Source organism: Calonectris borealis, chromosome 6 (genome assembly GCF_964195595.1).
Source record: "Calonectris borealis chromosome 6, bCalBor7.hap1.2, whole genome shotgun sequence".
NCBI classification, from domain to species: Eukaryota; Metazoa; Chordata; class Aves; order Procellariiformes; family Procellariidae; genus Calonectris; species Calonectris borealis.
This window is the reverse complement of record NC_134317.1, coordinates 21410514-21546568: the sequence shown is the minus strand read 5'-3', so window position 1 is coordinate 21546568 and position 136055 is coordinate 21410514. Positions and strand designations below refer to the sequence as shown.

The 136055-nt window shown below is 36.8% G+C and overlaps 1 protein-coding gene across 1 annotated transcript; it reads left to right on the top strand.

Annotated features, from left to right (window-relative positions):
• The first annotated feature begins 34066 nt into the window (after positions 1-34066).
• On the top strand, positions 34067-132212 carry LOC142083560 (sodium channel protein type 1 subunit alpha). Its single transcript, XM_075153109.1, has 28 exons — positions 34067-34326; positions 34998-35077; positions 60307-60625; positions 71284-71402; positions 76278-76367; positions 77175-77303; positions 78012-78103; positions 79020-79292; positions 84759-84822; positions 85442-85583; positions 85735-85941; positions 86415-86720; positions 87416-87763; positions 88974-89106; positions 89961-90199; positions 92514-92687; positions 93316-93672; positions 94381-94863; positions 98331-98448; positions 99923-100077; positions 102729-102902; positions 105376-105498; positions 120260-120541; positions 127700-127753; positions 128097-128234; positions 129935-130039; positions 130414-130684; positions 131044-132212. Exons 3-28 carry the CDS (start codon positions 60359-60361, stop codon positions 132210-132212), a joined length of 6012 nt encoding a protein of 2003 aa, XP_075009210.1. The 5' UTR covers positions 34067-34326; positions 34998-35077; positions 60307-60358.
• Positions 132213-136055: the final 3843 nt, after the last annotated feature.

Genomic DNA, 136055 nt, shown 5'->3' with positions numbered 1-136055 from the left:
GAAGATTTCACATGACAATTCAGACTGAAGTGGTGTGAATGAACTCCTTTTAAAAATATATGATGAAGTAAAATAAAATATTTTTTCCCCTCTGAAGGACATGGAAAGGTTGAGTTTGCAGGCCTTCCTACCCTTGTCAGTAAGGTACTGTCCAAAAAAGACTCTCTTGTGCAGTTTTTTAGCTTTTAAAAATTTCTGGGCTGTTAAATCAAAGGAACTGAATCTGAAAGGTTTCCTCAGTATTCCCCCATATAAACAGTGTAAAAAAAAAAAAAAAATTCTTCAGAGCTGCATTTAGTCTACAGACTCTGACTCCATTTTCGCCATTGTTCTTATGGAAGTATATTTGTGGAAGTCTCAAGGAAGAACAGGTAAGCGGTGCCATGTCAGCAGCAGTGGCCATATGTTTTCGATTATACCTAAAAAAGAAAACTAATTTCTCAGTATATCCACTTCAAACATTAGATCCGGATTGAAAACTACTGAAAACAATGGGTCTTGTACAACAGCTTTCTGTAAAATTCAAATCAAATCCATAATGACTTAACTGTTTTCCAGTTACAGATTTCCTAAAAGAGAAATATTTCTACTTTCACTCTTCTAGCTCTGTAGTCTAAACAAAATGCATCTTAGTTTTTACCTTACGGTAAAAAGATCGCTGCTTTACTGCCTTTTTCTAAGGAAGAGTACAAGACATGCCTTCAAAAGTACAATATTGTGGAAGGACGTTAATTTTTCTCAAGATGGCTTTGCCAAACAAAGACTGGCAACATATGCCATTACTGCTCACCTTTGATGTAAAACAGAGGTTACAGATTTGGCATTATTAGCTGAAAAGTCCTTGACTTGTGTAAGCGCTACTTAACAACATCTAAAACATCAGTGTGTTATCAACATTATTCTCATGCTAAATCCAAAACACAGCACTATACCATCTACTAGGAGGAAAATTAACTCTATCCCGGCTGAAACCAGGACAATAATGAATATAAATGTTTCTCTAATTACAAAAAGTTAATCTCAAAAACCTTTTTGTGGCACTTTTTTCTGCACCTAAGGTTAAACATAAATCACTATAATTCGTTTAATATTATGTGTGATGATTAATATTTATAGCATATCAAGATACTGCTTTTTCTGTTCATAGTTGGAATTGTTGGAAGACAACAGTTGGCATATTGGAAAAGCCACCTATTGGAAATAGCATAATTTTAGTGAAATAGGACAAGCATTAATAATATTTAGTGGATCTTTCTGTATGAAAAGAATGTAAATAAGCCCTTCTAACTACTGTCAAGTCCATTGACAATTAGTCAAAAATAAATTAGCCACCACCTGGACTATACCAAGATTAGATTGCCATGTCATTGGCATGATAGCCCAGTATTAATTAACAATAATACTATGTCTATTCTATGAGTAACTAGTAGAAATTTAAAACCAAATTTCATGGACAACTGCCAAATATTGGGAGAATTTATTTGTTTTAGCTTACCAACATTACTATAAAACAAAAAAATAACCCCACTTTAAAGCTTTTCTGTATTATTCCTGTTCTTGTATATAAAATGTGGATTTCTGCAATATTATAAATCATTAAAATCCATACGTTTGCTGCATAAAATACAGCATCTATAATAGCTTGATTTCAGTGTACTTTCTTGATTTATTGTCAATTCTCTGACAATATAAGAGGAAAAATGAAAGCAATTACTTCAAGTACATGAGACCCATCTTTCCAACGCAGTATTTTAGAACTGTCTCTTACTAAAATAAATGGGAAGTTAAGGTGTACACAAGCTGTACTGTGCCTTTTCTAATATCTAGAAGTTACTCTTTCAACAACCAATGATTATGACTCTTTCAAAAGTAAGTTTTCTTAGACAAGGGATTTCATTTTTTTATCAATGGCTCTTTTCAAAATCTTTACCAGCAACTTTTCAGGGGATAGAATTATGTGCCACAAACTGGAAAAAGGTGTTTATTGCTTTGAGATAGAATTCTATTTTTGCTAATATTTATTTTGATAATGTTTCTTTAATATTAAAGTATGTCAGCTTGCACCAACAATTGATTTTGACACTGCGCTCTCTGAAGACTAAGACAATTTGTGTGTTGTCATCACATTAGTTAGATACCGGATTATGCATACAGCCTGGTTCTACTGTCTTGCCTAGTTTCCTGACCTTACCTTTTATCGTTGACAGTGATTTCCTATGTACTGGAAATGTCTGAATGCTTAAAAAAGATTTCCCTGCAGTCTAGGAAACCAGGTCTAAGGTTTGATTAGTTAGGGAGCTCAAAAATAGCAACTATATTGAGATATTTTTGAGGACTTGATGTCTGTGCATTCATACCAAATTTAGAGAAAGAATATGTAAAACCTTATTTTTTTTTGCTAAAAAGAAAAAAAAAAAACCTGGAAAAATGTTAAAATACAATCTGTTGACTTCTTATTTCTCTCCCTTATTTCAGAATAGTAGAATTTTTCAGAGGACAACCACCTGGTTAAAGCCCAGGAGAAATGGAGATGCTTGAACAGATGTGAATATTAAAACTTCTGATGAGGCTCAGGTCTATTCATATAGCAAAGTTTAAAAGTTAAGAATTCAGAAATTCCTACTCACTTTTATGGAAGTGCTTTATCTCTAAGGGCAAGGGCAGCAGACGTGCATAGGTGGTGTAAGGTTCAGAAGACTAGTAAAGGAAATATTTTAAAGTATTTTAACACCTAAAACCAAAAACCAAAAGCAGTCATCAGGGTCCTGTGTAAGAATTTAATCTGAAATGTGTCATTCTCAGTATGAGTTTTCTCATAGACTTCTGCTCGAAGTTTCTATTTCTGTAGGTGAGATACATTTGAAATGCATGTCCCTTTGGTTAAACAAGGAATTCAAACAAAGTATAGCACTTTTTGTTCAAATGCTCAATGAGTAGTCTATTTTTGGAGAAGGTAGGATACCAGAGCATGCTGCATCTCAAATTCTATTTCAGATGCCCAAATTCTTTCTTAGACCCAAATTTTGGTTTTAGGATATCAAATCCAGTGAAAAGATATATTAGAACCAAACAGTGGATTAAATTATTTAACATAAGTTCTCTATCTTTCTCAATTCTGATACTACTCCTCTCCACAGGTAAAGAATTACTGAATTTTTGAGATGCATGTCTAACAGTTGAAAAAAATTTTAACAATTTCAAAATTTCTCTAGCGCCCATTTGATATAAAAGGGTTAATACATTTACCTTTAATGCCACATCTAAGAGCCTACACCTGTTCCTCTAGACATAGGTTCTTTTCCCTTCTGACTTTAAGGCAGCTGTAGTAGAGTATAATGCAGTCTCTATCTCTTTTCCTTCTCCTTCCTGCTCTATTCCCGGTCTGGAAGAAAGAAGAGTTGCCTTTCAAGCAGGAAGACCAGAAATCAATTTATTGCAGCAGATGGTTCAGACAGTGGAGTTGAAGAGTAATTGGATCAGCTGTAACAGTTATTTCACATATGACAGCACCGGCAAATGGTGGTAGGTAACCTCAGTAGCAAATAGGCTTCAGCAGCAATTAGAATAAATGTGAAAGAGTGAAGAAAGAAGACATTGTTATTTAGAAAAATAAATTAGAGACAAGTTGAAGTCTTTTACATTCTATAGGTAATTGTATTCCACAGAAACTATGGCTTTGTGTATGTATTCTTCGAAAACCAGATGCACAGTACTCAGCCCTCCCTCATGGGGATAAAAGACACTCTAGAAGTGATTTTAAAAAACTTTGAAACATGACAAAAATACTACCAGTTTAACTGTCCTGTTTAACTGTAAGCAGAAGCAGGTAGTAGTTCATACTTAGAGACTGATAACCAACTTAATTCCTGCTTGTACTTATATTTTTCATATAGATAAGTTGTTTCTACCCTTTTAAAACTTGTCCCATCTGATGAAAGTGATAAGGGCTTTTGGAAAGTATCTGGTTTATTCATAACCTTGTGAGAGTTTCTTTAGGTTTGACTACCTTTTCTTAACAGTTACAAGAGTACAGTTAAATGTCATGGCAATTTCAGCTACAAACTTCAAAAGTTTTCTCATGGTGCCTACTGACTTTTCTAAAATCTTGCTAATCTGTACAGCACTAAGTATATTTAAAAAAATTAAAAAGTAGAATCTGGCAGAGCTTTCTGAGCACAGCTGAGATACTGATCTGGAAAAGCTTCCTTGGAGATCACCGGCTGCTGACTATTCTGGTGGTGAGAAACCTTGAGGCACCTTTAATGCCAAAAAGCTACCAAATGTATTACCAAGCTAATCTAGGGTTTAGCTGATTCCCTGGATGAGAGACTGACCAATTTATTGCTTTCTGATTCTTCCCAGCCTGTTCATTGCACTGGCTAAGTCATGGTAGTTACCGAGCAGGTAGAAAACTCTGTCTTTCAGCACACCACAAACAAGAGCACACATCTTAATTCTTCACTACGTCACTTTGTGAAAGCACACAGTTAACAAGTCATTCCTCCACCCTGCACACAGTGGTGAAAGCTTGAGTGCCGAACTGGCAAACTCTGTTGTGGATGAGGCGGGGTTTCTCCATCACAGTTTTCTACTCTTCACTGTTTACCAGGGTGTGAGGTGAGGGAAATAAGGGAAGAGATGGAAAGGAAGAGGAGAAGCAAATCAGTTCAGAAAGCTCACAAGGAGGTGGGCAGCGTAGGGATAAACACAAAGGAAAGGAACAAAATAGTTACTGAAGTTACTGAAGCTGGGCGGTAACTTCTGTTCCAGACTGTCAAAGACAGAATTAGCTGAACTGGTTTATGACTAGTATTATAGGCAATCCACTGTTTAATTTAGCATTAAGAAAAATGATGTAGTAAAATCATGAGTTCACTGAAAATACAAAAAATTTTCAACTTGATTTCAGTGAGGGGATTCTTTAGGATAAGGGGTATTGAGCAACTGCACAGCTTTCTTTGTATTTATAAAACATGCATCCTCAAGAGTTTCTGGCTGCATCTGATTAGTTTATGTATTAAGGTATTACTGCAAATTTGTCTAAAATAATGGTGATCTGTTACTGTCAATTACATGACACATGTGATGATTATTACTATCACAGATAGTGCAGTGTATTTCATTCCATATCACTACCCTTTCCTAATCTTAGTTGTTCTTAGCTAGGAGAGGAGTTGGGTCACCTCATTGGTTTTATCAGCACTGTCCCCTATATTTTTAGAAACTCCAGAATTGTTCTGGTCTTTTAAAGCAGATTAAAAACATGGGGACATTTATATTCCAATATAACTGAAGAATATTATAAGTGGCTTGAGAAATCTGCTAGGATACACTGTCAATTTAGTAGGTCTTTCACAATGCAGTCGTGAAAGGCATTCTGGGAAAGCCTTGTCAAAGTGTTTTTGAAAAGAATTTTTTAGGTAGTTTTAATGTTCAGGATTTATATAAGGGAGTTCTTAACACAGCTGCCAGACAGTGAATGGAACACAGAAAAGTTAGGGTCAAATCTTACCAAATAAGTGAATTTTCCTGAAGCTGAGTGATTTAGGAAGAAAATGTCATTCCTTGCATATTATCAATACAAAATTATTCTCTTATTTTATAGACTCACATAAAATTATTTTCCAGTATTCCAGTTTCCTTCCTTGAAATGTAATGCATTAATCTTGAATCTCCTGATTCAGTGTGAATATAGTATGAGTAGTACTGACAGTCATAACTTTTATAAAACTGGTTATCATACAATCATCATTTCATTTAAGTGGAATTAAGGGAATATTTTATATATCTGTGGCTTTCTCTTTCCCTCCTTAAAATTCTTGATAACTCTTTGGTGAGTAAGATCTGGTGCTGGTGACTCACTGTGATTTTTGTTCCAGTAACACTTCTGAGAGCTGACATCTCTGAAAGTGTCTCATCCTTACTAATTGTCAAGTAGAAGGTCTAAATTAGGCCATAGTTTCACAAACATATTTAACTGCCATAAGCTGGCAACGTAAGTGAAAGAAGCAGCCCTGTCCTTCCCTTTCCCCTAGGTTAGCACAACCATTTGTGTTCCCCTACAACAGACTAGATTAGAGAACTAAAAACTCGGTGAGAACAAAAAAAGTTTATCTTTAACCTAGATAATTTTCCTATTCAATTCACTATATGGCTGTACAAATCCTTGTGGTAGACAGGAGGGAGGTAGACAGCAGCAAGCCATGCCCTTTTGCAATCATTTGGTATTTGTGAAACTATGGCTTTGGATATCTCTTGGTGGTCCCTCAAGCTAAAGCCTTGATGTTTTCCTTTCCTCCTAGAAGAGAAATAAAATTACAAAGTAAACAAGAAAGCATCTATATTATGAGAATTAAAAATCAGGATTCAGACCCCATGGTATCCTATGTCAAAATGGCAATGTAGGTCAAACACAAACCGGTGTATGTTCAGTTTACAATACTCTATACCCTTGACATAGTCTGTTCTTAAACACAAGAAATTTGTTAACTAAAATTGGTAGCTTTTCACTTTTGTAATACGGATGAAAATTCAATTTTTATCTCCATTGAACTTCACATTGTGTATTAAATTAATTTTGCCAAAATAGAAATTTTTCATGTCAACAAAGATAATATTCATTAAAATTCTCAAAATGCTATTTGATTTGAAATTGGTATATGATTAATTTATTTTGAGCTCTTTTATTTAAAATGGTACCCAGTTGCCAATTAAATCCACTAGGAGAAACTCAACGGGCTCCAGAAGGTGCTGCCTCTTAAAGCAGGGAGGGGCTGCTCATCGGCAAGATTTTGCCAAGCTGTGAAGCAGCAGCTCTCACTGAGTCCACAGCTCAGCAGAGGCCAGAAGTTAGGTATCACTAGTTAACCTGCCTCACCATCCTCTGATGATCCTGTGATTCCCAGAAGCATGACTGCCGCATACTACTCAAAATCCAGCGACACGCTATCTTTGCCTCTCTGCAAATGCTTGCTGACTTGTAGGTTAAACATCAAGTAATATGGTGTGTTATTGTGAATTCATAATTGGTGAATTATTTATCTCTACCCTAATTTCTAAGTTATAAACTGATGCTCATTTAAAAAAAAAAAAAAAGGAAGAAAGAAAAACCAAACCCAAACCCAAAGACAAACCACAAAAAAACCCAAACAAAAAACCAAGAAGAAATTTATGGAAACTTGGAAACCCGACACCATTGTATTAGAACTTTCATGCTTTATGACTAATGAACAACTTGTCTATGGACATCTAATATTTCAGTTTGTTATTTAACTTCCTGTTCCTGTTATGAAGATTATTTAAAAAACACCATTGTCTGGTTCTGTATTGCTATAAGCTATGTCAGCAGTGTAGATATGTCCCCTCATAGCAAGTCTTATGTTCTTCTCTAAGTTTAATCACAATAATTAAAATGTACTCAGGAGCAACTTTTGCTTACATAGCTTTATTTTCCATGCCTTCTGCTGCAGCTAGTTTCATAGCCTCAAATGCGTGATGCAAAATTTCTTAATTGTGTCTTTCAATCATTTTACTTTCAGTACAGGAATTATTTTCTTCAAAGTTTTGTCTAGCCAGAAAACTACTTTCTTGTTCTTCCAGCATCTTAGTCACAGTAATCCCTGTATTTGTCACCTCCAAAGTAGACTACTGCATGTGTAGCTACTGATTTATCAGCCAGTCATTTTGTCTACCCGTAAGAAAAATAAAAAATGTGTAGCCAATCAACTTCACTTACTTCTGAGTGATGATTTTTAAACCTGAATCCTTTATAGCGCTTCTTGGGAGTTATCGCTCCTTATCCAATCTTGCCACAAATAATTAGACAAAAGTATGACTACGATGCAGTCCATACATAATATATAGTGCCACCTCTTAAGATGTGTTCATTCTGGTTATTCCAGTTTCCAAAACCACCGTTTTTTTGACAATGAATGTTAAGAAGGGCATAGAGATAGAGAAAGCCAACGCAGGCTACTTCCGTTTTAGAAGAAGAGGACTTTGCTCCAGTTCAAAGCAGAGTAATTTCATCTATTACTCAGTTGTAGTAATATATATATTATGTATATATGTTTAGTAATATATACAACACTACAACTACAAGGTACATGAAAAGGTACCTTGGCAGGGGGACAGTGAGATGGCAGCAGGGTGGGTGGGTTAAGGCAGAGGCAGTGACCTGGTAGGTAGGAGGAGAACCCATCATTGCGGCTGAGCTACAAAATATCTGGGAGCAGCTACCATAGACAACTGATGTGATAACTTTGGTATGTGGTAGTTGTATAAAATCCAGGCTCAGGGATAAGATGTCATCCATTCGGTGAATTTACTTTCACTTTCAAGTTGAGTTTCATCTTTTGGTTGCATCTCCCTGTATTATTTATTCCATGAAATCTGTGAATTTTTAGACTTGGGTTTCTTTCTGGATTTTGAGCCTGCATAAGAAATGACTAGTGAAGAATGCATAGAATCTGCGGATTAATATGATTTCCTCTTTAGGATTTGCATAACTTGGAAGTGTGTCATGCATAACTATCTTTGCCATAGCCATGTTTTCCAGGGATTAGAAGAGATTTTTTTAAGGAGTTTTTATTCAATTAAAGATAAGTCTTTCAATTCCAGAGATCTTTTTATGAAGCAAAATGTCTCCATGACTTGTTTATAAAATAGGCTGTGTACACGTTTATTACCATATAGTTGATTTTTTAATTTTTTTTAATCTCTACAGTAAATGTTCTTAAGGTATTTAGAGTCAAAATTAAGGATTTGTGGTTTTTTTAATAATTTCTTGATGTCTGACAGGACAGATAATAATATTAAGACGTAATGTCCCATGAGGTGTTTTTCTTTTTAGCATCTTGCCACCTCACCTCTAATGGCTTTTTATCACTTTTGGCCTCCTCAACCTACCAACCTGAGTCATGCCATCAGGAAGCAGATTGTACCTAAACTAAGGATTCCCAGATGGTGATTTTTTAAGTCAACCTGATAGAGCTATCTCACATTTGTGAGCAACTGTGAGAAATTCTCCCTCCCTCAAAATCCTTATCAATCATTAAATTTAAGAAATTCAGCTTTTAGCAGCAGTAAATTTTTTGATATAGAACACTCATAAATTCACTTCTTTGAATAACCATTGTTTCCAATATGAATATCTAAGCCATGCATCTGAAACTAATTGATTAACCTGATTCATACATATATCTAGCAATTACATATGCCTCTTAAACTAGTAAGAGAATAAAAATATTTTTTCTTAGCTTTAAAGGATTTAATCAAAGCAGTACTCCCCTAGGAATGAATAGAATCATCCGCCCTCATCTTTGAGCTCTCTGCCAAGATTCCTGAGTATGACAAAAAAATTGGACTGAAGGCTTTAAAATTAGATCTCACCTGTCTCTCCACAAATGCTAATAAAATGGAAAAAAATAGCTCACTTGGAGGCCAGCTCAGTAAATGTACCGAGATTTGGGGGGCTAAAATGGAGAGAGGCTGGATTAATTCTGCAGCATGCTTGCTGAGCAGGGGGGTAAATTTCTGAAGCGGGCAGCCAGCGTGCACTGCAGCGGTGTGCAGGTGGTGTTAGGACAGCAGCCTTCTGCAGTCTGCGCTTGCAGGAATCCAGGGATTTTGCTGATGCCTTTTAAGAGAATATTGAGAATGTTGGTTCCTGAGTGGCTTATGAGCATGAACTAACACCATGAAGTCCAGAGGTATGAGCTGGCTAAAATGATGTCTTCCTCACTATACAGATTCAGGAAAGCGACTATGTATTGTAACAAATAATAAAAAACCTGTGCTATTGACTACGTTTGTAGGAACAGAGATTGGTAGTGACTCTTTAGCTTTTGTGGGTTTTGTTCCAAGTGTGGAACATAAACTGACCGAATAATGAATTTCAATATATATATTAAAAAAACTAATATTCACTGTTACAATATTTTGGGGAGTAAAGGGGAGCACAACAAAAGCAGAATAGTGCCTGTGAATTTATTATTTCAAGGTGAATGGTAGACATGTGCCTATTAGTTGGATTTTGATGATTCTTTTCAGGGCAAAATTAGAGGACTGATTACATGTACCATCAAATGAAATGCTAGTGCATGGTAACTTGAGGAATAGCCAAGAACGGTAGCAAAAAAACTGCAGGCTGATGGCTAGTGTAGTGGGTGAAGTAATTCACTGCTGTGGTTGCTACATGATTATTGAGCAAAGTGTGAAGTTATCAGCCTGTAAACAAAGCACAGACATTACTTTGAGCTTTATTTTATTGATAATTAAAAACCTACATAGCAAATCAACTGTAGGGGAGTTCATTTCTACCTGCCATATGGGGAGAGAGGCATGCAGGGTTCAGAGAGCCCGAGTCAAAGACTTCTGTGTTATAAAAAAGGGCTTGTTCTCTAGAAGTGACAGCTATGGGGTGGAGGGGTAGCAAGCAGTGCAACATCTTTTCCTAAAAGCCAGTGTCTAGACAAGCCAAGTGCCTTCAATGTTTGGTGACATAGCTGGACCTAAATGTATTTGTGCCATTCTGTGCCCGAACCCATTACACTCAGAGTACACAGATGTGGGAATAGGTCTGCAGGAGGTCGTTTCAGTCAGATTGATATTATTTACCCCGCCTCAACACCAGCCCTGTCCTGGGCTCGATGCAAAAACAGATGGGTACCTTTACAGAACGCTACCCTACTACTCCCATTTTTTCCATTATTTGGTTAATGAGAAGGACGGTGTTTTGATTTTAGTGGCTGTAATAGAGATAAGCCTGATTTGCTGCAGCTTTACCAATTACAAAGCAACTGATGCAAAGGTGAACGCATTGTTCTGTGGAACAATGTAGACACAGGGAAATAATTTCAGACGAAATCTTTTTTTTTTTTCTTTTTTTCTTAAGCCTGCACAGCGTGAAGAAGTTCCTCCTGTCTCCTGACTCTGCCATCCAAAGAATTACTGGTAAGTACAACACTGAATGAAGTATTCTTCTACTTTGTTCAGGTTTTCTTTAAAAAGCTTTTCATACCGGTATTTTAAAAGGGAAATTCAAAGAGGATGGTTAGATATGACCTAAGAATTTTACCTACTGCCAGTTATACTATGCCTATGTTCCTCAACATTTCAGAAAATGACAAGACGTGCTAAATAAAATAAAAACTATAGGACTAAAATGCAAACAACTTACTTTTAACTCATTTATTATGGCACATAAACAGACATCTGTCAAATAGCAGTTCCTCTAATCCTACTTGCAATATTTTCTGGTGTACCTAACAAAACTTTTATTTACTGGAGTAGTGTTATTCCAATTAAAAATAAAGGATGCTACTTCATTCTGGCAATTGGTAGTGAGATACAACCCCCCCTTCTAGCTTTAGATTTAGTGATTGTGAACAGTTACCATTTGACGGTCATTCAGCAGTCTATGTGAAATGCGTTAGTGATTTGTGGGGCAGTGTAAACAAGCCTGCACTGCTGTTCTGTCTGTTTTCTATATAAATAGACAGGAGAATTCTCCAGAGATGTCAGTCTGGCACCTCTCACAAGCTTTGCATTTACTTACTATTCATTATTAATTGTTAAGTGCTTGCAGCACACTTGATATTGTAAAAAGTACAAAGATGCAGTCCCTGCCTGGAGGAGGTAACTTTAGAAGATAAGCAGAACCAACTCATTCTTCTCCTAAACAACAAATACAGTTTTCTTTCTGTTATGTTCAAATTCTCTAAAACTCAGATAATATGGGCTTCAAGGCAGGTTACGTAACATTTCTTTACTGACTTTCACGTTACCCAGTTCAGAGTGAAAGAACTGCCAGAGCATACTTGGCTATATGCAGTGTGACAGATTTCACTGTTCTGAACAATTGGTCCCAACCGCTCTTATTTCTTATTTGAGGTTTCAAACCATTTTTGAAAGCTATCAAATTTCATGTTAATCTCCTCAGGAGGAGAAAGAACGAATCTCTGGATGGGAAGACAAGCCAGAGTTGATGCATACTGAATAGCAGGAGAGGTATAATATTACTTGGAAAAGCCTCTGACTACTCTGTGTTCCCTTCTCCATAAGGCAGAAAGTTCTATGATTTTGCTGGGGGGGGGGGAAAGGGGAATTAACAGGTTAAGCAAAGGTGGCATTCTCTTGAAGAAAGAAAATCTATACACTACCCTGCATATTATAAATAGAATGTGTATGATTTTATTTGTATATGTTTTCCTCTCAGGTAAGAATTATTATATGACACATTTGAGTTTTTTATGTCCACAGTTATACTTGCTCCATCCCATTCATTCCAGAATCCCAAGCATAGTCACCAGTTTTTGGAAGGCTTCGTAACTAGTAACAAAGTGCTAAATGTTAAAACGTGGGTGGATGAGGGGGAATTTTGTAACTAAAAAGAAAGGGTAAAATGGAAGGAAAAAACAGGCGAGAGGAAGTGGGTCATCTGAAACATGCAGAGAAAGAGAGAAATAAAAATATTCTGAAAAAAATAGAGGTAGAAGAAAAAATGTGATCCAATCATGACAAATACAAAGCATCTCTGCAATGGTTTCTGAACACTGTGTGTTTTACTTGCAGTAGGCTGGTCTATGAATGAGTCAGTTGTTTTAATTGGACAGCAGATTGGAATGAGAACAAAAAAGGGGGATTGGAAATGGTCAGTCTGGGGGCTCCTAACCGGAGGGCAGTTGAGGTACCACGTTAGAACAAATGAGTTGGATGACTCCTGGCTTGGCTGTCTACCGGTCCCACCAAAGTTAATCCGATGAGGCAGTGCCTGGAGCTTGTCAGGACTGTGGGAGCGCTGGCTGCAAAAAAAGGGGACTGTCTTCTAAGAGGGGTGGTAGGTGTTTGGAGCTGCTCAACTTCCTCCTGTTCAGCATGTAGAAAACTTAGAGCATCTTGAGATAATAAGTTTTAGCCAAGCAGATACTCCATGTATACTGTTCTTTAAATCTTTTCCCTGTTGGTACCTTATTCCTTCTGTTAAATCAGAGCTACCTAGTCACCATCCACTCATCAGATTCCCAAATGGAAGACCAGATGCCAATGTCAGCTGGAACTGGATAAGAAAATTCACAAAAATTAAGACACAGACACTCAGCTCACTATGATTTCACTTTTCAGTTCAGGATACCAGATACTCCTCATTGACATTACAACCTTTTCTGTAACGTGCAAACCCTTTTACAGAGAGGTCTTCGAGTCTATGTATCAATAATCTATTCTAAATAATGTAAAAGCATCACAAGTATCAACATATACTTTGCAAAAAGTGTGGTCCAAAGGGATCCAAAGGGATTCATGTTTGTTTTAAGCAATATGCCAGGAGGAATACCAATCTGATCCAAGTATAGCTTCTTTCAGAATGTGGCTAATAGGAGGTGATCAACTGAAGAAAAAAACCAACTAAACTCTGAAAGTGCATTAGAATAGGCCACAGAAACAAATAAGAGGTCTAGGACCGATACTTCAGATACTTATTAGCAAATTTAAGCAAAACTAGCTTAGATACTGAATACTAAATACAACTTCAATGTAATGACGGAAACATAGACCATGTAGTCAATTTTAAAATTAAGCATTCCGGATACCATCTGAGCGCCATAAATGGAAAGTGAGGGGAATGAATCTTACTTTAGTTGTGACCATTTAGACAGAGCACTGAAAGGCAATCAACAACTACAGAGTGCTGGAAAAAAAGAGGTTTGAATTCTTTAAAAGGTGGCAATTTTTAAATTAGGCCTAGGCTTCATTCCAAGGCACAAATATGTTTTTTGAATTCCACTGATATTTATACATCAAAATGTTTGGAGAAAACAACTTTGGGCACGGTGGTCCACTAACCCAATTATTTTATATTTGCTGACTGAGATTTTGAATAACAATAAGCTAAGATCTTCTAAAACTTCCTTCGCTTTGATTTTCAAATTACTGGAATATATAGTGCTTCAATCTTCTTGAAAATAGAAATATAGATACCAGGCACATTTGAAAGATGAAGGGGTTATTATGGTAAATAACACAGCATGAATATATGCTTTTCTCTAGAGACTCTCCTATACAGAAGCACACACATACGGCTTTATTGCAGCTGCACAAAATTTCTGTTTCTGATCAGTTCCTATTTCTCAGGATCAAAAGAGTTCCCATTCCCAGCGTATCTCCTATGCTGTGTTATCGGGATATGGCTTAGACAGGTTTTATCTCCAAATCATTTGGGTACAGGCAAGGAAACACCAAGAGGTAAGGATGTAGAAACGCTTCCTCAGTTCTTGTGTTCCTATACAACAGCATCTGCAGGGAAATCAGGCTTTGTAATCCTGAACTGCAACATGTAAGCATACAGCAACAGAGAAATACCTATCTAGATGTGAGTACCTGTCACACGGAAAAAAAAAAAGTTTTGCAAAAGCTTATTATTTGATAATGTCTTGTAAAAAAGGAATAATTTGCTCAGTTTGGAATATCTGCTCCCAAAAATAGTACGTACCCAGCTGTACTGGTTAAAAGAATTGTTAATGTAAGCAAATAAGCATATTTCATTCATTTTCATTACTGGATATCATTGTGCTTTTTTCTGCCAAATTGTAGAAAAAAATAATAATACAAAAATCATACTTGTAATGGCTTCAGGCTTCAGGCTGCAAATGCAATCCAGAAAGCTAAATGCAGCAGTAACTGTAGGCAGCTTCATACAGGTGCACACTAGGAATACCTCAAGAAGCAGTTAACAATTCAATAGCAAAACCTTCAAAACACAGATGAAAACTGAGCCATACCCATACAGAAAAAGTCATTCATAGTTTTATGCAATGGTATTTTTTAATAATAAACTCAGGAATTTTAGTTTACTAAAACCAATACAAGTCTAAGTTTTAAATGTTAAAAATTTCCCCTATATTATATATTGCATTTTATTCAGTTATTTATTCTGTTTTTAAAAAAAACTGATTTATTTGGGAAATATAATTTTCCCTGGTAAGTGTTTCAATAGGCCAAATAATGTTTTATACTAAAGGTTTTATTATCTTTCTAAAGATCACTATTTTGTTTTCTTTCACAAATTTAATAATTTGTTCTGCACTTTGCTTGCAGGATTTTGGTTCAAAATTATCTAAACCATTTTTGGTAATTATTTTTCTAGTTATTATTACAAGCTTAAGATTCTTTGCGATATTGTCACATTGTATGTCTATAATTATTTCAACTCCCTCCTGTTTCTGTTCAATAAAAATTAAGTTCAATAGCTCTTGGCACACGATAGCTATGCAGAGCTCCTTGTCTCTGCAGGCAAGAAATCTCAACCTATATAAACAATGAATTCTCAACGCCACAAAAACCTGCATTGTTGTCTATTGTTCACCGTTCATCCAGAGATTGTGTGAATCCTCTTTCTCTAATAATTATATATTTATAGCAGATAGACTGCAAAGATATTTGGGAATAGGAGGAAGCTATTCCTGCGAGCATGCTGAAGGAATCTTGGAAATGTTCCATAAGCTTAATGTATTCTAGTGGCTATTCGTAGCCAAAGAAACTGGTAATTCTAAGACTTCAGGCTCCTGTTGAATACAAAATATGCAAAGTAAGGCAGATAGGCATTTGAATCAAGGTAAACATTACTGATGCATTCTAAATCGTTAGAGGAACTGTGCTTTGTAGTATGATGCCATCTAGGAAAGACGACCACCTTTTATGCTGCTCTGAGTAGTTTTGCAATGTGGTTTTGGGCATTTTTGTGGCACCCCTTAGTTGTGTGTTGGACTTGAGGAAATTAAAAAAAACACCTTGCTGCTCTTCTGCAACTCCTGAGATGCACCAAAAAAAATGCTTCAATTATAATTCAATTGCATTGACAAACCTCACCATCTACTCATTATGGTGGCAATGTCCAAAACGTTTAGTTCAAGTGTTTGTAATACATCCAGAACAATATCTTTGCGTATTTTTTCTCAAAGTTAGACAGATCAGAAAAGAACTCTTCTGTTCAAAAATTATTTGTAATGAAAATTTAAAAAATTTGAAACATTAACAAAGTAGAAACACAAATACAACTGGGAGGGTAGAGTATCATTTAATTCCAAATTACCGAGTTATGTCTTAGCCATGTTATGACTTGCACAGGCCTGCTGCTGCTCCTTATTTCCCATTTCGAATCTCAGTTAAAAGATTGCTAAAAGTACAGAAAATACTTTCCTACTATTGTCACCTTAAGAAACTGTCACATTTCACTTAAGTCAATTATACCATGGGGTATAACTAATAGGGTGGCATGCAGTGAGCACAGGCAGTGATGTGACCCCCAAAAGTTTGTCTTTGTAAAGATATGTGCTCAGATTATATTAAAAAAAGATTTGAGAGCCTCAGAGTATTTTGTGAGAATTTTCAGTATGGTCCGAAGGTAAACATGTGAATACACACTCAGTATTCACAGCACTAACAGTCGTCCTTGTGACTGTGAAGGGTAGATTGCATTTTACTGGAATAGCAAAGGGAAGAAAGATAAGCAACGTATCATTAGCACGAATGAGAAGAAAAGGAGAGAATACATAATTTTATCTTTCATATTCTGAATGCTGCCTGTTGACATATCAGGCATGGACTCCATTTTATTACTGTATATCAAAAGTTGAAATAAATGAGATTAATCAGCGAAGGCTTGATGAACAATAGTAATATTCCTTATTGTTAGCACAACTAACAGCAAGCCTCAGAAAATGTGACATTCAGAACACTGGAGGACTGCCAATCTTACTCCAAATTTATAAACACTAGAAATGTCATTTTGAAGAACTATTGATTAGTTACATGGATGTCAATTCCAAGTAAAATAATGAAGATTTCTGGACTTGAGCAATAAAAAACTTAGAGGCTAAAGTGGTAATTATGGTAATAAGCACGAAGATAAATCTTGTCAAATTATTCCTTTTTTTGACAAGATCATAGATTATTTAAAAAGACAAATATAGAAGCATAACTGGGTTTTTTTTTAAGGCACTAAATATCATGCATTCATTATAGATTTACTTTATTTGGAAGTAATAGAGAATATATTAGGTGGGCTACAATCTGGGCTGATAGAGTTTAAAATATTGCTAATGGGGAGATGTAACTGAGTGGTATTATTTCTATGAAGGACCCTCTATGAATAAGCTCTTTATTTGGTGTAATTAGTATTTTTGTCAGTTATGCAGACAATACTGTAAGGTTTTTGGTAGTAAAGTTTGCAGATGACATGAAAAAAACCCAAGGTTAACAAGGTTGCTATTTCAGGGCAAGCTGGGTAGTCTGGTTTAAAAATTCGAGTTGAAAACACTATATGTGAATATAGTCAAATGCAAGGTACAGCAATTGGGACTTCAGAATATAGGATAAGAAAGTTCATTTTCAAATGAAACAAGAATGAAAGATTTAAAAGCCAAAACCACCTCAAAGTGAGTGGTCTGGGAAAGAAGGCTGATGTGATCTTGTGATGGCTGGAACGGGGAGCAGCGAGTAGAAGCAGAGACATGAGCATGATGTGAGTTGGGACACGTTGCGCTGATGAGGTTTCTTTAGGTTATTCTGCCTTTTGTTCAATAAAGATTTTGAAGTTCTACTAACAGATTGTGGGAGAGCCACAAATGTGTTTTGAGGGACTGGCAATGAGATTCAAAACAGGCTTAAAGAACTCGGCTTGTGAACTTGCTGAAGGGAAAATTAAGAAGCACGCATGACTGCTGGAGAAGATATTACACTGGGACTTTGCAGCATGTCTGACAATGGAACAATATTACCTAATAACCAGCAGTTGATAGTAGATGAGTTCACCTTGTAAAATGCAGTTTATTGTAAATAAGTGTCGGAACAGCTAATACAAAAGGCAGGGGACATAGAACTGGTCTGGGCATTTAATTCAGATTCAGAGCAAATCAAATTTAAACTGTTCACTTCCATCTTGGAATTTTTTAACTTTGCAATTCCTCTTTTCCCTTCATCTTAAAAGGTTATTTTCCTATGACTAATAGGAACAGTTCTGCTTTAAGATTATTATAATCAAATTATGTGCTTTAGAGGTCATGAAACAACTTCTCCCTGATGCATAAATTAGTCAGCTGTATTCTGTTTATTCTTTTTTCTCTGAATTGCTTTGAGGCAGTATAAATTAGCCACCGGTGATTAGATAGTTTTTGGAATATACCTGTAGTCTGAAGGACTAGTGGGAATGAACCAGCTGTATCTTTCTCATGAACTCAGCTTTAAAGGAGTTGTCGAGCTTGAGGCTACAGTTCATATCATCAGAGAAAGGTTTTCAAGGGCTTTTCCTTCCTCTCTTCCGCAGCGCAGGACATCCTGATAAATTTCACCTAGCAATCACTTGCCCATAGAGGCATTTGCAGCACTTTTCTCTTCATTCTGTGCCCTTTATCACCCAATTATTTCACGTCCTCCTGATTTCAGTCAAAATAAATAAATCGTGGCTTCATTAGAGGAGTAACTGAGCTAAATCTGGTGGAATGAAGCTCAGACTAAGCATTCTAGCCCGTGAGGCTGAAGTTCTATGAAACAACGTTGCTTATATTTTCCAACATTTTTTACTTAAAAACACTTCCCTATCTGAAAGTGGCTGCAATTGAGTAAAGTCATCATGTCTATATTGCTATTGCAAATGCTTAAGATTAGCTCTCAGCAATGGCAGATGGTAACATACTGTTCCAATTCTAGACTGACATGACTACTCTAGCAGACTCAGCATAACAAAAACTGGGGCAGAAGGTGTGGAAGGAAAATATCAATATAGCCCTACAACCAATATCAGAGTAACCCTGCTTTAGACTTAAGGTTAGGGAAGCAGCAATTATGTAATTAGTGTCCTCACAGAAGTCCTATGTCAAAAAAGGGAAAACAAAAAATTACTTGATCCTGCTCTCTTAGTCTTGAAGGAGGGGTTTGGAAAGTTCAGTGGAAAACCCATGTTTCCAGGAAGCCAGTGAATCAAAATAGAAATCCTGGAGGAAGGTTCGAGACTGCAGAGCTGTAGGCAGAAAGTCCTATTAATGTTTCTATTTGAGGACCACAGGAATCCTCACATGTCTTGTGAGAGAGAGCTCAATCTCTTTCCCAAATGACTCTATTTAGACCTGGTGGCTTCAGCCAGTTGTTCTTGGGCAAGAGAACAGATAGATTTGCATTTCTTGATTTCCTTTGTAAGTCCACCTTTAGACACAAGGAGACCAAAATCTGCATTTTGCAAGGCAATGATTCAAAGTTGACATAAATTGAGATACTAGTTCTGGGAGGAACATGGTCTCTGACAGGACTGTGATAGGCATCCCAATACTGCACTGTAAGTGACTGAAGAATGAAGAGTAGAGGCATGTCTTTCTCAAGGTCACATTGCCACAGCTTCCAATAAAAATGAAAAACTGTTGAAGAAGTAAATATGCTGAAGTAAAGAATTTTGCTTTATTAAAGTGCCATAAAGACTAGAGTTTGCTGAATTAATCTGAGATGACCTGGAAAAAATAGGAAGAGAAACGTATTTTCCCTCATTGACCTCTAAAAACTTAGTGATTTGAGTATAGCTATAGATGAATCTTGAAGAATGACTCACTAGGAGTGATTGAGGAAAGGGGAACTTCTACAATAGATTTTTGTGAGATCTCATTGTTTTACATTGTGGAATCAGTCCAAAAGAGATTAACATAAAGAGCTAATATCTTTAAAAGACAAGGCATTTTATGCACTGCTTTGGTCAGTTTATGGTTAATTTTTTTTTTACGCTGCCTGACAGCAAGCTACAGTGGCTTACAAGGACATTCAGTTTACTTTCTCACATAAGGAAATGAAAAAGAGACAGCTGCATCAAAAAGATGAGCAAGATAAGCAAAAAAATGTATCTTTTTGAAAAAAAAGTTTTATGTCTCTTTGTCCTGTAAGCTTCAAAATACTATTGTTGATAATACAATTATTGCGTTAATTGTTTTTAGTTGAGAGTTTACTTAAATGAAAGATCAATTAGTAGTGGCCAAAAAAAATACTTATTCTGACAGGTAAAACAAATGTTTTTAAAAAAAGGCATTCTCGGAGTTACTGAATTTTCTTCAGATGAGATGGTGTTCAAATCTTTTTTAAGGCTTATATGTAGTGTTTCTAAGCTCAATATTAGACATGGGAGCACTTAAACTGTAAGTGAAAAGTGTATGCAAGCCTAAGTTTATAAAAAGTGTTGGCAAGGATGTATCTTGCTGTATAAATAAATAATACAGTGCATATCAGTCAGCCAAGGACTGAAATGGAGAACCTCAGAATCTGGGAGCTGCAGAATATAACTGACAGCACCCTGAATCTTCCTGCTCTGCAGGGGACTACCCTCAACTTACAAAGAAGACCTGGCATGTTGGACCACTGTGTCTCTCAGCACTGAATGCAGGTTCCGCATTTAGGTCAAAGGTATTGACCTGAAAGACTTGTCTCATTCTTACTAGTCTTTATCTTTGGGTTGGTGGAGGAGAACTGAAGACAGAAGCATGCCCTGAGCTAGACACCTGTGCATCATCCACATCTAACTCTCTGGATAGTGTGAAGGCTGTACAGTCTTTTGCCTTTGAGTGCTTGTAGTGTGCAAGTCTAGAGTTTGGATGTGGAATACATAGCCTGAAAAGCTTTGATTTCTGCTCAGTAAGTCCTCTATGGAAAACAGCTGGAGATGCTAGAGACCTGAAAAGTTGCCAGAGACACAGGCTTCTGTTTTAGGCAATTGTGAGCTCTTGCGCTGTAAGCTATGCCCAGGTGACTAGGAACCTCTTGGGGAAAAAAGCAAGAGACCAAAGAGAATCTGTATTATTTCCTGGAAGAATCCAAATGATGGAAATAAGAGGAACATAATCCAGGAGCTGGAACATTTTCTTTGGTGGGAACCAAATAGACCTTTTGAAAGCATTTAACAGGTCACCCACACCTTTAGTACCCTGCAGTTCTTAAGCATATTTCTAAAATTTCTGGCGAAACAAAATACAAGAAGTATCACTTTTCTCTAAAGAACCAAATCTGAATACTTTTTTTTTCCTAGAAGTATAGACATTTCAAAGAATTGAAAAGAGATTAAAACATAATGAAGGCTAAATATAGTTTGTTTGACAGGTCCAGGTCCCATGTCAAGTGAAGAAAGACAAAAATAAGCTACTTGGATTCAGTGTGAAATTGAAGTGATTAATTTATGCCTTTTAGCTAAAAGTCAGTACTGATCGTATCTTCATGTGTTGCTAGAGGGGATGACCAGTCTTGTGAACTTGTTCATTGCAGTAGGTCTTTCAAGATTTTGTGTTAGGCAGTTCTGTGTCTGTGTTGAATCAGTATCACAAATTATGCATGCTATAGGCTACTTAGGAGGGTTTGGGGAAAAAAAAGAAAAAAAGAAGGAAAAAAGGTGCCTTATTGCTTTTAGTGTTAATGGTACTTGTATTATGCTGAACCATAAATCTGTTTTGCCTGACATTGTTCTTAGGCATCAATTAACTCATGGCTTGGATTTCAAGGTACTACTACTACAATTTCTAGAAATGTTTTCATGGATGACTTACTACTTAAACAACTTATTCTCCAAAACTAAGTGTGTATTGTTTCTTGTTCTTCAGCTCATAGGAACTAGTTTAGGGAGATACTAAAGAAATTTAAAATCTAAGTCCAACATCCTGGAATAATTGACAGAAGAAAATTCAACAAAAAAGCCTGCCAGTACTGATTATTTTCAGTTGATAAAGATCATTCATTTACTCAAAATAAATAGGCATATTTATTGAATGCCTGATTAACTGCTTTTTAATTTTAACTTCTTTCTTTCCTCTTATTTTTGCCATTCTCTTTTAGCATTAATATGCAAAACAGCAGATGGGTTTTTCTATGAGATAAGTACCAAAATAGTGGCTTGGGAAATCAGTTTATAGGCACTCTCAGAGCTATAATAGGCAGTCCTATAAATCTTACAAAAAATCTGAGAAAGGAATTAAAAAGGCTATGGTAGCTATTTTTATTGAAGAGGAAAAGATGTTAAAGAGAAGTCAAAGAACAGTCCATGAATATTAAGATCTTGACCTACTCAATGTTCATAGTTTAATTGTAGGAAGTTTTTACGCTTAGGTCTTGAGCTGTTGGATAATACTCAAAGAAACAAATCGAAAGCTTTTGCCACCTGTTTCAAAAAGGTGACATGAGGTATGCCTTTACTGCTTTTGCTAACTGAAGCAGCACATACATAGAAATGGCCAAAGTCTTCAGCAAGATTTGGGTAAAGGACTCGTATGTGGAAAAAAAATCCCCACATTTATAAAAGTATGTGATATCGGGTCTAAATACAGGGTTCCATTTGGTATCGGGTTTTATTTTTTGAAGACTTTGACCCACTGTTTACACATTTCAGTGTGAATCACTTGTGAAAGTTGTTCAGGAACACAAGGGAGAAATTATTTTGAGAAAAGAAAGCAAGGTCAGAAAAGGATGGAAAAAACCAAAAACCTGCACCTCAAGGTATTGTAGATGTCTCTCCAGTCAGTGATACTGGAGCATTTTAATGTTTCATCAGATCCCAAATGGAATCTATCTTAGTATGAGCAAACCTCAAGTAATGATTTATTTATGTGCAAGGCATCTTAAGAGCAAGGTGTCTAAAAAAAATCGTCCTGTTTACTCAAGGTTGTTGGCAGGAGTAACGTCTATGTGATACTGCTTCCTTCATTTCAGCATGGAATAGAAAGAACCTTGTGGACATAAACTCAGCCAATAAGGATAATTTAGTGATAAGCATTGTTAACTTCTACTGCCAAATTTTCCATAAAAGAAAAATTCCAGAACTTGTTTCATAGGCGTACAGTCCTCTATAAAACATCGCTAGCATTATCTTCATAAGACAGGTGTAGCAAAAGATTGTTTTGTACTCCTCACATTAAACTCTCAAACATTCATATTTTCATCTCGGTCCTTATGTGAGGGGTAGTCTAGCCCATTCTCCTTTTCCAATCAGCAGCTTTATTCTACAGTCATTTGCAAAAGAATACAAATTTTAAAAGAATTTTTTAAAACCTGCATTTACTTCATTTGCTTTGACAGAAATCTTTTTAACTGCTGGAGCATCAGAATATTTAATCTGATAGTTGAAAGTGATAAAAACTTGACTTATTTTCTTACCACTGTCAAGCATTAGACTCTACTACTCACATTATCAGTGCAGCTGGCTCAGAAAGAGTCTTTCACTAAGAGTCCTGTCAGCAGTTTCTGTATCAATTTGTGTTAAGATGGTCTTGACTTGCCAGCAGATCAGACCAAGTTCACCTAGAGCAAAAACACTTATAAGAACTATTGTAAACCAAAAAGTTTTGTGGGTCAATGGAAGAACAAGTAGGCTGATTCCTGAGAGAAGTAAACAGTTTTAACACTCTGGACAAAAACTATGGCTTGAAGGCATATTCTGAATGACAATACCTTAATGTCTACAAATGATTACTTTGTATTTACTTATCCTCATGACAAAAGAGTATAATGAGATAGTCATTGTTCTGCAATCAGACATACAGTTTATAGGCACTATCATAGAAAAGGCGGCTGGAAAACTTTGAAGGAATATCTAGTTCATCATTTTTCCTAAAGATGGAACCAGCTGTATCAAACTTAGACAAGTTTGCCTGAACTGTAACATCAAGCAAACTGCATATTGCCTTTGCAATACTGACAGTCAAGTTTGCTATTCTGTTCATTTAAGCAGCATTTTCTGCTCAATTGCTGTGTATTGGGTTGGTTTACCTACAGCTTACCTATAAACTTTATTTATTTTTCTACCTGATGCAGTCAACTTTTGGTTATCTGTAGGCAGATGATCCTGGTGTTGTATTAACTGTGCCATGGCTGTAGAGGCATCTGGGCTGGCTTTAGATGAGTTTGGCTGCTTTGCTGTTTTGAGTGCCATGATCAATGGAACCGCCAACCTTTTGCACTTTAATTAAACTATCGTTGTATGCTCTCATAGCCTAATACAGGTCATGATATTTTCCACTTTTGATTAACCAGGGTCCAATATGTAAATAGTTTTCCTGTAAGCAAGTACTCTTATTTAACACTTGAAACACCAAAAGTAGAGATTGGTATATATAAATTATGTAAAGTTTTAATAGGGACTCCTCATTAACAGTCAACACCAATATGTGAAAGAATAAGTGCACCAAGATATTTTTAATATTATTTGCTGATGTGGTATAAATAAATTGCGCAGATTGGATAAAAAGTTGGATAAAAAGCAATAATTGTTTAAAAAATCATTCTCAAATGATATTTCCCTTGCTTTTTTTTTTTTTTTTTGGTTTCCACATTACACTTTAGACCTACAGCTAGTATATCCTGAGTTATTAGTGATCTACCTTTTCTACCAAATACTTCTGATCTTTTCTGTTTTCTTTTTTTTTTTTTCCATTCTCAAGAAAGCAGAAAGAAAATCATTCAACAAGGCACTAGGAAAACATATATTTCAAAAACCAGTGACACTCAAGCATATTTTTTTTAACCTGATCAAATTTGTTAGAAAAGTCATTGTATGCTTATTTATAAAAGAAAAATAATAATTTAAATAGATTTTGTGAACAAAAACTCAGATTATTTTTATCCCTTTCACCTTCACTTTGATTTTCCCACTTGAGATCAGAGCTCAAATCATGTTTACTCTGCTAAGGGCATAATTATCAAAGTCCCTGTACCTAAGCTGACTTCTGTAAAACCCAGCCAATGTTCCACATCGATACTAAAACTTTCAATGAGTTTAGTGACCTGTCTTTTGATGTTGCCGCAATGTTGTTGCTGAGTTCCTCTTTCCTCTTGTATTTAATGCAGCCCAGGATTTTAACTTGGCAAGTTTCAGATCTGTAAATTATGTCCATTATTTCACTCACTCACCAAAACCTATTTAATTTAAACAAGAAGGACCATCAAATATAGAAGCACTTTCTTAAAATGGAGCATTAAATATTATTAAATTATACTTTATCTCTGAGTTACTATATTCATTATCAAGTGATATTGATCTGTGACATTAGGAATTTTTGTCCAGTTGCAATTACTCTTGATCGTGTCTAATCAAGCTGTCTCAAATATAACTGGAAAACTTAGGATGCCCCATCTTAGTGAAACCTTTGCCTTTTTTTGTAAGGAGAAACTATATCACTCAAAATATTAATTCAAGAATAATTTGTATATGCATTATCAGTATTCAAGGCTCTTTACTTACTATTCAAGTATTCAAATGAAATGAAATATGGAATAAAAGTTATATGCAGTGACTTTAATTAATATAAAGCTGCTTTTTATAAACAACAAGGTTGTGTAGGTTTCTAACTGCTGGCTAAGCCTGGATACTTGTTTCTCCTCCTGTGCCCTCCACAGAGGAATTGCTGATATGACCCAAACAATAATGAACTAAGCAATACCCCAAAAATTCTCTCCAAGAAATACCAAAGAAATACCAGAAATGACTGTAAACATCTTCACAACCAGGTATGTTTCTTACCCATCATTTTCTTGAAAATATCAAAATCTCTGTAACGCAAGCACTTTAACCTCTGTAATACCAGGTAAAACAGGTAACAAATGGTTATTTTCCAGAAACTAACTTGCATGCAGTAAGGTTTATTTAAGGGAATAGCACTTCCCTTTGGAAATTAATCCCAGTATTTTATCTTGCACCATTGCTTTTCTTCTACTCACCACAATGAGTAATATATAGACAAATGTATGCAGCAGCAGTCTGTGTCTCTCCTTCCTTACTTTGCCTTGCTGTCGATCTCCTATTAGCTGTAGCTATGAAGTCCTCTAGACACAGTGTGGCAGGAACTCTGTTACCTTGATTGCAGGTACAGATGCAGCTTTAGCCCTTGCTGTCTGCCTCACGTTTGTAACACCCTCGCTCCTCCCAGTCATTTGTTCCAGGGGAGGAATGACACCAGCATTTCTGAGCTGTTCCTGTGTTTTGTCCCAGACCACTCAGGGAAAGCAGACTTCGTGATCTCCATGCTAACTACCAGCCTGCCTGCTGCCAGTTCTCCCGACTTCTGCCAGTGATGACATTCAGCGTGCTCCTCCGCGCAGGATCCAGCACTGATTCCTCATTATGTAAGGCAGTCTAGGTCAAGTGTAGGAGAGACACTGCTGGCCTGAGCGAGCTGGTGGACTGCTCCCTCGGCTTCGTGCTTCATGGGGTCTGGAAGCTGGATCCTGATCTGTGGTACATCTTCTCAGGTAAAGGTTTTTGCATGATTTAAATGGTTACTGTGCTATTTTTCTATGCAGATAGCTGTCAGCCATGCTGTGGACTGCAGAGAGAATTTGCTAGGTGAAACCAGCTCTGTCAGCATGATTGAATTAACGGAGTAGTAGTTCTTCTAGGCATCTGAGCTTTAAGGCACTTTACAAATAAATAAATCATAAATTGGGTTTGTTTAACACACATCTAATGGGGATTATTGTTAATTTGACTGATTAAGCAGTGAATGAAATCCATTTGCTTGAAGGTGCTGTGGGAAAGCATTATTGGATATAGCTATTAGCTCTGAGGGGTTTACTGCAGTTCCTGGCTGTTGCATTGTTTTAGCCTTGCTAATTACAAATATGCTTCTTCTATTAAACAAAACAAAATGAAAAAAATTTGTATTTCATTTTCTTGCACTCTTTGGTTATTTTCTGAAGTAGCAATTAAATCCAGGATGCTATTTGCTATTTACTGCATGAATGTGTGAATCTATATGCTTCTGAAATATGTAAGGCGAATACTGCAGATAAAATTACATTTAGTGACTGCTCTGCAGAATGCCAGAACAGTACATATTAGCTAGATTTATACTAGAGGGTAGTTTTTTTCATGCACCACATAGAATTCAAAGAAATTTTTTATATATACACCCTGCTGAAAATCAGTCTGTAATAAAACATAGAATAAAGGTTTGTCCTTAAACGAATTTTACATACTGAGTATTGTCAGGTGCTGGAACGTCTGATTATACTGGAATGCAGCAAAAGAGGCCCTGGAAAGTAGCAGCATAACACTGATACTGCAGTATCATGTAGTGAATTTCAACAAGGCTAGCTTGCTTGCTAGGAACAATTATTATGTAATAAATTTGAAAATATTTTTAATGCATTTGAGAGATTAATTAGAAAACTCGTGTCTATGTACAGTACCTTGGACAGCAACTTTTTTCTTTTGTGGCACTGTAGCGTCTACTCCACGGGTGTTAGCAATTTGTAAAAATTAAACAATACAGATTTAAGATACATTAATGAATTCCAAAATATAGGGGAATTTATAGTAAAAATACCTGAGAGAAACTTTGGTCAGCATTGTATCAATGAGTTATATTTAACAGCTAACTACCAATATTTCATGTAATATATTAACTTAAAAATAGTGATGTTGGTATTGAATTATGTTAATGAATGTCAAAACAGAAAATTAAAAATGCAAAATTATTGTCTATTGACAATATGGCATTTACAGAATTTCCATGTCTAATAGGTAACTGCTTGCTCTAAGGATAAATACCAAGGTCCCTCTCTTAAATCAAAATGAGATTGAATATTAATATAAGATTATGTATTAATATCAGATTAAAACTAATTTTGATGGAAGGAGTGGGAGTCCTTTAAATGAGTTTTCCCCCCCCACTAGAAACTAGTGGTTCTTCACACTGTTCTAGAAATAACTGATAGAATTTAATTTCAACACTTTTTTGTGAGGTGAATTGTTTTATCATTTTCTTGTCATCTTTAAAAGCTGTCTTTCTCTGGGAAAGAACTGCCAAGCAGTCAGTTGTTTCTTCATCATGGTCTTACCTTACCAGTTACTAAATTACTTTTTTTTTTTTTTTTAATGACAGTCATGTAGATCTATGCTGTGATTTAGTAGAAATACCAGGGTGGTGCCTCCATTAGTTACATTGGGAAAGACGTTAGGTTCAAGAAAATGTAACTCATTTTTGGTATCTTGAAAACAGTTCTGTTGCAATGCAGTATATTACATCGTATAATATTTTATAGATACCATTTTATACTTCAAAATACAGAAGTACGTCTTGCAAAAAAACTCTTAAAATAATAGCACAGTACAGGAACTTAGAACAAAACTGCTAGGTACCACGCATTATTGTAATGATGTACTTCAGATTCTTTGTTTCTTGCTGCCTGAAGTGTTCTAAAATAGTTACGCTATTATATATGAGTACACTGTGTTCCGTCCCATTTCAAGTGTGGGTGCTTGAGGTATTTTTTTACAGGCTTAAGAAGTACTAATAGCCTATCTATTCAATTAGAAGAAAAAAAAAAGACTTATTTTCTTTAAATGTATAGTGGTTTTCTGGAAGTGTTATTTTTATTTTTTGCATCATAGTTCATAGCAGGGCACACACAGTACTTCTCAGCATAGCAAGCTGCAGATGCTTCAGTAGGATACAAAGTGTTAGAAAATGGTGTTTCTTATGTGTATTTATATATCCTATATTCTGGTGTATCACTTCGGGTCTGAGAAATTGAATCTGAGCTGTAAGGTATATTTTGAACCCACTACAATGCAGGATATGGACCATTAGTGGTCAGTGCATCCTCCTGGTATTTTCCTGTGGTTTTCTGGAATTGTCCAATCTACGGCTGCATCAGCAGCTTGCTTTCAATATTCTGTATATTCCCTCACATCACAGTATGCAGCTTGAGTTTCTGACAAACTTTTCACTTTTCCTCACAGTCCTAAAGTTTTCTGTCCTGCGAAGGAGTTTCTCTTCATAGCCATGGAAAAGTCACTAAAACTGAGGAACACAGAAACAATATGAAAGTGTGTGAATTAAATCATTTCAGAAGAAGGTGTTTAGCATAAACAATAGTGAGACCAGTTTTTGTAATCCATAACATAAGCAAAGTATAGGAGTATATGTTAGACTATCAGTTTCTATAAAGATATTTATAGCTCAGATTTTATCTGCCCACTTTTATCGAGTAGTTGAGATATATATTGTGATGACAATCATATGCTAAGTTAGTGCTAAATTGAAAAGGGAAGACTAAACATCTGCGTTTTAGTTTATCTCATGTAACATCTAAATGTAAGCCACTAATAGTATAATTCACAAGCTTTTCAGGTAAGTTTGGGCTCACAAATGCAGATCTTTCACTGTCCAGGACTGCCAACTTTTATTTGCGTCTAGTACACAAGAAAAATCCAAATGTGACAAAAATTAATTGCTATAGAAATGGGCTATATCTATTCTGAAGATACCTGTTTAGAAGCTGGCAGATGTGCTCTGTTCCTTGTGCAAAAATTTATTATTCTCTTCATTCAGAGGTTTTCCTCCCTTTTCCTTGAAACTGATTGGATGCAATCTTCTGTTCTGTGTTGCTACAGTCCATGTCATTTTTTCAGGTCCTGGTTCTCCATGTTGATGTTTTTCCATCCTTAACTGCCTGTATAGCTCTTCTGTGACTGCAGTACAATTGGTTCACAAGTTTAGAAAGAGGAAAAGCCCCCTGGATTATCATGTTCACCTGCTTGTCCATGGAGGATCTTGAATGGCTCATTCCCTATATATTAGACGAATTACTCCATTACACATTTTCCACACCCACTGCAATTCACAGAATTCGTTCCTAGAACACTAGAAAAAGATATTGTAAAGAATCAAGAGAGATTTCTTAATGTTTTGATAAATAAAATGTACTCCAGACACTCTCATTAAAGAATATATATATATATTGCTCTTAACACTCTATTCATTGTGTATGTAGAACACACTCTTCTGCATTGTTGCTTGCAGGCTTTACTGCCGTGGCTGAACACCTAAGCTTCTAAGGTTAATTTTAAAAGTTTCTCTAGATGGTACAGAACTATAATGTTTGCAGCACAAATGCTGAAACAGGTCAGTGACAAAAAGAACTACATTCTCTTTTTCTTCAGCTGGAGTTCATTATAGGTCCCTTTCACAAAGGGAACTGTGCTGCAGAGGACTGCCAGAGAAGGACTTCCACATGAATCCTGTCATGTGCTGAAGAAAACCAGAATCTCCCAGTGCCTGGTGATCACTAAGGGTGGGCAGTTTGTGGTACTTGAGCCAAAAACTTACTGGGCTGTTCTTCACCAGTTAAACATTTGCACAGTATTCCTGAGGCAGAGCCAAGAGTAGGACTGGTCAAAATTTGTATGAGGGCAAGTGAACAACAAATCTCCATTAATGCAAAGTTACCAGGTCTGCAGAATCTGAAATCTGCAAGATTGCAAGCTCAAGGCTGCAATGGAAGTTTGCCTGGCAACTGTGTCCCTGCTGTGCTCTCCTTTGTGCCTGTTGGATGGTTGCTTCAACCCATGCCCATTAAGATGATTGCTCCTCGGGCCATCAGGATGGCAGAAGTTGTCACCATACCTGCAGGAAGAAGTGGTCAAAAATTTCCAAAGTAAAATCAACAAGTATCCTAGACTTGCTTGTTTTTGAAAATTATTTTACTAGCTATTAGCAATGTCCTAGCTGTTCAGAAACAGTAAAAAAGGCAAGTTGGATTTTTGGGGGGAGAAGGAAGGGAGACCATGTTTTATTTACTAACTTTGCATTTATCTTAGAGTTGGAGCAGCTGTGATTGAGAAATCTATACCTTTTATGTTTTCTGCAATTGTGTTGCAATGTATAAGTTTAAAACATTAAAAATATAAGAATTCAAGGGATTTAGCTCTTTAGCAGTTGGAAAGAAGTTGCTATTGTGTTGATAAAATCTTCTCTCTCAAACCCCATATCAGATGACAGTCTGGCTTAAGGAGCCACCAAAGGAGCTTGTTAAGATAACCACAAACGCTATCAATTTTCCTGACACTGTAAGCTGGTGGAGCTGAACTTGAGCATCTGGCTATACCAGTGAAAGCTGAGCCATGATAAATGCTGCTTAAAAAAGGTTTCAGTATTCTGTTAATGATACTTGGTCAGTGGTCATATTAAGCATCCTACGCCGAACCTCTGCTGGACATTTAAGGAAGGACATTTTAGGACTATTGAAAACCGTATGCTTTCATAATACATTAAAATCATTTTTAAGTTGGGGGGAAATTCCATGTGTTCAATGTTATGTTCAGGACTAAATCTGTAGGCATCTGAGGTATCTCAAAGATTTTTACTACTCAGTATTTATTGTTTAAGCTATCCAGATTCCTAGTTTATTGTTTTCTTTTGTGGTGTTTATTTCATTTCAAAATGCAGCATTTTAAAGGAGCTATGCCTGTAAAATGTCAAACATGTCCAGACAGTAGCAAAGACTGGAGGAACTCATATTAAAACTTCAAGCTGAGGAGTAAATATTCTGCCTTTTAACCTAGTGATAAATCTGTGTTTATAAATACCAGGCAATTCGTCATTTCCAGAAACATCCTCCATGAACAGAAAGATTTCTGGGAATGGTCAATTGGTATCAGCAATAGTAGCTGAACACCTATTTAGCATTTAAAATTTTAAGGATGATTCTGAGTCAGGGGAGTTACTAGCACTACAAAGTAATTTGTCACCTGCAAATGTTCTTCGTCACCCTGAAGAACTTTGCAAATGTATGAAAAAAAGATAAGTCAGCTTTTACAGTTATACCTAAATAAGAATCAAACAGTTAAAGAGCATGTTACCAGCTGATGATAATAAGATAATGGTTTCTAGATCTTTCTACCTCAAGGTCATAGAATTGAACTGCATTTGGGTAGTGGGGACCTGCCTGAGCTATTAGCAGCCTACCAGTAGTGCCAGCAGAAAAGCTAAATTCAAAACTGGTGATCATGGCAGCAGTTAAACATGAAAGCATTTGAAGTCTTTCTAAATCTTTCTAAATCAGGCACTTTCAAAGGAGACAGGTTGCATGGTTGTATCCAGCTTGGTCTTGCCCTTTGTATGTCAGCATTTGAGTATTAGTATTTGGATTTCGTGTGCTGGTTTTGGATGGGATAGATAGATAATTTTCTTCACAGCAGCTAGTCTGGGGCTATGTTTTGGATTTGTGCTGAAAACAGTGTTGGTAACACAGGGATGTTCTCGTTACTGCTGAGCAGTGCTCACACAGAGTCAAGGCCTTTTCTGCCTCTCACCCCACCCCACCAGCGAGCAGGCTGGGGGTGCACAAGAAGCTGGGAGGGGACACAGCCGGGACAGCTGACCACAACTGACCAAAGGGATATTCCATACCATATGACGTCATGCTCAGCATATAAAGCTGGGGGAAGAAGAAGGAAGGGGGGGATGTTCGGAGTGATGGCGTTTGTCTTCCCAAGTAACTGTTACGCGTGATGGAGCCCTGCTTTCCTGGCGATGGCTGAACACCTGCCTGCCGATGGGAAGTAGTGAATGAATTCCTTGTTTTGCTTTGCTTGCGTGTGTGGCCTTTGCTTTCCTTATTAAACTGTCTTTATCTCAATCCATGAGTTTTCTCACTTTTACCCTTCTGATTCTCTCCCCCATCCCACCGGCAGGGGAGTGGGCGAGCGGCTGTGTGCTGCTTAGTTGCTGGCTGGGGTTAAACCACGACAATATATTATGGTGTGTTTTAACTAAATATTTAGTGTCATAAGGTTGCTTGCTATGTTCTTTTAATCACTTTAATATTTGCAGAGAAAATATTTTAAAATTTATGAGATTAGATTTCATTGTTAGAACAATTGTTCGTAACATTCTGTATTGATAAATGCTTGAAAATTAGGTATTATACTGAGAGATTCCAAGTGCTTGTTGTGAAGGGCCAAGCATATCAGGCCACCACTGGGAGGTGGAAAAAATTCAGCTTCACATAACTTGGATTCAAGCAAAATTTAAGCCGTCAAAACTTTGTGATGTAAAAATATTAAAAAAGAACATATCAGAACAATACTGGAGTTGACTCTAGGGGATCAAATTCATTATAGCTGCCTGGGATCACTGAATCACAGGCTGACATGTTAAGTATCTGTTATATCATAGGTGACAGCCTTTTGCATACAGGTATTAATTAGGTTTATTTTCTTCTATTTTCTGTCTTTATCTTCTATCTTCTCTTTATTATCTTCTGTCTACATGCCAAAATTGTATTACACGATGAAAGAAATGCAGTATTATTTTTGGCCCTTCTTCTGTGCACCTCTCACCTTCCTAGTCACTGCCCACTTCCTTTCCTACCATACTGCACCCACCCTGTCCAGCATGGCTGAAACTAGGGTTTTCAAAAGTGTTTCCTGATGGCCATCCGAGTTCCACTTTTTTTTTTTCTTTTTTTTTGTCAAGAAAGCAAAATGAGAAATATATAATGCTGTCTGATTTAGCTCAAACTGAGGCTGATCCAATGCAGCTGGAGTTTGTTGTATTAGCAGTTACTGTTACTTAGCAGTCTGAAATTTAAAAAGGAGCATTTTTTGTCTAGGTTCCAGATTTGGCTGCGCAGCTGTCATCTGAGTACACGGGAATGTATAGATCTGATGTGGCAGTCATGTACCAGACTGCGTGATTGGCAATGCAGTCTGTAATAATGGGCACGTCATATGACTCTGGCACAGGAACATTTTTTTTTTTTTTTTTTGATTGAACCCATGACTGGAGATGTTGAATCTACCATCACTACTCGGTGGGGGGGTGTAAAACAAGGGAGAAGACAGGTAGCGTTTAGTTGTGGCATGCCAGGGGCTGACCTGGAAAGTTTTCTGGTGCTTTCGTAACAGACCACCCTTACCCAGATTATTTCCTTCTCATGTTTCAGAGACAAATAATTAACAGAAAAGAAAATTAATGAAAACTTTTACTCGTTTAACACTGGATAAAGAAATCTATTTCTCAGCACAACCCCCGCCCTTTGTTCCTTGCTGAAGGAACACGGGGATGTAGATTTTCAGACTCGTTTACAAGTCAGAAAATCTTTTAAAAAGCATCTTTTACAGCCGGTTCATTTCTTTTGCCGGTAGAGGGGGCTGTCCTTTAAGGGGATGGCTCAGTATCGGGTTTTTTTCCCTTTTTTTTCTGTCTTCACCCTTGTCTCTGCCTCTCTTCCTCCTCCCATCCCCCCTCTTTTTTTTTTTTTTTTTTTTTTTTTGCCTGCTCTTTGCTGATTTGTATTAGGTACCACAGAGTGAGCCTCAGAGCAGGAAGCTGAGAATGAAGCAGACAGGATACTGCAGAGTCTTTTTTTTTTCTTCCCAATGAGAATGCAGCAATTTATAAATACTTGGTAATCTTTTGGAATTGGGAATCTTCAACATGTTTATTAGAGAGCACTTCAAGCATTTCATCATCACTATCTCTTGGGCTTTGGGGTTTTTTTCCCCTCATAATACATTTGAAATTCATGTTTTATCAGGTAAGCCAGCAAGATGTTAAATCCTAGACCTTAGTTCATTTATGTTAGCTGTCTGCATGGGGTCCCCCCCGCTTTTTTCTTTTTTTTTTTTTAATCATTTCTGAATGCTTGCTTTGTAGTTATTGTTAAGCATATAATTAAGGAGAAAATCCAATTTTGGTGTTTTTAAAAATGTTTCAAAAGCTATAGTGAGGTCTTTTTGACAGCACATCATTTTGTTACAAGATGGATTTCACTGGCCTTATATTTTTTGGTGTTTGCCAGTTTGTTGGGGGAGGGGGGTGGTGTTTAAATTATTATTCAAGATTTTTCCCCTGAACTGTTCAGAAGTTAACAGAGGTCATGTTGTTCCTTCACATGAGAAACATATTAAGGGCTAAAGCAAGCAATGGTGTAGTCAAAATCCTAGCATTGCAGGACTGTATAGTTTTCCTTCCCGTAGAGAAGCTCTGCTTTAAGGCTAAATGTTTCACACAAATGTTTGAGGTTTACCGAAGGAAGAAAGGGCTCCCTCCTCTTTTTCTCTCTCTCTAACTCCCCCTGCCCTTCATCTTTCTGATCAGGTACACTGCTGGAAGCCCTTGGTTTCATTTACATACTGCTCAGGACTGGTTGTAATGCTGTAGATATAACTCGGTTCATAATCTGAACCGTCTTGCTTTTTCAAACAGCACAAGAAATTTGCCAGGTGGACATCAAGCTCTTTCAGCGTCTTTTCTAAAATGGATTTCTTCTCTGCTGCTTGTCTGAGGTATGTGCTTAAAAGACTCCCACTGAACTAATTTATCTAGGATTGGGCTGTCTGTTCAACCCACCCGTCCTTCATCCCCACTTTGAAAAAGTTGTTGTTGCTCATTCTGCAGTATTTGAAAATGGATTGGTGTTTTCTATCCCTGTTGAAAACCTGTTCAGTTGTACTTATTCCAGAAATGCTTATTTTGTAGCTATGGTGTCAAACTCCTGAGCTATATTGGCTGATGTTACTGTTGCATTCTTGAAGTGCACCTGCTTTTCTATTGTGTTTTTCAAGCTTGACCGAATGGTTAATACAAAGTACAAAGGAGAAAAGACTGTGCTAAAAATAATTCTGAGAATCTAACGTGAAACAATAACAGGATGATTGCTGTCACGACTGACACCCTGTTAGTTTATTCTCTTGAGCCTGGTTTGTGTGATCTTGAATATTTGCTGAAATATTTAGACACAAGAAAGCAAGTTAGAGACAGGCAGTCTTAAACTGATTGTCCTCGGTTTGCTAGGTAGTCACAGAAAGTTTTCCTTATTTTAAAGAAAGTATCAATGATGGGAGCGGCGGGAAGTAAGAGCTTTAGCCTGCCTCAAGGGTGTCAAGTTTTTATTGCATAAGACATAGATAATCAGTACAATTCTAGGGAAATTCTAGGAAAGCAACAGCAATTTGCATATTATCTTGTACCAGAAATAAATAATTTTAAAAGTCTGACTATAATGACTTACAGGACTTATATAGATGAGTGTATAGCATGGAATCATATATCCTATCAGGTGTTTGAAACAATACTTTATATCAGGGGCAAGGGTACTTTATTATTGATCACTGAAATCTGTATTGAAATTGTCATATTATAACCTTAACTTGCTTTGAAGTTTCAGAAGTTGTAAATGTCAACAACTGAGGTAGTTGGGAAGGTAAAATAAATGACAAATTATTTCATTTTTAAAATGAAGGTGGCCTTGAACTAGAAAACCTTTAGAATGTCTATGAATATGACTCTTCTCTTCAACGTACTATCAATGCCAAGCACTTTACAAGACAGCTGATTGTTGACTTTTAAGGATGGCATCACTGCTACTATCCATATCACACTACATCCTTCCAACATGTGAATTCTACTGTAAGAGTTTTGTACATTAATGACAGAAGCAGACATATTTAGGGGACAAACCCACAAAGCTTAGCGTCGGAGTTTGTCACTTGAATGGTACTTTACTGATCCTTCTCTATCGTTTTTGACTACCTTAAATTGAAGAATTGAGATTAAAGAAGTGTGAAGGTTTTTCTGCTCTTGGTTATAAGAAATACTCTGGCGTTAATCAGGAGAAGTGGGTACTTCTTTGCAAATGTCTTTCAAAAAGGGTCAGAAAGCTTGCTATAATTTGTGTGTGTGTGCGTGCGTGTGTGTTTAGAACTGTGATACTCTTCTGGATTAATGTCTTTTCTTTCATTTTATTAATTTTCTCAACTCCAGTACCACCTCACCTGTGGGAAAACATGTTGGGTCTTTTGGACTAAACATTTTGAGATTTGTTGATTCTCTTCCAATAGCAGGAACATATTCTACCTTCTTTTTCTCCATTGAAGACAGCTGATATGTATAGGAGGGAGAGTAAGGGACAGAGCAAGGGAGCAAGAGTAAGAGACCTGTATTTGACCTGTAGACTTTCTGTTGATGCCAAAACGAATACAGCAGAAGACAAACTAAATTAAAAATTGAAGAATACATATTCACAATTGTAAACTGAGAAAAAAAAATGTTATGCCATCAGTAAGACATACTAGGTAGGGAATACCATCAGGCTTTTTTTAGCATAATGTTTTAGAGCACTTAAGAGATCAAATTGCTCAAAGAGAAAAAAAATCATAAAGCTGAAATATTCTAAAATGGAAAAAAAGGAACCTTTGAGTAAATTTTAACCATTAAAAGCTACAACTGATGTTTCTGGCTGAACCTAATATTGTAGGGAGATGTTCTCCAAGTTCTCCAAATGTTTTTCCCAAAGCTCAGTAGTTCTGGCACACATTACTTCCATTTTCTTATTGTAGGTTTATTCTTTGTAGATTCCTATCCATGAAAACATAAAAAATTTGGATGGAAACAACTGAAAGTTTGGTATGGGTGAAGTAATTAGTTAAATGGCAAATGTAGACTCAGAAATCATTGCCCTTTCCATAGTGGGGTTAGTACAATTTCTGTAAAATGTACTAATCTCATTTTATTCAATATTAGTAATATTTATTTAAAGAATCTCTGTGACGTCTTACTGAATACATGGGTGTTCAGTGTTTTCAGGCTTCCTGTCTTTTACTGATTATTGTGTCATCAATTCTGCCTCTTCCATTTCCAGCAGCGTGTGTGGTTCCAGGCCCCCTTTCACATTCTTCTAATGTGCTATTTAACTCTGACAAAAATAGTTGATTTTATTTTGCATTTATTACCAAAATTCTGGGTAGCACCCTTCCCTGCTATATTAAATATCACTTGAAAAACCATGTTTCTGACTCAGCCACCATTCTATTTATTGTTTGCATTTATCAGCCCCAGAAGCTCTCTCTCTCCTTCCTCTTTGTGCTAGGAAATTCTGATTACGTTGCTTTTTCTGAACGCAAATTTCCATCGCTTTCTGTCTCAACAGTATCCAGTACATCTCTGACCATCTTTCCAGTGCTCTATTTTAAAATGTTTCCATCCTTATTATTCATTTCCTCTTTTTTCACAAGTCTCTGATGTTGCAGCATACATGCACAGCCTTTATCATAACAGGGCAGCCCTACCATCTCTCTCTCCATTGCACCTCTCTCCCCTGTCTCTCTCCGTTGCCTCTCTTATATCTTCCTTCTGGCAACGATCACATGTCTGCTCACAATTCCCTTCACCTGTTTCTGTTCTTGAATCAGCTGGTACTCATTAGGCCACCTCTTAATTCTTCTCCACATGTCCCCCTTTTTTGTTTATGGTTTTGTAGCATTGCCAAAGTCCTATCCGAAACTCCCGATTCCAGAATTCTTCTCCACATCTGAGAAAAAAAGGACATAACCCCTCTATTTTTGGTCTCAGAAACATTCAGCTCAGTTTGTGCTTTCAAGCTTTATCCCATCTCATGCCTTCTATCTTGGTAGTTTGTTTCAGTACCTTGTAAACATGCAGATCAATCTTTTTCATCTTTCTCCTACTCCTTAAACAGATTATCTAATTTGCTTCCAGCATTGGCTTTTTAAAAATTACTTCATAATACAATTCAAAGCACTGAAGATCATTCTCCTGGTAAAACAAAACAAAACCAAACAGAAACCCAAATCCTGTCAAGGTCAGAAAGAAAAATTTAGGAATAAATGTAGAGTCTTGTGAGATTCAAGTAGGCTTTATTTAATAGTGGTATTGGTCAAAGATGACAAAACTAAGCAGCAACTACAGTACTTCTTAACTGAAGTAATGTATCTGAAGGAAGCTTTCAAATGCTTGGTTATTTAAGTGCATTTTAAGCCAATGACCTGACTGTGTTCCAGATGTACTTGCCTGCAATGCTTCCATGCTCTCATTCCTCCCTGGACTCCATTTTCTACTTACTCTTTAATGGTGTTTCCTTCAGAGTGAGATCTTTCATTTTCTTTAATGATTTAAAGTGTCTAACCGTTTTGTTTCAAATTATTGTTGAATCTATTTGCCAAGAGGAAATTGTGACTGAGATTTTTTGAGGAAGATGATAGGTGCTCCTCCTAGGAGTGTCTCAACAGAGCTCTTTCAGTAGCTTTGCAGGATTCTTGGAGCAGGTCTAGAGATGAAAAGAAAAGGGAAGAGGCTGGCGGATCATTAGAACCTGAATACTGAAGATGAATTCTGTTCTTTACATCCATAGCGGCTGGGACAGGAAGTGAAGACTGAAGAAATGGGCTCATCCAGATGAGATACGGGGAGAAACTTTCTAACAGAGAGGACAGTGGAGAGCTGCAATAGAGTGTCAGGGGAAGCTGTGAAATTTGTCATGAAGGTCTGTAGGAAGAGGTTAGATGAAACATCTTTGGGGAAATAGGTATAGTGATCTTGCCTTGGGCAGGGAGATGAACTAAGTGGCCTCTGATCATTGTTTCCAACCCGATATTTCTGTGAGTCTACAGAAAGGAGTAGATATCTGAAGTACAACAGACTTAAAGAAAAGTGTATCATAAATTATATAGGGTCCAAAATAAACCTCCTAAAAGCTATCTTCATTAGGATTTTCTTAAAGTATATAAGCATCCCCTCAAAACACTTATTCTATGGTTTATTCTAAGAATGTCTTGATAAATACACACTCTGCAACACTTCAAATATATCTAGAAAGAACAGAAAATATGTCCTTATTTAATTTCTTAGTGTTTCTTTTAGATCAGATAGGCTTTACTGGTTAACCATAGCGAGTAGGTGAATAAAAGGGGGAGGAAAAGGATATATATACTATACATTTAATTAAAAAGACTTTTTAAATTGATAGTGTATCTCCAGCAGAGAGAACTAGGACACTTCAAAAGCTAATTCAATAAAGTGACTGTACCAGAGCCATTTCAATGTTTTATATTTTATATTAATGTTCGGTATTTTTCATAGCTGAGAAACCCAATCTGATACATTTATTTTCTGAAACAAAAGCCTAAATAATACCAAATATATCACCTGAAATGTGCAGTGAGGGATAGAGGCAGAGAACTTTTCAGAGCTCCATACTGGCTACATTAACAATGCTTAATTGAAGAAGTTATCCAACAATTTTTTTTTTTTTTTAAAACTTTAACTATGTGATCCAAATGTTATCCAGAAACTTCACATCTGGGTATTTTTGCCTTCAGCTCAACTTATTTTCTCTTTACATGCACGCTGGGGGAGATAGACCAGGAAGGATGACCCTTTACTATGTTTTCAGGACTTCATATTGTCTCAAAATAAAATTTATTACAAATCTACTACTCTGAATTAATAAAATATTTTATCTGAAACAAAAATTCGCACTCCAAGGAAAATGACCTATGTATTACAATAAAATTCTTCTTAGTCATTTTGGCTCCATCTATGCCGAGAGTAACTAGCATTGAGATAGATACCCTGTGTCTGCAAACGGTCTTGTCCTTAAAAATCTCGTAGCTGTATGCACCCTGTCAAGAGGGTATGCCTTCTGATGTGAGCTAACCCTTGAGTTATGTCTACAAACTCCTTGGGAAACTGCTAACTAGAACAAATGAAAATTGTACCCGGGTCAGCTCTTTTTGATGAAAGGTGATTGTGTCCCCAGATCCAGGAGTATTTCTTACCATTGATTAATACATTGGCTTCTAAGCTGCAGAGCAAACAAAATAAATATTGTTCATGTAAATATATATAATTAAATATGTATATATATATATTTACTTAGAAATAGGCAATAACATTTTATTTTGCAGGGTTTTTTTAGAGTAGGGCTTTAGTATAAGCTAAATAAATTCACAAACTGGAATAACATGTTAATCAAGTAAATATAAAATATTTTAACTTCTGAATTAACAATTGCAAAGGAAACAGCACAATATTGTCTTGAGTGTCCTTTAGGAACAGTTTCTAGTTAGGAAAAAAAAAATCTGAAATGTATAGCTTCTTTTTCTTCCATGAAAGTCAATGTTATGGAGGGACACATCTTCAGTTAGATTGTTTAACTTTAATACTGATTAAAAAATTTAAGTTGTAGTGTAGAAGATCGTTAATCAATACTTACAAGAAATGCAAGACCAATGTACAAAGTATCTTGCTAAATCAGATGTCAAACTGGACTTAATTCAAACCAAAACTTGTTTTATTTCTTTTTAATTATTCTGAATGCTAACATGAAAACCAGTGTACATGAATCATTAAAAATACATTCCTATTTAATGGCAAACTAAATTGAATTTGTTTAACAAAAGGTTGGTAAGACATATATAGGGTCTGAGAAAATGAAGGTATATCAAATATACTTAAAATCTGCTGCAGAAGAGTATACTTTACTCCATAGCACTCTTTTCTGGGACTGGGGAGCTTTGTAAAACTGTATTTACTGACACACCTAGATGAGGAAGGCTTGCCAGATGTTATTTCAGGATGTTTCTCTCTGTTTTGCTGTCTGCTTTTTGATGGGCAAATGTAAAACTGCCTGTAACATTTTATAGAAGCAGAATTTACACCCACCTGGCCTAGAAATATGTGAGAAAATGTTGCAAAATATCTTTATTCTAATACAAAAGCCCATCTCCAGTGATGCCTTTCCACCTCAGCCAATCTGTAAGTCTGTGATTCTGTAATACAAAACCACATCCTAGGAGTGCAGGGTGGAGGATGTCAGTAGCCTATTCATCTATAATAAGGAGCAACTATGCAACAAAATACAAAAAATGAGAATATAAATAGAAATATAGATATAAATATAAATTACAAAAAATATATAGCATATATAAAATACATAAAATATAAAATATTTCTACTAATATAAATATCAACAGAAAATTTGGAAACGCTAATGTAGACACAGTGTTGCATCACCATGTAGGAGGACTGTACCTGCTCTGAAGTGAAAACGTTGTCATATTTCATGAGTGGGACATATAGTAGACAGAAATTTACAGCTTTATTGATATACATGTGCAATGAGATTAGAAAAAAATCTTAATTATTTTGAGTGCCTTTTAAGTAGAATTCCAATTGAAGATTTCTTTCTTCAAATACTTTTAGGTCTTTTTTTTTAATTATTTTTTGAAAATGTTTTTTTGCAACATTAGTAGCAGTGTTTGTTTTACACACAAACTTCAATCCAACCTAGAAAGAACCATTGTTTCCTTTGGTTTGTTAATAACTGCATTTGCTTAGGTTATCACTACGAGTTGAAAATGAGCAACAGCTTAGAAAGGCATGCACATTTTGTTGGTTTTTTAAAAAATCTGTAATTGTTACATGTAATGCCAATCCCAAGGATTCTCACAGTTTATGGGAGTTCTAGGGCTGCAGCCTGGTAAAAGAACTTCTCATCTCTTTTAGACAGTATGTCTGGTAGTTATGACTCTAGGTTATATGCTGCCTAGCTGCTGCACAGGCTGGCTGTGAGTCTGTCACTTGTGAGCATTGACCTCAGACTTGCCCTCTACTTTCCCCTCAAGACAGGTTTCTATACATCTGTGAAGTCTAAATTGAGATTAATCCTGAACCAGCGCTAAATAATATTTCATGGCTCTGCTGGGAGAAACAAAAATGCATACTGGTCAAGAGTAGAGGATGGTAAATGACAAGACTCGACAAGAGAAAGCAAAGTAGCTGATACAGTACCCCCTCTCTTATGTCTGCATGCCTAATTCTTAGACAATAGCTAGCATTGAGTTTCTTGGGGAAAAACAAAAATAAAAAAAAAAAAGCTGGGGAAATATGAATCAATTAATTTTAAAACATGCAGGGGAGTAGTAAACATTCAATTTTATTTTTAAAAGCTATTTCTCTGTTCTGAAAGAGATCTGTCTTCAGTACTTTAAGTACTATTTAACTGTCTGATAGTAATAACAGCATTTTATTCAGAATTTTCTCTCCCCTTTTCTTTGACCTCTTTGTGCATAATATTTCTATGGGTGTTTCAGCAGTGACATTTATTTCTCAGGGTTATATGCTTTGTAGGATTCTGAAATGCAGGAAACTGGTCGGTTTTGGCAATAGTTTTTTTCTCTTCTGTGATTAAAGTAAGATTGACAATGATATAAGGCTGAAATTTCATAAGATAGGTGTAAGCTTATGTATTTAAGTCTATATTCACCTACTTAGGCAAAAAATACAATATGTCTCAAAACAGAGTGGCAAGTATTTCGTATTGACTTTTGTGTGAATTCTTGATTGCTTAGCACTTTGGAAAAGGATGGGTTATGCCTTTAGCTGTCTGTTCAGATAAATTCCAGATATGAAATGAGCCATTTGCTCCCTCTTATGTGAGAAAACATTGTGAAGATGGCTAAATAATGGCTGTGGGTAGTGAAACTGTGATTAACATTATTCTGAATTCCACACAGTATGCAATTTTCCCTTCTCTTTAGAGGTCTGCAGGTCTGTTTTTCTCTGCGTAATGCTTCTAATTCAGATGGCTTTCCTGAAGCAGTAATTATTAACTGCTTTGGGGGATTAAAACAAGACAGATTTTTTCGGTGTGTGTGACATTGATGTGTTATCTCAGTTAAAATACCATATTGCAGTGTTGTAGGGCATATTTTTACTTCTGGAAGTTTCAGGAACTTTGTTCTTAAAACCTTCCTGCTTTCTGGCTCTGTCAGGCTCTAGTTCTGAGTGGATTCCTTCATATTACTCCTCCAAAGTCCACAATTTTGAACTTTAACACCTCTTAAATTCCAGATTCTTACCTGCAAATTGCTCTGTTTTGGTTTGTGTCCAACATTATCTGTTGCCTTGCATACAGGTTGATATTTTTGTATGCCTATAATAGGCAGGCGTTCTTATATGGCATCTAGGACCCCAACCTGTATGTGCTATTCAAACACAAAGAGAAAGGGAATCACTGTCCCTGCCAGCATACAATCTAAGTACAAGGAAAAAAGCTCAGATGGCACAGAGAGAAAGACGACCTTTAAAGTGAAGGAGTAGTTTTGGTAGCTGAGCAGCCTAACCGCTGAAGAGTTTTGGAAGGTATCTTGAAAAAGAAGAGGTTAAAAGGAGGATAATGAGGGAGCTTTGCAGATATTTGTGTCTCCTATATGTGACTGAGAATCTTCTTCGAAAGTACAATGTTGATGTAAATTGAAAATTTCAACAATGGAGTTACATCTAAAAAATGGAATTTGAGATAATGAAAAAAGACTGCAAAGGCCCTCTGAGAGGAAGCCAGTCATCTGTTCTCTGAGAATTTATACAGCAGGATAACATAGCCTAAGCAACTAGATAGAAAATCACCCTGGATATGGGCAGGTTTTGTTTGATAAGGCCAAAGAAACTTTCTTGTTTCTTTGTAAGCGTGATGGAAAACAGAGGCTGTTTAACAGTAATAACTTTGTGGATGGCTAAGACAGACTGTATCTTAGATATGTATGGGGGGGGAAGTGCAGTAAGATTTAGACATAGTCTGGCTCCAAAACTTAGACGAGACATTTGACACATGTAAGAGTCGGATTTATCATGACTGCTAGTAGCACAGACACCACTAACCTCAGCGGCCCTCAGGCTTGGTTGCTAGCCTCTCATGTGCCAAGCTGCTGTGTGAAGCGCTCATAGACTGGGATGAATCACTCCACCTAGAAACTGAAGACACTTACACCAGCAATGGCAATGGAAAGAAGTCTGAAATCGTTAAATCTTGGGTCAATTGGACTGCATATAGGATAAATAGGATGTTTCTGAAGGGAGCTCGGAGACTAAAATAGCTACAGCCACCCATTCTGCCTGCTTTCAACAGGGCCCATGTGGTTTGGACAGCTCTGATGCTATTCTGAAAAGGTAATCTTCAGAGGTATCTAAACCCATTTACCTGCAGCGTGAACACATCTTGGCTGTCTGCTGTCCAGGGCACAAGAACAAAAGAAACTCAAGAGAGACATCTTCCTAGAAAAGTTCAGATATCTGCTGCTGCAAACTTGGAGATTTGCAAGCAACCTGCCTCCCAAATCCAGAAGGACTTCCTATAAAAGTCAATATGGACAGGTTCGTATTGCCTCAGGAGCAGCTTGTGACAGAATGCAGTTGTGGCTGCACACTGTCAAATATAGCCCAGATGTAGCCTAAGAAAAATAAGTAGTAAAATTAAACAGAATCTTAAAATTTCATATTGCGGCTGATAAATCTATGTGCTTATATTTCAAAATAGGCATCTTAAGATTTGATACTGTAATATATCTCACATTTTCACTGAGGTCCTTTTTTCTTAGGGGACATAGTCACTAAGGTGACAGGCTGTGTAAGGTACCTATTCACAGTCTTATGCTTTGGCCATCTGTTATGTATCAGATCATTGTGTTCTCACTGAAAAAAAGCCTCTTGCTCTACACTCTCATCTGTCTTTAACCGTCTTTTACAGTGGTAACAGTTTTGATCTTGACCTTTTTTGGTTTTGGAATATTCTGGATACATTCACCTTTCCCCACTTGCTGGCTTGCTCCAAGCTTCTGCAGTCAACCTGTAGTTCACCCAAGAACTGCCTCATCACCCAGCCCAGCAGAAAGCCTCACTTCACAACCGCATACCTGAAAACCCAGTCCCAATCCTATCGAGCCCCAAACACTCCCCACGTAGCACTCAGCTTCCAGCAAGCCCAGCTGCCTGGGACGGCTGGAGCGGACATGGAGGGAGGGAGCACACTTGCATCTCACTCCCTAGGACCCGTTTACTTAAGAACAATGTTAAGTTCAAGTCCGCCAAGGGCTTGCCAGCAAGGTGAAAAGATTTCATGGAGGAAAAAAAGTTTGAGTAAGAAAAGTTCGAGCAAGAAAAGTAAGAAGAGAGGAAGGGAGAGCAAAAGTTTTGATGACATTTTCATACCTTTTTTTATGACTTTCCTCAGGCTAAATCCCTGCCCCCATCTTCAAGCTTTCCCACTTTGAGAATTGCTGTTTTATAGCAATTATATCCAATGACATTATATGTTTTACGACATTACATGTCATAATGTAAAAAGCATTTTACCGTCCCACAACTTAAAGTATGAGAAATAATTTGCACTATAAGTGCAAATTTTTTGTCACTATAAGTGACAAAAGAGGACCTCTATCATAATGAATTTATAAACATTCTACAAAATTTTTAATAAGTAATTATTGAATGATGGATAATATGTGTATATTTACATGATTTGCAATTTTACTTTTATTAATTTATTAATACTAATATCTCTCGCTCCTATTTTTTTTTTTATGCATTGGTCCTACAGCACTGAAATATCAAAATATGTTCAGAAAAAGAAAGTGCATCTTTTTAGCACATATGAAAGTCAGCTGGTAAAATTTCAGTATGTAAAAGAAAACTAAAGGGAAGTTTTCCTCCAGGTTAATGTACCTACTTTAAGGTAAGACAAAAGAGTTTGAGGTGAAATTACCTTTTTACCTAGCACAAATCAGAATTCTTCAAGATATAAATCAAATATATCAATTAGGTAATAAAACTTACATGCATGAAAGAAGTCAATAGCATGTTTTGAGAACAGCTTCAATAGGATCAAGAGTTCATCTGTTACATTACAAACATACATCCTGATACAATTTGAAACCGTAGAGAGAACCAAGAATTTTAAAAGTAATAAATATGGAAAACTGGATAAACAGGTGTAACAAACCAACTCCTACTCAAAATTGCTAAGCCCTGAAAATTCTTCTGTATCTGTGCTTTTCATAGGCTTTTTCCTCAAAAACAAATTAAGATTTGTTTGATGTCATTTCCACTTACGAATATTAAGTTCCCAGTTTGTGCTTGCCTCATGATCGATGTAACACGATCATTTCTAAGCTGCTTAATTGTGCATGTTTCCCTCAGACTTAAATGTCCTTTGATTCCTTAGGGCCATGACCTACACATTGCACTGATCTCTTCTGTGACAGTGATGTTCATTGTGCAGATACTAAAGACTTGCTTTTCATAACTGGATATTCTTTATATAGTGCACTTATTTTCATTGTTTTGCCCTCTCTCAAGAGCAGTGACAAACAGTTTTAAAAAACCAAGTTTCCTACTTTGGCTTCTCACTGTAAGCTTGATTATACAAATGCATCCAGGTTGTATATATGACACCTGCAGAAACATTACTCAGCTCTCAAGAGTCTGGTACGAAATGATGCCCTGTCTTCAGATGCATTGATCAGACAAGAAGTGTGACGTGCTGAGGAATGCCCCTCTGCATTGTTTCTCAGCTGGGTATACTGTCAATCGATACCTGACTCTGAGACTCTGAGTGGCTGAAGCTTTCTGTCATCTAGTAGGGCTAGAACTAACTTTCACACTGGGTCTGCTCTTAGTGGAGTAAAGAGTTATGGGATAACAATGACTAATCTTATCATTTATCTTCAAACTATTTAAGATATTGCCCTGGACACCCGATGCCAAAATACCAGAATACACTATGACTCACTAATATAAACTAAAAATAACTACTTAGAAAAAGCATTCCAAAACACTTTAATCTCTATTACAACATAAAAAATGACAATTTAGAACACCAAGAAGCAGTTCCAATCACAAATGCAAGAGTACTTTCAGTCATTAAAAAGACAAATGTGTGTTTTTGAATGAGAAGAATAGCTGAAAGTATTTTAATCACCAATCACAAATCCTTTAAAATGAGTAAACTGTTATTTCCCCATCAGAAAAGCTGAGGCTGAAAGAGACGTGGTTTGTCATTACTCAGATCTGCCATTATTTGCTGTGGTCTTCACTATACCATGTTGCTTCTCCTATTTGAGTTCTCATCTTACAGGTGGATCCACATGAACAGATTCACATGTTACAGACCCTGTAATCTATCAGTTTCAATTCAAGACAGAATGCAAGATAGAAACCTTTAAAATTATTAAATATGTTATTACATCATTAGCTTCATTAACATAGTTTAACTGCACATTTGATGTGCACTGAATGATATTCATAGGAACTGCAGATCTCAAGCCTCTTTCCTTTTTATATTTCTGTACTTATATTTGAGAATGGTTTCTTTGCAAAATAATCACTAAATGTGCACTACAATTATATTTTTAACCACATAGCTCAGTAGTATATTTGATAAAGTAAATGTCGCTCGCTTTTTAGTAGATGATCTGATCTTCAGGAAAGTACCAGAAGTGGCTCAGAATTTGAATGACTGAGTGGGTTGCTGCAAAATATGTTATCATTCATGCTATTTTTAAGTATATAGCTATATTTCAGAAATTTCTGATTAATGGTTTTCCATTTTTAAATATCACATGGTGTACAGTGATAATCCCTTAGTTCTGCTACTTTTTAACTTTGTTGTCACCTGCAATACACATTTTATCTGTTTTCTCAGTACACTTAATAGCATTAAGTTCATTATTTTTTAAATGTTCTGGGCTGCCAAACATTTGAAGTCTCTGCACATAATATATTCTTATTTATTTTAAGAAGCACATTTCTCTAATTTTTCTTCTTGACCAACCATAGGATTAAAAATCCCAGAAAATTCCCAAATCCCAACACCACTAGATTTCATAATGTATAATTTTATCACTTCTAGCTTTTGACTGGATTATTTATTATATCTTTACATTCCTATATTTTCAAAAATCAAATTAACATCCTGAACATTTATTGTAGGGTTAGAATATAAAATATTAAATGACTGGAAACTCAACAGCAACTCGAAAGAAAAAAAAAGGTGAAATATTTGCTTTTAAATAAAAGTCAGTGTGGTTAACAGGCTTCATTCAGTGGCTCTCAAGCCACTGCTTCTGCAGAAATACTAATTCCCAGGCTCTGCCTTTCTTTGCAAATCTGAAGCTTTTTACAACAAGGTATTGCTCAAAGCGTGTGGCAGAGGCAGCAGATGCTATTGCTTGTAGTTAAAACATTTAATACCAAAAACTATTTCATTGCTTCTAGGAATTTTCAAGATTTTTTTCCCCTTTATGCAACTGAAAATATCATATAGGACCTTTTTAGATCTCAAAATAAGCTAAACACTGGAGGAAATAAATGAGAATAAAAAACCTGCTGAAATAAATCTTGAGAAACGAGTGGGGACTCTTTTATACATAAAGCCCAGTTCAGCTAGATCTCTTAAAACCAACTGTGATCATTTGGAATTATGCATTACAGCTTATTATTCTGAGATACTTCCTTCTTTTTATGCCTAAACCCTTATAATTACCATACTACGTTTTAATTCATGCATTCTGGGCTAAGATTTCTATACAAAATGCTCTTACAAGTTACGAAGTATCTACGTGAAACTCTGTGTGGATGCTAGGGCTCACCAAGTCTATCGATCTGAATTCAGGCTTCTTGCAAATCCCTCGACATCCCATGAATGTAGGACCTTACGTCTGCCCAGCATCAGCTGTGTGGAATACCGCAAGGGCAGATATGGGTGGCTGGGATTGGTAAACAGGCCTGCGACCCATCCACACGGGGAGTCAACACACCTCTTAATGTCGTCTAGACTTAACTCATTTTTAGCAATTCTTTCTGCGGGCTTGCCAGCTGGGTCAGCCAGCTTCCAGGTTGCTCCACAGGGAAACAGTACAAGCAGAAAGCAAACCTGACCTTTAGCCTTGATCTTAGCATCGCTTCCATTGAGACGTAATCGCAGGATTACAGTTGGCATGTTTGTGAATGGGAGCTGACCAAGAAAATGCATTCTGGTAAGTGGTACGATAACTAAACAGCAAATTAGTGGATGGATTTTGATGAGCTGATGGGGATGACCAGGTGGTGTCCTGATGCAGGAGTTGGGAGTAGTAGACGCAAGATGTTCTCTTTGACCATTTTGAGAAAAGCTGTGTGTGAGAAACAGCTTAAATGACTCAGACCAAACCCCAAAGATTAAGCTAAGAGTTACTAGGAAATTCAGAGAAGTAGTAACGGAGGAGTGGTTTAGTATTTTTACTTTTGGTTTTATCACTTTTACTCTGTTCCAGGTAAAGCACTGTATTAAGGACTTCTGCAAAGTCTCTGTGTCACTTGCTTCAAATGCTGCTTTTCTGAATCACATACTTCAGCTGCTGCTTTTCTAAGTGGTGAGCTGCACACCACTGTCAGAATTGTGAAGCTTTGGGATGAATCTGTTAACACATGATGAGTGTGGCAATATGCACTGGTGCTGGGATTTTAGGATGGCTGCTGAACCATAGGTGTCGTTTGTAGGAAAGGTAGTCTTTGCCTAGGAGATGTGCCAGAGAGACTTCCCAAGGCAATGTGTAACCCACGGCGGGTACATCACCTCAACTGCAAAAGAAGGCAGAGTATGGGAACTAGCTCTACCGTGCTTGCTTGCCTGATTACTAGCAGCAATAATTCTTGGATATTCATGCAAATTACTTTATCTAATACTCAATAGAGTAAATTAACTGTGCAACTATACTACCTCTAGGGCACAAGGTGCCAGGGTTTGAGCACTGTCAGGTCTCAAGACTACTGTCATGTATAGCCATGCCTGGACACAAGATTGAAACATGGTGGCCTCATGAATGTCCATTTAATGAGAACTTTCCAAAATGACATTGGAATTAACATTGTTAATTGAAATTTTGTTGAAAATCAGTTCAAAACTTATCAGGAAATAAGTGAGAGTTGTTTACTTGTTTATTTTTGACCAGGTCTGTGTTTTAGAAGTTTCTTTACAGCAGTGATGTGACTTTTTTTATTCATTGTAAGAAATTTTGAGAGCTATCTGTATATATAAAATAGTTTACGAAGTTAAATAAAGTTGTACCTGCAAGAACAGATACTAATTGTGCTACTGTAAAAAGGAATTGTTAATCTCCTAATAATAAGCCATTTCTCACATAGTATTAGCAAATTATTAATAAGTTGAAAGCAGCCTACTAAGAAATAGCAGAATCCTCTTACTGTTGGTAAAAATGATTGCTCATTTATGAGTTCAGAATCACAAAACTGAAGAGGGACATGTGGGGAGAACTGTAGATGTGTGGCCTTAGCAGGGTCAGAAGTGGACAGTAAAAAAGGATACATTGCCTTGCCTGCATAAACAGCAATAAAAATGCCGTGTGTTTACAGGCATGTGATATATGTTACATGTGTTATATGTTACATGACATTAGCATATAGCATACAAATTATTTCGATAAACACTTAATTCAAATGTAGCCCATGTGTTTGTTGCATCTCATAAAACCTAAGATAGGCTGACGGCTGCAGAAGGGGATGATGAGCACAGGAGCCACACAGAAGTCATGCAGTGGCAATAGCGCTTCCTGGGCTGCAGAGTTGGTTTGTGGTTTGAGCATCTCCCATTCCTTGAGCACACCCTCCTTTCAAGGACAATTTGTGAGATGGATCCCTCACTTTGGGTGCTGCAATGCACTGGCTTAGCATGTAATACCCTGCTTCTAAAACAGAGCCGTGGGGCTGTTACTGCCTCCTCTCTGCACGATGCACAAGCATGTGCTGAAACATGCCTTGGGTGTACAGCGAGTGAAAGCAAGGGGGTAAAGCATAAGAACTTGTTTCTAATATTTAACTGGAGAAAGCTGAAACTCAACTCTTTTACCCTTCATATGGTGTCTGGGTTTCCTGTGCAGTACAAAAAGTATTTACAAGCTTCTACAGTTTTGGTTTTTTATCGCTTCGTAGCAGTCCCATCATTTTGCTTGCAAACCAGCAATTCTTTTGGTTTCCCTAATTACAGTTGATTTTTTCCCATTATCTTGTGTGTTAAATACATTCTTCTTGTCCCCACACCCGCTTCCTTGACTCAGAGGAACCTCAAGAGTGAAATCAGCGAAATTGCTGTTCGGCCTGTTTGCAAGTAAAATACACACATAACTAAAACTGTCAGAAAGTTCTGAAAATGTAAATACTTTTGTCATTACGTCTTTAAGGCTTCCGGTTATAACGTCAGACTGGCCCTTCCATTGACCACATGAGATAGCAAGTACCAGAATGTTGTTAATGGGGTTAAGCAACCCAGAAAGGTCATAATTTAGTAACTTTTTTGAGCATGGAGGTGTCTTTGGGTTTGTTAGCTCTGCAAATTTGACATCATTCCAGGGTATGGAGCAATCGGTTTTCCATCAGCTTTTATTTCTTTTTTCCCAAGTGTGGTAATATGCTAAAACCAGTACTTAAATCTTGTCTTAAGCTCAATTTTACCTTAATGTAAAATGAATCAGCAGCATTATATAATTTACACTGCATAGCCTACATTGCTGTGTTTATTTTTTTAACCGAAGAAAGGCACTATTATGTTTGCTAAGGTAAATGGAAACAGATGTTTCAGACATCGCTTGAGAAAATTAATGTTGAATTAGTAATGTAGATTGACAATAGAAGGGGTCCCTGCTCTGATCAAATGAAAGAAAGCAGAAAGATTGCTACTCTGTACTGCAGTTATTTGCTGCACAAGATACACTGCAGGAACACAGTAAGCATGGAATTCATTCAGCTTGGTAGCAGTCCAGTAGTTCTAACCTATTAAATGTATTTGCTCAGATGGAGTAGTAATGGAGATGCATTGTGACTTGTCCCATTAAAATATTTTTTTCTTTCTATGGAACTGCATAACTAATTTCGTTTTTTCAGCTTTCTAAAATAGAAATGACTTGGTTGCAGTTAATGGAATTAAGCTAGCAAAGCAGTAAGCAGAAGCAAGCTATTTATTTTTAATTGAAAGCAGAGCATAGTAGCTATAGTTTGGTTTAGAGGTACATTAGTTAAATTTAAAAATGTAATGAGAATAGCAATCTCAACAATGCATACATATAGGTATAACTAATAGCGATGAATAAAATGCTCTGTCCACATCATGTGGTCTTTAGATTTACTATAACCAAGAATCAAGGATAGAACTAAGAATCTAGGTATTAGGGGGGAAAAAGCCTGCAGCTACACAAAAGTCTGCTTTGACTGCAGTGGACAACAGTTCCTAGTACAGATAGCTCACAGGGTGCATTCTTGTTTTCCCAACATGGGGGGTTTGCTTGGTTAGTTATTTTGTTTGGGGAAGGCTGGCTTGTTTTATTTTGTCTTATTTTTCAAAACTGAGGCTTGTATTTTCTTCCTGAATTGAAGAAATTAATTGGGAGTGAAGACTAGAAGTAAACCCTCTTCTCCCATAGGTATTGCTAAATTTTTTCTTCTCGGCTATGAATACTCACCTCCGGTGATTTTCAACCGACTCTTCCCAAGTGAATTTATTAGATATAATAGAGAAATAGTTTTAAGAGCAGGGGTCAGAAGCCATGATTGCCTTCCCAAATGAAGGTTTACAATTAAGATGCCAAGTTCATCTTTTCTTGTGGGCTTTCTTTCTATCCCGTTAATCTTTATTTCAATCCTGCATAGTGATGGCAGAGCACTGCAAAGAGAGATCAGATGGTCTGTTGCCTGTGGTAGTGTAAGAGTTTTGCTGATTGATGGAGAATGTGGCTTTGAGTTCCCTGGAGCTAATGACAGAGTTTAGCATAGATACTCATGCAATGAGATGTAAGCTAAGCAATTATACAACAGCATGGATATCATAGGCGTTAGCTATATTTCCTATCTCTGTCTGTTCTGCTTTCTGGCTGTTGGGCAGCCTAGACTGGGGCACTAAACTGCCTTCTTAAATCACATAGCTACCCTTGGCTGTTTGCAAATCTGTGGCAAACTAAATAGTCATCCTCTCCCCTCATCACTCCCCTTCTGTAACTCTTTCCCTGTCCCAATAACCTTGCTTGTGTATCAGCTTAGGTAATGGAAATACCTAGCTGCAAAGCATGGACTTTCACTTGAGCTAGTATATGCTATTTGATTGCTTCCAGTATTTCAGATAATTCATTTATAGCTCAGTGCATATGTATGTATCCTATTCTGATGTCTGCAGTATTAATGTACCTACCCTTTATTTAAAATTAATATGCATTAAATAGTTAGCCAAGTCCAAGTAATCTAATGCAAGCAAGTCCTTGTGTCCAGACCTGCGTTATCCATGCTGAGAGGGAACATCAAGAATCATAGAATCATTAAGGTTGGAAAAGACCTCTAAGATCATCGAGTCCAACCGTCAACCCAACACCACCATGCCCACTACACCATGTCCCTAAGCGCCTCATCTACACGTCTTTTAAATACTTCCAGGGATGGTGACTCAACCACGTCCCTGGACAGCCTGTTCCAAGGTCTGACCACTCTTTCAGTAAAGAAATTCTTCCTAATGTCCAATCTAAACCTCCCTTGGAGCAACTTGAGGCCATTTCCTCTCGTCCTATCACTTGTTACTTGGGAGAAGAAACCAACACCCACCTCGCTACAACCTCCTCTCAGGTAGTTGTAGAGCACGATGAGGTCTCCCCTCAGTCTCCTCTTCTCCAGACTAAACAAAGATGGTGAAAAAAGATACGGGAGAATCCTATTATCTGTCTGGTAATACGCATGTTTCCCTTATAAAGCTGCCCATGAGAATTAAATTTATTTTTATATATGAGCTACAGGGAGTCATAAAAAGTTGCATAATCCCAATATTCTAACCTGATTTCTGTCCTTCTGCCAAGTGTGTTGCTTTGGATATCCTACCTACCTTTGCTACCTGTGGTAGCCCTAAAATAGAGATAAGCAGGCCAGATACAGGCTTGGTTCTGTGAAGAAAGGAACACGGGTTTCTCCTTAGCTAAGGCCTCACATACAAAACTGCAGTAGACAGCCACATTCCTCTCTTCCCACAAATCCACACTTATTCTGTATTACGAAGTCAAGAATCATAATGAGTAGTTGATAAATCAAAAATAATGAGAAACTGTGCCAGTAAAAAATGAGAAGTAATATAACATAGAGATTTGGGCTCTGTGAGTTTACATGTAGATTCACTGGTTTATATTTATTTTGCAGTAGCTGTGGTCTGTTAGTTGTGCCTTGAATCAGCCAGGTGACGTTCCCTGTGCATATCACTGATAACCTTGCTAATATCTAATTAGTCTCTTTACAAAAATGAAGTTACCAATGTTACATCATTGCATCTAGAGCATTTCAAAATAATAATGCTACTGTTTACTACTCTGATGCTTTTTCAAAATACTAAGATGCATGATTTTTAATAGAACTGATTTGTTAGTTTATGCCAAAAGCAAAAACATAATGTGTGTCACAGGGCAAGGGCAAAGTGAAGGGCAAAGATTAAATTCGGCTTACTCTAGCAAAATTCTCTTGCCTGAGTTTTCCCTTAGCAATCAGGTTCACAGTGCTGGAAAGTACAAGGAAAAAGCAGTCTGTACAGACATTTAAGGGTGCCTTCCTGAAATTCAAATGGAAATTAATCAGGCGGTGAAAACAGTCCAGTTTCATTTGCTAATATCTTAAGATTTGATTTAATGTCATTTTTATTTTCTGTTAGTGGTGAGAGATGACTTATTTCTTACATCACCAAGTGTAACAAAACATATTTTGTGATGTATATAATGAAGAGTCCTGTGAGTCATTAATTCTGCAAGTAGCAGTGCAAAAGAAAGTGCAGTGTATTTGTTGAAAGATTCATGTGCATTTCTCTTTTGCACTCATCTTTCTACTTCGTCTTGGACGCACATTCACATCCAGCAAACCAGAGCTGCACTATCTCAGATCGCATCATGTAGCAGTGTACGAATCTAGTCTCAGTGGCCTTTCATCAAATTGAGAAATTGGAGAATACAAAAAAAAAATGTGGGACAGGGGAGGTATAAGTATTAATTCACTATTACTTCCAAAGTATGCAAAGTTTTACCTACAAAAGTAAAGAACAGAAATTATTCTCTAGTTATTCTCTAGCGTATATTCTCTAGTTCATGCCTGTCACATGTTTATCTGTGCGTGACATGACTAGGCCAACGGAAGAGCAAAAATACCATTCTGGTCTATTCACCGTGTCTGTACATTAGAAACATGTTCACATCACTCAGCACCTGCAGTGTTAACCATAGAAGAAACTGAACATCTACGTAGTATGTTCTAGAAAACATGGCACATTACTACATGGTAAATCTGAAAAGCTATAGCTTTTTTAAGTTAATCATATTGCTATATTAATTGAATAAAATTAAATGCTGGCTAATATTAAAAGTTATAGTGCTGGAAATCTTGGCACCTGAAGGATGGAGGGAGAGGCAGGAAAAAGATTGGGTTTTAGGGATCAGGTTTGATTTCAGCATTTGGATATAAAGGTGATCATGGAAGGCTTTATATAGGTGTTTACATAGGTGAAAGTATAGAGCTGAACCAGATCTGTTGTACAACAAGCATTGTTGGAACTGGTCTGTTACGATCAAATTTCTAGCACATAGGCTCCAATGGAACTTCAACGTCTCAACGTTCATTATATTCTGTGGTAAATGGAAGCTAAATTTTAATTCATGAATGTTGTCACAGAAGATCAAACATCAAGCATGTTACAGTTTTAGATTTAAGCGTATGGATAATATAAAGAAATTAGCTTGCTAAAGTTTAGGTATTTGCAGTACTCTAGTTCTACATGTATGCTAAGGTCCTCCTGTCCAAACTCTCCAGAAACTCTTGTCACTATTTGCTATGAAGGCATGAAGAACATGAAAGCTAACAGTAAACCAGATGCTTAACAGGTTAGGAAATAATGTTCTTGTTCACACCTGTCTCTTTTTCAGAGAGTTAAGTATCATCTAATTGACTTCTTCAAAGGCTAGTGTGCAATTGGTTTGGAATCACTGTTAGACAAGGCACCACCTCTCCATCTATTTGCCAACATGTTCCTTTATTTTGCCTAGAAAATCTATTTAAGTGAAATTTGAAGACTCTGTAAATTTGCAGAAACTCTGTGGATATTTGACACCTCGAGTTATTCTCTAAGTATGTGTAGATCTACAACTACGCAAGATGTACAGTAGATCACATCCATCAGGGAAGTGCTGAACCAATTGCATGTATATTGCCCAGATGGTCAGTGTGTGCTTAGCTAATCCAGTGTAGCTCTGGATGCTTCAGACTTAATATGGATGGGCAGATCAACTGTGCATTGTGCAATTACACAGATGCAGCTGAGTAACTTCAGACTTACTCTGCATGTGGTTTACAGATGGTCCATCCGCACAGAGTATATTGAGTGTGCTCTGGAATTATCTGGCTTACAACAATGTATAATACAAAGTATATATAAATATATTTTGCCCGGGAAATTTCAGAAGAAACAGAATGATTCTATTCTTAAATGTTCTGAGTACCTTATTTTCCAAAATTTGAAATGTTTTGCCTACTGATACGCTGCTCAGAAGAAAGTCACTCAAACACAATTGGAGATGAAGAAAGAAAAAAAATCTCATTCACTTCAGAAGGAGAGTAGGAAAGAACTTAGTAAGGAATCTATATTTTGTGTATTCTTATATTCTTTCCTCTGTTGAATTGCTGGCCTGGTATCAATTGTTATCCATCCCTTACACAGATAAGTGAGAAAAAATTCATCAGCTGTAATAAAGGAAATACAAACCTTTCAGTTAACCACTGTGATATGACACATGGAAGTGATTTGGGATTAAGAGTGTATGGAATTCTGTATGTATTTAATATTGACTTTTAAATTTGTAGAAGACTTCTATTTGCAATTCTGAAGACTTATAATCGTGGAAATGCATGAAGAAAAGGAAAATGTATCTGGAATATCATCCTCTAATCTGTTAAGTAGAGGATAAAAAGTATTAATCTTCATAAAGTCTCCTGAAACGTTTTGTTAAGTACACCCTACATAGATTTAGATATATCTAAAGGTATGTATCTGGCTAGCTCCATGTACATTTGACAGACCTGAGAACATTCTAGGATTAATTATAGAAAAATAAAGTAATGTTCCTTTCTACAGAAAAAATACAGGTATTATTAGAAAAGCCCACAGCATTTGCCGTTTTTAAACTCCGTATGTAAACACAGTAGCCGAATCAACTGTTTTTGCAACGTAACTAATGGCTGTGAAGTAGCTTGTTTCTGTGCCCCTGCAGGCAAATCCTGCAGGCTTACCTCCTTCTTCTGCCTGCCGGCTCAGGACACTCAGCGGAACTAAAAGATGATCCCGACAGAGTACCGTAGGGTTTCAGAGCTCATCTTTGCTGACTGCTTGCTGGCTGTCCATTTCCTTCCTCTTCAAAACATGAGATCGCCCTTGCTGCTGCCCGGCACCTCCCCCGCACTGCGCCACGAGTCGTTTGGCTTGCTGTGCCCTCGCGGGCCACCATGGGAGGGAACACCGAGTACCATGGGGTTTTTGGATAATGAAGAGATTTTTCAAAGGAAAAATGGCAAAGGGGAAACCAACCTCCTGGGTCTCACGGGGAGGGGGAGAGGGAAAGACAGACATGGCTGTGTAGCCTCATTTGCTGGTGCCCATGGGGATTATGGAGAGGAGAGGAGAGGAGAGGAACCGAGCCGAGCCGAGCCTTCGTTCCTTCCTTTGTCAAATAAGCTGAGCAGAGAAGAGAGCCTGCCTCTCTCTCGAGTATCTGCATCCCCCTGAAGCCCACAGAGCAAGTGGTATCCACCTACAGCTGTGGCTCTCATAATATCTGAATAGTGGCTTAGTATGAGATCTGTTTCCCAAATTATGGTACCACTTACGGGGATCAGTTTGGGGATCAGTTTTTTCTCCTTCTTTTCCAGTATCCACAAGGTGTGATTGAACATTAAGAAATAATGTCAGAGTGTAAAAACTGTGAGTTTATAACTGTTCAGTAGTTGAGAGACTGAAGAGTCAATTCCCAGAATTAAACAGAACCACAAAATGGGGAGCTGGGGGATGTCCGGAGGATGCTCTCTATGTGGAGGAAGAGAAGATTTTAAATCCTTGTTGGTTGAGCTACACTTTCTTACATCCTTTTTCCTCCTAATGGAGAAGGAACAGGGTGATTCCAATTCCTTTCAGGATTAGAAAGACGGAAAAGCTTTAGAGAACTGTTTTTGGCATGAGTCTACACTATGCATGGGTCAATACTTTGTGTTTTCGTAGGAGATTAGTTCCCTTTAGTTTTTTACAGTGACAAATCTGCCACCTCGATTCTTTAGAAGCCATTCTTCTGATTGTGGGTGATGATTCTATACATCCAAGTGAAATGGATTTTTCTGAGAAATCAAGAAAATTTGGATTATAGAGCCCATAAGCACTTATTTTATCCACTATATACCACTACTCAATGCATATGTATGATTAAGATGTTTGTGCTCACCCTGGCATTAATGATCTAGAGGATTTGGGGTTTATTACTTAATATATTTTAATGACATTCTCTTTCATTTCCCAGCTATGGTTTTCTTCTTCTGCCTTTATTTCTCATCTAATTTCTTATTCTCCTTATTGACTTAATAGAAAGCTGAACCATATCTATATTTGCTTCCCTTCCTACTCCTTTCCACATATTCTGTTCTTCCATCTATTTTTCTTTGTTTTCACCTCTGCATTTTTATACTGCTAATCTTCCAGTCTTCCTATTTTTTCCTTTTCACATTCTTCACTTTCTCCCCTAATTATTTCTATATTCACTATGGTCTCCTTTGTTTCCATTTTTTGCTCTATTTTCCTCATCTTTTTCAGCTTCTTTCTATAATTCCTGGTTTTGTTTGATACGTTTCCCCCCAACCATCTCTTGTATTCTTACTGCTCTGTCATCCCGTATCTCTAGCTTATTTCAATGAGTACTGACCTGTATTGACCCTTAAGTCTCAAGAAAGGCTGACTGACCATTTCACAAGGACCCCAGCAATGGGTGGAGACTGCAAATACCTCTTTACATTCAGGCATGAGGGATATATGCGCCATAGTGTGCCCAAATACACATTTCATCTGTATGTCTGATGTCATCAGAAAATTATTCAGAGCATGAAAGATGCCAGATCCATAGTTTTAACAGGACTTCCCCCCCCCCCACCCCGTCAGGTTTATTTTCTCACTTGCAATATATAAATAAATATGTATATTAGAATACTTCCAGAATTATCCAGTTACAGCTATTGAATAAAGAACCAGATATATAGTAACAGTTAAATTGAAATAAAAATAGGCAATTGTTCTTCTTGTTATCTAGAATAACTACCCATACAAAAACTTATTTGGAACCACTACTTTACTACCTCATAATACGCAGATTTGATTTTTATTTGTTTAATAGGAATTCTGATTCTACAGTGCTTGTTTTCTGATACTCTTGCTGAACTCAGTGGAAATTTCTGCATTAGTCTGATGAACTGTGCTATTTATAGTTACCAATATAATCCTGACTGATTCCAGAGGAATGTGGAGTGATTTTAAGATAATTAGAGTTATGAGGAAAGAATGTATCTGATTGTTCTTAAGTATCACGCTTTTCCTTATTTGGAGCAAAAGATCATTATAGTCCTAGAGTTGAAAAATTATTGCAGTTTATATAACTAGCATAAGAACCACGCAAGTGTCTCTTACAAAGGTCAAACCACCAACTAAACTGCTTATTTTATTTTCCTTCACATAATTTTCAATACTGTGTATTTGAACATTCCAACAAAGCATAAATAAAACCACTTAAAAATAAATGTTGTATCTTTCTTACTTGGTGATTTTAACATGTTTGTTTGAATTTTATTTTCTGTTTTCTTTTAGTATTTTCCTATGCAGAAGAATAAATGGTAATTAAAATGTGCAGGATGAAAAGATGGAGCAGTCAGTGCTTGTACCACCAGGACCAGACAGCTTCCAATACTTCACTAGAGAGTCTCTTGCAGCTATTGAACAACGCGTGGCTGCAGAAAAAGCTAAGAATTCTAAACAAGATCGTAAAGACAACGATGATGAAAATGGGCCAAAGCCAAACAGTGATTTGGAGGCAGGAAAAACACTTCCGTTTATATACGGCGACATACCCCCAGGAATGGTGTCTGAGCCCTTGGAAGACATGGACCCATATTACATCAATAAAAAAGTGAGTCTAATATCAATCCTGTTCATATGCCAGCATTTGGAGTGTTTTATCATGTTCATTTCATTTCCGTGCAGTGGGTATTATAGCTTGTTACTTCAGTCTGTTAAGTGGCAACCATATAGGAAAATGTCATTCTAATAATGTGGAAACAGTTGAGCATTGCTAAAAGGACTAGGTATACAACAAGAGCAGAAAATGTTTGATACTAGTGATACATATACATTCTACCTTCCAGAAAGTTAATAAATAAATATTTAATATCTTCTAGTTATAAAAAGTTGATTTAGCTAATGTTTGGTTTTAGAACACATTTACTCTCTGCTCTTGGCACACTGGTCCTCCTGCTTTATGTGAGGAGGAATTTTGCAGTAATACTATTTTTAACATTAAATTAATCAAATTGGCAATAAATGTAACATTATGACTGATTCTATAATATGGTTGTGCAATGGATGTAGCAGGGTATAAATACATAGCATGAAAATCTAGGCTTCTATTCACTGTTCTCTAAATCATTAGCAAAGTGCCCACTGTCCTCTATGGCACAGGACAGAATCCATCATCCTTAATGGTTATTTTCATCCTTTTCTTTTCATTTACATCAAAATTTATTCCTTTGATATAATTGAATTTATATCAAAGGAACATTTATATCAAAGCTGAAACATAGTATGTTGTCTTTGATTATAAGCAACATATAATACCTATACAAATGTGTGTATATATGATAGATGACATACTTTGCAAACTTTAAAAAAGTGAAGATATATTGAAACTGAGTACACCAACACACCACACTTTCTCTAAGGTTCTTCAGATTTAAAACTGACTTCATGAACCAATGCATAGTACATTTTGTTCCCAGAAATCTGCTTTGATAGCAAATTCTTAGGAAATTTATGGAATAAATAGAGGAACACATGGATAAGCAGAAAACATCATAAAGATAGTGTAAAACTGATTTTAAACTTTCTGGTGGAACTGGCCTTGAGCAGCTCTGGAATACTTTCAGGATGATTCTGTTGCACAGCCCATATAAAGTAGAAAAGGTTCACAGTTTATAGTGATAGCTAGCTTGAGTGATACTTTAATTATTAGATACTGTGATTATGAAAACTCTATAAATATCAAGACAGGAGTTATTTTGATTTTCACAAAGTGCTGTGTTCTAAGTGTCTTTTAGCTTGCTAAATTTCATGTGATTTATGAGTCCTATTTTGACACGAGAGAAAATACTATGTGAAAGAACAATATTTTTATCTTTATTATTTGATGCCTCTGAAAAAGCCTTTATCGGCCATTCACAGTGTATAAAGATTTATCTTTAAATCACAGTTCTACTTTTACAAAGATAGAAGATGTGTTTCTATAAAAGCAGGCCTTGTAGAGTTCTGTACTAATTGTGTCTGTTCATTATACAAAATCACATGTAATTATATCCCTACCTGCCCACAGCTCATCCTGGACCTTTATAGTCAAATCAGTCAATCTTGTGTGTCTTACAGTGAAAACAGATACATGCTAGGTATGACCTACAGGTACGTTTCTAGAGCCCTGAGAAATGGAAGACCCTTTCAGTTCCCTTCACAGACGGAGCTGAAAACTTACTACATCAGCCAGGTCTGATGACAGAGTTGCAAGAAATGGAGTGAACCAGCTGAACATATTCAACCAAGTTTCTGTAATATTTGAAAGGATGAATCTTTTTATTTGCACACTAAATATCTTTTATGGGCGAGTCATGTACCCGCTGGGGTTCTCTTCTTTGTGCTGAAGTCCACACATCCTCTCTATGCACGTGCTTTAATCTTCTACAGGACAGGAATAGAAACAGCCCTGTCAGTCAAAGACAAGACAAAAATTTCTCATCCACTACGATCCTCTCCATTTTTTCTTCCTTCAGTAGGAGGAAAATAGACTTTCCTAACAGAAGTCTAACATCAGTAATTTGACTTTAAGATATCTAATTCCTAGATTTTATTTAGCTGTGTGTGAATTCTGGAAAGACTTTTCATAGAATCATAGAATCATACAGGTTGGAAAAGACCTCTAAGATCATCGTGTCCAACCGTCAACCCAACACCACCATGCCCACTACACCATGTCCCTAAGGGCCTCATCTAAACGTCTTTTAAATACCTCCAGGGATGGTGACTCCACCACTTCCCTGGGCAGCCTGTTCCAAGGCCTGACCACTCTTTCAGTAAAAAAATTTTTCCTAATGTTCAATCTAAACCTCCCTTGGCACAACTTGAGGCCATTTCCTCTTGTCCTATCGCTAGTTACTTGGGAGAAGAGACCAACACCCACCTCGCTACAACCTCCTTTCAGGTAGTTGTAGAGTGCGATGAGGTCTCCCCTCAGCCTCCTCTTCTCCAGGCTAAACAACCCCAGTTCCCTCAGCCGCTCCTCATAAGACTTGTGCTCCAGGCCCTTCACCAGCTTCGTTGCCCTCCTCTGGACGCGCTCCAGCACCTCCATGTCCTTCTTGTAGTGAGGGGCCCAAAACTGAACACAGTATTCGAGGTGCGGCCTCACCAGTGCCGAGTACAGGGGCACGATCACCTCCCTATTCCTGCTGGCCACACTATTTCTGATACAGGCCAGGATGCCGTTGGCCTTCTTGGCCACCTGAGCACACTGCCGGCTCATGTTCAGCCGGCTGTCAACCAGTACCCCCAGGTCCTTTTCCTCTGGGCAGCTTTCCAGCCACTCTTCCCCAAGCCTGTAGCGTTGCCTGGGGTTGTTGTGGCCGAAGTGCAGGACCCGGCACTTGGCCTTGTTGAATCTCATACAGTTGGCCTCGGCCCATCGATCCAGCCTGTCCAGGTCCCTCTGCAGAGCCTTCCTACCCTCCAGCAGATCAACACTCCCGCCCAACTTGGTGTCGTCTGCAAACTTACTGAGGGAGCACTCGATCCCCTCGTCCAGATCATTGATGAAGATATTGAACAGGACCGGCCCCAAAACTGAGCCCTGGGGAACACCGCTCGTGACCGGCCGCCAACTGGATTTAACTCCGTTCACCACAACTCTCTGGGCTCGGCCGTCCAGCCAGTTTTTTACCCAGCGAAGAGTGTACCTGTCTAGGCCGTGAGCCGCCAGCTTCTCTAGGAGAATGCTGTGGGAGACAGTGTCAAAGGCCTTACTGAAGTCCAAGTAGACCACATCCACTGCCTTTCCCTCATCCACTAGGCGGGTCACCTGGTCATAGAAGGAGATCAGGTTGGTCAAGCAGGACCTGCCTTCCATGAACCCGTGCTGGCTGGGCCTGATCCCCTGGTTGTCCCGCACATGGCTCGTGAGCACCCTCAAAACCAACCGCTCCATGATCTTCCCCGGCACCGAGGTCAGGCTGACTGGCCTGTAGTTCCCCGGATCCTCCTTCCGGCCCTTCTTGTAGATGGGAGTCACATTGGCGAGCCTCCAGTCGTCCGGGACTTCCCCAGTTAACCAGGACTGCTGGTAAATGATGGAGAGCGGCTCGGCAAGCTCCTCCGCCAGCTCCCTCAGAACCCTCGGGTGGATCCCATCCGGCCCCATAGACTTGTGAACATCCAGGTGGCATAGCAGGTCATGAACTTCATCCTCTTGAATTATGGGGGGTTTATCCTGCTCGTCGTCCCTGTCTTCCAGCTCAGGGGGCTGAGTACCCTGAGGATAACCATTCTGACTACTAAAGACTGAGGCAAAGAAGGCGTTGAGTACCTCAGCCTTTTCCTCGTCCTTGGTGGCAACGTTCCCCCCCGCATCCAATAGAGGTTGGAGATTCTCCTTGGCTCTCCTTTTGTCATTAACATACTTATAAAAGCATTTTTTGTTGTCTCTCACGACAGTGGCCAGGTGGAGTTCTAGCTGGGCTTTTGCCTTTCTAATTTCCTCTCTGCACGACCTAACGCGATCCCTGTACTCTTCCTGAGTTGCCTGACCCTTCCTCCACAAGTGATAAACTCTCCTTTTTTCCCTGAGTCCCAGCCAGAGCTCCCCGTTCAGCCAGGCCGGTCGCCTTCCCCGCCCGTTATTCTTGCGGCACATGGGGACAGCCCGCTCCTGCGCCTTTAAGACTTCCTTCTTGAAGAACGTCCAGCCTTCCTGGACCCCTTTGCCCTTCAGGACCGTCTCCCAAGCGATCCTCTCGACCAGTGTCCTGAGCAGGCCAAAGTCCGCCCGCCGGAAGTCCATGGTAGCGGTTTTGCTGGCCCCCCTCTTTACTTCACCAAGTATCGAGAATTCTACCATTTCATGGTCGCTAAGCCCAAGCCGACCTCCGACCACCACATCTCCCACCAGCCCTTCTCTGTTCGTGAACAGCAGGTCAAGCGAGGCATCTCCCCTGGTGGGCTCGCTTACCAGCTGCGTCAGGAAGTTATCCTCCACACACTCCAGGAACCTCCTCGACTGTTTCCTCTCTGCCGTGTGATATTTCCAGCAGACATCCGGAAAGTTGAAGTCCCCCACGAGAACAAGGGCTAGCGACTGGGAGACTTCTGCCAGCCTCTGGTAGAATATTTCGTCTGCCTCCTCTTCCTGGCCAGGTGGTCTATAACAGACCCCCAGCAGGATATCTGCCTTGTTGGCCTTCCCCCTCATCCTTACCCACAAGCACTCGACCTCGTCATCACTATCATTGAGCTCTAGACAGTCGAAGCATTCCCTAACATACAGGGCTACTCCACCGCCTCTCCTTCCTCGCCTGTTCCTTCTGAAAAGCTTATAGCCGTCCATTGCAGCACTCCAATCGTGCGACTCATCCCACCACGTTTCCGTGATGGCGACTAAGTCATAGCTACCCCGCTGCACAATGGCTTCCAGCTCCTCCTGTTTGCCGCCCATGCTGCGTGCATTGGTATAGATGCACTTGAGCTGGGCTGCCGATTTCTCCCCCGACAATGGCGTGCGGTCCCTAGGCTCTTCTCTAGAGAGCCTGGTTTTATCCCCGTCCCCCTTCGAATCTAGTTTAAAGCCCTCTCGATGAGCCCGGCCAACTCACACGCGAGAATCCTTTTCCCCCTGCGAGACAGCTGAACTCCGTCCGTCGCCAGCAGGCCCGGTGCCATGTAAACCTCCCCGTGGTCAAAGAAGCCAAAATTCTGTTGATGGCACCAGCCCCTGAGCCACGTGTTGATCCGATGAGTTTTCCTGTTCCTTTCGGTGTTCCGCCCCGCCACTAAAGGGATCGAGGAAAAAACTACCTGTGCTCCCGATCCTCCTACCAGTCGCCCCAGCGCCCTGAAGTCCCTTTTGATCCCTTCGGGACTTCTCCCTGCAACCTCCTCACTGCCAGCCTGTATAACCAGTAGCGGGTAGTAATCGGAGGCCTGCACGAGACTAGGGAGTTTCCTAGTAATGTCCTTCACCCGGGCCCCAGGGAGGCAGCAGACTTCCCTGTGGGATGGGTCCTCTTTCACTTGTCTTTTGAGAGTATTGGTAGCAGTTGATGTTCCTGCAAGTCTCAGAAGGAGAAATAGTTTGAGAAAAGCTTGGAGCAGAAGTGAACATCTCCAGGAAGAAGTGAAGGACTCTTAATGCTCAACGCATTTACCTCTGTACCATTTAACATTTCATCCTTCTCTTTATCCCTCTCTGAATTCCACCTTGTAAAGCCAAGGAGTCAGTCAGCACACCCTCTCCCAATGTAACGGTGTGACAACTGCTGCACGATGGTTAGAGATTTTATATTTCTGCCTGGGGAAGCATCTATCTGAAATTATATGGATCTAATGAAAAATACTAGAATAAAGGAAAATACTTATTTGCAAGAAAGGGTTAGGACAAGTGTGTGGATTAACAGATGCCACTGTTGCTTCAGACCTCTATTAAGACCTCTGCATAAACTATACCTGATTTATTGACAGAAACTATATCATTTTGGCTTCCAAACTTTCAAATAAGGAGTAGAAATGGTCACCTACAGCACTGATCAAATGATACTAATGAACATGGTCACAGTGTTTATTCAGGAAACCTGTACAAGAATCTTAGGAATATCTTTTTTATTCCAAATTTGGGTCATGAGTGAAATCATCCGTCATTTGCCTCATATGCAAGTATTGCATCCTACTGGCCGAGGGTTTTTTCCTATTTTTGTAGCAAGATTGAACAAGTATTTTTGCATGCATTGACTGTCGAAACATCATCTAGAGTGTTTTACATTTCATCTTTGGGATTTTTTTTCTAAGCAATAGGTTTGTGCATGCCATGATTTGATTTAATACAGAATAAAACAGGAATAAATAAATGTGTTGAGCTGGTGTGAGAGCCTTAATTTGTGGATAAGGTAGCCCTGAGATGAAGTTAAAAATGGAAAAACCTGTTAAGAGAAACAAAAACAGATAGATGTGCTAGATTTATGGTTTTGTAACTGTGCTTCTATGCAAAACCTACAACCAAAGAGGACATATTCATGCCCAATATTAATCTGAAGTTGAAAGGAAAAGGAAAAAATTGACAACCGCTGTTTGACAACAGAACAGCCCATTATAGCAAATTTACACACCTGATAGTATTATTGATTTACCCTGTATCACAGATAGCCTGAATGCCAGCAACTGTACCCTAGGAACATAATTATTTTATTAAAATATAATACAATACCAGTTCTTATGTTCTTATGATTTTATTATAATGAAATGCTGCTGACTGTGGTGGTCAATAATGCTGGTCTTGAGAACCGTGAAGTTTAGCATCCTAAATGGTTGCAATGCTCTTCTTTTTTAATCAAAAATTGAGTAAAAAATGAACTTGGACTTTACCCATTTTTTGCGTTCCATTTCTGTGGAAGTGCAAATCTGTGTTCCCAGTATAATAGTGACTGCCTGTTCATGCTCAAGCTGCCATCACAAAGGATCAAGGAGGTTCATATCGCTGTCTATAGAGAAAGGATCAGCTGGAACCCCCTAAGATCCTGACCTGCAGGCATGCATCAAAATCTGGTCCACTTGGTTTCATACTTTAAGTGCTGGCTATTTTCTCTTGAACCTAGGCTGCTACATTAAAGAGGAGAGAAAGCATAAGTGGAACTAAATGGGTCTTATTTCACTTTCCTCACGCTATATAATAATATAGATATAGCACAGTTGATTGCCACTTCATGCTCTGCGTCTTGCCAGAAGGACGTTGAACGATGTCTGTCAGAAAAGGTGCCTCCTTTTGTCCAGGCACTTGGTAATATCAGTCCCTAATCTGATCAAACCACTAGCTTCTGGGATCCCCAGACTTGTCTTGGGTTGCAGAAACAAAAAGATTCTGTAAAATTGCTTTACTTAACTTCATCACATCAGAAAAGGTGAATGCACTAGTGATTTTTGATATTTTTGATAGTTGTAAGTGAAAGAATTTTTAAGTGAAAAGTTCGAGCAAAACAAAAAAATAAGGTCTTGCTAGAAAACATGGTTTCAACAGAAAACCACAACAACAAGAAATGCCAACTTCCAATATGCCGTGAGTATGTTGTTCTAGCTGCCCCTGGGGCTTTTCCCAAGAAGCTAAAGACCCGCTCAACAATATGTTACCTCTTCCCTTTCAGAATGTCCTATGAGGTTTTAGACGGTGTTTAACTGTAGGAAATGGAAATGTAATGGAGTAGCAGTCAGCCTGCTAAATGTAGCCTTCCAGAAACTATGTTTAAAGCTAACTGGGAGGAAGGAGAGGAGAAATAAGGTTTTGGGAACTCTTTGTCCCAAGAGGTTCTTGGAGACTGTACCTTTATTCAGTGTGGACTCTTCTTCCCTCTTAGCTGCATCTTCTCAAAATACTCCTCCTCCTTCTTTGCCCTGCTAAGAATGCAGTTTCTGGGTTTATATCAAATATGGCAGAAGTTACAGAACTGGGATCCAGGTTACAGATGCAAAAGCGGCAAATCGGGGACTTCTTTTTAGGGATTTCTTTGAATTTATATTCACACTCAAATACTTTGAGTGTGAGCAGGTTTTCTGACTTTATAAAATGATTAAAGCACTTTAAAACCTAAGCCCTGAAAAGTATACATAATCCTTCATATACAAAAACTAATCTTACCGTTCCTTTATAATTTATTTAGCTTTTCTCAGTGTATGTCTACTTTGTCCTGACAGCTTTGGGTACAATACTTCATGTTCATCCACACTGCCTACACATTGGCTTGCATCTGGGTTGAGACTGGGGTGAGATGTAGCAGGCTTACCAGGGAAGGAAGCTTACACAGGGATTGGATATCAGCTGTTAGCTGTATTTTTTTATGAAAATTCTTCTTCAGAGATAAGATGCAATTTTAGTTCATGTTTAAGGCTAGAAGTCAGACGACCAAAAAAAGTCATTGCGAAGGCTCCAGTCACAAAGATGCTTTGAATGAAAAATTAAAACTGAGGTAGGGAATTTATGTGTTGTTGGTGCTGCTTATGCAGGGCAGCAGAAAGTAGAACAGCTAAAATAGCAGCAGCTTCCAACTGAAACTGGAACTGTGCCAGCATGCTGTTATTTTCCATAAGGCACGTTAGAAAAGAGATGTATGTTTAATATGCTTGTGTTCAAAGATTTTTAAAAAAATGTAGGTTGACTAAACGTAGGTGGTGCAGTCTTAGCTACAAAGTGAGTAGGGAGTGTGATTTTTAATGTATTTTGTCAACTATCTCATAGCTACAAAAGCCAAGAGGGTGAGCTGGGGCTTTCTGAGCTGTGAGTCCTGGGGGCTGGGGACAGACCTGGGAGGGGAAACTCACCTTCCCCTTGGGGTGTGAGGCTTTAAAACATCATGCCAAAATATAATTCATCTGCTTGGTTGCTTCAGTATTTAAAATGAAAGCTTCATTTAAGGTCGGGTCATCTGCAGCTACGCTTTGAAGGTTGTTGTTATCTGTAATCCATAACTGGAACTGTAATTTGGAAACATTAGCTCAGGCTTTTATCCCACTGTCCTCAGTTTCATATACAGTTTCTCCATTTCTGTGCAGATGTGGGGAAATCAAATACATATCTTATACCGTTCCTACACATTTTGAGTTTGTACTCAAGCCAATATAAAGGCTCACTATTACTGTCCTTACTCTTAAGGGGTTTGGTCTGTATAGGGAGGTGTGCTGGGTAGAGCTATGACAGAGACAGCTCAGGGGAGAAACCAGCAAGTGAGTTGGGACTGGGACAGCTTTTCCTCAGGGCTTAATCCCTGCTTCTGCCCTACCTTCAGTACTTGATATCTGTCACAGACTGGTGGAATCCCTCATCTCCACGTCTCTCTCCATCTCCTGGGTGCTCCTAGAGATTTGTACCTGTACTTCATGGTCCATACATACTAAGCTTCCCAAATCTAAGCAGACTGAAGAATCGTCCTTCTTGAACCTCCTTGGCACGTTTTCTCTGTCTACCAGCCTTCTCAAAAATAGCCTTGTAGTCCACTTGCTTACAGTCTTGAAGCAATGCTCAATGTCACGGACACCAGAAGAGACCAACATACCCTTTCCCACACTTCCACTGGCATTCTAGTTTACAGCTCACTTTGTCAGCAACATAACAAAAAACAAGGAGGCTTTATCATAGCTTATTTATGAAATATACAACTCTGACAAAACCAAAAAAGCAATTTTGGACATTTCTCTTGGGCAGATTCTTCAATACCTTCAATTCAGTTTGAATGTAGGCTATAATCCTTGCATCATCCCTTTCACTGCATGCAGCTTTCTTCTGAGTTACTGAGTCTTCCTTCTGCAGTTTTTCATTCTTTTCTGATTCATCTTGCACTTGAAGAGCACCTTAGTGCCACAAACAAACCTGACAGTCCACATTTCCCATGTTAATCCTGTTGCAGCCGTGATGGTCTACAGTGGAAGCAGAGCAATGTTTGTAGGGTTTGCTCTCATACCATTTATATTTGGCTTACGGATTTATTTGAGAAAAATAGACAAGCTTTCAGCCTACAGAGTCTTCTACAATTCTCTGAAGTAAGGCTTGCATGCCTTTAAGTTTCTTTAAATTTGATAGGTTCTTTAGCTGTTAAAATTTAGATTTAACAAGTATATATGTTCTGGGAAAGTTTCACACCTGCAAACCCAGGTGCAGGGTTTGCAGGGAGGTCATCTGGGATGTATCTCTTGCTCTCCTCTGGTAAGGTGTATTCAGATGCCCACAGTCCTCAGGGATCTACCTAATCATGGCTATACGTGTTACTGTTATTTCCCTCTCTCCTTAGCACAAACACCGAGAAACAGACTAGAATAAAAAATATGAACAAATGGGTAGTCTATTAAATCAGTTTCTATAGGGATTTCTCTTACTAACACATCTTTATCATCCACAGGTAAGGTTTCCCTGCTTATGGTATTTAAAACAGGAAGAGAAAGATTTCTATGGGTAAACATAAATAAAATTATAATTTCAGTTAATAATTTCTGCACCTTTTTTACAAGAAACACATCATGTAAATGTATCATATTACTATTATCTTTAATGAAGAAGTATTATAAAAACACTAATGAATTGAATGTTCTATATTTAAAATTATATTTTCATATGTCAGGTACATCAGGTAAGTACTGGAAATGAGTTTTATTTCAAAAATGAGTCATGGCTTTTGTGTATTAGCTATTTAAAAAGTTACAATTTTGGTGATTTGTCACTAGGAACAGTTTTAAAATGGGCACCTACAGTGAATACAAAATTATAAAATGTCTTTTCTTTCTCTTTTTCAGACCTTTATAGTATTGAATAAAGGGAAGGCAATCTTCCGATTCAGTGCCACCTCTGCCCTGTACATTTTAACTCCCTTCAATCCTCTTAGAAAAATAGCTATTAAAATTTTGGTACATTCATATCCTTTTTCAATGGTGGTTCAAAATGTTACACACTGACATTAAGAAAACTCCTGACACTTTCTATTTCATTGTAAATAAAGGTTTTTGTAGGCTGTTAATTTTGTTTTTATTTTACAGTGGAAGACTTATGGTAAGGTTTTATAAATACTAGAAAATATGTATATATCATATAAATGCACTTTAGCTATTCTGTTGAATTTCAATACTTCTGCTGTACAAATCTGCAGATGGATTTAAAAATCCACCTTGATCAATTTTTCAGAAAAATTTCTTCAGATTTAACATTGAAATTTTTTGCATCCCAAATTCTTTTTTGCACTATGAAGCCTAGTCATAAAATAATTACTTTTTTTTTTTAAGAAAAATGCAGTTTGTGCTCACAAATTCCAGAAGAGCTCTCAGTTTTGCAATCAATTAGGCAGATATGCAACTGCACAGGAACAGCTAGCTCGGGGGTATATTTATATTGCCTTTTAGGGGTCCTTCTGAGGCCATCCTCAAGATCAGCTTTATAGTCTGTTGCAGCAGCATGCCTGGAAGTTGGTTCATGCATGCTGGATCTCACATTCCCAAACCCGCCCAGTTGCACCGTAAGCCTCTGCCAAATTTAATACATTGCCAGAAAGCGTAGGCAGCAGTCCTGTAGTTTGCAAAGCATCTGTATGTGCAGATGGTGGACAGACCGGGGGACCATAACTGATGGGATGGTGCATAAGGTAAAGTTTTAGACTGGCATGTGGGATTGGTGCCTGATGATCATAACAGGTTGATGGGAATTCCTAGCGGGTGAGGTTTTGGTGCAATTTTCTTGCAAAACCCCAGGACTGGGAAAAGTAGTCACCAAATGAAAACTTCAGTGTGACAGTAAGACTTTTAACATTAAACAGTTAGTCAAAGGCAGAAGTCTTATTATTAGAGACTGCTGGCAGAATTTTCTAGGTCTTTGGAGAAAAGGAAGAAACAAGGCTCATTCTGCTGACTCAGAAGACCTTTTCCTCTGAGCTCCCTGCAAGTTAAAGCAGTGAGAGAAGGTGAGGAAGGAAGGTGTCTGGAGAGGAGTCAGGGAGCATTTGGGGACCGTAGCTAAGGGACCTGACAGAGACCTACAGACAGGGTGGTGCTGATGGTGAGAAAACGCAGCCAAATACTGTCAGATTGAAGCCTCTAATGAATGCTCATCCATTCAAGTTATAGACTCTAATTTACAATATCTTCCAACCCTGCATCTGTGCTAGTTGCGGGTAATGTTTTTTACTGGCGTACTGATTACTGAGTTTGGTTTTGGTTTTAAGTTCCTCCTAATTGTGTTCAAAGAGTATCCAGCTGGTCTTGATGGCAGTCAGAACAAAAGCAATTCTAATAAACAATATGCAATTCCAATATTTTTCTTTCTATCCATTAACTGATTGTGTAATTTAGCTCTATTATAGGAGGAGGTTTCCTTTCACTATATGGACAGATTTCTTTTCCAACCAGCCAACTATGGGATGGGCTATTTTTATCTTAGGTATAGGCATAGGGTTTGTTATATTTTTTTTCTCTTAAACATAATCATAGGTTCTTTTTTTTCCTTTTTTTTTCTTTTTTAATTCAGTATTGTACAAAACACTACAAATATGAAAGAACCACGTAATATGTTCCATAATGAGGTTTAGATTTCAGCTGCTTATACAAGGTTAGCCACCCATAAGAAAAAGATTAGGGGGTAACGTTGCTTATTATTTTTAATAATCTTCCGACTTTTATCGATCAGCTCTACTGCCCTCATGTTTTGAGGTGGGTGTTTGGCATTTTGGCCTTTGTAACAGAACTGTGCCTTTCACTTTCAGTGTGAAAGATGTGTGTTGAGCGCAATGAAATTGGCACATTGGTTGGAAAACCTTCATCTGTACGTCCTCCAGATTCTCTGAACCTCTGTATAGGGCGCTCTGATCACGTGCCCAGACATGTGGTCAGATGTTGCTCCCCCTGCAAAGAAACAGAGTGTGTCTCTGCCCAGTGCTCAGAGACTTTCCCTGCAATTATTCTTCCTCACTGCCAGTACCTATTCTGATACCAGATACAGCAACTGGTAACAGCACGAATTTCTCTCTCTCATGCTCTGCTAACTCACCTCCTGGTGTTCTGCCTTTTCCCCCCGCCCCCCTTTTGCCTGCCTGACTCGAGTTAAGGTGGAGTGTGGTACTGAGGGGGCAACAAAAGAGTGATGGGAGATGGCCAGACTTTAGCAATTAATAGGAAAGGATGAAAAGGTAAGAATGGGTGGGGGGCTGAGCAGACAAAAAAAGGGAGGTGGCAGTGGCTGGAGCTGCAGAGTGCAAGGAGTGTTCTAACATCTAGAGATGCTCTAGAGAAAATGCGGTACCTGCTAAGTACCCCTGTGCTAGCCTTTGGAAGCCGAAGTTACAGCGTTACTCAGTGTGGCCTGACTGCCAGCAGGTAGCTGTGAAACCAATTGGCAATGTTTGTTTTTTCCAGCCAATCTTCCACCAAGTCCACACAGGTGATAAGAGACTTCAGCTGCTCCAGTAATTGATTAGCTTGAGGCTGTGTAGTGCCTCTAACCCTACTGCTTGCCTATACGGGAAGAGCATGAAAAAGGCAGTACATTTCAATGAAGAAGTCATCATATATCAGAATTATCTACCTATGCATATAGTTGAATTATTAGAGAACATAAAGTAGTAAATTAAGGGAAGATTGAGGTTGTAAATAAAATACTCAAAATGTGGGAGAAGAAGGAAGAGAGGCACAGACATTGAATGTGTCAGTTATGTTTGCGATTCCTATAAGGGAAAGCATGGACAGAGTTTAGATTTTGAAGTATGTTAGCCCTTATTGAGCATCTGCTCCCTTTGAGAGGGAACAGCACTTTGGCCATGCAGCTCGCAGATGTGATGAGTTATGTACAGAGTGAGCAATGTGCAAGGATCTACCTGTGGCCTTTGTTTTGAATGATACCTAGCTGTAAACACATAAGACACTGCATAGGGATAAAATCTCAACTCTCCTAAGAGGACATTCCACTTCTTCAACTGTTTTTTGAGACTACTGAAGCTGCAGCCAGGCATCTCCAAGTTTTTCAACTAGCAAAACAGATTCTCTTTATTTAAAGGAATGTCCCAATTATATTAAGTCAGACTCTTCAGAGCTGTCTGTGGGCTGTGAGGACAAGCATTGTAAGGCATTCTCATCATTTATTCTATGCCATTGAACAACGATTTTTACTGTACAGAGCTTGGATGACAACATGATCTTCAAACGAGTTAAGTCACTTAACGAAAGATATCACAATATTCACTGCTTGGTCAGGCATTTAGACAAAGGTCACCCACCTATGGGAATCAGGCAGCTAAATCTTTCCCTGTGATTTGAATGTTTACTTGAAAAGATATGCTCAAGTTTTAATTGTTCAGCAGCTGTAAGTGATGATCTTAATGTTTGCACCAATTTTCTGCAAAGTTTAGGCTGAGATATTTCTTCTCCTATTCCTCCTTCACTAAGGTGAAGGATTGTTTTTTAGGGTTTTTTTTTGTCCATAGCGTAAAAATATACCCCAAACAACAAAATGCTACTACTTAATTTAAAAAAAAAAAAAAAAAGAAATTCAAAATCTTGGGCTCTTATATGCAAATTTATCTGTAAATGGCTTTCCTCAGTTTAAGCTAGCTTCTTTGCTAGTTATGTTGATGCAACTATTTTTAAGGAACACATCATTTAGAGAGATGACTAGAGGAAATTAAATTAGAGTTGAGTTAACCATTCGGCATAAAGGTGTAGCGGTTCTTATTCTTTGCTGCCACCAGGTGGCCATTTTGCGTCAGGTTTTGGTCTCGTTTGGTTACTTCAGTATTTTCAAATGTTTGAGTAATCGAGTTTACTTTATTGCCACGAAAAGGAAGGACCACACTGTTTGTACAGCCAATGATCTTGTAAACCAAGAACATCGCATTGGGTATAGTGAAGCCCAAGTGGACTGTCCCATCTTCGTCCCACAAGCCCCTTTGAGCTGTTAGTCTGGCTTTCATAATCCCCAAATACCTAATTGTTTCTTGCTGGAAATCTAAATAAAAAAAAAATTTTCATTCTAATCTTCACCATTTTTCCACCCTTTTCAAGCAATTGACCACAAGGTATTATTGAACCATTTTCAAATTACAGCATTGGTAGAACAAGAGATGCTTCTTTTGCTGCTAACATGTTTTGAGAGAGCCCAAAAATAATATTGGAAAATTATTCACCTTAATCTGTGAGCTTTCTATGGATTTCTCTTTCACTGATTGAAGCATGTACTGCTAAGCTAGTGATAGGGAAACATGGAATACAGTCACTTCAGCAATTAAAAACAGTATTCTGTGTTTTGTTCTGTGTTTTTGACAGACTGGCTGTGCTGGGTGCTGGGGTGGTGTGTGCTTTCTCTGGCTCATGGTAAATAGGATAAACTTCTTTTACCTTGCATATGCCAGCTGTTGAGTTTAATACCACAACTGCAGAAGTGAAAGACTAATGCTTATTCAGTCTTATCAGGTACTTAAGTAAAACAGTATTCTTCTGCAAGTTATTTCGGTTTTGGCTGTTACTCAGCTCATGTTACCTCCCAGGCATCTGAGAGCCTCTCCTTCGCCTCTCCGTACCAGCTGAAGACAAAACATGAGGACATCAACAAAACAACATCAGAACATCGACAAATCAAGACTAATATTAAAGTTCAATGTGCTAAAGTGAAAACTACCAGGTTAAGCAAAATATATGTGCAATGTTTACGAAAATCTAAAAGATTTGTGTAAGTGGCAATATTTTACTGTGCTTAAGATATATGGCTGATATGATTTTGTATGAATTACTATCATGTTTTCCTTAACTATATCTACATTATTCAGCATGCTTATCATGTGCACTATTTTGACCAACTGTGTATTTATGACTATGAGTAACCCTCCGGACTGGACAAAGAATGTAGAGTAAGTTGCATATGTTATTTAAAGACATCTTTGATTGTTCCTCTAGGAGTCAGCATGCCAGTAACTGCAGCCATGTGTGCTGGCAGGAACTATCATGAGACACTACTACTATTTCCTCCCTAAACTATGTAGAAAGGTTGAATAATTATTTAAATCTCCTTCTAGTAGAATGATCGGGTAGAAAAAATGAAAGTTGTTTACAGATATTATTCTACTGAGATTCCACTAGTTTTCTCTCATCTGCGTGGTTTAGCATCTACCCAATGTTTTTACCCCTCCTCTACGCCACTGCATTAATAGCAGAACCATGGCCATCTATTTGTACACATCAGTTAAGGACAGCATATAAGCAAAAGTATTCCTGAAATGAGAATTCAGTGCATGCTTGCATTCTTCCCTTTTTAGAGTTAATACTAGATGGTTTAGATGTTAGTGATTCAGACAGTATCCAGTAACTTATGCTCACAACTTTCTTGGTTAACAGTAACGGATCTAGTGTTGCATTTTTAAACTGAGTGACACCAGTGAATTTTTAATATATGTCATTTATTTGATGGATTTATTTATTTTGATTTATGTACAAGATCAGGACTGCTGCACTTCAACAGCATGTCACAAATAATGCACGTAAATACACAAGTATATATGATGAATATAATGCATTTTAGAAGAAATTGTTTATTTACTGTATTTCTTTTCCAGTTTTGAAAAAAAAAAAACCTCTTTCCTTTGATCACCAGGTTTCTATCAGAATACCAGTGTAAAATGTTGTTACTTATTTTGATTAAATTTTCCTATATTTTCCAGGTATACGTTCACTGGAATTTACACGTTTGAGTCACTCATAAAAATCATTGCAAGGGGCTTTTGCTTAGAAGATTTTACTTTTCTTCGAGATCCATGGAACTGGCTTGATTTCACTGTCATTACCTTTGCGTAAGTTTTTGCTTTTTGCTTTTTCTTTGAAAGTGGAGGGCAAAAAGGGCATGAAATTAGTATCGACGCATATCAATTTCGTTAAATGGAAATTCTTATATGGATTTACTTTTGTCTAAAACAATTTTCACATTCTAACATGCATATTTTGATGTAGACATAAATACTGCAGAAGCCATTAGTACAGCTAGTATTAGAGAGGCTAATTTCATGTCCTGCATTTTTTTCTCTGAGCAGAAAAGGAACATCCCTTTGACTTCATTCTCCAAACTTACCAACCTAGACTAGATAAATTTTAGGCTTTCAAAGTTAAATCACTGCGATTCACTTCAGAGACATTTAATTTAACTGAAGGCTCTGAAAGCATATTAATGCAAGGCAAACTGCAGTGAAAGGTAAACCTCTGACTGTTGCTATTTAATTTTTTGCTAAAAACGCCAAAGCGGTCTTGATGAAAGACCCAAGTAAGTAGCATAAACTTTGCCTAGATTCTGAATAACTGTGATTTAATCCTACAGGTATGTAACAGAATTTGTAAACCTAGGCAATGTTTCAGCTCTTCGAACTTTCAGAGTATTGAGAGCTTTGAAAACTATTTCTGTAATCCCAGGTAAGAAGTAACTGGTGTAAGGTGTTAGGCCCCTTGTACCTCCCAACTGTTCCTTTTTATCCTGTCATTGTGTTTGTGTGTGAACTCCCCTATTACAGATATGTGACAGAGTTTGTGGACCTGGGCAATGTCTCAGCGCTGAGAACATTCAGAGTTCTCCGAGCTTTGAAAACAATATCAGTCATTCCAGGTGAGAGCTAGGTTAAACACTGAGGCTGACTTTAACTCACTGAAACGGAATTCATATTTTTTAAACATAAGTCTTATTTCTTTCCACAAAAAAGCAGGAATCGGAAGATATTAGAATTCACTGAAATCTCTGATTCATTGCTTTTTAACATGAGCTCTTTCCTTTTGAAATCAGCCTTTGAGTTTAACAGATTCTTGCATGAGACATTGCAGTACACAGCGTGTGTGGTTTGCATCGTATGATGTCAAGCTTTCTTCTCCACATTCAACGAATATCAGTAACCCTGAAGTTTTCTTACCCATGTGTATTTTACCTACATGATGTTATGTGGTATTTGTTGTGAATATTTGTGTCTAAAAAACAGAACTGTTTGAAATGTTGACTTAGTAAGAAGATGAAGGAATAAGATAATAAACAATAGCACGGGCATTGCATGGGGGATTTATTATCTTAAAATTCTACGATTTTCCAAACCATCTCCAGTTTTATAGCATTAAATTTTAATCCTATTTATTCTTGAACAGGCTTTTTACTACTTTCTTCTAAATCTAGTATGTTATAAAACTGATAGTAGCAAAGGTTTGGGGCAAGTGGTATAGACGAATAAAAAGAAAGAAGTCTTTTATGTGAGATTCATGTATGGCATGAATAAAAAGAGTCACTTGTTTTAGCATTAAAACAAGTGTTTTGAAATATATGCAACTCATTCCATTCACGGTTTCAAATGAACATAAATTTCAGCTATTTATTCATTTTCACAAGTGAAAAAGCTCTTCACAAAAATGTTGTTTCACAGACATTACTATCATTTATTTGGGCTTCTGCATGAAATCTATAACTTTACTGGGAGACACTGTCATTTTTATGCTTTAAAAAAGTTTTGAACATCAGAATAAAAATTCCTTTGCATTTGCAGGCTTGAAGACTATCGTGGGAGCCCTAATTCAGTCTGTGAAGAAGCTCTCGGACGTAATGATCCTGACTGTGTTTTGTCTGAGTGTATTTGCACTAATAGGGCTGCAGCTGTTCATGGGCAACCTGAGGAATAAATGCCTGCAGTGGCCTCCAGACAATTTTACTCTGGAAACAAATATTACTTCCCAGCTAAACAGCACCGTAGGTGAAAATGGTACATTGGTTAATTCAACAGTGACTCCATTTGACTGGAAGGGGTACATTGAAGATGAAAGTAAGTATTGTCAGCATAATTCTTACTGAAGTGATTTGTGGCTGACCCAGTCCTTAGAAATAAGGAGGGGAAGGGAATGACACATTTAGTTAAGACAGAGCAGGAGAAGTGTTTTCTCTCTCTCATAGATCTGCTCCAAAGGCTGGCATGGAAGAGGGAACAAGGAACATGGTCTCGCTACTTGATACAGCTCTTTTTCTCAGCTCCCTCTGCCAAATCCACATCTCCCCTGAGACAGAAAGAGGTCCAAAGGACTTCTTAAAATTGCTTAATAGTCTTAAACATTTCCCATTCCCATACTCCAAAGCAAGATCAGCAACAGACCGCTATGTCATTTCTGACAGATGTCAGAGACTTCTGACATTCAGTGACTTCATCACTGGAATCCTCAGTATTTTCACCATCTCTCCATTCTTGTGCTTCACTATCCTTATTATTAGAATGGGGTTTTTTTTAAGGTCTAACACATTTTCCTGCTGCAATTTAAGCTCATTGTTCTTATCAACTTCACTACAGGTATTTAGAGACTATTCTTATGTTGCCATGCCCTGTTTTCTCCTCTTTCAGTCTTCTTTTTGTATGCTAAGCAACCCAGATCACTAATTTATTTTCTAGATCTTGATCTCTCATCCGGATCCTTTCTTGTTCGTAAACATCTTTCTTGAAGTGCAGTACCTACATCTAGGCATTTCTCCTCCACATGAGGCATACTAAGTAGAGAAGCAGGATTATGTGGTAGCATAGTAACTGTTACTTCTGTTTTATATATCCTAGGCTAGGATTTGCCGTTGTTTACAATTGTAACATCATTAAATCCTGTTCAGCTTGTCTGCCTCCCGAATCTTTTACAGACTTTTATCTCATTGAGTTCCCACTTAGTATTTGCACAGTTCATTGCTGCAGCCTGAACAGCACTCTCTTTTTTCAGACCATCTCTCCAACTGTCCTGGATCTTTTAAATTGTAACTGTTTCCTAAAGCTCACCCTTATCAGATCAGTATCATTTGCAAATTTGATAAGCATTCTTCCATCATCTAGATTAGTTAAAACCTTGAATAGCAGCAATCTCAGACAAACTTCTTCAGATGTTGTTTTGATGCATCCTTCCGTTTTGATAATTTCCCAAAGTATGATTTTCCAACCAGTTTTGCTGATACAGAGCAGTCTGGCAAACTGAGAATAGATAAAGAAATGCATTTCAGTACAGTTAAATGTGAGGTTACAAACCTAAGCTCCCTATCCTAAAAATCAATGTTGCACAATTCATGTTGAGATGGGTTCACATGGATTAAGACTGTAGTTGATGGCATACATCACCTCTAACAGGGAAAGTTATTTTTGGAGAAAAATAAGGGGAGAGAGAGAAAGAAAAGGGAAGGGGAAAGGGAAAACTGACCACAGTAGCCAGCTGCAAAGAGAAATGGTGGGGTCCCCAGGTGAATCTTCTCCCCTGGGTATTCTTTCCAGTGCAGCAGTGATCACTCCATAATACTTTTCTCATAGCAACCGTGTATTTTTCATTAGCATCTCCTCAAACTCCCTGCGGTTGTTCCTGCTTACAGTGCTATTAGCACTAATTGGAACGCACTTTGATCAGGGTGGGTGCTGCATGGCTGGTTGGTTTTTAAGCTCCTACATGCATGTTATTAGGTCACCTAATATAAACCAAAAGCTACAAGCAAGGAGTAGGAAAAAGGGGGAGAAAGAGGGGTGAATCTCACATCAGAGACAATTGCTTCCCATCGGTACCTGCGGCAACAATAATGTGTTTGCAGGTGCAATGTCATGAGAATAACAGCAACACGAAAAACAGCATGAGGACATAGGAAAAATAGTGCCACAGAGGCTCTGGAAAACACTGCTGCAGCAGCTTACACGAAAGGTTGAAGAGCTGCAGCTGAGACACAGGATACAGAAATGCAATTGAAAAGCCCTTAGCAATGGAGAGGCTAAGGCACCTAAGGCACTGTGGAGCAGCCAGGACTGCAGCCAAAAAGCTAAATCGTATCCTGTTCGCGTAAATAAATTATTGACCAGGAAGGCAGTATTACCCCTGTATTTAGCACTACTGCAGTTGCTACTGGAATATTATATAAAGTTCAATTTAGATAGAATGTTGAAAAATTGGAGGATGTTCAGAAAAGAGCAGAATGATTAAAGGGTTGGAAAACATGCTTTATACCAAGATAGACCAGGAGCTCAACCTACTTAGCACATCAAAGAGAAGGTTTAAGGGGTGATTTGATCACAGCTGAGAAAAACCTCACAGGGACCAGAAATTTCATCATAGACGTATCTTTGATCTAGCAGGCAAAGATATAACAGGTTCAATAGCTGCAAGTCAAAGCCAGACAAATTTCAAATAGAAGTAAGACAGCTTCTAACTGTGATCACACAGCTGATCAATGACTGTGATGGATTTCCGTCTGAATTTTTAAAATCAAGATGCAATCTTTTTGTGAAATCCACTTTACTTGAACATGTGAATTCATGGAGATCCCATGGCACAGGGTATAACACAGTCTAAGCAAACCCTCCTAATGAAGATCTAAACTTCAAGGTCAAACTTAATTTTCTGGCTTTTTAACCAAGAATCTATAAACTCAAGCTCTGATTTCATTGGATTTAAAGAAGACCTGAAGCTCCTTGAAAAACAAAACTGAATTGAATTAGTTACAGAAAATACTTTATTGAATGGCTACTTGACCCGTTAGTATATTTACACAGGATTTTGTATGTATTATGAAATTTATAATGAAATTATGAGTCTTATTATGAAGTTAATAAGCTTGTCCTTGCTTACTGGCAGTTTCAAAGAGAAAAATTATCTTCTCACAACTGCCTGCTCTCCTCTTCCAGGTGGGTAGACAGTATACAGAAATGGTTCTTAAACCAGCTGTGTCACAGAGCAATAAGGAGGGGCTTACCTGGAGCTCAGAGCAGTGCAATGGCACTGTCTTTTGTAGGAATTTAAAAAGTTTTTATGCCAATAGTTGTGTATACTATGCAAAAAAGGCATGTAAGCCCTAATTTTGCCACTGAGCTCATTTTTGGAAATACCGTTTAGAGAAACTTTATGTAAGCACTCCTGGCATTAATGAGTCAAGCACTCTTTTTTTTCCTTTTTCTTTTTCCGACATAGCACATCTGATAAAACTAATACTAGATAAATTTAAGTTTATCTTGGAAAGGTTGCCATAAGCAAATTTTTCTGGGAAATAACATCTCACAATCTCTTTTGTGAAATAACAATTATTCTCAGTCATTACCCTAGGTCTACCCAAACAACTGTAAATTCCTTTGAAGTAAAGTGCTCACCTACCAGGGATTTTTCCCATTTCCCAATCAAATAAAGGGGAGCCAAATGCATACCTTTGATGTAGTGAGGAACTTTTCACATTACTTTGGTAAAATACAGTTCCAAGTTTTGCATCTAGTTAGGGACACATGCTTATACCGCTCAGCTTGTGGTGGTGTAAAAATTTTCCTATCACGATAATATTTTGAGCATTTGGCACAGTTGTATCAGTGCACTCAGAGAATATCTGGGTGGCTATTATTGCCTGTGGAGCTGGCAAGTACAGTGTGCTTACAGAGCACACCTTGTCTGAACCACAGAACTTTAATACAGACCTATTTTAGCGGTTCAGCTCAGCTGATGCAGTACTGATCATGACTGACTGCTCCATGTAAACTTATCAAGTCAGGTTTGCATTCTTCCCAACCAGCTGCTATGTTCCAGCATGTTTTAATCATCATTAGCTGACATAATGCAGAATAAGATTTGCCTCATAGGGGACAGCTGTTGTCAGCATTATGTCAGCTAACTTCCCTATTTACAGCTGTGTTCCAGCCCAGTGCAGTTCTGCAATGCATACCAGCCCAGAATGACAGCGGCCGCATACAGGGTTGTGCACTTTGCAGAGTACAGAAGATTGTACCCTGTAAGACACAGGTATCCTTAGATACTGAAATTGAGTCCTTCACAGACTGTCAGAACAAGGTCTACATACAGCTTAAAACCTAACTTTTTCAAATGGTGAATTTTGCTCACAGATGGAGAGCTGCAGCTGGCCAGGCCATGTCCCTCCTGCAGCAAATCGATGTGCTGAGCCAGTAGCTTGAGACACCTCCTCAGACTCAGAATTCTTTAGCTTCTGTAGTAACCCTGCTTGGGCAGCACAGCTGGCACAGCCACAGTCAAGTTTAAACTCAGCCGTGCTGGTAGCATTTCAAATGAGATCATTTTAAGGGAATCTAACAGGCCAGTTCGATGGAAAAGAAATCCAATGGGGGGTTTAAATCTTCTCAGGAAGCAAAAAAGGTACCACCTTAACTCCAAAACTGCTGCACTTCAGAAGTATTGGAAGCTGGGGAGGTGCTTAGGGGCGTATCATCATGTCCCTCCCTTGTCCTCACAGACATCCTAAGGCAACGCTTCTGGTCTCTGTCGGAAATGGGATACTGGGCTACGTGGTCTGACCCTGTGTAAACTGCGTCCTTAAGCCTGTGACCAAATGGGAGATGGTTACTACAGGAGAAAGCTCCTCCTGTGATAATTCTTCCAAAATCAAGAGCTTAGCAACTGTAGGCGTCTGCTTTGAGGGGAAAAAGAAAAGCACTGAAGGATACAGTCAAAATGAATCTTAATAAGCACAACGTTTTGCGCATCATCTCTTTATTCTTCTAAGAATAGACAGGTCAAAGTCTTTGTTGTTTAAACCATCTAAAATGTCCTTTAAATACAGGATTACTATACAATTTATGGGATGGTTGGCTACAGGGCGATTTAGTGGAACTCACCTGATTTCTCTTTCCTAAGGTGATCAATAATTTCATCATACACTCCTAAAACCCTACCTCCACAAATCGGTGATGGCTGCAGTAATTCTGTCCGAGTTAAAGTTAGATGTATACCAGGGCCTTCATACCAACCAGCGGGCTGACGGCAGCATGCACGCACCCCTAACCGTTAGAGCCATTGGCAGCTGGGCGGTTTTTTGCAGAGCTCACATGTTAGCTCACACTATCACAAGTGTTTGTAAGTGACAAACTGGAACCCTTGGCAATACTGATCAGAAAGTTTGAAATAAATTATCAGTATTTTTTTTCAGATTTTTTCAATTTAATTATTATAATAAATAACTGTACAATATAAGTTCATAAAGTGTGATTTAGTTCAGTGATCAGACTGAAGGGAGAATTGTACATCCAGCAGCATTTGACAGGATTTTTAGTACATTTTGGCATTTTAACAGCAAGTGCTGTGAGTGACAGCACTTACTGCAATTCATATTGTCATTTACTCTAAAGTTATGATCCTGCTGAAAAAATAATACTGCTTGTTTAAAACTGCATCTGAAATCACCTTAGCACTTTTAGAGTAGGAATACTTATTTCATAGAGCTGTAAGAAAACTTTCATATTCAGAATTTTATAATTTTAAAAAAATTCTTTTCTAAACAGGTCATTTTTATTTTCTGGAAGGGCAAAACGATGCTCTACTTTGCGGAAATAGTTCTGATGCTGGGTAAGACCAAATTTCATCATATTATTGCACTGTGTACAAATTAGATCGACATTCTTTAGATGTGCAGTTGGAGGCGGGATATATTTTGAGTGATCACTTTCTTTCACATAAAAAATACTAGGATTTTACATTGGACTGAAGATTTGGGTTCCTGGTCAGAGCTCAGTGGATTGGTTAGATGAGCTTAGTCTTTGCATGAATGAATCAGTAATTTGGTATTAGTGTGGCTCCTGCCTGGATGAGAAGTAACAGACATAGCAGCTGGAAAACGCGTGTTATTTTTGCAGTTCCAGCTGCCCATATGAGTACTAACAGGCTCAGACAGTAGAAAACATTGACATTGACACTAATGTTACAACATTAATAATTGAAGAAATTATTTGGAATATCATGTTTTAGAAGCTTAGATTAAACTTTTGACACTAATTTTTATGTGCCTTTCCTGCTTAATTTTTCTAGTGTCCTTTAAAATAGTTTTCTATTAAAAATCACAACTGCTGTTATTTCTAGTCTGATTAACTAAAGAAAAATCCACTTTTTAATCCTAATCTTCTCCTGGACATTCCAGGTGATAATATTAAAATAACTATATAAGGTAACACCCAGTTCGTCTTTGTAGGCAGTGCCCAGAAGGATATACATGCGTGAAAGCTGGTAGAAACCCCAATTATGGCTACACAAGTTTTGATACCTTCAGCTGGGCTTTCCTGTCATTATTTCGTTTGATGACTCAAGACTTCTGGGAAAACCTTTATCAATTGGTGAGAATTTTTTAATGCAAAATAGACTAAATATGTTTGTATCAGTAATGCAAGAGGCCTAAAATTTTCTTAAGTTATCTTAATTTTAACAGAAAATGCAAAACAGAACTTTTTAACCTCTTCTTGCTTATAAATATATTCTTATTTCCAGACACTACGTGCTGCTGGGAAAACATACATGATATTTTTTGTTCTGGTGATTTTTCTGGGTTCTTTCTACCTAATCAACTTGATTTTGGCTGTGGTTGCCATGGCCTACGAAGAACAGAATCAAGCAACCATGGAAGAAGCAGAACAGAAAGAGGCAGAATTTCAACAGATGCTGGAACAACTGAAGAAACAACAAGAAGCAGCTCAGGTATAATTTATGGTGTAGTAATGCAGAAGTGTATGGAAGTAATTTTACTAGAGATATTCACCCTCTGCTTTCTGAATTTGGAGTTATAAAACACCCTGTTGGGCTTTCAACAAGAGAGCTTTTCTATTCTGCACTAAACACGTTGTACTGTGAACAACCCAGCCATAATCAAGAAGGAATACTCAAACTAGGTATACATTATTCATTATGTTTTTCTTAGTCTAGTGTCATTAATACAGTCTGTTAGACTTCTGCATTTAAAAACTACTCATGAAAGATGGAAGAAGGCTATGACCAACACATATCTTGAATCAATTGAGTAATAAAAATTAGAAAAAAAATAGGGAGAGGCTATCCTATGAAAAGTGCTAAGATCCAGGGCATTTGGACTGGAAATTCTGTATAAGTAAATTTAAAAAAAACACGATGTCGTGGTTTGCTCAGTGACACAAATTAATTCTGCAACATGGCAGGCCGCAGCAGTGGCAGCAGCAGCAGTAACAGCATCCGCGGAGTCCAGGGAGCCCAGTGCCGGGGGAGAAGCAGGAGGGCTCTCAGAAAGTTCCTCAGAGGCATCAAAATTGAGCTCAAAGAGCGCAAAAGAGAGGAGAAATAGAAGGAAAAAAAGAAAACAGAAAGAACAGTCTGGAGGAGAGGAAAAAGATGAAGATGAATTTCACAAGTCCGAATCAGAAGACAGCATCAGAAGGAAAGGTTTCCGATTATCTATTGAAGGCAATAGATTGACATACGAAAAGAAGTATTCTTCTCCACATCAGGTATTGCATACAGTTATTTTTAGTAGAAGCATACATTTAAAGCACCATAGGCTGTTACAAAACTACTTTCGTCTTCCTGGTACTGTAATATGACCCTACTGCCTAAAGAATGGAAACACTGAGATTTTCATTAAAGTTTATTATTGTTGCTAGTGCTTGAGAGAAAGTGCTGTAGCTGCTAGATTGTCTTGTAAAAAACCACAGAGAATTAAACATAACCTCATATCTCCATTCCTGTAACAGGATTGTTTAAAAATTGTATTAAAATATTCTCTGATTGATGCTGTGGGGTTTTTTTAGAGCGATTATATATTATCTAGACTTATTAAAATGCTACAGTATTTTCCCATTACAATAGCCTCATATTTTCCTCCTGCTTCAATGATGTTTGGGGGTTGGTTCAATATGTGCAGGATGCTGCATACATGAAAGAATGTGCATGTATAGACTCCCTTTTTTGCTTGATGGGTATTGTGCAACTACTCTACTCAGCAACTCTAACTGACAGGAGAAAGCAGTGCTCATAATTGGCAAAATATAAATATAATGAAATACATACAAAAATTTCACAGCAGCATTTAGCTTCTGGGAAAAATGGTTACTTTCATACAAGAAAAAAAAACCCTATGCTATCCTAATAACAATGCTAAGTTTGAAGGTTTCCGCTAATAATCACAAATTTTGTTTGCCTGCAGTCTTTGCTGAGCATTCGCGGCTCCCTGTTTTCTCCAAGGCGCAACAGCAGAACAAGTCTTTTCAGCTTCAGAGGTAGAGCAAAGGATATAGGATCAGAAAATGACTTTGCTGATGATGAGCACAGCACTTTTGAAGACAATGATAGCAGAAGAGATTCTCTCTTTGTGCCGCGCAGACATGGTGAACGGCGCAACAGTAACATTAGTCAGGCCAGTAGGTCATCCAGGATGCTGGCAGTGTTTCCAGGGAATGGGAAGATGCACAGCACTGTGGATTGCAATGGGGTGGTTTCCCTGGTTGGTGGACCATCTGTTCCTACATCGCCTGTTGGACAGCTTCTGCCAGAGGTGATAATAGATAAACCAGCTACTGATGACAATGTAAGAAAGTTTTAAATAGCTTAGGCATCGTGGCCTTTTCTTACTGCACCAGCCAGTGTTTTCTACAGAATGGAACCCTTGGCAATGCTTCCTGGTTGGTCAAGCTGTGAATGCTCCTGCACCTTGTAAAATCTTTAATAAATAAAACAGCTAAGATAGGTTTGCAACCTAAGCATTTATTTACAAATATTTTCGTAACTAACAAATGCAATTCGCAGTTTCCAAGTAATAAAATATTAACTTACTTACACATTCATAAAAGCGCTATGCTTTACTGTGTTACTGCGCTATACTTTACTTTTGCTGATCTAAAGGTCCGTTTGGCTATGGTCTGCAAAATCATAGTTACTACACAATTGAAATTAGTATAGAAAAATGTTACCATATAACGGCAATCAATATGATGCTATTACTGCTTTATCAAAATTAGCATTATTAGTTAATTTTGATAACATTCTTCCTTATCAGCCCTGTTAAAAATGTAAGGAAGTTGTCAATTCTTTATAATAATTTATTTCTCATTCCTATATATTTCCCATCCGTTGCTGGTGGAGTTCTGTAGTGTAGATAACAAATTGGAAGATCACATTTCAATACATACTTCCAAAAATACAAATGTCTGCGTGAACATATGTGCAGCACATATTGCTGCCATTCTCTTACCATATACAAGGTAAGAGAAGATGTCTCAAAAAATGTCTTGCTTAGTTCAAAGTTGTCTACTCACATTACTAAAAAAATAGTAGCATGAGGAAGCATGAGGAAGTCAGACTTTTCTTACTTGCTACAGTTTGCCTCGGGGAAAAAGACTACTATGTTACAAAACACAGGATATTCTGTGTTTTCCACAGCAGGAGCAAGGAAAAAAATTACAGTTTGCAAAAATTTTATACAATATTTTGAACCCAATCCTTTCCCGTTTTTCATAGCTTGAAGGAAAGAAATGCAAAAGCTAAGTAAATAAACTCTCTCTCAGTCTTGAACAGTAGGTAACTATTACCTCATATCTTTTAAAAATTATGTAAAAGATACTAAAAAGTAATAAAAGTCTGACATGGTAAAAATTGAAGTGCACGAAGCACGTATCCAAGCTAAGACATTAATAACAGGGTTCTATATAGTATTTGCTTATCTTATTACTCCAACATGGTCTCACCTATTATTGTTCTCTGTATAGGGCACCACTACAGAAACAGAAATGAGGAAGAGAATATCAGGCTCTTTCCACGTTTCTATGGACTTCCTGGAAGATCCAGCTTTAAGGGAAAGAGCCATGAGTATTGCTAGCATCCTCACAAACACTGTGGAAGGTGTGTGCTACGCATAGCTTAATATTTAATACCTGTTTTTTCAATGGACTTCTGAAAAATTAAGTTGAAACTTAAAAACTGATTTAAAATAACTTAATTAACAGATACAGTCCCACAAACTGACACATATTAATGACTAAACTCAAAGCTCTTTATTCATTAAGGTTATTACACAAGCGAGCATTAAAGTTATTACATATGTAAGCGTTTCTATCTCATTGTTTTGCCACCAGGTACCTCGTGGTCATCAGGACTACAGAGTTATGTTTGATGGTCATAACTGAGTGGATGCTTATGCACATTAATGAAAAATATATTATTGGACACAAGAAGGCTACTGAACATTTTTCAAATATGTGCAACCATTGTTAAAATATATATGTGTTTTTAGCAGTTATATTTATTCAGTTACTGTTTAAAGAAGTGCAATTCTAGGTGATAAAAATGTTTTTGTTCTTGAACTAGGAATGAAAATGATATTGAAAATTATTACCTAAACACCACAAATTTCAAAATAAAAATATTTACATAATAGAACAGTAAGTGGGAGGAACAGGCTGAAATGTAATCAAGGAACAATAAAATACATAATACAAATCAATGCATAAATTGGTACTGATTGGAGTAGTGATTAGAATACAAAGTTGTGCTTGATAGATAAGCTTTGAACAAAATAAATACATTGGTTAGCAATTTTTTTCTTGAAAAGCCCTGTAAAAAAGTATAAAAGGCATACTTATAAGTAGTTGATCAGTACCAGTTTAGATTGACAACTTGACTGGTACAATTCATATAGGATTGAGGAATGTTAGAGCAATCACATAGTTACCTGTATGAACTTTCTTTTCCCACAGAACTCGAAGAGTCAAGACAGAAATGCCCACCATGTTGGTATAAATTTGCAAATATTTTCTTGATCTGGGACTGCAGTCCACATTGGTTAAAAGTAAAACATATCGTCAACTTAGTGGTAATGGACCCGTTTGTTGACCTGGCTATTACAATTTGCATTGTTTTAAATACACTCTTTATGGCTATGGAACATTATCCAATGACCAAAGAATTCAATAACGTACTTTCAGTTGGAAATCTGGTAAGTCTGTTGGGTTTTTATGTTCATGATTTGGAAGGAAGTATGTCTGGAATAACTGAAAGAAGGAGTTTTAACAGCTTTTTTTTTTTTTTTTTACTCTTTAGAAAGTAAATTTATTGGACATTTATCGGCCTCCAGATATGACTCTATCAGAGCATTTTTGGAAATTTCATTGTCAGCCCTGGTTGATATAACTTAGGATACTGTAAAATCAATATATTGCAGTGTTCTGCTAAGCCAAATTAAAAATTTAAAAATTGGCACCAATGCTACATTAAATAAAGTCCATCTTAAACAGAAGTTGATTTGTCTAACTACTAAACCAGGAAATGCATTACTTCCATGAAAAAGACATTATGCAAATAAATATAGTGTTACTTTTTCAATCAATACAATAGAAATCTTTAAATTATGAATGTGTTTTTAATTGTTCTGTTTCCTGAACAAAGGTTTACAATAGCTAAAAGAGCCATTTAAAAGCATTTCTAGAATTTTCTTCTGTAAAAGACTTTTTAATGTGGATATGTAGATTGTTTTCTTTATATATTTTATGTAAAACTATGAAAAATATCCTGCAATACTTTTTCCTCTTGTAGTTTTTACATTTTTTATCATCAGATAATTAGCAAGATATCTTTTCCTCATGTTGTCAACTATATTTTCTCCCTTCTACTTCAAAAAAATAAATTATTAAAGAATTCAGGAGTTAATTTTTTGTAGCTCTGATGCTTTTGAACTGACAGGTTTCATCACATAGAAGTATCTGCAGCTGCAGTCCTACTTTGTCTCTTATTTTAAGAATTGATTTCTTATAATGGGATTTTTAATAATCCTTGTTTTGTAATGAGGAAAAAAATACCTCAAATCATGTAAATAACTACAGGATTTAGAAGAGAGAATTAATAGATAAATGCATAGCTGGTTTTCATATACTTAAAATAAGGAAAACTCTGAATCTGAGTTTCCTAGTAAAATGTAAAATCTTGTATTGTAGCATTTTATAGGGTTTTTTTCCAACCAAGTAAATGCCATATAAATCTTGGTGTACATCTGACTACAAAGGGAGTGCGAGAGAACCTGGCTATAAGCACCATGCTCTTTCAGTTTTAGGCTCCCTGACATAAACCCCTTCTCAAATATAGAGTCTCTCAGGGTTCGCCTGCTCCAGTAGTTCCAGTTCCAGTAGTTTAAAACTCCTTGAGAACCCACCATCCTGATCATTAGGAGCCTGAGTCAGCGTTTCAAATTGTGTTTATTCATTCCTACCTCTTCCTCAGTGGTTCCAATCCTGTTGCTTAAAAAATAGTAACCTTTCCCTCTCTGGTGTTTATATCTGGAATGCATTTAAAGACTGCAATAAAATCTATGTTGAGCATTGGTGTTCCTAGGCAGGCTCTTCTTGTCCATCTCCTGATTATCCCAGTTAGATTATTCCCTTTAGCTGCCCCATTTTCTGTTCAGCTTGCTTGAAAAGGGGTTATCAAAACCAAAAAAGAAAGCATTTCAGACCAGGGCTCAGGCAACCTTTAATGGTGGCTTTAGTACATTCCTATCCTACAGGAAATTCTTCTAAGACTTCCCTCAAAGCTACTCAGGATCACTACCTTGGTGGTTCCTAAATATGATTCCTCCTTCATTCAGCATAGCATCCCATGACGAGAAACCATTACCAGCAATATCAAGTTTAAACTGCATTCCTAAATGCTCTTTCATGTCTGACTTTAAAGTGATTGAGCCAATCAACTTCACTGAACTCACTGGCAACACCCAGTTAGAAGTTCCTCAGCTTCAGCAAATTGTTGTATCTCAGTTGATCCCCATCTGGTAAATAATCGTATCTCTGTTGAACTGAATGGGATTATGGCAGGCTATACCAGCAAAGGAGCCCCTCTGGAGTCTTAGATTTGGCCTCATTCATGCTGCTGTATAATGTAATTAGTATACCAAGAAAGATGTTATACCATGTAATTTCTTGGAAAGCATTCTGTTTTATGTTGTGAAAATCAAATTTGGGAAACTGTTTATAGAGTACATGAGGAAGTCCATATCCTGATAGAGTTGAAATTGGATTATAAATGTTATAAAACAGAAGTTTATGTAATTTGTTTAGTATAAAATTTAATTAATTGAAAAAATTACTCAGTTTGTATGGTGCTTGTTAAGGGAAGGTGGGCATAATAAATCACTACAGTACACTGAACTATTTTTAAGTATCAGTTTTGGATAACATATGTAGCTTGAATTAAAAACCTGGACAACAGCTAAATCTGTAATATTATTCACAATGAAATAACAAACTGCATTTTGAATTCAGGTCTTCACTGGAATCTTCACAGCAGAAATGTTTCTCAAGATAATTGCAATGGATCCTTACTATTATTTCCAGGAAGGCTGGAATATTTTTGATGGTTTTATTGTAACCCTTAGCTTGGTTGAGCTTGGTCTTGCAAATGTGGAAGGACTCTCAGTTCTTCGATCATTCAGATTGGTAAATATACATCAATTGCACTGATTTTTCAGTGGGGTTTCATTAAAATAATTTTTTTTTTTGCCTTAAAAATTTGATTGATATTTGCCGTGATACTGATCCTGATGTCTCTTTCATTAGTACAAATCCTTATTACTTGTGGTATCTTACTGTCTTCAATGGGAATTGATAGACATCCAGACAAACAGATAACAATGGGTGCCCTGGGCCTATTTCCAATGTATTTATTGTATGTACACACTTTAAACATCCTGCTATGCAGAAACAAATTGACTCACTCGATATACTGTGCTCTGAGTGGCATCACAGGATAGATCTGCTCTACAAATACCAGTAGAAAAGTGGCCCAGATGATTTTAACAGATGAGCCCTAGATTTTAAATTCCATCTAATATGACCAGTAGCTTCTTTGGCCTTCAGTAAAAACTATCCTTTGAGGATATCAAGCTCTAACTTCACAATTTTGTGTTGACTGAGCCCCCCATCTTCATGCTTTTAGACAAGAGGATACCCTCTGAACAGTCATACTCAGGGCATATTTTGCAGTAATATCCTTCCACAAATTAACTTTAAAATATCTTGTGTCTTTCTCGCTGGTTGTCCTAACAATATTTTTCTTTTCTTCCAGTTACGAGTTTTCAAATTGGCAAAATCTTGGCCAACACTAAATATGCTGATAAAAATTATTGGTAACTCTGTGGGAGCTCTGGGGAATCTGACCCTGGTGCTGGCCATCATTGTGTTCATTTTCGCTGTGGTTGGGATGCAGCTGTTTGGGAAAAACTACAAGGAATGTGTCTGCAAAATCGCAAGTGACTGTGTGCTTCCACGCTGGCACATGCAAGACTTTTTTCACTCTTTTTTGATCGTATTTCGAGTGTTGTGTGGAGAATGGATAGAAACGATGTGGGACTGCATGGAGGTTGCTGGCCAAGCCATGTGCCTTACTGTCTTCATGATGGTCATGGTGATTGGAAACCTAGTGGTACGTAATCAAAGCATTAGCAAAAAATTATTTGGCAATAGAGCAGGCTCAGTCCTGAAGCGAACTAAGTCCTCTGGCTCTGCTTCAACAAAGCACTTATGCAGGTGGTTTCAAGCGATGCTTAAAGTTAAGCTTAAGAGCTTTTTTGGATTGAGAACAAAGTATTCTGCAATATCAAAATCCTAAGAATGTTAGAGAGAGCACTCAGTCACATTCTTAATTTGTCTTTTGGCTCTTTGTAAATATTTTATGCTTCAAATAATTTTAGTTTATGGGCTTTTTATAAACCATTTGCTGTGGATTATTTTATTATTTATCCTGTATGATTAGTCACCTAAATAATCTAATTTCTGCTGTGTGATGGGATAAATTAAACTTTTTAATGATGCTGAATAGCAAATCTGTTATCTCTGGTTTTAGATTATAAGATTTTGCACCAAAATATTTATATACTGTGGGGATTTAAAAACATATTTGCAGATATTAGTCAGTTGTAGGAATATTTTTGAATAGTGAACAGGACCTAAGCAAAATTTAAAAAGCTCATTTTTTTATGGAGAAGAGAAAAAGTTTTGAAGGTCCTTTTCTTTGGTTGTGGTGAATTATTGGGATTTCAGTCTTCGATGTCACTAACGCAACAATTTTTAATAAAATAAATGTTCTTTGTTGGGATAAAGTCTAGAACGTCCTTTTTTTATCTTTCTGCAGGTACTGAACCTATTTTTGGCCTTGCTCTTGAGCTCATTTAGTGCAGACAACCTTGCCGTGACAGATGATGACAATGAAATGAATAATCTCCAAATTGCTGTAGCAAGAATGCAGAAGGGCATAGATTATGTGAAAAGAAAAGCACGTGAATTCATCCAAAAAGCTTTTGTTAAAAAACAAAAAGCTTTAGATGAAATCAAACCACTTGAAGATTTGAACAACAAAAATAACTGTATTTCTAACCATACAACTGTGGAACTAAGCAAGGACCATGACTATATTAAAGATGCGAATGGAACAACTAGTGGCATAGGCACAGGCAGCAGTGTGGAAAAATATATAGTTGATGAAAGTGATTACATGTCATTCATAAACAATCCAAGCCTCACTGTGACAGTGCCCATTGCTGTGGGTGAATCCGACTTTGAAAATCTAAACACGGAGGAATTTAGTAGTGAATCAGACCTAGAAGAAAGCAAAGAGGTATTTAGATATTTTGTGCATTTGTCTCTGATCTTTTGAGTATTTTTCTTTTTTTCAGCATAAGCCAGTGTATTTAGTTCTTGATCATTTGTTATTTTGACACTTCTTTGTACTTGGGCATAAATGAGTGTTTAATTCTTGATGAACAGAAGTGTGAGAAAGGATTAAAAATTAGTCTGCAAGAGGAGATAAGAGGCCAGGCAATGGGAGACCAAACTAATCCATAAGAACTGTTTATGGTCCATATGGTAGTTGCAACAACTGGTAGAGCAGGGCAGTGCCTTAGCTACAGCCTTATTCCACCAGAAACTTTCGTTTGCCTCCTGTAACAAGGGTCCCCTGAGGACTGCCATACATCTTCTCTCTGCCACTCAAAAAATCCCCCTCTATGGGATTTTTTTTGTGAGCAGCTATAAACCACAAAACATAGAGATAGTTTATGTATTTCCTTTAGACACTGGAATTCTTTTAGATATTAAAATTGTCAGCTCTTCTAGACCAAGATTCCCATAAAAAGAAATTTTAACCATAGACTCTTTCATATCACTTAGTCGTTAAAACTGAAAAATAGTGTCAACAGACAAAAATATCTCATGTTGCCAAGGGAATGCCAAAGGAGGTTATAGATATAAAGCCTTGTTGAGAACTGTATTTTTAAAAAACATATTAAGGCTATAACTGTTCCTTCACATGACTTTTTGTCTGTGGCTATTAACAAAATCATTTAAATTGATTTGATAACGTAATTCACAAAACAACTACACCCTCAGTGACTTAGTTTGTTGACATTTTAGTCAAATCAGAAAATTATCTTTCCAGACACTTAACAAAATTAATTTTCTGACTTGAGGAGCCTCAACCTTAAACTAGCTAGTTTCCATTCCGGTAGCAATCCAGTTTCTTTGTGGGATAGCTCATCTTCCCCCGCCACTGTTGTGTTGCTAACAGTACTTCAGACACCTAATTTTAGGCTAGCTGAAATTAGTCATTTCAGTGTGCATAAGCCCTCTGGTGTTCTGAACAAAAACCCAGTGTTAAGCTAAGTGCAATCTTTGGATCCTCCCCCGAGAAAGGAGACCTGTACAAAACAGCCTCTCCCCATGGCAACCTATTTCAGAGACAGCGTTATTCCCATTTCCCAGTTAATACCTGAAGCATTAATATTTCTTTCCCTATTAAATATTAGCCAAAATGTCTTATAATTTGGTTTGACTCAAGCTTCTGAACCACTGCCACAATAGAGGTTATAAGAATGTATTTGAGCACATTATGAATTTGCCCCAGCAGGAAGAATTTCTAAAGAAAGCAACATTTAAACAAAGATCCATTGGAGGAAAACAACTGGTTGTCTACTCTCCCCACAACTCCCTTAATGCTGGCCAGTCCAGTCCAGTCTTCTAACCCATCATAGAGCAGGCAGTCAAAAGGAGTGACACAAGCTGGTTTATGACTGACCAATGAGGAACAGACTCAGTTTGGGAAAGCTTTCTGTAAATGTGCGGCTACCTATAGGACCAGGGTTACCTTTTATCCCATTGAGAAAGTACTATGACATTTCTGACTTCCTCCAGAAGCTTATGAAAGAGCAGCTCTGTTATATAGTTTTCCATGGAAAATCCATCCAGCAGTGCTGGTTTGGATTTGAGTCCAACTCCTTACTTTACATTGACTGCTAGTGTAATGAGGCTGTGGAAAAGAAACGATAAACACTGGAACAACAGAACCTTTGAACTAGCTGAGGTTTTGATGAGAGCCCACTTAGAAAAGACTGTATGGATTCTCTACTCCTCAGGCCAGAGGGCACTAACAGGCGCGTTCCAGCTGGCTTCAGACCATACTGAGTTTTTCAGCACCATTCCTGGAGTTTTGCAGTGCTGGCCAGGATCCTTTGTTGCTGATCGGGTCAGGTCTAAAAGTGGGGGCGTTCTGTGGGGGGTTTGTTTGTTTGTTTCGTTTGGTTTTGTTTTGTTTTTTCAGCTGAGTACTCTTCTCTCCCCTAGCAAAGTAACAAATTAATCATCTTAAAATTATAAATTACACTGTTAATTTCAAAGAGCTTAATTTTAATGTGCAAAAAGTAGCTGACTAATATTACAGAAAATCTGCTTCTTAGAAGAAAATAGAGAAATAAAATGAAAAGGTTTTTTTCCAAAAATGAAAAAGCTTTGGAAAAGTTTTGAAAAGTATTTTCAAAATTATTTTGAAAAGTGGTAAATCATACTGCAAAGGATGATTTGTGAAAACTGGATTACTAGAAGTATACAATATTTTTGTAAAAATATCAGACAGGCAACTCTGTAATGTAATTTGGGAAAAAACCTCTATAAATTGGTTCTTGTGACAAATAATGACAGAGCCTGAAACTGGATCCGTCAACCCATTTTCCTGATAAAGTTGAAACATTGTTCTTCCAATCTCTATAGTCACCACAAATTAACTAAAAACTGGCTACTTAAAATATTACAAATTTTATTAAGCACCATGCAACTCCATGTCAATGAGTCCTGGAATTGTTACTGAAAAACGGACTGGCTACTGCTTTAGTGAGAGTTTTGTTGTCAGGGTTTGGGGATTTTTTTGTCCTCAATATCAAAAAGCCTGCTGCAATGATGAACCTATATTGCATTTATTCCATTATTTTGTTTACTTCTGCATCCTTAAACATGTTTCCTTCACAATTTTTACCCAATCTTTAGCCATGATACCAACCAGCTAGATTGCAACCAGGTCCCGGCTGCATGTTACAATGCTTCGAGAATGTTTAGGATAGGATTAACTTAAGTGCATTCAGTTTTTTAAAATTTGGTTTCCATCTTCCACTCCTCTCTCTTTATGCTCATCATGTTATTGAAAATTTGATTAGGTTATAAAACACAGTCTGATGTCTTATGGGCCATCTTTAATCTACCTTAGCCTTGTTGTATGCAGCTTCTGCTTCACTCTGAGCTAGACTTTCAGCAATTTTAATCTGGACTTGCTGACTTCTAAAGTATAGCCTCCTCTGCTGATCAGTACTTTTTTTTCTCATTCCTCTGAGCTCCTACGTCATTTATATAGTTATATTTAGGCTCTTACCTGCTTTTCAGTAGATGCTACAGATTCCTGCATATATATTTAAGCTTCGTCATTTCTATGTAGGTCAAGAGATCGTTCCCACTTATGGCTAGTTGTGGTCATGAATCTTTGCAGGCTTAGCATCATCATTCATATTTTTCAGGTTAAAGCATAATTTTGTTTAAAGCCTTATCTATCACTGATACTCCTTCTAGTTAATGGATCCATACAATGCAGAAGGAAAACCAAATATTGTGCAAATTTCACATAAGTTTATCAGCAATATACTTCTGTTGAATACTAGAACATTCAAAAACATGGCAGAATTATTTACTTATGCTGAACACAACTAATATTTGCCTTAAAAATATTTACTGTGCATTTATAAAGCTGGTTTTTTTTCCCCTTTACAGAAGTTAAATTCGTCTAGTTCATCCGAAGGTAGCACAGTTGATATCGGACTTCCTGCAGAAGAGCAACCAGAAGCTGAACCTGAAGAAGCCCAGGAGCCAGAGGCCTGCTTCACAGAAGGTGTTTGGAACAAAAATACTAATAATACTTATTCATGAAATATGGAATAATTATCTATTTAAACTAAGTATTAATATTTATGTATTAAATTACCCTTTTGTCAATGTTTTAACTATGATTATTGGCAGTAGCACTTTTAGACCATAATTTACCATATGGATACTGATACCACAATTATACTGATAAACAATTAAGAAAACATTTTATCAGAAATTTATCATTATTTTTAAAATAAGAAAAACATATTACTGAAAGTTTTATTTTAGTATGAACTATTGTACTTTCTGAGTTTAGTTGCAGTCTCCTAGATAATAAAATAACACACTATTTTTATACCACTCTTCATAGATACCTATCAAAGTGCTTTATAAAGTATACATTACTGAAATGTATACAGCTGTTGAGTGGTAAATAAAAACTGCACCTGGATGGCTTTGTGCAAAATGTTAAATGAACTTTCTACAAATTGGCAAGAAGAGAAGGAAGAGGCTTTGTGTGCCACCTGGGGCAAGAACAGTCTCACCTGGTGGACTCATTCATCTTTCATGCTTCCTTCTATTGGCCCTTTTACACAACTCAATAAAACAAGAATCTGGTCATAAACTTTATTTGCAAAGGCATTTCCTTGTGAGAAACCTTATGGATGTGTACATGTAAAGGAGGTGGGGAAAGGAATAGGTTTAAAACAGTAATGTAAGGATATAAATGCCATTTTTGGTATCTGTAAGCAGAAGTTAGATTTAGAGTTCGGAAAATGTCAGTGCTGGGGTTGGGTTCTTTCTGGACATGATAACAGACATTTCTTTAGAAATTTACACTGAACTAGTAAGAAGAAGTATTGTAACAGACTTGGATTTGGCAAAGAAAATACCATTATTGATAAGTAGTATTTTTCTACCTAAATGAAAGAAGAAACAAAATCAAGTCAGCAACTAAATCAGAAAAGCTTAAATAAATTAGGGGCACAAGTTAGAGAAGTTAGCTGGTACTGAAAAGCTCAGAACTCAGATAGGAGGCTTAGAATTATTTCATACAATAAATGCAACATGGTCTGAATTTAGTATCCCAAACAAAAGAAAGTACAATTTAATAACACTTGCCCATATCTTACTACATAAACCTGCTATACATTTGGATGACTTTGTATATTTTTACTCGTAATTTGGCTTAATGTTCCATGGACTTTTATCTTTTTGTGTGCACTGTATTGAGCACCTAGTTCTTGATAAATGAGAAATACTTTCTTCCTACTTCTTCATTTAATTGTAAATTCCAATTGTCTCAGTGTTAAATTTTTTTGCTTTGGAGAAAAAGAAGGTCATCTAGGTGAAAATCTGTTGGGTTTTTTATAAAATAGCACAGCTTCTGGAAAGGTAGCATTGTATCATTAACAGAATGCATAACCAAAATTAATGCAATTCAACAAAATCTCTTTCCCCCTCCCCCCCCCCCCAATACATACACTCTTTTAAAGGCTGTGTACGAAGGTTCAAGTGCTGTCAAGTAAGTATAGAAGAAGGGAGAGGAAAGCAGTGGTGGAACCTTAGAAAAACCTGTTTCAAGATTGTCGAACACAACTGGTTTGAGACTTTCATTGTCTTTATGATTCTCCTCAGTAGTGGAGCTCTGGTAAGTAAAACATGAACAGAGTGTCACAATGTTGTCAGAAAACTTCTTAAAAGTTGGCTCTTCAAACATTGTTTTAACTTAGTTTTCTCCACCAGAAAGAACACACAATTCAAATGACAGGACTAAATTTTAGTCAGGCCTTTGAAAGAATGGTAGAAAAAGTCTCAACAATATGTCGAAAAAAGAACAGACATAATTGATTAGAGAGAGCTTAACTCCTTTGCTGAAAGTGATAGTGACACGCCTGAAGCAGGGAGAGGGACAACTTTGTTACTTGAGTTTACTCTCTAGTTTTACTGGTGTTTACTGATATAACTCAGGGAAAAGAACTGTCACTGGGGAAAAAAGAAGAGTTTGGAAGAAACTGTAATGGCATAAACAGCTCACGATACCTTGCAAGAGCCAGAGCTGGCTTATACAGTCTTATAAATGTTATGTGCTAGAACAGCAAGAAAGATTAACACTGTGTGTTTGTAATTATTCCCTTCTAAGAATAAGAATTTATTATTTATGCTTCTAATTCAGCTTCTCCTGACTCATACTCATGTAGACTAAAGGGATATCAGTAAAAACATGAATTTGCTTTAAGGTTAACAAGTATGTGAGGGCAGAATAAAAAGAAGCCAACCATAATATAAATCTATAACAATAAAAGAAACAAAACATACCAGTAATATGTTATTTCACAAATACAAATAAAGACAAAGATTAAAGAAATTGGAGATGAACTGTTAAACAAAGGTGAGCCTGGATACATACTGAGCTGAAGTTTCTTAGGCAAACTACTTTCCCTGAGATAACGTAGAGTATATCTAGCACCTACCCTGGTAGCTGCAATTACCCTTCGGTAAATTACTTAAGTTCCTACATCATGAAACAAAATTGTGTTGCAAAATTGTATTATAAACTCTTTAGACCACTCCCAATGCTTTAAAATATCATTAATGGTTAGCAGTTTATGATTATCCTATCATTAGTTTCAGTTAAGTCTTTAAGAATTGTTTTGCTTTTGTTTGGTCTAATATCAACACAACCATCAAATAAGCAACTTTTACTCAACACCATGTGACACCTTCCTTGTGATTTAAAACCCTCGAAATAACAAAAAACTCACGTCTACACTATTGAATTTCGGTTCATGCTACCAAGCGGAGAAAACCTCTAGTGACAAGAATTTAAATGAAAGAACAGTACTGGCAAGAGATCTGATAAAGGTGAATTTCCATCATTGTATTTAGAGGAAGTTTGAGATGAGATTCCATGGTGTTAGCGCCTCGTGCATGTGAACCTAAGGTGTGTGTCACCCACAGAACATTTATTTTGTGAAAATGCTTGGGACCAGCAATAAGCCCAAGCCTCCAGAGATGCGAGATCCTGCGCTGCCTTCAACTTCCCTTGTGATAGCGAAAAGGTCTCTTTGGACCTGCCAGTTTGTATCCCAATGCTCACCCCAAGGCCACACTCCAGAGGAGTCTCACTGTCATTACCGCAGGAAATCCGGCAGGCCCAGGCACGCTGCAGGCTGCCTGCACACCCCCAGGCAGGGAGCAGACACGCTCCTAGCTGCCAAGAGCACTGCTAGCTTAGCCTCCGGCATTCTCCCGCCTATAAGAAGGAAATGAGATGTGTTGGTTCTTCCCAGTTTTGTGCGATGAAGTTGTTAGTGATTGCATATGAGTGTCAGGTACCATAGAGCCTGATCAAAGTATCCAAAGTTACTGATACACAGATGTTAATTTGATGATTGATAGACAAACACTAATCATTTGAACTGACAGATGTAAAGTGATTCAAAAGCATGCTGGCTAAAAATTAATGTTAGTATCAATAAATATCCAAATCTTTGCAAGCTAGCAGATCATTCCAGTTCTTTCAATCCAGTAAAATCAATTGTTCTCCATAAGAAATAACAGCATAATTAAAAGCAATTAAGGGGAAATTTTCTTGGAGGACAAGAAGAATTTCTAAAAAGCAGATGCTATTGTTTTTTCAAACGTCTAAAAATGAAAACACACAAAAACTGTAAATAACATTGCAAGGATCTCAGAAATTTTATGCATCTCATAGAATGTGAATAATACAGTAAAGCAGGTATTTGATTTAGGTAAATAAATATTTTTTTAAGAAAGGAAGATCTTGTTTTATGATTTATTACTTAAAATTTTCAAAAAGCAACAGGACTTAAAAACATAAGATCAATTGTACTGTCATTGTCTTGAAAACTTTACAGCCCTGGATTTTGAAAATGGATCTACCTCCATACAAACCAAATTATCTCAGTAGAATCCAGTTCAGGCACACCACTCTGCAGAATCAGTGCTCTTGGTGAGTACTGAAAATGATCTGAGAAGAATAATTCATCACGAGCAATAAATAAAGAAATAAAAATCTCTGACCAGTGAAGTGGTTGCTTGTAATATCTGCTTCTCCCTCCTGTGAGCTGGAAAATATAGTTCCATAGAGGGAAAACAGGTATATACTGAGTTAGCAGAAAAGGAGACATCAGATAGAAGTGACACTCCCATGCCTTTTCTTGAAGAAAGATCATTTCCTTTTTTTGTTGCCTTTTTTTGTTTGTTTTTGGTTACCACATGAAGTATGTGCAGTAACAAAAGGGAACAACAAATATGTTTGAATGTGTTTACCCATAGGCTTTTGAAGACATATATATTGAACAGCGCAAGACTATCAAGACCATGCTGGAATATGCTGACAAGGTCTTCACTTACATCTTCATTCTGGAAATGCTGCTGAAGTGGGTGGCCTATGGCTATCAAACATACTTTACTAATGCCTGGTGCTGGCTGGACTTCCTGATTGTCGATGTATGTAGTATATTTCCTAAGTGTTACTTCTATATTTATCTGATTTTTTTTTAATTACTTGCTCTAGTTTACTTTTCAATTTAAAAAGTAAGGTAGATGGAAAAAATTCCATATTTCTCTGTCTTTCACTTTACACTTACAACACTGCCTTCCTATATCACAGAGTTAAGAAAGACTGGAATTTCTGCTAACAAAAGAACCTCACATGGTAGCCCCACAAGCAGTTAAAGGGTTTATTCCAGCACTGTTGTTGAAAGAGGTAGTGCTGTCCCCCGTTCTACCCCTGGCAGCTCATTCCCACCTTCAGACCTGCCTTTCCCCCCGCTGTGCTCTAAGTCACATCCAGCATTTAGATGGATGTCTGGTCCACCAGACATCAGACACTCATCTGGATTAAAACTCCTCTGGCTAGAAAACGAACATCATGTCCACAGATTTCAGCATATGGCTGAATTAGGGTTTTACAAGGAATGCAAGATGTATCTGTAGCATTGGTGGTGTGGCTTACTTAGTATTAAAAGTCCAATGAATATTCCTGAACTTGCAATCCTCACATCCGTGTTTGAAATCAGGCTCAACAATCTTCCCTGCAAGGCTTATCTAACAGCTATAACTCTACTGTGCTGTGCTGTGAAATGGGGGAGACCATTTCTTGATATATTAATGCAATTACGGAGAATTTAAAAAAAGGAATGTCCTAAGTATGCCCCTTTGAGAAAACCTCCAATGTGCAGAAACACATACTGTTTCTGCAGTTTATGAAGTTCTCTGTGTGAAACTAAAATACTGTGTTTTACATAGTTACAAAGCCACAATCAGTCGCTACATTTTTAAGATAGAAATTTCTGGTAAAACTTATACGAAAAACAAATATTAAACAAGCTCAATTTTAAAATTAAGATGCATTTTATCTAGGTTTCAATGACTTAGAAACAAACACTGAATAGGTAAAAGGTGAACTTCATAAGCAGTTATTGACCCAAAGCATTGCTGAACATCCAACAGTTTCTGAATATGTTCCCAGCATACAAGGGCTAATCAAAGCAGTTCATTTTCTCAAGTTTTGTTTTGTGACTGGTGCCTACAACTTTTTGATTGGTGTACTTTATGGATTAAATATATCTAGGATTCAACTTCACATATACAGCTACAGATATCCATGTTCAAACATAGTACTCATTCAAATAAAATACCCTGTCTTTGGAAAACACTTTTGTTCTTTAGTATCTAAATTTTTCTCAAAACGGGCACCTAAATGGCATCTATAACAAAAAAGCTTGAAGAAGCATGCAAGCAGAAGCACCGGTTCTTTTTCTAAACTCATTTTCACTAATATTTGACCTTATTTAAATCATAATATCCCAAACAGCCATCCTGTGAATGTGAAAATTTGAATACTTCTTTGTGGGAAGGTATAACGCATATTCAAGTGTCTGAATAAGCTCATGATTAAATCCTGGATTTACGCACCTGGGTATTTTCTTTAATCAGAAGGACCTAGTTTTGTGGGTTGCTAGACCTCAGGATTGACACGTACAGAAAAGCTATTAACTTTTAAAAGCTAAAGATTTCACATATAATGCTTGTTTTTAAATATGGTTCATAAAGAGCACCGTCCTAGAGTTGTCTTTACCTGATGCATTGTTCTTTATAATGAAAGAGCACATGAGATCAATAAATAGGTATGGAATTAGAACAGGGTAATGAAGGAGCATTTAGGGGCAATGGGAAGAAAACAGAAGGTATTATTTTGGACAGGAGCCATAGCAAATGTAGAGAATATGGTATTTCTTACTGAGGTAATATAGCGACGTAGAATACATAAAGGCCTGTGGATATGAGACTTTATTACACCTGCTGCCTATGGAACTGTTCTCATAAGGTCCTTCAGAAACAGCATAATCCAGGTTATTGTCAGCCTGTAAAGCACATGAATTCAGCAGTCAGGCAAAAAGATTAGTCAGTGTAACCGAATATAGAAAAATTAATCCTTTCTACCTATTTCCAGAGCAGCAATGTTGCTCTGTGACCCATCTGTTAATTCAAAACAGGCTTCGATCATTTCCCTTTCAGTCATTTGCGGGCAATCAAATGGGCATTATCAGCTATAATTACTGATCTCAACAGCATTGTAAAACAAAGAAAAAGTGGGAGCAATACCTAAATTGGTAAAAATGGGAGATTAATTTAATTTGCTTTTTGTGGTTTTTAAACGTCCTCAAATCACTAGCAAAATATGAAATTCAGAAGCATTAATGTTTCCAGATATTGTTACCTTATGATATTTCTGTTTATTAACTTATCCTACTCTTCTTTCATATTACTTCTTTTTTTTTTTTTATTTAAAAGACTTCCTATTCCTGAAGAAAGTGGTCCAAAATTAGATTCTTCTAAAGAAGTTTATATCTCACATCTATGGTATGTAAAGAAGTATGTACAATATAATAATTTTTACTTTCCTGTTTTCATATAGGTCTCTTTGGTTAGCTTAACAGCAAATGCATTGGGTTACTCTGAACTTGGTGCCATTAAGTCCCTTAGGACACTAAGAGCTTTGAGACCTCTAAGAGCTTTGTCACGATTTGAAGGCATGAGGGTAAGACAAAATGAAAGAATCTGAAACTATGCATGCATAGAAAGAACCCATGCATGCAGAATAAGGAATGACAAGTCCATGCAGAAAGGCTGCACTATCTTTTTATCTATTGCGTATCTTTTACTAACAGATAAGCAAAAAGCTTCATCAATTCACCTAAATCCATATGCAGTATCACATAGAAGTTACATTCATTAAGGTTACTTTACTTTCTAGCCAATCTCAGGAGTTTTCCATATAAGGTTTTGAAATTACCAACTATGAACTCTCTTAACAGATGCTTAATAATGAATAAAATGTAACAAGATTTATTAATTTTTTACTGATAAGCATATCACAATATTTATACAGGAATCTAATTTAGCATTAGTTAACAAAGATGTTTTCTGTTACCAGTTGAAATCCTTCATTTTTCTTCATATTTGATAAACCACTTTTGGTCTAACCCCACTGAATTTTACTAGATGGTACTAGAGATATATTCATACCCGCTAGTGGTTTAAATCTATTTCTGAGTTTGGCTGACTTTAAAAACAAGTCAAGTTATTTGATTTCTCTATTAAATTATTCTTTTTGTAAGGTAAATGCTTTTCTTATTTCAACTACTCTCTATTCTATATTTGATACAATGTTTTTAAGGTTATTTGTTCTGAGTAACTTAGAGGCCCTGCTTACTATTCATCTCACTCAAGAAAGCATTTTAACTTATTTTTTCATTTGTTCATACCTTCTGTTCCTTAAAGCCACTGAATACAAACTAACTCTATATGCATGTCACTGAAATATGTTTTAAGAGAATGCTTTTTGCTACTTCATGGAAACATAAGAGGAAACAATGCACTAATGAATTTCAAGTCAATTATAAACCAGAGCAATAGCCTGGAATATACTGTCTGAACAACGTTTAGATACAAATCTAAGCTTAATCAAGTCAAATTGAGGCTTAGAATTCTGTTCCTTAAATTGTATTCATCAGGCTACATATCTCTCCTTCAGAATGCATCAGAAAAAAATATTGCTAACCAATGATTACTAGATTAATAAATTTCAGTTTCATATAGCAAATTGACTTTTAACAGTTTTCTCATCATTTGAAATTCATGAATTGATATTCAGCAGGGTAAGAGCTGGTCAAGTACTACAGAATGTACGAATTTTCATTTAAGTTTGGAATGATTATTTGATTTAGCCATTTTCTCTTCGTCTTTCTTTGTATTTACTGTTCATGAACATTCAGATAAATGTGGTTTTGTGCAGAGAAATGTCGGGAAATTGCTGTCAGCTTTACTTTTTTAATAATGTTCTGGTCAGCTGCAGGAGGACTGGGAGACCAGTATAGGGACAAGAAATGCAGCTCTTTAGATGACATTGGAAAAAACAGTTCATTTCTAGAAAAATAATGTCAAAATTGGTTGCCAAATGTTTTATTCCATTTTTCTGTATCCTTACATGATTGCCTTAGTAAACTTTCCACTTAAAAGATTTAGGATATTCATGCTCAAAGTACCTGTTATTTGAAATCTATTTACTGATTTCCCTTATTTCTCACTGAATAACTCTGAAATGATGCCAGAAGCCCAATCATATGATAGAATTTCAGATACACAACATGAATAATTCATGAGCAACTTACTGTGTAGGAATCACAGACAAGCCTGGAAAAGCAAAAAAGGTTTCAGCTCTGTCCTCCAATATTAATGATAATCAATGAAGTACCTAATTCAAGTCACTTAGCAAATTTGATTGGCCAACTATATCGGCCTTATCTTAACTATTAGTTACATGTACTTCTGAAAATGGTTTTTTCAAAGCACTTGGCAAGTATTCACAACAGCTCACTAACAGATAGTAGCATTACTTTGTGAATGACTCACGAACAGTAAAAAGATTCAAATAACAAATAATTGACCAGCTCATGATAAGACTATAGTCAAATTACAGTCTTCTCAGAAACTGAGTTCCTTTCATAAAAATCCATAAAAACAGATTCTTTTATCAGCCAACAGAAAGTAAAAATAAATCTTTGCTTTCTTATATTGCCTATACCTACACTGAGCTGTGATGAAACAAGCTGAGTTTTTATTCAGCTTGTATTTATAATTACCCCTATGTCCAAAACTGTGCAAATTTTGCCTTGAAAATATAAGAGATGTATTCCATATGTATAGCATATGTATTCCACAAAAGTCCCTGTATGTAAAAAGCTCTGTATCATTTTGTAAAAAAATCTGCTAAGTTCTCAGCTACGTTAAATCAATCTTCTTCTTAAATAAGTTTACCATCCTGGTGAATTGGAAGAATACAGCATTTTACATAGTCAGCAAATACTAATAAGTATTCTGTTATCCCTAAATATGAAACATACTTCACTTTTTAAGTTATATTCTTATAAGTCTGCAGTTACACTCTGTAATTACAACTTAGTTTTGTAATTATGCTGTTTCATAAATAGGATAAATTCTCTTTCCAAAGTGAATATAAGATATATGAATCACTTGCACCAAAACAGGGTTCAAGTGGCCCATAACCTGTGCTTGCCTTGAGCACAGAAGTGAATTTTGCCATATTAAAGGCATTTAAAATATCTGCTAGTATACCGAACTCTGAGAAGTTTTAATACTTTCTATAATGAATCTCAAAACCAACTCCACCCAGATGCTGGAAGGCAAAGTAAAGAATTGCTTTAATTTAATTTAAATTTCTGTCTTAGGGTTTATATTCTCATCTCAATTAGTGTCCATACTGAGCAGAAGGATCTGCAAACTGAGATTTGAATATACCCATTGCTTTTTGTTTAGCTTTTTAGTACTTGCAATATAATGCTTTTGCACTAGTTCTGAATTGGTATGCTACTTGTAAATGTAGAATACTAAGTATACATTGCTTTGCTGAGTTAGAGAATTAAGTGACAATAAAGCATGCATTTGTGTCTAATTTCACAAAAAAAAGCATGTCATGCCGTGCTTGATTTATTTATTAGAGAAATAGTAGAAGGCAGCAAACAATCTGAAATCCACTTGCACTTTCAGTTTTGCATGCCTTATGCATATTTCTGGCTGATGGCTTTAAACATTTACTGTATTTCAAATTTCCAGTCCAATTTCGTAACTTATAAAACTAAATTAGAGTATTTGATGTCTTAAATATCCTCTAAAATTCAATGGCTATTTCTTAGATTCCCTTACCAGGAAAGTGATAATGAGGCATTTTCAAGAGTACTCCAAACTTCATTAGTAGGAAAGAAACATTTCTCATAAGATTGAGTTATAAAACATAACGTCAAGTGTCTGTCATTACAGATTCACAACTAATTACAGGCTATATATTTCTATTTCATATAGGATAACCTTTATTCAGCTTGGATGGGGTGGACCACTGGTTCCTCCCCTTATCTGTATTATGGGTACAGTACTTCCCCCATTTCTACCCTTAATGATTACAGTGTGACTAATCACTACATTGTGTATTTAGGGTTAGAAGGAGAGACAATCTTATTTGAGAATCCCAGTAGGAGCAAAAGTAGATTATATATATTCACCCTACACCTCCTTCTTAATTGTTTTAAATCTTTGGAAATAATCCTTTGAAATTTCTGATATTACAGAAATAACATGAACACTTTTGAGAAAATCAGTATTAGAGTTATCTGAGTTCTTTTTGCAGGAGAAAGGTACACCAGCTATTTTTAGATTTTTAGATGCTTTTTTAACTGAGATAAAAAATGGCTTTCTTTAAAAATTTGAATCTGGCTTTTGCATTGTTTTGGAAAGATCTGTGCTTTACTTTGTTACTCAATTTATAACTACATACATTCAAAAATATCCCATAGAAAGTTTTGAACATTATTTGTAATACCTTAAGCACACACCAAAACACTATGATCTGAATAGTCAGAACTATAGATATTTGTATAATTGCAGTTTAAATTTTTGCACAATTTTTAAACCCCTATATGTTACATTAAGTAAATCATTCCAAGTGTATGTAGATAACATGAGACATCCTATAAAATAGATAATCCTTTCTTGGAATCTGAATTCAGTCTTCTTTGGCCTGTGTTGGAAACTAGTTTTTGTAATTTTTATAAAATGCCAATAACAGTATTATTTTTGTAGTATCTTCCTCGGAGTTTAGAAATGTCCTGCAGGAGACACGTCAGTGATATAAAAAATTTGCATTCACTATCAGATCCTTAGAAAAATCCAGTTCTTAGACTACAACCCTTGCAAGTACCAACTGTAGGAGGGTATCATTTGTGCAGGGATTTTTATAGCTTCAGTGTAAATGATGTATCAACATAAACAGCATTCACTGTCAATTTAGCATCTTATCTCACAGTTAAGAATTATGTATTCATTCTCAAGAAAGTGTATTCACTATCTTCTGCAAGTTTCTCTTAAATATGAGGAATATATTTTGTTGATCAAAAGATTATGCACTTTTAAGGATTTTTTTGAGGACTGTGATCTTATTCATTGCCTTTGAGTTTTAAGGAAGGTCTATTAGAAGTGTTATGGCTCCTGAAAGACAATCAAAAATTTATGAACTTCGATGTAAGAAGACTCTCTGTATAGATGTTCATAAATCATACAGGAAATATCTTAGTATTTTGAGATTTTTCTTAAACTGTAATTCTACAATTAGAAGAGAACTTTTGAAGGAGTTTCTAATATAATTGAAACTGATATGTTTTTTGTCTGGATTTGTGTTTGTTGTACCTTGAAGAAAATACTTACTTTTAGAATCAAAATTTAATTAAATTTCGATGAGATACAAATATAGTTTACATTTTAATTAAAAATGTTAAAGAACACATGAAGATCAATAACATTTCATTTATGCAACAGGAAGAGCAAAAATTTTTTTTTTCACTGCATCCAGTGAAATTCAAAGATGTTGTTACCACATCAAATAATTACTCTATTTTCATGCTCATGTGTATTTACAATATTTACCAAACACTTACCATTGTCTTCTCAAAGAAATGCAGCCATATGATTTATTGCTTGGCAGATAATTGTTGTATTTCATCATACAGTATGTTAAATTATGTCTTTTCTTCTATGTTGTCTTCAAAAGTATTTTGTCGTATACTTGATTTCTGGTGAGAAACAGAATCAAAGCTTCTCCGGGAACTCTACTATTTTGTTAAATCCAACAGTGTAGTTTGCTTTTAATAGACTGTTATGTGAATAAGAAATGCGCTTCTGTTGCTATTTTAATCAAGTTAAATTTTCTTATAAAAGCTAGAGCAGAACTGCAGAATCATTGAGGTTAGAAGGGACCTCCTGAGATCATCTAGTTGAACCTCCCTGCTAACAGTTCTAGCTTTCCAAGATGTAAACTCACCACCCAATAGCATGAAATTTTTCCAGCACAAAGTGTTATAAAAATAGTTTGTGTGTTAAGGGTTTGAGGAAGTATTTTGCTTTCTTTGAAGATAAAATTCTCTTTCAGAAGCATTTGTCAGTCAGCTGCACTTGTACAGTAACAATTAAGGAAAAGTAGAAAAAATTGCAATTAAGGGAGTGATTTTCTTTTCCTCTGAGATCTTTTATCTCTTCCTTCAACTTTATTTGTTCATTACTGTTAAGATTAAGATTTAGTTGTACCTTCTTGTCAGGTGTCTCTGATTCTTTCCATCTGCCTGTCTTCAATTTGCATACTCTCTGTTAAATCCAAATTTTCCTTTACGATTGCGGCTTTAAGTGGTAGTTTTCTAATAATCTTCACCCTGTATTCCCAATACAGTCTTCATTTTACTCAAAAATCGAAAACCTTGTCATAAATCTTGTCATAAATACTCAAATTTTTTCAGTTTTTGCACACGTGAGGTGTCTCTCATGCCAGTTCTAACACTCTGACAAAATGCATTCATATATTTCATGAAACAACATTTTGTGCTTTTTTTCTTCATTTAAATAATGTTCTAGTCTCACTATCATAATTTACTTTTACATACTTTCTATTTGCTACTTTGTAGTGATCCTGAATTAAGGATAAGCATTAGTTTGCTAGAATAAGATTTCAGTTTTATTTTTTCCTTTGCTTCTAACTTTTCTAAACATTTTTCTAGATGTTGTTTAATTCTGGGCTTACATAATCATAGGTCACATGGTAGTTAAGAATAAATTATATGTATGTACATGGCATTAAGGCAAACTGTGTAGCAAAGGTGGCAATATTCTAGTTCTTTTACTATGCCCTTCTTAAATGCAAAATCCATAAGATACCTCTAATTTTGATTGGAGGGTAGAGAAAAGACAAAGCCAGACTATTCTCAGATGTGCACAGCAATACCAAGAGGCAATGGACACAGTTGGGTTATGGGAAATTCTTATTTGATACAAGGGGTTTTGGGGAGGTTTGTGTTTTTTCTTTTTGAGGGTTTTTTTTTGGGGGGGGGGATATTTTATCTTGATTTGTGGTTTTTTTTGTTTGGATTGTTTTTTTTTTTTACAGTGAGGTAAATACTGGAACAGTGGAACATAACTAGTGGATTATAGATCACACATTCATACAAATATGGTGCACCACCCTGATTTCTGTTTGTGGGACAAAGTTACGAGAGTTTCTCACAAGAAGTCCATTAAGATAAAATAGAGAGGAGTAATTAATTGAAAATGAGAAGGTTTGAATAACTTGGATGAATCTATGTTTTTAGATTCACCATAGTTCCTGCCTAGAATCATTATTTGGATCATGTCAAGTAGGTTGCACTTTCTCTCACAGAAATATTTAATTCTCTCCTCTGTTGTCTCTAAAGCCAGTTCATAGCTGATCATCAAGCATATCAGCATGCTTCTTCCCAATGTACCCATTCCAAGATACTCAATGAGAAAATTTGTAGTTTTGAGGTTTCTTGTTAAAGTATGATTGGCAAGTAAAAGAATTCTCCCTCTCTCTCTCTCTCTTCCTCCTCTCTCTTTCTCCCTCCCACATTCTGTCCTCTTCGGTTAGGTTGCATTGTCAGACATGTTTTACTACCTGATATAAATGTTGGAAAAATGTGATAAATTTTCTTTATTATCTTTGAATAAAAGTTCCCATCTACATTACTGCTGTGGGAAGGTACATATACTTTATCCCTTCAACATAAAGGACTTTTAATCCGTATATATCTGTACATGACATCCCTCTCCCATCAAACTCCATGGATACACTCAGACAAGACAGGGTATTCTGTGTGGGAATATTTTTCCTGTACTGCATCATCAGTTATCTTCCTTCATGGGCATCTCCAAACCTCACACTAAGCAACTGCAGCAAAGATCCCAAAGCCTCCACTGAGGATCAGTCTGAATCCTCTGCACGGGGCAGTGTTTGTATTCTGGCTCCTGGCCACAGGTCGGGTACCTCTATTGCCTTTGTGAGAGGAACATTTCCAACTGACGTAACTTCTCCTAATTTAAGCCCATACCCGTTTCCTCCGATCCCACTGACTTTCTGCTGTGTTATGACTTGTAGAAGTGGCTCCTCTAACTTCAGAGAAAGGCAGTTTTCATCATCTGTTTTGTAGTACCAGGGAAAACAGGAAGCCGTTATTACAGCATTTTTGTTATTATTTGGTCAGAACAAAGGGACTGCCCCAACCACTTTTGTCACGCTGAGCTCCCTGCCACCTTACAAACACTCGCAGGTCGCATGCGGGAAGGAACAACAGGAGTGAAGGAGCTGCTTTCACATGGCGTGGCAGAAACAAAATGGTTCCTGCCTTCCAGCAGGGACTGTAAACACACAAACAGAGTGTGTACTACACTACTGGTACAAGATGTTTACATTACATGTATACTATATCTTGAAAACAGTGATTGTTGATAAATTATTTCTCAGTGATTTTTTTTTTTAATTTCTTTTTTTATTTTAGGAAAACAAGTTGCTCCCAAGTGTCGTGTTTACTGAGTAAGAAAATAGTACTTTGAATTTTCAGGCTTTGGGGAATTTTAAAACAGTAAAAATTCAGATTAAATCCCTGTTTTGTCATTCAAGTGCCAGTCCCTTCAACTTTCTAAGTTGTTGATGAAAATGGATGACATAAGGTTTGATTTTTAGATGGTAGATGTTAGGTTTAAAAAGGGAAAAAAAATGTGTTCTTATGTATAAGAACACGTGTATACTTATGTATAAATCATCATATCTGGAGTAAAATATCAGCAGAAATCTTGACTGGATTTTAACGGCTATAGTTCACTGTTTCACGAGTTCAAACCCATCTCCTACCCCGTTAAAAACCTCTGCCGATGAGAAAGAATTAGGCCTATTTTGTTAGAGATTGTTTACACTTTACCTAAGGAGAGCACGTTGCTGATCATGATCTCAGTGCTGTCTGTCACAAAATGCTCTCACGATGAAAATGAACTCAAATAGTTATCATCAGCCGGGCATCTTCCAACTGAATTATTTTAAGGATTTCACAATTTTAATCTGAATTATTTAAATGTTTAAGCTCACCTTCACCTTTGTTAATCTTTGCACAAACCTGAATAGTAGCAAATTTCATCACTGCACTGGTGGATGATCTCATAATTGATGAAAATTGTATTTGCTGAGACTTTTTTCTGTTGATTTTGTTTGTTGATTAAGACTTTATCACCACTGATTACCCTGCAGGTCCACGCATTCCCTCTTTTTACCTGACAAACCAAATGAGAAAATTGAAGGAATTGCACGTTTCTTAAGGTACTTCTCTTCTAGAAATTTAGTGCTGTGTTTTACATCACACTGTATATCTACAAGGTTCCAGGTTATCTTTATGTATACGATTTTAGTAGTGAAATGCCAGAAACTGCCGTCTCATAAACTTGAAGCCATCTATGATCCCCAAAGTGTGAAAAGCTTACTAAGAGATACTCTGCAAGAATTTTCCCATTCTTCATAGATACATTTATGAGATTAATTTCATCCCTGGGGACTGAGGAGCCATTCAAGTATTTTGGGGGGAAGGTACTTTAAAGAATTCCTGGGAACCTTTTGCTCTATTCTACCTACCTTTGCATTTCTAATTACCTTTCAAAAGGGTTTGTCAATAGGTCAATTGACATTTTGGATTTGGTTTTGCTGTGCAATTAGCAAAATCCAGGGGGTTGGGGGATTTGGTATCTTTTTTTATTATTATTTTTAATTCTTTGATGTAGGAGTCTTCCTTCCTATCACATGGACATAAAAGAGCAGAATGGGTGCATATCGCTCTTAAATTTGGCTTACGTAACAAATTTTTTGATTGCATGTCACTTTATGAGACCTGTCTATTTTTGTAAGCACCAGTCTTTGGAAAACACCATTATTTGCATACAGAGAAGTTCCTATTATACATTTCTGACTTGTTTGATAGGAACATGTGGCCATGCTTTGTGATGGGTAAATTAGAAAATGCATAGTATACATATGATAGAGGATCCGGTGACAGTGGAAAAGCTACCAGTTAAAAGTACATGAAGGAGAGCCATACATTGAATTCAAGCTGCTGGACAGCTGATCTCACTGTGTTGGTGCTTGGCCTGTGAAGGTCCAGTGGTATGCTTATGCTGCCCTAATACAAATAAATCAGCTGATGCACTGGTCCTCTCATAGCTCTTGATTCATGAATGCAAAGAGCAAGGGATGATAATTCTCAAGACGGAGATTTGTTCCAATGATTCCTTGCCTTGGACTATCAGATAGTGCTAATCTTTCTGATTCAGGTATGGGCTTTCTTCATGGTCTCCCTCAGATGCTCTTTTGACCCCTGACTGGGAAAGTTATTGTATTCCTTATGTATTTTCCTACCTTGCCTCAACTCCTCCACTTTTAAGAGAGAATATACCTGTCTGTTACCTGATACCCACTACCTGGTCAAGTCAGTGTGGCCAACATCTTCTGGCCTTCCTTGTGTGATGTCCTCAAAGTCCTTCACTATGAGAACATGCTAAACTCAGATCATGTATGTCACTTGAGCCTCCATTCCTGCCCACTAATAGCATACCTACCTGCTCATTCCAGCAATCTTACCTCTGTGGTGGACCAAGAATCTAAACCAATGGCTACTTGCTCACTTCATCTTTCAGTGCAAATGCTCTCTCTGGCAGCTTTCTGTACATCTGGACTTTGGCCAGTTGAGCAGGGGAGATTCATGATCTTATGGCAGATGTTCTTACCTCATACTTGTTCAAGACAAGGCAATACTCATAGCTTACTCTCAAATCCTGCCCAAGGCAGTGTCAGTGTTTCATTTGAATTTTCCTATTTTGCTCTAATGTGGCTTATGCTACATATGCTATTGTCAAACTCCCTCTGCATGCTGCTGTCTTTGAACAACTGGCTCTTCAATCTTTGTACTGCTAAGAGAGAGATGAATGGCTTTTTGTAACAAGCACCATCTGAAGTCTACGACTATATGACTATACAGACAGTCACTTAAAGAGAAAGAAACTATTCATTTTTTTGGACATATGTATTCAAGCCCACAATTTGTTCCTCTTCCTTGGAGTTCCTGAAGGCTTTCTCAGGCTTTCCCAGCTATCAGGGAATTGAGTACAGGAGGAACATGCCTTATGCTTGTTAGGGCCATATAGCATGCACAGAAGATAAGGTTTGATTTAATCCATATAGGTCCTGGTGAAGTAAAAATTATTTGGCTTTCTGTGCTTGTGTATGTGAATCGTACGTGAGAATGTACATGCAGAAAAAAATATGAGGTAACAGTTAAATAACCTCTATAGCCTTTGATGGACTCCTTCAAAGGGCTCTGATATGAAATCTGGCACATCAAATCTTTGGGAAACTTCTCCTGTTTAAGCCTAAAATTATGAAGTTGACAACTTCCAAGGTGAAGCCAAATAAAGTACTTTGTCATTTTAAGTAGGAAGAATGTTCCAGACATAATCCTATAATCTTCCTTTCCATCCCAAAGATGGTAACTTCCTCCTCATTTGCACAAGGGACAGAGTTTGGAACTTCTTCACAGAAGCTACAAAAGTTACGGAAAAAATGGATAAGTACTACTGAAGATGGTTCCTGGTTTGTTTACAGATTGCAGGAGGCCCTGCTCTATCCATTAGTCAGGTCCAATGTAGGAATTCCTGGAAAGCCTGTGGCTGCTGAGGTGCCAGGATCTACTGAAGCTATATTCCTGTGGGAAGTATAATACATTTATATCTCACTGTGTGTTTCAGATATGTGTCCCACAGCTAGGCTGAATCTAGTAAAGCTTCCTTATATTCTACTCATACAGCAGGTACAAGCTGGTATTTTGCACAATCTTCATTCTATACATATGCACAGTATGTAGCAAAACTGATTTTTTTTTTTTCAGTTCCATTTTGCTGTCTTCTTTGGACAGTTGTCCAAAAAAAAGATACAAACAACTGGACTACTAATTTGTATTGACATAATGTCATATCAGCCAGAAGATAAGAGAGATAATTAGCATTGCAGTAATTCTTTTATCTTACATATATATGGAAGAGAAATGTTATGAAAATGTAAACATGAAAAAATTGTGTATATATATGAAATACTGCTTTCTTCTAGAGGAGAAATGGTTTCCCACATTGATTTTTTTTTTCTTGGATGAATATCAGCTGAGATGTAAAATAGTCTAGAGCCCATTTGTCTTTGTAGGTGTCAGGTGTTGCTTCTCACTTGCACTTACTGCTATTCCACCTACCTGAAGCTATAGGAAGGTGAACAAGCAGAATCAGCTTGGGCTTTTGCAGCTTGCTCACTGGAGTCAGCCTGACCAACAACATCCCAGCCTTGAGGAAATGCATAGGTAATTTAAACAAACAAACAAACAAGTCTGCAAACATCTTTTTTCCAATTTGTTGGCATTATATTCTGTATCAAGGAAAACCAGAAAACAGGCCCAAAAGAACAGCCCCTTTTAAAATAAAAAATACATTTAGAATCACATACATCTGATCTAGATTTGAAGAACGAGCAAAAATAAGAGCTGTAGTTGCCAACATTCTTTTAACCTGCTACAGACTCTTTTCGACAAGATTGACAATTTTTATTTGCTAAATTTTTAACTCATTAAGAAATGCTAATTGATCTCTTTTCTGAATTCAGTTCACTTCTCAATTGGTTCTCACTTTTTTCTGACAATTTGCTGTAACTTATGTGCATAGGTGTTGTGTGTGTATATATGGGTGCTATCTTGGATATATATTATGTAAGCTAATGTCCTGGTTATCCTGATATACCTCAGCTATTCCCAAAGCAAATACCAAAAAAGTAAACGGAAAAAACACTGATAAAGCAATTGCCTCTAACTGTATATGTTAAAGAAATTAAAGACTTCTTCCTAAGGTGGACTTTACAGTCAGCCAAGCATCTGACCAGCATGTAAAAATGCAGTTTTACATCATAAATATGACAGGGCAAAGGCTCAACACTGGTGGGGGAAAAAAAAAATCAAAAATCAAACAAAAACAAAACACAAACAGAAAACAACTTCTAAAAGTTTTAATTTTCTTTTCTTCTTTTCTTAAAAAACCTTCCAGGGGGACTGGATAGCTCAAGGGGTTGGTAATAGGATACAGAGCCTTTCATCTCTAGGTCACCAGTTCGCATCCAGGCCAGGTCAGTAGTGACCAAAAATTGTTACCATTTGATGGGTTTTCAGTGACCTATATGAAATAAGTTGTTGGAACCATTGTCGGAACAGTTGCTGGAAGCTGTTCACTTCTCAGTCAAGAAGATGTGGCTGATCTTTTGGCAGTTTCATTAGCGAGACTGCATTACCTGTTCATCTAAAGATGCGAGACACATTGATGGCATTTTGTAGAAATCTTTCTTTCTACAACTATTATCAATTCATAATATAATATCAATTGTTGTAACAATTACTGTAGCTGTTAGAATTCTGCTGCCTGTTCTGGATCTGTGCTGTGGTCCCATGGATCTCAGGGTTGTTAAAAATGTAGCTGCTACAGGCACTCAATTCATACAAAACCATTCTTCATGTGAGCACAGGTAACCTTGATTTATTTAAGTTGCAGGACTAAATCCCCATCTTTCTTTCTTGACAGCTTTGTTTTCAGGTTTTTCATCAAGATTAAACAGAGGAATTCAATCACTATAACACATCCAGAACATTTTTATGGGTGAAGAAAAAAAAAAAAGGAAAAAGATAAGACAAGTACTAGCTGGCCTAGAATTTGAAAGCAGCAATAGCATAATACAGTGTCATAGATCAGGTCAGACTTGGAGTAAATTCCAGAATCATTGCATTCCTAATTTTTATGCTGTTCTTGGTTCCATCAAGCTAAGTAGCAACAGACTTCTTCTCCCTACAGGATAGTAAAAAAAAATTTCCCTCACTCCTTTGAAAATGGTTTCTTATGTTCAGAATATTACTGGGACCTTGTAAGCCTTTTAAAACATTTTTTAAATGGCTAGCTTATGCATACATTACCTAGATAATTCACATTTTCTATAACAGAAACCTCAAGAAGCAAGCATGCTTCCTTTAAAGTTATCACCAAAAATAGCAGCTGCCAAGAAAAGCTAAATTTTAAAAAATTCATGGTTTTATAAAAGATAGGGATAATTCTCAGTTACAGAAAGGTCCCGTTTCTACTGTCTGGCAATGGAGGAGGCCCTTAAAATGAGAAGAAAGTGTGCCCCGAAAATAACATTTCTACCTAAGATCTCTAAACAGGTCCCAATTCCTGGCCATAACATTTGGGAGGAGGAGGGTGCTGAGTGACCAGTAACACAACCACAATACTTCGCTTCCAAAGGCCTTCAAGAGGCTGTGAAATACAGGTAGTAAGATTGAGTAGCTCTGAGCTTGCTCAGAATTATGTTGGTAGTGGGGAAGATCCCTCTATGTTGCAGAAAGCAGGGAACAAAGATGGACTAAGACACCTTAATATTGGATACTTAAGGAGAAATGATTGCTCGGCTATTAGCCAAACAAATATCACAAAAGTTTTGATAGCTCTGACAGACACATGTGATTAATTACTGTATATATCAGAAAAATACACTGTTTATCTACATAAGTAATTATTGACATCTTGCCTGCAAGGGGCTGAGAAGGCAACTGGCCAAAAGTAATTTAAAATGCAAAATCAAAATCCCTAAATATGTCCTTGATATATGTCCTTCTTTAGATACATGAAGGGTATTACTGACTTAAACTCAATACATAAAACAGTAAGACTGGAGCTTGAAATAAATTATGTTGATTCAAGTAGACACATATTGCAAAACTGTCTTGCTTTTCTATACAAAGAAATTAATCTTTGTTATAATCTTGCATGGAACAATAAGACAATAAAGATATGTATTTAATTCCTGCATAATCCTTTTAATGTAGAGCTTAGTTTCTAGATTCATGGCATTTGTGTTTTCAGCTTAAATTTCAAAGCTATGTTGATCAAATCTACAGGTTGCCATATTTCTTTAAACATTTTTAAGCTATAATTTGATGCATTTTTAAAATTTTATTATGTCTGTATTTATATTTAACACGTTTGTCTTTTTCATATAGAACACATCAGTGTCAGGATTCATCTTACTACCACCAGGTCTTCTCTTTTGTTTTTCTTTTGATTATTTTAATTTTCTCACTTATTTTCCTTTCATTACATGTTCTAATGTTACGTATTTAAAAGAACAGTGCAATGCTACAGTTATTAATGTACTGCTTTAACATTTATAGTATTAGTTTCTGAACAAGCATTTATTAAGCATTGGTAAAACAGTATACAAACCTTTATTGCTCTAAATATTCTTACACTCTTTTCTTTTTTCCCCTGTATTTGTGTACTAGGTGGTTGTGAATGCCCTTTTAGGAGCAATTCCATCCATCATGAACGTGCTTCTCGTTTGTCTTATATTCTGGCTAATTTTCAGCATCATGGGAGTAAATCTGTTTGCTGGGAAGTTCTACTACTGTGTTAACACCACAACTGATGAAAGGTTTGAAGTCGACCAAATCAACAATTTTAGTCAGTGCGAGGAACTCATAAAAAACAATCAAAGTGCCCGATGGAAAAACGTGAAAGTAAACTTTGATAATGTAGGATTTGGGTATCTTTCTTTACTTCAAGTAGTAAGTGATCACTCTTTATATACCTCTTACTGTTTATATGTCATAGTGAAAAGCAATTCTAGCAACAAAGTCAGAAAACATATTTACCTGATGATTTTTATCTGTGACTTAGTAATACTGCTGCACTGATAATGGATTACTCTTTTCATAGTAAGCAGCAAGTAGAGCCTACTAAGGTGAATAAGGAATTTTTAGGACATCTGACAGAACAAATGCTATTCTTCCTATTTATTGCTCCCTTAGTCCTCCAGCCCCTTCTAACTTTAAAAGTTTCTAGAAGTACCTAGGAATGTATTCAAACTTTAAAAGTTTCTAGAAGTACCTAGGAATGTATTCAGCTATCTGAATACTTTAAGTTTTACTGTTGCTGAAAAACAAAAATCTGCATTGATGTGATTAAGTCACAGAGAAGAATTCCAGGTAGGAAATCCCATCTCAGTGCTGTGGCTGCCACCAGTGCAGACTTATGTGATCTAAGAAGCAATTTCTCATTCGGAAGAGAAATAGGAAAAGAAAAATATCATTAGATACTATAATCTATGAAATATTTTCCCTGTTATTTCTGTGCATAAGCACCTAGGGGAGTTTAGCAAAAACTGAGGGAAGAAAAGAAGGAAGAAAATATATGCAGAAAGGTTATGCCTTCCCTATGAAAAATTGTGCCCTCACAACACTAACTATCTTTGTATTTTGGAGTAGCTAACAATCTGACCCAACTTTAATCAAGAAAATGCTGGACTCTAACCGATGTTGTGTGCGTTCAGCAACCTCTATGTTTTTTTGAGGTTACTGTCTAATTCTGCAGAATCTTAGTTTTCATTTTTACAGTTTTTAAATAACTTTCTAGTTTTTATGTTGGCATAAGAAATCTCAATAACACAAATCATTAACATGATGCAGTAGTACTGACATGGCCCTGCAGAGGGTCTAAAACAATAGTTCTGAGCATTGTGAACTGCCTCTCCCAGCTAATATAGCATCTCGCCTGTGTGACTGATAACTCTGACAATTTAAATTTCACTATGATTAATTATTTACTTTACTGTCACATCAGGAAAGACCAGAGAGGGACCAGCAGTATTAAAGAAATAAACTACTGAATACAATTTGATTTTGATAATAAAATTGTATTGTAATAGAAAGACTTTAAATATTTCTTTTCTCTGTCTTATTTTTGAAATCCACTGGCCTAGAATTCCCCCTTTCGGGACCGGGCAGAATGCTTTATTACACATATTCAGGAGAAACAAAACTCCTTCCAAGTGGTTTACAACTCCTCTTCCAGTAGTAACCTAGTCTATTCTGTGACAGGGATAATACCAGGTACATTTTTTCCTGGTTTTGTGGCCACAATCACTACCCCTTAGCTACTTGCAGTCATACATATTTCAGTATCCCGGCTGTGCATGCCTCATTCCATCTTCTCTTCATTGAAAAGCAACAAATATTTCTTACACAAACACTTAGATTCTTAAATTATTGGATTGTTCTGGGAGGAAAATTGGGAGAAATTTGCCAATGGTTTCCACGCTTCCAAAGGAAAAATTAATCTAGACCTACTACGGAGGGACCTAGCTCTCACGGGAGCACAAGCCAGTTGTTTTTGCAGTATCTACAATATAGAGATTTTGCACCAATAACAAAGACTTGCCTAATGGATGGATTTTTTTTTGTGTGAGTAGAATGTCAGTGACAACACCACTTATTTTTTCTGTATTACTAAAATGCTTGTAAAAGCATGAAGAGATTTTTTGTTTGACATACCAGGAAAAAAATGGGGCACCTCTGTCATTCCACAAAACAGACACTTGGCCCTGCATCTTTTAGGGTGTGGTAAGTAAGCCACTTTGGTAAGTGATTTTGCAGTTATGGAATGATAGAAGTCCTAGGGCAGTGAAAGCAAAATATCAGCTTGATTTTCAGCTAATGCTTTAAAATTTGCAGATTCTATGGTTTTTTCACCTTCAAGAACACAAAAAAGGCCACAATTCATAAATGTTTGAGATTCTTACATCACTTTCTCAATCAAAGAAGATATTTATAAGGTGATAATTTGATATATAAAGTACTTTTGATGAGAATCTAGAACAGGATTCTAAAGCCATCGTGTTCAGAAGAAACATGAGAAGTCAATAGGTATGTCATAACCCTAGATTTCCCTACCTTTCCTAATCAGCTTGTAGTAACAGTAAAGATGAGTAAATACTAAAAATTAATTAGAGGTATCCATTACTATGTCAGAAACAAAGATAAAGCTATTGAAACTTGAGTAATTGGCCAAAAATAAGGTATTAAGCCTGAAAAATTGGAATAAAAAATCATGGTTGCAAGTGGATATGATTTCTGTGCACCCAATGTGACCATTAATGGCCTTTTTTTAACATCTTAATGATTAGTTGAAAAGTCTACTGAAGTTATTTAGCTCTCCACCTTAACAACCTCAGGCACAGACTTTTGTTTAGAGAAAATAACCCTATAGAGGCCAATGTCATTCTTCTAATGACAAACTCAGTGATAAGTATCAATGCATGAATTACAGATACAAGGTCCCTTTTTCAGGAAGCTGGAAACTAACTACAGAAAGCTGCCTCTTACAATCCAGTATTATTTCTATTCTCCATTCTACCCTCTGACTCATGCCCTTTGAGCCAGTCAAAGAAGAATATTGTAAATCTTTTCTAAACTGTAAAGCTTTTCTGGATTATAGGTAATACAACATTAATCTTCATTTTCTGCATCACTAAGGTTTTCTATCTGGAGTAAATACTACTGGAAGTAGTAGCATTTTCATGCCAAAAAAAATCCAAATGAAAAGAAGCCAAAAGAACTCCAGACCCTGGCACTGAGGACCTTATTATTTTGGGAAAGACATAAATAAATCCCGTGAACAATTTTTGTTTTGAATCATGAAAAGCCTTTTCTGATAGTATACGGGTCTGTTCATCACAGAAAAAACCCCTCTTTTTTAAGAGTAATACAGAAAAGAAACATAGATATTTCACACAGAAATACTCAAAAGAAGTGGGATAATGTCAGAAAGAAACATTCTAGGCTCAAAAATAGATTGGAAATGTGTGGCAGTGGATTTTGAAGCAAAAAGAACTCTCTGAGAAGCTCTTTCTTGAGTTTCCTTGGTGGTGATGGGGAATGAATTTCTGGAATGAGGGACCTAAGAAAAGAACATAAACTAATTTTTGGTTTGCATATTGTATTTTTTTTCTTTTGGGGGAGGTGGAAAATCTTTAGTATTTGATAGCAATGTTATAAAAATACAGGCTAACAATATGTGCCATTGATATAACCAAGTTTTACAGACTTTGCTTATCAGAGACTATTTTCCAAAATTCTTGCATAATTTGAAGTTGGAGTGTAAATATTCGTGCCATCGGTCATATAAGTACACACTCTCTCTATAAGAATTTTTTTCTTCTATGATCCAGCGTACCTCATGTTGGTCTATGTAGATCTGGAAACTCTTTTTTTTTTAATTTCTTGGGCTGAACTTGTTTGAGTATTCCTCTGTCCCCAAAGAAAAGCATCAAAGCAGAGGCAGATCTGCTGGAGAAATTCCTTTCACAATTTGCATGGATCACTGAGTGAAGAGGAAGAGGTTGATGTACACAAAGAGATGTGGCATCTGCCCTGATAATTTTATGGCCTTATGCCTTTTTAACTTGAACCTAGTGTTTGGATTCTTTGGTAAGTAAATCTCCCAGAGGCCTGCTTTTATCCTGCTGGTAAACGTATATCCTGCTTACCAGGATAAAATGTGGCAAACCAGTGGGTCTCAAAGCACAATGTTATATTATTCTGCTGTTACTAATAAGAAAACACATCTTGTTAAGTGTAGGGTAAAAAAATCAGAAGCTGAATTCTATAAGATTAGGACAGCTATCTATAAGATTAGGGCTATAAGATTAGGACAGCTTCAAAGTTCCAGCAGATTAGTATTTTAAAAGCAAGATGCTATTGTATGTCCAAAAGGGAATGTGAATCTTCCTGGTGGTTATTTCTGGTAAGGAAATGGAGTGGTGAAATTCCAGCATTACTTATAACTTCATTAGAAATTATTCATCAGGGAAAAAAGTCTACGCAGTTTTAACAATAGTAAAGTAGATTGGGGGATTTTTGCTTTGTTGTTTTTTCTAACTACCTTTGAATCTGCATTTGAATATATGTCTTTCAAATTTCCTTGGGGAAAAAAACATTTGGAACAGATGCTGATTTCAGTGACACTGCTGTAATCTTTGAAATCAATTAATTATTCCTGATTTAGTGTCAATGAGAATATACAATATATATTTATATTTGAATATACAAAAAGGAAACTAAGAATTTGATCTTAGTCATATTTCTGTGTTATTTTCTATTCAGTATACACAAATGCCCAAATAATACCTTATTTCTGTTAAAGAAAATGCGATGTAGATAAATTTAAGCCTAACATAAGCAGGCCTAAGCTTCTACTGAATGCAACAGAAATAACACTCCTTCACTAAATTTGATGCCTTGAACTGAACCTCCAGTTCCATTACTTGCTATTGTTCAGGCAACATATTTCAAAATTACAAGTTCTCCTACTGAACTGACTCTTCTGCTTTGGGAATTAAGAATCCATTTTCTCACAACTAAGTTCTCAACTAGTGTAAATGATTTTGCATAATGATGATTATATTCACTGATTCCTATTGATTTTCTGGAGGGATTTAGAATAAAACAAATAATATGATGAGGGACCAAATTTTACTATTAAATTTACTTAATTTTATTTAGGTTTTGGGATTGGATTTTTCTTCATTTCTTCAATAATGGTAATATCTTATAGTTTTGTGAAACTCATTGTGGAAAATACACATTTTACTTTAGATATTTTGAACTTCAGGATAGTAATATGTTATATTTATATTTTTCCACCCCCACACTCTTTTCAAGTTGCCTTTTTAATAATAAGTATACAACAGCTCGGTTCTTCAGATCTTTTTCCTAGCGCTAGCTGACAGGTACTGTCTGTTTATGATGGAGTACTTTACTCATGATGGTGAAGCTTAATATTTTAAAATTAGTCATTTTTTTTCCATTCACTCTACTTAGTCTAGGCTACACCAATAAATTTACGAAAAACAGTAATTCCACTTTGCCTGGAGGACAATATGCAAGGATCATCATGTGTCTGAATCTGAGGCAACAGCACACACTTTGCAGAAGAGCCACTCCATCATTTACATCATCTTTCTGATGAAAAGTATGTGCATTATTTGCATTTTGTGTTTCAAGTTGAAGTGCTGATTTCAACCTAAGTTATGACATTCCAAAAAATGCAAATAATGTACCAAGACAGAAAAAAAAGTAGCACCGTAAGACCTTGTAAGACCTCAGCTGAAATACTGAGTCCAATTTTGGTTACTATTTCAAGAGATGAACTAGTGGAAGAGAGCTCAGAGGAAAATAATGAGAATGATCAGAGTTCTGGGAAACAAGATCTACATGGAAAGATTGAAGGAACAGTGATCACAGCCTAAAGAAGAAAGGCAGCAACGATCAGTTTGCAAATAAGTAAGAGGTGCTGCACAAAGGATGATTAGTACTCTGTTCTCCAGATATGTAATAATTATGACAAGTGACAGTCTTAAATGGCAACAGAAGAATTTAGATATCAGGAAACAATAAAGGCAAGTGCCGGAATAGATATTTTTTATGAGGTTGTGGAGTGTCCATCATTAAAAGTCTTTGAGAACACATTAAAGATATATAGGAATTACATAAATAAAACTCATTCTACCTCTCCTAATTCCTTGCAGTCCAAATATTCCACAAGGACTTTAAATTCTTCAGCTGAGACTTCTACTTGTTTCAGATTTATTGTTGATTTATTGGTCCTCTGATATTACACTTTGGTTTCACCATCATACTGTAAGTTGCCTGAACTTCATATTTTCTGTGTTGGCCCTAAGATGTGAAAGTTGTTGCATGCTGGATTTGCATCTCAGGATAATCATGCTCTTTTTAGTATTCCACTGTTTCAAAAGTGTGAGGGTCCTCTTTTCCTTCAAGAAAATAATTCCTTCTCATTTTAAGTTCAATTCAGGATGATGCCAGCTGCTGCATAAGCAAAGCCTTTCTGAAACCTCCACTAGAAATGAAACCTCAAGATGATGGAGATGCAGCAATAACCATGGATGAAGAGTGTTCCATTCCCAACCTGTTTTTGTGACGGTCTCTATGGCAAGGAATATGAAGGAACCAATGATCTGCAGGCTTGTTTAGCAAAATTATAATACGGATTAAATGACAGAGAACAATCTCACTTCTTTGTTTTATTCTGGGCACAACTGGATTAAACCCCAAGTGATTTCTACTTGGAGATGTTGCCTAGTCAAAAGAGAACTAATTGCTACAACAGAGAAAATCACTTTCTGTTTTGAACACTCACATGAAGCAATCTCCACCTCACTGTCAAATATAAAAATTTACAGATTTTAGGCAGAGGAAATAGCTATAGAAGTTCACTAAATGCAACTAAATGGTGCCACCTATGAGGCATATTAAATCTTCAATGCACATAAAACATATCCTCTTCTTACCAGTTCATCTCAGAACATATCTGAGGGATCTAGCCTTCGTAAAACACAGTACAATATATTTAAAGTGAAAATAGAATTGCTAAATCAGGTAAAGTCTTTCAAAGTAGAGAAAAATCAAAATTCTGATTGATAGGAGAATACCTTTTCTGAGCTGATCAAATTTTTGGTTCCCTTTGGTTGCCACCTTTCTGACTGATTTGAGAGGGAGGAACTACACATCAGTCTTCATTGGTGGCAACTCAGTTACATAAGGCTATGTCTTAGTTGTACATAGCCTTTGCAGTTGATATGATTTGATGAACGTTTAGTCCCCTAAAATGATACTGCATTCTATTATTTGTGATAATTAATTAGAAATAAGTTAATTACGCTTACTGCTTAAAATGTTCATATAGAGACAAAATAGGGAGATACACAGCAGTGTAATCAATGAGCAGCTGTGAAGAAAGCCAAGAGACAAAATTATCTAAAAATCTCATGTTATGCTAATTATTCCTGGTGCTGTACTCAGTTGCTGGAAATAATTATATGAATTGTCTTCAAGCTCTATGCTTAAACGGGTGTGTACTGTTTACAGGCTACATTTAAAGGCTGGATGGATATTATGTATGCAGCTATTGACTCAAGAAATGTAAGTACTGCAAATATTTTAAACTATCTTTTTTTCTTGAGGTCTGTCTATCAACAAGTGTGCATTTGTCTATCTTCCAAAAGCAATTAATATCCATAAATACAATGAAACAAAATTAAATTAATAAATATGAGATTCAGCTGTAACAAATTGTAGAAAACTGAATGCAAACTGGCAGATGCTGTCAGTAATAGATGGAATGGACAAAATACATTGATATAAGTGACAGGAGTATTGTCCAAACACAAAATATTAAGGACATTTTGTCCAAGGTTACCGCTTGTTCACTTGAAATTTTCACAGGAAATCTTAGGAATGATTTTTTTTTTTTTTTTTCCCTTAGGTATTAGAGCAACCGAAGTATGAAGACAACCTGTACATGTATTTGTATTTTGTCATCTTTATCATTTTTGGGTCTTTTTTCACCCTGAACCTGTTCATTGGTGTCATTATTGATAACTTCAATCAGCAAAAAAAGAAGATAAGTATTGTTTCATTTCTATTCTAAATATATGCTAAAATACTGCATTTTTGCAGGTGCATGATATATGGAATGTACATCCAACGGTTGTTCAAAATTGAAAAAGCTGAAGTACATCATTAGGATATAAAATCTTATCAAGATGTAGTATGCATTAATGTCGTAAGGTTTTACATTGTAGTGAATGGGACAGACCCTTCTGTTTTCAATGTCCAGTTTAGTTCTTCCTCAAGTCGTCTGCTTTTCCATGCCTAAACTTCATGAAACCTCCTTGGATGATCAAACCCCTGATTTAGGCCTCTACATTAAAGCACTCATAATTTCTTGATTTTTTTCTTCTTGATTTGTAGTGATTCTATCAGCACAAAAAAATAGCCACCTGGTTATGAAAAATAAAGCATTATTTCATCACATTACAGATTCTGTTTTAATGATCACAAGTATTCAAGATCTATTTTGTGGCACTGAACGATCTGAAACTATACAGAACAGGAGTGGTTTGTAACTGTCTCAGGGCCTTTTTTTATTGTTCATAGTGCAGATGTAGATAATCTCACTGGTATAAATGGTCTGAGTATCAGATGCTTATCTTTAAAATTATTTTCTGTAAATAGATAAGGTAACGAAAGCAAAAGGACAAAAGCAGCTATAAATTAGTAGTTTAATTTTACCTTACTGGACTTCATCACTTTCTGTGGGTTTATGTTGCTAATGAGAGATGCTAAGTAAGATTTTTGGAAGCTGTACATGCTAGAGGCCTAGAGGTATATGGTTAGGGAGCCTGTCCAGTGTATGGTGCATGCATTCCCATGTCTTCAAGCTTCCCAAACACTCATCCACAAAAGGGCTGCATCCAGTCCTATGTGTTCATAGACATTCCTGGAATTAGATGTCTACAAGTATCTTTTATCCAGGAAAAATTTACTTCAAGAGGTATGTGGAGTCTGATGGGTTTTCATTCAAGCTGTCTCTGCAAGAAAGTTACTATGGGCAGTGGATTTGGGTTAGGTTGCCATGAAAGACCCATAATTCTCTCTTTATCTTCACTGTCAGACTCCAAAGGCCAGTTCTGGCTTTTGCTAATCATAACTTCATTGAACGTGGAAGCTAATCAAGATAAAAAGCTTAAAAGAGAGCATTTTGCTTTTAACAGTATCAAGAGTGCTTCAATCTTCAGCTCAGTTTCTCCAAAGTCTGATAATCCATCTTCTCAAAAACCTTGAACACTTTGAGTCCCAATGCTAACGTTGTGATTGCTAAACTAGAGATTCCTAAAGCATTAAAACATTCATGTACTGAAAACTTAACTTTGTCTGCTTCCTTTGTTTCACTAAAATTGCAGTTCAGAAATGACAGTACTGAGCAGTCCAGACTATTTGAGCTTATCTCAGATGCTGTTTACTGTATCTCTTCCTATAAAAGAAAAGAGGTACTGAAAAGGATTTCTTAGAGTTCAAGGAAAATAACTGTAGAAAAATGCTGCATTACTGTTTTTTGTGAGATGCAGTACTGGATGTCCAGACAACTTTTGGACTAAATGTTTAGATTGCAGATAGCTGCATTTGATAGCTAAGAAATTTTTCCCAATTCAGTCGTCTTGTTTTTCATGAAATAAATAAACAAGTCACATTTATCTTTAAGAGTTTTTTCAATACTGCATATAAATGTGATTATAACCAGTTTTGATTTCATGTTTTTACTTTGGAGGTCAAGACATATTTATGACAGAAGAGCAGAAGAAATACTACAATGCAATGAAAAAGCTGGGATCCAAAAAACCACAAAAACCTATACCAAGACCAGGGGTAAAATTATTTGTATATATGAGACCAATAGCTATTTACAAACAGCTCAGTTTTTATTGATAGATAGAGAGCAGAAACATGCCCATGTGAAAATTATTATTAACTAGTGTATCAGTCAGCAAAAATGGAAAATGAAAACATGGTAAAAAAATTATTTTTCCCTTGCAAACATTTTATGTATGAATATACAAACAAAGCAGGCTGAACTAAGCTGTTGTATTCACTTTCATTAAGATCACTAGTTACATTTTTATTGAAGTCTCATAGGCCTTTCTGCATGTATTTTTCTACTTTCTTCTAACAGGAAAAGAAAAACAATTACAGTTTGTATTGAATGTTTCTTTTTTTCTTTTCTTTTTTTCTTTTCTCCTCAGAACAAATTCCAAGGCATGGTCTTTGATTTTGTGACACAGCAAGTATTTGACATCAGCATCATGATTCTTATTTGTCTTAACATGGTTACCATGATGGTAGAAACTGACGACCAGAGTAAAGAAATGGAAAATATTTTATACTGGATAAACCTGGTGTTCATTGTCCTTTTCACTGGAGAATGTGTCCTGAAATTAATTTCACTTCGCCATTACTATTTCACTATAGGCTGGAACATTTTTGATTTTGTAGTTGTCATTCTCTCAATAGTAGGTAAGTCTTGTTTATTAAACTAAAAAGAGAGTAAAATGAATATAAGGTGAACTTTTACTCAAATAGAGCTATATGGTTGGCTTTTGACATTGCAAGGTTTACAACTAAGTCATGTAACTTTTCATTTTATCTAATAATTTACCTAATCCAACCATCAAAACTGTTATAATCATTCAACATATATTGCACCTGCAAATATACAAGTATAACTGGTAAAACAGAAATTATGCAAGTGGAATCTACAGAATATCTTTAATTGCTACATAGAACCACCAATTTAAAAAATATTTTTCTAAATTTCTACAATGATATGGAGATTAAGTGGTAATGTATCTTGGTTTTATTTTTTTCTGTTTTAGGTATGTTTTTAGCTGAGATGATTGAAAAGTATTTTGTGTCCCCCACACTATTCAGAGTCATCCGACTTGCCAGAATAGGTCGAATCCTGCGTCTCATTAAAGGCGCTAAGGGAATCCGCACTCTGCTTTTTGCTTTGATGATGTCTCTTCCTGCCTTGTTCAACATTGGTCTGCTCCTGTTCCTGGTCATGTTTATCTATGCAATATTTGGCATGTCCAACTTTGCCTATGTTAAGAGGGAAGCTGGTATAGATGACATGTTCAACTTTGAAACGTTTGGCAACAGCATGATCTGCCTATTTCAAATTACCACATCTGCTGGCTGGGATGGTTTGCTAGCCCCAATTCTTAACAGCAGGGAGCCAGACTGTGACCCTAACAAAGCTCATCCGGGGAGCTCCGTTAAAGGTGACTGCGGCAACCCTTCTGTTGGGATTTTCTTCTTTGTCAGCTACATTATCATATCATTTCTGGTAGTGGTGAACATGTACATTGCTGTGATTTTGGAGAACTTCGGTGTTGCCACTGAAGAAAGCGCTGAACCCTTGAGTGAGGATGACTTTGAGATGTTCTATGAAGTCTGGGAGAAGTTTGATCCCGATGCAACACAATTCATGGAATTTGAGAAATTGTCTGATTTTGCAGCAGCACTTGAGCCTCCTCTTCATCTACCCAAACCAAACAAAGTCCAGCTTATTGCAATGGATCTGCCCATGGTAAGCGGTGACAGAATTCACTGCCTTGACATCTTGTTTGCTTTCACAAAGCGTGTTTTGGGGGAAAGTGGGGAGATGGACGCCCTCAGAATACAGATGGAAGATCGGTTTATGGCATCCAATCCTTCAAAAGCTTCCTACGAACCAATTACAACCACATTAAAAAGAAAACAGGAGGAAGTATCTGCTGTCATCATTCAACGGGCTTATAGACGTCACCTTTTAAAACGAACAGTAAAACAAGCTTCCTTTATCTATAACAAAAACAAGACCGAAGGAGGGGCTGGTCAGGGTATGAAAGATGAAATCCTTATTGATAAGTTAAATGAAAATTCATTTACAGAGAAAACCGATATAACAGCATCAACAGCAGTTTGTCCACCTTCTTATGATCGTGTAACAAGGCCAGTCAAAGAAAAGCATGAAAAGGAAGATAAAGATGTTCAGAAATAAAAGCAAATAGCAAGCAAAATCATCTATGTGCAAAATAGTTCATAGCCTGTAAGGATCATGCGTTTGTGTCAACAGGACTCCTGCTGGAGGTCTATGCCAAACTGACAATTTTTACAAATATACTGTACATTAAAGGTCAGTGCCTATTAAAAGACAGTGACCCCTCGTCAGCGACTGTGACTGTGATATGGGGAAACAACTTTGACAGGAGGTTACTGTTCTCACTACCAGCTGACACTGCTGAAGAGGAGAGAAAAAATGGCTACTCAGACTGTAGGGACCAGTTAAAGGGGTGCAAACCAAGTATTTGTGTGTTTAGCATAAAACAATACAGTAACTGTATCCACTGTTTGCATTTCAACTGCCACATATGTCATATTTTTACAAAATCTGTATTGGTTAATTCATCTTATTTTTATTCATATGTTGTTTATTATATGTGACTATTTTTGTAAACGGGGCTTCTGTTGGGGAAGGGAATGAAGTACACCTTTACAGGTATGAGGGCCAGGTGTTCTACTATACAACTAATATACACACAGAAATGATTTGCATGAAGGCATGCTGCACTTATAGATCATGCATGAAAATAACATTAAGTCACAAAGAACAACAGATTTTTTTAGCGCAGTGTTTCTGGAAAGGAATAACAGATTTTGAGGTGCTTAATTAATGTATTCATGTTGTATCACATCCAAACAAGTCTTGGTATGCCTGTAAAGTCCTCTATAACTCACAAGAACAGTAGAGACGGATTATTTTTTGCACAGACCATTAAGTTTTGGAAAGTGCGAACTTCCTTCTAGGTCTGGAGTCACAGATTTTGTCTTTGTCAAATGTCTTTCTGCATACAAATACTAAATTAATCTGCCTCAGCCCTCCAAATTGATCAAAAAGAGCCCTTTATAAAGTTGTTCTGCTTTATCCTGCAGTATTGTTTAGCCATCTTCAGCTCTCAGTAAGGTTGATGTTGTTGTACATGTTAATGAAAAGCCCTCTGCTATGTAAATAGTAATTTTTAACCTGTGGTGCATGTTTGAGCAAACAGATAATGACCTAAGCACATTTATTGCATCAAATATGTACCACAATAAGTGTAGTGTGCAAGCGTTCAACAGGTAAAATTACGTATTAACTACCATTATAGATAGTTTGGATGCTATCAATGCATGTTTATATTGCCTATGCTGCTGTTCCTTTGACCATCTGGGATTCTTAAATATGGGAAGCCATACATCAGAGCTAAAGGAAATAAACTACTCAACAAGACCTCATTCCTCCATACCATTAAGCAATATTTTGCAGGTATTTTGGAGCTTACTTGTTTTACGTTTTTGAATTTTCAGTGGAAAGCGTATAGTGTATATCCAAACTGTACAGACATGTTGAAAACTACTAAACCTGTTGAAAATAATATTAGAATTTTATAAGCAAATATAAATACTGTAAAAATCATTTTAGTTTATTTTTCAGCATTATGTACATAAAACAAGAACTGAATTTTATCTTCAGGTTGATGTCACATCTTTTTTTTACTTTCTGTCCATAGCACTTTTTCACCGAAGAACTCCAGAGAACAAGATATAACTAAGAGAATGGATAGCTGTAGGTTCTTATTTTTTACAGTATTTGCAAACATGTTAATACTTTCTGCAAAATAAGTTCATAATTTGCTTCTAAAAATGTAAGATTTTTTGCAGTTGGGAAATGGTGTAAAGTTTAAATTGAATGTCTAAGCAGTGCCTGCATCATAAGTTTTCAGAGACAACCTTTCTTTCACAGAATCCTTAATGTTTTCTCATATTTACTCACAGATTTTTTTTTATTCATGCTGCACTAGAACAGTTCTAAATGTTATCTTGGGTCCACAATACTTTTTCACAAAGAGGAAGTAGCAAAATTGTATAATCCAACACATCAGGACATTTTATGTTTCTTACACAGGAAAATTAAATATAGATTACTTTTATTAAAATTATTGACTAATACTGTATTAGTGAACTGCATGCAGGAAAATGCTACTATTACCCTAACTGATGCTAAAGAACATTATTAATGAGCCGAAATAATAAAGATTACATTTTTTATTGTATGTTCCTTTTGTCTTTATTATCTGACATTGATATAAAAAAGGTATGCTTTCAAAACCACAGAATGAGAGGATACTGAAAACCTTTATAGCCAGCTAAACTGTTCTTCCACGTAAGCAAATCCTTGGGACTTGCTTGTTAGTCACCAACTAGGAATTTCTAATTCAATGCATGTTAGACACTGAGCATTATGATTCTGCATGTATCAATAGTACTGCCCTAAGTAACTTCATGAGTTTATGCAGCAGCTCTGCGCAGGGGGTACTCAACCATCAAATACCAGAGCTGTCCTGAGTGCGTCCCAGGAGGCTCAGAACATTTACAGGAATGAGAACCGAGCATTCATGAGTTTACAAAGAGAAAGTGAGGATTGAAAATAGTACTAGATACATAACATTCCCCAACTTGGATTATGAGAACCAGTTTATTCTTGCCAGCTACTATTCACAAATAGGCTACAGAACATCTCGTATTCAAAGTGAATTTCTGAAAAAGGTGAATCGGCATCAGAGTGAATAACCATTGGTCTCTTCCTCAGGAATTTTTAAGAATCTCTCTGGAAGCACTTAGATTCCTAGAAGTTATCATTTGTCGATACTGATATGGAAAAATGCAAATGCAGCTGGAAAGTGGGTCTATCACTTATTCTTCATCAATTGCTTCAGTGAATTTCTGAAAATGTTCATTTTACATACTTACATAATTTTAAATTGCATTCCCCCACAACTTACAATGAAAACACTCAGAGATGAATACTGAACTTAGTATAAAACCATTTTATGAGCAATTGTATTCCATATGCTTGCTCAGTTGCTAATGCGGAAATAAAATTTCATAGCATCTTCACTGAAATTCATCACAAATCTTTCAAGGGAGGAAAATGTTTCTCCTTCAAATAGTTCTGAAGTGCATTATGGAAAAAAAAGGCTAAAACTTGGATAGAAAAGCATAGGTATGAAAATTAAAAGATAAGTATTTTCAGATTAATATGTAGACAAAATATGTCTGAAAAGGTTACCTTAAAAAGTATTTAAATTATCTACAACTGGCAGGAATAATAGACTGCTTCAAAAATAAGGTAGTAAATTGAGTAATATTTTTTAATATTCTATACACAGCTTTTTAACCTTTGCTTTTCTCAAGGAAATAGTTTTAAGATAAATGAAAACTATGCCACTGTCACTGCAGATCACAGGTCATGGCCATGCAAGAAGACTTGTTTCTTATACCTATTTTAGGTTTTCAATGTTACAGAAGCCAAAATGTTACTTCAGAACAAGTAGAGCATCACTTAAACATAACAGGAAATTTTGAGGATCATCTTGGCCAACAAGAAAAAAGAAATATGCTTACATATTACTACTTTGGCACCTTCCTGACAATGGGGATGAGAAGTGTGTAATGGAGTAGTGCCATGTGGGATTAGTTTGTTAGGAAAGCTTACTCTGAGCCCTCTCTGCTAGAAGAATCAGCTTCACCTGCTAATTCAGTGCAAGATGGGTTCACCGCCCCATACTAAATGGCATTATTGATGGTTTTCATGTTGGACGGACAACACAACCATTCTAAAGGCACGTTATTTAGCAACAGTTGTTTTATTCTGGTGTCTGGAAATGATGACTGAGGATGCTTTCATCTCCAGGGGAAAACCTGAATTTTACTAGTCTTTGCAACTCTGTAATTCCCTAGGAGGAAAGAAAGAAGAAAAAAAAAAAGAGAACTTTAAGAGAACTTTCTGTATTTGATTTTACCC

Bases quoted from the DNA above. Each gene is read 5' to 3' on its own strand.
- LOC142083560 (XM_075153109.1), top strand. From the start codon at position 60,359: ATGGAGCAGTCAGTGCTTGTACCACCAGGACCAGACAGCTTCCAATAC. The intron at 86,721-87,415 runs GTATTGCATACA...GTTTGCCTGCAG, and splicing joins AGTATTCTTCTCCACATCAG to TCTTTGCTGAGCATTCGCGG. The intron at 98,449-99,922 runs GTGTTTGGAACA...ACTCTTTTAAAG, and splicing joins AGAGGCCTGCTTCACAGAAG to GCTGTGTACGAAGGTTCAAG.